Source organism: Callithrix jacchus, chromosome 3, assembly GCF_049354715.1.
Source record: "Callithrix jacchus isolate 240 chromosome 3, calJac240_pri, whole genome shotgun sequence".
NCBI classification, from domain to species: Eukaryota; Metazoa; Chordata; class Mammalia; order Primates; family Cebidae; genus Callithrix; species Callithrix jacchus.
Genome location: NC_133504.1, coordinates 142,423,885 through 142,568,063, shown reverse-complemented (window position 1 = coordinate 142,568,063; position 144,179 = coordinate 142,423,885). Strand labels below are relative to the sequence as shown.

At 43.8% G+C, this 144,179-nt stretch overlaps 1 protein-coding gene across 4 annotated transcripts; it reads left to right on the top strand.

The window, feature by feature from the left end:
- Window positions 1-43,717: 43,717 nt before the first annotated feature.
- On the top strand, window positions 43,718-107,439 carry PDGFRA (platelet derived growth factor receptor alpha). Of its 4 annotated transcripts, none has more exon segments than NM_001270588.1 (23): window positions 43,718-43,906; window positions 69,037-69,097; window positions 70,423-70,740; window positions 72,960-73,220; window positions 74,221-74,351; window positions 76,572-76,743; window positions 76,835-77,024; window positions 79,891-80,006; window positions 81,745-81,871; window positions 82,877-83,070; window positions 84,227-84,321; window positions 84,541-84,673; window positions 87,311-87,415; window positions 87,814-87,924; window positions 88,571-88,724; window positions 90,512-90,678; window positions 95,475-95,590; window positions 95,938-96,060; window positions 98,105-98,216; window positions 99,470-99,569; window positions 99,682-99,787; window positions 101,335-101,576; window positions 104,311-104,721. In NM_001270588.1, coding segments are annotated over 22 exon segments (3,270 nt in total). In that variant the 5' UTR covers window positions 43,718-43,906; window positions 69,037-69,048; the 3' UTR covers window positions 104,459-104,721.
- Window positions 107,440-144,179: the final 36,740 nt, after the last annotated feature.

Genomic DNA, 144,179 nt, shown 5'->3' with positions numbered 1-144,179 from the left:
GTGTGGTGGTGCCCACCTGTAATCCCAGCTCCTAAGGAGGCTGAGGCAGGAGAATCGCTTGAACCTGGGTAAGGAGGTGGAGGTTGAAGTGAGCCAAGATTGTGCCACTGCACTCCAGCCTGGGTGACAGAATGAGACTCCATCTCAAAACAACCAACCAACAACAACAACAAAATCCCACTCCGGTCCCAAGCACTTTGGATAAGGGAATAAGTGATACTCCATCTATTCCTGTCATGTGTTAGGCTGTGCTCCCCACTTTTATCTGGTAATATTATTGCCTTTTACAGTTGAGGAAACTGAGGCAGAAAGATGTGACAGCCACAGTCACAGTAGTACAGAACCCTCATGTGTCCAACTGTTATGTAGCACTCTGCCCCGCAGTTCTGTTGCGTGAAGTTGCACATGGAGGCTGGAATCCAGCACCCACTGCCGGTTCAGAGTCCCAGCACAGGGCAACCCTGAGCCAGCACTGAGGGCTGTGAGAAACACAGGACATTGCTGCCTGCTTTTCAGAAGGATGCAGTCTCAATTCTGGGACTCAAGTCCAACAATGATAGCACTTCCCAATCTCTTCTCCAAGTTTATTAACAGACTCGAGTTTTCGTCCTAAAAAAGAAAAAAAATCAAAAACCTATCCTTGACTTTGCTACTCTTGGAGGCAATCCCCTTATCTTTCAGCTCTTCCTTGCTCAACCTCTCTTAAAAGGGGTTTACACGAGGCCAGGCACCATGGCTCACGCCTGTAATCCCAGCACTTTGGGAGGCCAACATGGGCATATCACGAGGTCAGAAGTTCGAGACCAGCCTGGCCAACATGGTGAAACCCCATCTCTACTAAAAATACAAAAATGAGGTAGGCATGGTGGTGCACACTTGTAATTCCAGCTACTCAAGAGGCTGAGGCAGGAAAATCACTTGAACTCGGGTGGTGGAGGTTGTACTGCACACTAGCCTGGGTCACAGAGCAGAATCTGTTTCCCCCAAAAAAGGGTGCGGGGGTGGTTACACCAGCTGCCATTGCTAGGGTGGCCCCGGGTTGCACAGGACATAGGAGTTTCCTGAAAGGCGTGACTTTCAGTGCTGAAAAGGGGACAGTCCTAGATGCATTAGGACAGTTGATGGCCACGAGAAAATCCTCTCCTCACTCTGGGCTTAGGTTCAGATTTAACCTTAGGAATCTGCCTTTCTCCTCCATCCACTGAAACCAACACTAACACCTAAACTCAGTGGGCTCCGTTTTGTTTTGCTTTCTTAGTTCTACAGCATTTGATTGGTGAACTTTTCCTTCTTGAAATTCCTTGGTTTCTTTCTTCACCCTCAGTAGCTCCATAACATTATCATTTTATTTCTTCTAGGCCGGGCGTGGTGGCTCACGCTGAGGTGGGTGGATCACTTGAGGTCAGGAGTTGAGACCAGCCTGGGCAACATGGCAAAACCCTGTCTCTACTAAAAACACAAAAATTAACCATGTATGGTGGGGTGCACCTTAATCCCAGCTACTCAGAAACCTGAGACATGAGAATCACTGGAACCTGGGAGGTGCAGGTTGCAGTGAGCTGAGATTGTACCACTATACTCCAGCCTGGATGACAGAGTGAGACTCTTTCTCAAAATAAATAAATAAATACAATAAAAATAAATATATAGGCCAGGCATGGTGGCTCACGCCTGTAATCTCAGAACTTTGGGAGGCCGGGGTGGGCGGATCACAAAGTCAGGAGTTCGAGAGCAGCCTGGCCAATATGGTGAAACCCCATCTCTACTAAAAATACAAAAAAAAAAAAAATTAGCTGGGCATGGTGGCACATGCCTGTAGTCCCAGCTACTTGGGAGACTGCGGCAGGAGAATCATTTGAACCTAGAAGGCAGGGGCTGCTGTGAGCCAAGATGGTGTCACTGCACTCCAGTCTGGGTGACAGAGAGAGACTCTGTCTCAAAAAATAATAAGTAAATAAATAACTTTCTTTCTCCTAAAAACTTCTTCTATGTCTCTTTCATTGACTCCTTTGACTACCAAATCTGACATCAAATTGCATGGGGTCAGGCAGGTCCTGGTTCAAGTTCTAGTTCTTTACCTGTGAGTTCTGTGAACACGAGTTATTTAATTCCCCTGAACCTTAGCTTTCTGGTCTGCAATGTTGAGTTAACAACATTTACTTACAATGTGCCATAATGACTGGGGAAGAAATATTTAGAATATTTAAGGCAGCTGTTAGAAAAAAGTAAGCCTCATTAAAAGGAAGTTACCGTTACTACTGGGCTTCATCATATCTCCGGCTTCAACTTTCATTTCCATGTAGCTTGGTAGACTGCAGCCTCAAGTACTCATTCTACTTCTGTGACCTAATTTTTTTTTTTTTTTTTTTTTTGAGACGGAGTTTCACTGTTTTTACCCAGACTGGAGTGCAATGGCATGATCTCGGCTCACCGCAACCTCCGCCTCCTGGGTTCAAGCAATTCTTCTTACTCAGCCTCCCAAGTAGCTGGGACTACAGGCGCGCTCCACCATGCCCAGCTAATTTTTGTATTTTTAGTAGAGACGGGGTTTCACCATGTTGACCAGGATGGTCTTGATCCCTTGACTTTGTGATCCACCCGCCTTGGCCTCCCAAAGTGCTGGGATTATAGGCGTAAGCCACCACGCCCGGCCTGTGACCTAATTTCTAGTTGCTGACTTTTCCAGGTTGTCTTCCAGCTCTATCAGTGAAAAATATTAGGGGGTGAGGTGGCTCACGTTTGTAATTCCAGCACTTTGAGAGGCCAAGGCACAAAGATCACTTGAGCTCAGGCATCTGAGATGAGCCTGGACAACATAATGAGACCTCATCTCTACAAAAAAATTAAAAAATTAGCCAAGCGTGGTGGCACACACCTGTTATTCCAGCTACTTGGGTGAGCCAGGAAGTTGAGGCTGCAATGAGTTGTGATCATGCCACTGCAATCCAGTATGGGCAACAGAGTGAGATCCCTTCTCAAAAACAAATAAAAGAAATTAAAATTAAAAATATTTAAGGCTGGTTGCAGTGACTCATGCCTGTAATCCCAGCACTTTGGGAGACTGAGGTGGGTGGATCACCTGAGGTCAGGAGTTTGAGACCAGTCTGGCCAACATGGTGAAACCTCATCTCTACTAAAAATACAAAAATTAGCCAGGCGTGGTGATATGTGCCTGTAATCCCAGCTACTCGAGAGGCTGAGGCAGGACAGTTGCTTGAACCCAGGAGGAGGTTGCAGTGAGCCAGATGGTGCCACTGCACTCCAACCTGGGCAACAGAGCAAAATTCTGTCCCCCCCCCCAAAAAAAATTAAGACCAATGCCATCATATTCCCTTCAAACCAAATCTAAGAAACAGTCTCTCCTTCTGGTAACAGGATTCTCAGGAATCCAGGTTCAAACACTCCTGGCTGGCTTTGACTCATTCTCTGATTCTCCTCTCTCCCCATCCACATCTAATCACTTCCAAATCTGATTTATTTTCTCTGGCATGGTTGTTGACTTTTCTTCCTCTTGTTTTGATTCCCAGTGTCACTGCTCTCCCTCTTCCCACCACCCCAGCCCCTAGCTCCCATCTTAGTGTCTCATAAGCTGGGCTATTCCAGTAGCTTTTTTACTGACTCCTCAAAAACAAAATCTTTTGTGCCTGCTTCTGCCAAATTCATTGCCTAACACAAGACTCGAAAAGACCTTCAGAAGCAAGAAGGTAACAAACTCATTAGTCCAACTTTCAAGGTTAAACGTTCAAGACTTTCAAAAATGACTCCATAAATTGATTAGCCCACATCATTTGATTGCTTAATAAGTGCTTTCTGACTGCTCAGATCAAGCAATTTCTTGAGAAATAATGACTATTTCCTCAATTCAAATCAGGATTGGCTTGGCACAGTGGTTCACACCTGTAATCTCAATATTTTGGGAGGCGGAGACAGGAAGGACTGCTTGAGGCCAGGAGTTCAAGACCAGCCTTGGCAACACAGTGAAAACCCCATCTCCATAAACAATAAAGATTAGGTGTGATGGTGCACCTGTAGACCCCAATACTGCAGAGGCTGAGGCAGGAGGACAGCTTGAGCCCAAAAGGTTGAGGCTACGGTGAGCCGTGATGGTACCACTGCACTCCAGCCTTAGTGACAGAGTGAGACTCTGTCTCCAAAACAAAACAAAACAAAACAAAAATCAGGATTTTGTCCCCACCCTCCAACAACATTGCTGTTTTCAAGTTCACCTATAGCCTTACACTCCCAAATCCAATGCCATTCTTTTTTAATTTAATTTTTTTTATTATTATTTTTTTAATGGAGTCTTGCTCTGTTGCCCAGGCTGGAGTGCAGTGATGCCATCTCAGCTCACATCAACTTCTGCCTCCCGGGTTCAAGTGATTCTCCTGCCTCAGACTCCTGAGTAGCTGGGATTACAGGTTCAAGCCACCATGCCTGGCTAATTTTTGTATTTTTAGTGGATGGGGTTTCACCACGTTGGCCAGAGTGGTCAGGTGATCTGTGTGCCTTGGCCTCCCAACGTGCTGGGATTACAGGCGTAAGCCACTGTGAGGTGGAGGTTGCAGTAGCCAAAATCACACCACTGTACTCCAACCTGGGTGACAGAGCGAGACTCCATCTCAACAACAACAAAAAAAGATGAAATTCATATTGACATTGCTAGTATCTCATCTTCAGACCCCATTCAAGTTTTGCCACTTAGATCAAAAGGATTCAGCTTGAAATCAAGCATTATGTTTAGTTTATCATGTTCCTTTAACTCCTTTGTTACAGAAAGGTTCCTTGGTCTTCTATTGACTTTATGACCTTGATAGTTTTGAAGCTTATAGTTAGCTTATTTTGTCAAATGTCCTTCAATTTAGGTTTTTCTGATATTTCCTTGTGATTAAATTCATGCACGAGTACTTCTCATTGTATAGTATCAGACGGGGCATAATTTCAATTTGTCTCATATTGATGTCAAAAGACAAAATATTGAGTTTAATTATAGACCTAATTGGCTTTTATTTGCAAGTTATGAATTGAGATAGCCTCTATTCTATAAAATAGAAGAATAGTATCGCACTGGGCAATAGAGCAGTGGGTTACTTTAGGTTACTTTTTTTTTTGAGGCAAAGTCTTGCTCTGTAGCCCAGGCTGGAGTGCAGTGCACAATCTTGGCTCATTTCAACCTCCTCCTCCTGGGTTCCAGCGATTCTCATGCCTCAACCTCCAGAGTAGCTGGGACTACAGGTATGCACCACCACACTCAGCTAAATTTTGTATTTTTAGTAGAGATGGGGGTTTTGCCATGTTAGCCAGGCTGGTCTCAAACTCCCGGTCTCAAACAATCCACCCACCTTGGCCTCCCAAAGTGCTGAAATTACAGGCGTGAGCCACCACACCCAGATCAGGTTACCTTTTTGTAAGGGTTAAAGCAGAAGGGACTTCCTTATCAAGCTGGATAAAACTGGCCTGTCTAGAGATTTGGCTATTTTCCCTCCTTCCTGATTTCTTGGAAGATTAGATAAACAACTTAGTTTTGGCTTGGTGAAGTGGAACTTCAACATGATTTAACTGCATTTTGGTCTGTTAGGCCTAGAGCAGGAGCTCAGTCTAAACGAATGCCCTCAATTAAATTTTCTTTTTTTTTTTTGAGACGGAGTTTCGCTGTTGTTACCCAAACTGAAGTGCAGTGGCAGGATCTCAGCTCACCGCAACCTCCGCCTCCTGGGTTCAAGCAATTCTCCTGCCTCAGCCTCCCGAGTAGCTGGCACTACAGGCACGCACCACCATGCTCAGCTAATTTTTGTATTTTTAGTAGAGATGGGGATTTCACCTTGTTGACCAGGATGGTCTCGATCTCTTGACCTCGTGATCCACCCACCTTGGCCTCCCAAAGTGCTGGGATTATGGGCATGAGCCTCCGTGCCCAGCCGATTAAGATTAAATTTTCTTTAATTAACTTTGATAATGTTCATTTTGTATAATTTTTTTAACACACTCTAAGAGACCAGAATAATGTTGCTGTGATCATGTCACTAGACTCCAGCCTATATATTCTAGGATCTTGCTCTGTCACTCAGGCTGGAGTCTAGTGATATGAGCACAGTTCACTGCAGGCTCAAACTCTTGGGCTCAAGCAATGATGATATTCAATTGGATTACATGATTGCTGTGATGTCTGCCAGCTTCTTCACTATAAGCATATAAGCATACTCTCTTTTCCTTTATAATGAATAACTATGTAAATATCCCATCCTTTCTGACTGTGTTTTTTTTGTTTTGTTTTGTTTTTTTTAGACAGAGGCTTGCTCTGTAGTCCAGGCTGGAGTGCAAAGGCAGGATCTAGGCTCACTGCAACCTCCACCTCCTGGGTTCAAGCAATTCTTCCTGCCTCAGCCTTCTGAGTAGCTGGGACTATATGCACCTGCCACCACGCCCGGCTAATTTTTGGATTTTTAGTAGAGACGGGGTTTTCCCATGTTGGCCAGGCTGGTCTCAAACTCCTAACCTCAGGCAATCTGCTCACCTTGGCCTCCCAAAGTATTGGGATTACAGGCATGAGCCACTGCGCCCGGCTCCCTTCAAACTCTTAATTTACTTATGCTTTAACGTACATCTGAGTGGGCTCATGATTTCTATTTTAGCAAAGAGATTATAGTTTGTTACTATCATTATTTAATGTTCAAATCCTGACCACACTGGTCAGGGGAACCCCATTCAAGTTCACTTCTGTGTCCTCTGACAGATCCTCGTCACTGTTGGAGAACTTTCTTGATTTCTGGTACAAGATGATGCAGGCTCATTGTGTACATTCTCCGTCCTAACTCTAGAATCAGCCAGCTCTCCAAGAAGTCCTCATTCCTTTCCGTGAAGAACAATGTTTAGAAACCAGATCTGAGCACTAGCTGTGTTCACTGCTCTTGGGGGTCGCTGCTCTCAGCACATGGAGCTGGGGTATAGAAGTACATATGCCTGTATACACATTTATACCTATATTATTTGCAGATCTCACTATATGAAAAACTAAGTTTGCATCAACACATCTAATTCCAGTTCAACAATTCAGAATGTATTCTAGTTTTTTCCCTTTCCGTAGAGACCTGGCTCTCTTATCCTTGTCCTATTTATTTATTTGATCAATCTTCTGAAGTACGACAACTTCCTATTGAGTTCTCCCATGTGACAGGCCTTCCCTCCTGTTTGAGACCTGAATCCCCAAGCCAGAGGCTGCTCTGCTGCATGGACAGCCTGCTTGCCTCTCCTGGGCGCTGACACTCCACATCTCTTCACCTGACATCCCACTTATGCATCCTGCTCCGGCTCTGCTTCCTCAGGCTGGGCCACTGTGGACTCCTCTCACTCCCAACCATGGTGGTTCACCATGCTCAGTTTATCTAAAAGAAAGAGGGAAGAGAAGAGGAGAGAAGGGAGGAAGAGAAAAGTATAGGGGAAGTAATAAGTGGAAGGCAGACAAAGGAGGGAAGGGAGGGAATAGAAGTGAGTTGGGCAGGAGAAGGGAAGAGAGGAGGAAGAAGAGGGAAAAGAAAGAGAATGAAGAGGGATGGAAGGGTAAAGAGAAGGGTGAAAGAGAGGAAAGGTAAGGAAAAATATGTAATTTCTTATCTCTTTAAAAAAGGCAATAGCCAGGCTGGGTGTGGTGGCTCACACCTGTAATCTCAGCACTTTGGGAGACCAAGGGCAGGGATCATTTGAAGTCAAGAGTTTGAGACCAGCCTGGCCAACATGGTGAAACACTGTCTCTGCCAAAAATACAAAAATTAGCAGGGGCGTGGTGGAGCATGCCCACAGTCCCAGCTACTTGGGAGGTTGAGGCAGGAGAATCGCTTGAACCCAGAAGGCAGATGTTGCAGTGAACCAAGATTAGGCTACTACACTCCAGCATGGGTGACAGAGTTAGACTTCTATCTCAAAAAAAAAAAAAAAAGGTAATGTCCAGGCATGGTGGCTCATGCCTAAAATCCCAGCACATTGGGAAGCCAGGGTGGTAAGATCACCTGAGTCCATGGATTTGAAACCAGCCTGGGCAACACAGTGAGACCCTGTCTTTAAAAATTGTTTTTCGATTAGCCAAGCATGGTGGCATATTCTTCAGTCCTAGCTAATTGGGAGGCTGAGGTGTGAGGATCCCTTGAGCTCAGGAGGCTGAGGCTCCACTGAGCCATGTAGGCCACTTCACTCTAGCCTGGCTGATAAAGTGAGAGACCCTGTTTCAATCAGTCAACCAATCAATTCAAATTAAAAAGGCAAAGGCAAATATGGTAAAATGTTAAGTTTTGACAAAGCCTGGATAATGGCTAAATGAGTGTTGATTTTTTTTTTTTTTCAAGTATCCTCTGTGGTTTGCTTTTTATACTATGTGGGACAAGGTTTCTTTCTTCTTGGATTATTTCTAATCCATTGTGGACTGATATCCTTGTAAATATTACTAAATAACCAGAAAAATGAAATAGAAAACCAAAGACATGTAAAATATAGGCTCCCCAAGTTTTATTTTTAGATTCAACAGACCTAAGGTTATTCTGTGAAAGTTTCTGAATGCATTCTCTCAATTTCTTCGTTTCTCCATTGACCGACAGTAAGAGCTGTGGGGAGCATTGTGCGTTCACACCTCACAGTTTGAATAATACTGTAGTCTAGATTTTTTTCATGCTTGACATATGACTTTTAAAAATAAGATAAAAAACAAAGACTAAGAGCCTGGCTTCTACTTTGAAAAGTCACAGCTGTGTTCGTGAATTTGTGGGTGACTAGGTGAGGCCTTCTGCTGGCATTCATTCTGCTGCTGAAGCATCTTGCCAAAATAATGGTGTTTAGGGACTCAGAAGCTGCTCTGATCCTGACTCCTTGGAATCCAGGGATGAGAGGAGGGAAAGAGAGAAAGGCAGCAGACAGGGAGAATCTAAGGAACAGAAGCCAGGCAGACAGAAGCCCATTAGGAGGTTCCTTACAGAATACAGAAACTTCTGAGCAGAAAGGAGGTGGGCAGGCCCTTGTAAAGAGATTACTTTCAGCCGGGCATGGTGACTCAGACCTGTAACCCAGCACTTTGGGAAGCCGAGGTGGGTAGATCATGAGGTCAGGAGTTCGAGACCATCCTGGCCAACATGGTAAAAACCCGTCTCTACTAAAAATACAAAAATTAGCTGAGTATGGTGGTGGATGCCTGTAATCCCAGCTACTCGGGAGGCTGAGCCAGGAGAATCGCTCCAACCTGGGAGGCAGAGGGGTTGCAGTGAGCCAAGATTGTGCCACTGCACTCCAGCCTGGGCAACACAGCATGACTCCATCTCAAAAAACAAAAAACAAAAAAAAACAAAAAAAAAAAAGAGAGAGAGAGATTACTTTCAAAAACTGCATCTGTGTTTCTGGATCTTCCCCAGACAAGGCAGTCTCCTTTCCAGTCAGTCATTCTTGGTCCCTGAGCCTGAGTAACTTGGATGAGTGTTGGCAGCTACTCTGAAAACCACGCCTTTGGCTCCGCGTTTTGCAGACAGTGACTGCCCCGTGAGAGCCTTGTCTCCTGTCATCTGTGTGGAGATTCTGCAGTCCCTGTTGTTCTGGGATCCTATAAACAAAATTACAGTGGAAGAGGGGAGATAAGGAACAGATGTGACCAGCACAATCAGAAATATAAAACAAAGCACAACGGAAAATAAGGGTGCTGCACAGTTTTCTCCACAATGGGGATCAGGTTTCTACGGGGTTCAACTTCGCCTTGGCACAGGGCGCTCCGAGTGGGTAGTGAGCGTGCTTGGCACAGGCAGAGAGGGGCTCTCTGCAGTGTTCATTTTGAAGGATTTTGTTTTTAGAGCAGCCATTTTGATTTGAAAAATGTGTCAGCTTAACACCCTCTCCCCAGGGGCGAGAAAGATCATTTCTTAAGTGGGAATTTCCCAGCAAAATATTGTCTAGTTTTTTATTTGTTTTTTATTTTTTTTAAGTACAGTTAACCTGGAATTTTCCCTAATAGTTACAAATGGTTTTTTCTTTAAACGAACTCTTTAGCACAGTCGTGTGGAAAACATTTTTCTTCATATTTTCTCTGCTAGAAGACTTAAAGTTGCATTTGCCTTCCCCCGATGGGGTTTTTATCCATGCTTGACAAGCCACTTTGACAGGTGGCCCTGGGAATTCTCTAGAGGCCAGAATGAGGTCTGGATACCATTTCTGGGTGGTCTGAGAGCAGGGTATTGAGAGCTAACTTTTCACATTCTGGGTCTGGAATCATTTCTGAATCCATTCCTCAGAGCTTTGCTGCTTGTTCTGTGAAACTTTTCCTTCCAGCGCATGAACTGGAATTTTGGCTGCATATGCTCATTAAGAAAATCCATGTCACTTGTCACAAGTGTAAAAAGAGTGTTTCAAATGTTCCTGGAAAACTTTCAGCTGGTCCGCCACCATGCCTAGGTCCTTCGTGTAATTTCCCATCTTCCTCCCTGCCCTGGTTGCCCATCGGAGTTATTTCTGAGGCAGAATGAGTGCCACAGACCGGCTGCCTGTAGGTGAGGGGTAAAGTTATTGATGTGGATGACTGACATTGTAGAGTTTCTTAGGGATGGGGTTCAGGGGTGGCGGGGGGTGTTCCTAGGCTGGATTTCTGTTAGTGTGGCCAAGAAGTAAGATTTATAACAATCCTTCAAGTATTTCACATCCTTTTGTGGATATGATCCCAGAGAATCTTATTAAATACAGGGGCTCATTCTGAAGTGAAGAAACCCAATAGACATAAAAGCAGAGGGGAAAACAAATTGAGACTTTATTCCCAAACATTTACTTAGGATGGAATTTTTTTCTTTCTTTCTTTCTGTTTTGAGATAGAGTCTCACTCTGCCACCCAGGCTGGAGTGCAGTGGCGAGATTCTGGCTCACTGCAACCTCTGCCTCCTGGGTTCAAGCAATTCTCCTGCCTCAGCCTCCTGAGTAGCTGGGATTACAGGCACCTGCCACCACATCTGGCTAATTTTTTTTTTTCGAGACAAAGTCTCACTCTGTTGCCAAGCTGGACTACAGTGGTGCAGCTCATTGCAACCTCTGCCTCCTGAGTTCAGGTGATTCTGCTACCTCAGCCTCCCAAGTAGCTGGGACTATAGATGCATGCCACCATGCCCAGCTAATTTTTGTATTTTTAGTAGAGACAGAGTTTCACCATGTTGGCCAGGATGGTCTCAATCTCTTGACCTTGTGATCTAGCCACCTTGGCCTCCCAAAGTGCTGGACTTAACAGGCATGAGCCACAATGCCTGGCCTTTTAAAAATATTTTTAGTAGAGATGGAGTTTCACCATGTTGTCCAGAGTGATCTTGAGCTCTTACCTTGTGATCTGCCTGCCTTGGCCTCCCACTCAAAGTGCTGGGGTTACAGGCATGAGCCACCACACTAGGATGGAATTTTTTTAAATGAAGCCCTATTTAAGTCTACTTTGTTAAATGTTTTTTGAGCATATTTATCCTGATTATTTTATTTTATCTTCTACTTTTTGATTAACAAATAAAAATTGTATATATTTATGGCATGCAACGTAATGTTTTGAAATCTAAAGTGGCTGAATGGAGCTAATTAGCATATACATTACCTTACATTATTTATTATAATTTTTAGTTACAAAAAAAAAAGTTTGGTGTGATTCTTTTGCATTTGCCATTGGCATGGCTATGAACATCCCCAAGTAAGCACTTGAGACTGTTCTGAGGTCTTCAGGATATTTTTTTCTGTTTTTTCCTTTCTCTTTTTTTTTTTTTGAGACAGAATCTCAGTCTCACCCAGGCTGAAGTGCAGTGGCGTGATCTTGGCTCACTGCAACCTCTGCCTCCCGGGTTCAAGTGATTCTCCTGCTTCAATCTCCCAAGTAGTTGGGATTAGCCATGCCTGGCTAATTTTTGTGTTTTTAGTAGAGATGGGGTTTCACCATGTTGGCCAGGCTGGTCTTGAATTCCTGATCTCATGATCTGCCTGCCTCAGCTTCCCGAAGTGCTGGGATTACAGGCATGAGCCACTGTGCCAGGTCTTTTTTTGTTTGTTTGTTTTTTGAGATGAAGTCTCACTCTATTGACCAGGTTGGAGTGCAATGGCATGATCTCAGCTCACTGAAATCTCTGCCTCCCCGGTCCAAGGGATTCTTCTTCTTCAGCCTCCCAAGTAGCTGACACTACAGATACTTGCTGCCACACCTTGCTAATTTTTGTGTTTTTAGTAGAGACGACGTTTTGCTATTGTGGCCAGGCTGGTCTTAAACTCCTGACCTTTAGTGATCCACCTGCCTCGGCATCCCAAAGTGCTGAGATATAGGAGTAAGCCACTCTGTTTTTGCCTTTCTCATCATTTTGTGAAAGAAGGTAGTACTAAAGCTATGCCACTGGGCAACACCAGCCTCAGGGATTAAGGAGTATTAACCTTCATTCAAAACAATTATTACTCATCTTTAAAAAAATAAATAAATAAATTGAGAAAGGGTCTCACTCTTGCCCAGTTTGTAGTGCAGTGGCGTGATCACAGCTCACTGCAGCCTAGATCTCCTGGGCTCAAGAATTCTCCCACCTCAGCCTCCCGAGTAGTTGGGATAATGGGTGTGTGCCACCATGCCCAGCAAATTTTTGTTGTTTGTTTTTGTCTTTTTTTTTTTTTTTTTGGTGGAGACAGGGTTTTTCCCTATTGCCAGACTCATCTGAAACACCTGGGCTCAAGCAATCCATCACCTTGGCCTCTCAAATTGCTAGGATTACAGGCATGAGCCATTGTGACTGGCCACAGTCTGACTCTTAAGGGAATGAAAAGACAAGACTGGGAGAAATTCTTTGTAACATATATATCTGATAGAGAATTTGTATCCAAAATATACCAAGAACCCTTAAAACTCAGCAATTTAAAAATTTAATTAAAAATGGGCAAAAGACCCAGGGCGCGGTGGCTCACGCCTGTAATCCCAGCACTTTGGGAGGCCGAGGCAGGTGGATCACGAGGGCAAGAGATCGAGACCATCCTGGTCAACATGGTGAAACCCCGTCTCTACTAAAAATACAAAAAATTAGCTGGGCATGGTGACGCGTGCCTGTAATGCCAGCTACTCAGGAGGCTGAGGCAGGAGAATTGCCTGAACCCAGGAGGCGGAGGTTGAGGTGAGCCGAGATTGCACCATTGCACTCCAGCCTGGGTAACAAGAGCAAAACTCCATCTCAAAAAAAAAGAAGGGCAAAAGAGCTGAACAGACATCTCACCAAAAAAGATGCGCAGATGGAGCAAACATATGAAATGTTGCACTATATTATATGCCATTAAGGAATTGCAAATTAAAACAACCATGAGATATCACTACACTCCTATTAGAATGGTAAAAATACAAAACAATGACTGCACCAAATGCTGGGTGAGGATGTAGAGCACCAGGAACTCTCATTTATTCCTTGTTGTGGATGCAAAATGGTACAACCACTTTGGAGAATAGTCTGACAGTTTCTGACAAAGCTAAAAACATAGTCTCACTACATGATCCAGCAATCGTGCTCCTGGGTTTTTACCCAAATGAATTTAAAACTTATGCCTACTTAAAAAGCTGCACACTGATGTTTATAGCAGCTTTATTAATAATTGCTGAAAACAAAACAATCAAGATGTCCTTTGAGAGGTGAATGAGTAAATGGTGGTACATCCATAAAATGGAATGTTATTTGGTGATACAAATGAAATGAGCTATCAACTCATGAAAAGACATGGAGGAAACTCAAATGCATATTTCTAAAAGTAGCTAGTCTATAAAGGCTATACGCTTTATGATTCCAAATATACGACATTCTGGAAAAGGAAATACTTAGAGGCAGAACAAAATCAGTGGTTACCAGGGGTTGGGAGGAGGGAGGGAGGAATGGATGTGGGTGGAGCATCACTACTGTGTGTTATACTAAAATGGTGAATACATGATAGTATGCATTTTTCAAAACCCATAGAACACAAGGAGTGAATCTTAATACAAACTATGGCCTTGGCTGGGTGTGGTGGCTTGTGCCTGTAATACCAGCATTTTGGGAGGTTGAGGCAGGAGGATCACTTGAGGTCAGGAGTTTGACACCAGCCTGACCAACATGGTGAAACCCATCTCTAAAAAAAATACAAAAATCAGTTAGGCATGGTGGCACACACCTGTAATCCCAGCTACTCAGGAGGCTGAGGCAGGAGAATTGCTTGAGCCCGGAAGCGGAGGTTACAGTGAGCCGAGATAGCCCCACTGCACTCTAGCTTGGGCGACAGAAAGAGACTCCATCTCAAAAACCAAGCAAACAACAAAAACAACAGAAAATCATGGGTTTTGTTAATAACAATATATTCATATTGGTTCATTAATTGTAAGAAATGTACCACATTAATTCAAATTGTTAATAATAGGGAAAACCAGGGGAGATGGGAATATATGGAAATGCTTTGTACTGTCTGCTCAATTTTTATGTAAACCTAAAACTAAAACTCAAACCTAAAACTGCTCTAAAAGTTAAGTCAAGGCCAGGTATGGTGGCTCACACCTGTAATCCTAGCATTTTGGGAGAACAAGGCGGTCAGATCACAAGGTCAGGAGTTCGAGACCAGTTCTGACAAACATGGCGAAACCCTGTCTCTACTAAATATACAAAAATTAACCGAGTGTGGTGCCACTTGCCTGTAATCCCAGCTACTCAGGAGGCTGAGGCAGGAGAATCGCTTGAACCCGAGAGGTGGAGATTGCAGTGAGCCGAGATTGCGCCACTGACTGCACTCCAGCCTGGGTGACGGAGTGAGACTCCATCTCAAAAAAAGAAGAGTCTAATAATTTTTTAAAAGAGAGACTCACAATGGTCAGTTTTCATGATGAAGAGAAACTCTATCTTTTTATTATATCTTGTATCTTTGCTAGTTCCTCAAGGGCCCCCGGTCTAGCTTGTTCACCATTGTATCCCCAATGGCACATAGGTGCTCAATAAAGACTGCTAAATCAGTATATTCAAAATGCGTAGCAATTAAAACCTGCTCTTGGCCAGGAGCAGTGGCTCATGGTTGTAATCCTAACACTTTGGAAAGCTGAGGCGGGCAAGTCACTTGAGGTTAGGAGTTTGAGACCAGCCTGGCCAACATGGTGAAACCCCCTCTCTACAAAAAATACGAAAGTTAGCCAAGTGTGGCATGCACCTGTAGTCCCAGCTACTTGGGAGGCTGAGGTGGGAGGATGGCTTGTGCCTGAGAGATCGAGGCTGCAGCGAGCTGGGATCACACCGCTGTACTCAGCCTGGGTGACAAAGTAAGATCCTGTCTCAAACAGCAACAACAACAACACTTTTGTTCTTATCTCTTTATACTGTTTGGACAGACCTTGACCAAGCACAGATCACTGTATTAATAGTTATTACATATGGAACATTCAATGTGTATCAGCCATTTTTCTAGAACCTTGACATTTAGTACTTAATAATTCATTTACTCCTCATAAGAACCCCATGAAATGGTATTTGTTTTACAGATGAAGAAACTTGTCCATAAAGAGTTTAAATAGGCCAGGTGCAGTGGCTCACACCTGTAATCACAGTGCTTTGGGAGGCTGAGGCAGGTGGATCATCTGAGGTCAGGAGTTCGAGACCAGCCTGGCCAACATGGTGAAACCCCATTGCTACTAAAGAAAAAAAAATTAGCCAGGCGTGGTGGCACATGGCTGAATTCCCAGCTACTTGGGAAGCTGAGGCATGAGACTCACTTGAGCCTGAGAGGCAGAGGTTGCCGTAAGCCAAGATCACGGCACTGCCACTCTAGCCTGGTTGACAGAGCAAGACTCCGTCTCAAAAAAAAAAAAAAGTTTATATAACTTGTCCAAAGGTACAAAATCTGTGAGTTATAGAGCCAGGATTCAAACCCAGAGAGTCTAGCTCCAGAGGCCGCATTCTTTGACAACTCACTAAAATAAAGCTGTGAGAATAAAGACCCATACCTCCTCATTTAGGGAGATTTCAGTCTATTAGGATACTGAGGCATGAAGACGACAGAGTATTGTACAGAGGGCTAACCTCTGTCCTTTGGAGGGCTCACTCAGCACAGCTCTAATGGACACATGTCAGGCAAGTGGCTTGTTTATCTACATCCTGAACCTAGTTTTTCCATCAGACACTATCACAGTTGACATTATTTACTGATTCTTTCTTCTGTGTTCATCATTTCCCCTAGCTAGACTCAAACTCCTTGAGGTCGGAGACTTCAGGTCTTATAATGGCTCTCTACTTGCATGGTGAATGGTTGTCTTAGTCTGTTCGGGTTGCTGTAACAAAATACCTAAGACTGGGTATATCAGCAACAGAAATTTATTTTTCACAGTTCTAGAGGCTGAGAAGTTCAAGATCAAGGCACTGGCAAGATCCCCGTCTGGTGAGAGCTGCTGTCTGCTTCCAAGATGGTACCTGTTGCTGCATCCTCACATGGTGGAAGGAGGGCAAAAGACCAGGGAGCTCTCTGAAGCCTTTTCTATAAGGCTGTTAATCACATGTATTCATGAGGGCTCCATCCTCATGGCCTCCTCACCTTCTAAAGTCTCTAGCTCTTAATACTATCACACTGGCAATTAAGTTTTGACATATGGATTTTGGGAGACATACTCAGACCCTAGGAGTGGTTGATTAATACTTCTGGATTGATTCACTGTTGGGAGAACACTCAATGAGCAAACAAATTCAAGTCCAATTTTTAATAAAACTAGAACTTGGCCAAGTGCAGTGGCTCACACCTATAATCCCAGTACTTTGGGAGGTTGAGGCAGGTGGATCACATGAGGTTGAGAGTTCAAGACTAGCCTGATCAACATGGAGAAACCCTGTCTCCACTAAAAATACAAAATTAGCCGGGCCTGGTGGTACATGCCTGTAATCCCAGCTACCCTGTAGACTGAGGCAGGAGAATCGCTTGAACCTGGGAAGCAGTGAGCTGATATTGTGCCATTGCGCTCTAGCCTGGGCAACAAGAGCGAAACTCTGTTCCCACCAAAAAAATGGAGCTCAAAAGTTATTGGGTATGTGTTTGTTTTTTAGGACCTTTGGTAGCAGATTTCTACTTCATTTCTATTTGGTTAACTGTGAAGTCATAGTGTTTGATGTTAGCCATACCTTTGATGGCCCATTAGAGGGCCAATGCTAGAGTAAACCATTCATACACAAGCAGAGAAGGGTCCCCACTAGATCTCAGATTTCAGGGGTCAGGAATCACCAGGCCTGGTGGGAGGGGTCAATCTTTGGGGAGTTGGAGAACTATGTTTTAGCCTAATATTGTCACTGGTGCTATGACAGGGATAGATCATTTAACTTCTCTAAGCCTCAGTTTTCCCATCCATGACGTGAAGATAATTTTACCTGCCCTCCTACTTCACAGGCTTTTTGTGTCAGCTAAGATTTTGGTAAGTTGAGGATCAGGACGTTATGTAAATTGAGAGAGAACATGGCAGAAAAGGATAATGATGAAATATTTTGTACTTCATTTGACGTTAATTTTGCATTAGAGGCTTATTGTTTGAAACAGGGCATGGCCAGGCGAGCTGGTTCACGCCTGTAATCCCAGGACTTTGGGAGCTCAAGGCAGGTGGATCACAAGGTCAGGAAATTGAGATCATCCTGGCCAACATAGTGAAACTCCGTCTCTTTTTTTTAAGAAAGACAGAAACAGGGCATTGTATAAACTTCTTTTTCCTGCTGTTGTAGGATATGTTATGAGCTTCTGGACAAGGATTTTGGTCATCTGGGTTAGTTGTTGAAGAATGCCCAAGTGAATGTCGTCTTTTCTCTCTAAATAATTTCCCTCTGCTAGGCATGGTGGCTCATACCTATAATCCCAGCACTTTGGGAGGCGAAGACGGGAGGATTGCTTGAGGCCAGGAGTATGAGACCAGCCTGGGTAACGTAAGGAAATCCCCATCTCTAAAAAAAATTAAAAGAAAAATTAGCTGGGCATCATAGCACACATCTGTGGTCTCAGCTACTTGAGAGGCTGAGGTGGAGGACCACTTGAGCCCAGGAGATCCAGGCTGCAGTGAGCTGTGATCACACCACTGCAATCCAGCCTGATTGGTGAAGACCCTGTCACAAAATAAATAAATAAATAATAAAATAACATATAAAAATCTAGCCCAGTGACTCACATGTAGTAAGAGTTTGCTGGTTGATATTGTTTCACATGACAGCTATGTTAGGGTTATTTGCATATATGCCAGTCAGTCCTATTTGATTTTAAGTCTCCTTGGGGTAGGCTCTGAGTGTACTCTTCGTCTTTCTTCTTCTGGAACTGAGAACTCCCTGGAAGCAGGGACAATTTCTTACTCTTCCTTTTTTTTTTTTTTTTGAGACGGAGGTTCCCTCTGACACCCAGGTTGGAGTGCAGTGACGCCATCTTGGCTCACTGAAACCTCCGCCTCCGGGGTTCAAGTAATTCTCATGCCCCAGCCTCCTGAGTAGCTGGGATAACAGTCGCTCGCCACCGTGCTCATCTCATTTTTGTATTTTTAGTAGAAACGGGGTTTCACCATGTTGGCCAGACTGGTTTTGAACACCTGACCTCAAGTGATCTACCCGCCTCAGCCTCCCAAAGTGCTGAGATTACAGGCGTGAGCCACCGCACCAGCCTGTTTCTTATTCTTACAGATATATGTTCTTAGCAAAGGGCAGGCACATGGTAAGCAACATAGGAACTAGGTTGAATGAGTGTATGAATGAATGAATGAAAGAGTGAATGAGTAAAAACCACACAAAAATGAAGAGAATGGAAACCCAGGAATAGAATGTGATTCCATATGCCTGTTATTTTTTGCTTAAAATTCATTCTGAGATCTTCTCTGCTGGGATCTTGGCTGACATGCGTTTGTTGGGGTTGACTGGATTCTATAATTGCTGTTTTCTGTCTCTTCCGTGATTATGACTCAAACAGTGGATATGTTTATAGTGCTATATAAATAATAATTACTTTAATTATAGTTTGACCTGTTCAACATATTCTAGCAATGTAGCTGACTGTGCATGTGTGTATCTGCTCTCTTAAGAGTCCTGGAGAAGACTCCAATTATGAGGGTACAAAGGAATCTCCCCTCTATGCACATGGTAATTTTACAATTATAACACGGAGAAGTACAATACCACTGTAATTATCATCAGTTTTCAGAACAAAATGGCTTTGAAATAATATATAATCTAACTGCATTGTATATAGATAGTATAAAATTTAATTTGATTAACAATGCTTTATTTTTGGTGCCAGGAAAAATGGATATATAACAATGTTTCAGGCTTCCTATAAGAGTTTGGAAGTGAATTATAGATTTTAAGTGAGACTTAAGCAACGTGATTTGTGTAACAAGCTTAGCTAAGTGTCTGGCATGTAGTAAGTGCTCAATAAGTATTATCTGAACTTAACTGACAAGGATAAAAAATGGATGTCATTTGGCCATAGTATATCTAAGCATTTGATATAAATGATGGTGTCACTGCATTTTAAAAATAATCCCAGCCTGGCATGGTGGCTCTCACCTGTAATCCAAGCACTTTGGAGGCCAAGGCGGGTGGATCACCTGAGGTCAGGAGTTCAAGACCAGCCTGACCAACATGGTGAAACCCTGTCTTAAAAAAAAAAATAATCCCAAGGAACGCAGATTTGGTCCACATGCCACCTGTAGACCTTCATCAATTCAGTGAACTTTTTTTTTTTATCCCACTTGTAGTGCACAGGGGACCATGTTGACACTGGAGGGGTTGAAGAATGGTTTAGGCCCATGGAATCCATGGGTAGGTCACAAAGATGAATATGGTAGTAACTGCTGTCGTGAAACTGACAATGGAGTGAAAGAGACAAGAAAGTCATGGAATAATAGAACTCTCATTGAGCACTTTCTACGTACCAGGCAGTGTTCTATGTTTTTTACTCGTGAAAAATCATCTAATCTTTATACAGATGAGGAAACAGAGGCTAAGAGAGTTAAATAGGGTGTTACAGCGAAGCAAGAGGTAAGATTCCAATTCAGTCTGTCTGATCAGAATCTACACTCCTGACTGCTACGTTATGTTTTCCCCTTTGCACCTTAAACCTTTAGTGTGCAAATAGCAGTGATATAAATATAATTTGCAGAGAGGGGTAAGAGAACTACTGTGGAAACATTACACCCAAGAGATTGGGACTGCTTCTGCAAGGAGTGGCGTGGAGTAAGAAAGAACCGCTGCCTAGAGGTTCTGACTGACACTCCCCATTTCCACCAAGTCTGGGGTGAACCACTCCTACGGGATCCCACATCAACTATAATTACCCCTATTGGAGCTCTAAGTACATTTTACTGTAATTGCCAGCTTATCTGTCTCTTTGGCCATTAAATATATAAGCTCTTTGACCTGCTTGAACATATTTGTATCCTGAGCATCCAGGAGTTCCTCGAGAGTTCACTGAGGGCTGAGCAGAGTGGCTTGCACCTGTAATCCCAGCACTTTGGGAGTCCCAGGCAGGAGGACCTCAAGCCCAGAAGCTTGAGGCTGCAGTGAGATAGGATCATGCCACTGCACTCCAGACTAAATGACAGCATGAGACCCTGTCTCTAAAAAAAAGTTTACTGGGCCAGGCGTGGTGGCTCACGCCTGTAATCTCAGCACTTTGGGAGGCCGAGGCGGGTGGATCACGAGGTCAAGGGATCGAGACCATCCTGGTCAACATGGTGAAACCCTGTCTCTACTAAAAATACAAAAATTAGCTGGGCATGGTGGTGCGTGCCTGTAGTCCCAGGTACTTGGGAGGCTGAGGCAGGAGAATTGCTTGAACCCAGGAGGCGGAGGTTGTGGTGAGCCGAGATCGTGCCATTGCACTTCAGTCTGGGTAACAACAGCGAAACTCCGTCTCAAAAAAAAAAAAAAAAGTTTACTGATATAACCTGTCACCATTTTCCCCTGAAATTAGATATTTTACACAATAAAATGAATACATTTAACTTAAAAGACCAGATGCCTTGCAGAAATGCTCATTTAAATAGTGCTAAGATTTGTTGAGCATGCAGCTTAAGATTTGAAACAGTTTCGTGGCTAAAAATCAGTAGGATTATTGGAGCCAAAGTAAACCTTTTAAATGCATACATCATGGAGGATGAATGTTTCTTAATCATCTGGAAAGTTAATACGGCATTTTAAATGAAAATAATAATAAATCTGCTCCTGCTGTCATTTGAATGCTCTGTACTTTTCTATTCTATTAGCACATAGAGGATGTTCAGCCTTTCCAGTCCAGCAGCAAATACATAGCCGTAGTTGTCAGATGGATGCTATTTAATGGAGTAGACAATAGAGGGAAACCAGGTTCACACGAGAGAGGACGAACATATTTCAGAAATGCACAAAATTAACAATTTATGATAATTTATGTATTCTCAAATTCCTTCCTAGGAACACTGCTTTTTTCACGTTATCCAATTCTGTCTCCATTGTTATTGAAATGTTGGACTATTAGAAGCATATTCTTTCTCACACCGAAGTTACTGGCTTCAGGATCTGAGCCAGCTGATTTCTAAGGACACTATTTCCTGGAAGACATTAGGGTGCTTTTTGGAGACATGGAGGGTTATTTGATTATTTTCAAAAATTCATTTCCTCAGCCAGGTGTGGTGGCTCACACCTGGAACACTTTGGGATGGGGAGTCGAGTGGATCACCTGAGGTCAGGAGTTTGAGACTAGCCTGGCTAACATTGTAAAACCCTGTGTCTACTAAAAAATAAAAAAATTAGCTGAGTATCGTGGTGCATGTCTGCAATCTCAGCTACTTGGGAGGCTGAGGTGGGAGAATCCCTTGAACCTGGGAGGTGGAGGTTGCAGTGAGCCGAGATCCCATCACTGCACTCCGGCTCCTTCGACAGCATGAGACTCTAAAAAAATTATTTCCCAGAAGACCCAAACCCTCCCCCAGGACTTAAGCCATGCTCTCCTTCTTCAGAAACCCTCTTTGGGTGACCTCCAGTGCTTTTCTTCTGGAGGCTCCTGGCTCACAGACAAGCTCTGAGCTGCTTGTCTATGCATTGCTTGGCCTGCCACTCAGGCTCTCTCCATGTCCACTTTTGGCCATGTTTTTCATGCATCTTCAGTGAGTGTCAAAACTCCATACTCAAAGGTGATATTTGACATTAATTTGGTTGGACATGGTGGCTCACACCTGTAATCCCAGCACTTTAGGAAGCTAAGGAGGGAGGATCGCTGGAGGTCAGGAGTTTGACATCAGCCTTGACAACATAGTGAGATTCCCATCTCTACACACAAAAAAGTACAAATTGTTTGGGCCTGATGGTTTGTGCCTGTAGTCCCAACTACTAGGGTAGTTAAGGCAGGAGGTTCGCTGGAGCCCAGGAGGTCAAGGCTGCAGCAAGCCATGATCACATCCCTGCACTCCAGCTTGGGCGACAGAGCAAGAGCCTGTCTCAAAAATATATATATATTTTACACATTGTCTGAAGTAGACTGGATTCATTCATTCATTCTATTAAAAAGCATTTGATGAATGCCCAGTAGATGGCAAGCACTCTCCGGCAGGCACAGGTACTAGAGTGGCTTATGAAGTGGTGAGGCTCCCTGTTTTCATGAACTTTATATTCTAAAGGAAGAAACAAACAAAAAAAGCAAGCAGATCAATATGTACCTATAAACTGTGGTCAGTGCCCATGTACAGTCCTATGATGGGAATAAGAACAGGAAGGAGGGATCAGAGACTTCCTTCCTAAGGATAGAAATTAAATCTGAGATAGGAAGGGTAGGAGAGAAGGCTAGTGAAGATGTGGGAGGGAAAGTAAATGGAGGAAGTTTTTTCAGGCAGAGGAAAGCAGTGTGCAGATCCAGAGGTGGGAAAGAGATCGATGGATTTGACTTGATTTTATTATTATTATTATTATTTGAGACAGAGTCTCACTCTGTGGCCCATGCTGGAGTGCAGTGGCACGATCTCAGCTCACTGCAACCTCTGCCTCCCAAGTTCAAGCAATTCTCTTGCCTCAGCCTCTCAAGTAGCTGGGATTACAGGCACCCACCACCATGCCCGGCTAATTTTTTTGTAATTTTAGTAGAGATGGGGTTTCATGGTGTTAGCCAGGCTGGTCTTGAACTCCTGGTGATCTGCCTGCCTTGGCCTCCCAAAGTGCTGGGATTTTAGGCATGAGCCATCATGTCCAGCCCTTTGATAGATTTTAAGAAGGAAAAGACCACTGTAGAAAGGAAAAAGAGTGGTATGAGACACATTGTAAAACCCTTGCTTCTTCACTTGAAGAAGGTAGGCAGAGCCACATTCAAGTATCTGGGTTTTGTGTTAAATCCAATGAGAAGCCATTGAAGGCCACTATGTAGAAAGTGACATTAATTAGATTTACGAAACAGCATACTGCCCATGAGAATAGCTAAGATTAAAAAGAAACCAAGTCCTGGCAAATATACAGAGCAAATGGAACATTCATATCTTGCCAGTAAGAGTATAAATTGGTATAACTGGCAATATCTACTTAAGTATGTATGCCCAGTGCCCAACAATTTCATTCCTAGGCATATTTCAATAGAAATGCATACATGCACTCACCAGAAGACAAGCATAAGAATGTTCACAGCAATATTATTCATAATAGTCAAAAGCTGAAAACTACTCAACTATCCATGAACAGTAGAATGGGTAAATAAATCATAGAAAATTCATACAATAAGATACTTCCAAGGAATAAGAATAAACAATCTACAACAACATGAATGAATTTCATCAACAAAATGCTGAAGAAAAGATGCCAGGTAGAGAGGAGGATGCATGGGATGATTCCACTTACATAAAGTTCTAAAGCAGGAAAGACCGATCTTATGCTGTTGGAAGTTAAGATAGTGGTTCCCTTGGAAGAAGGTAGGATGGAAGGGGCGTAAGTGGATGCCTGGGATGCTGGTCATGTCTTATGTATTGATCTGGGGCTGGTCACATGAGTGTGCTCTTTTATGTAAAACCACTGTGTAAAACAATGTGCTTTGTGTTTCTTTGTACATAGATTTCAATACCATACATATAACTTGCATAAAAAATAAGACACTTTTTTTTTTTTTTCTGAGATGGAGTTTGCTCTTCTTACCCAGGCTGGAGTGCAATGGTGAGATCTCAGCTCACCCCAACCTCCGCCTCCTGAGTAGCTGGAATTACAGGCATGTGCCATCATGCCCAGTTAATTTTTTGTATTTTTAGTAGAGACAGGGTTTCACCATGTTGACCAGGATGGTCTCGATCTCTTGACCTCGTTATCTACCCGCCTCAGCCTCCCAAAGTGTTGGGATTACAGGCGTGAGCCACTGCGCCCGGCAAGACTTTTTTTGAGATGGAGTTTCACTCTTGTTGCCCAGGCTGGAGTGTAATGGCATGATCTCAGTTCACTGCAACCTCCCCCTCCCGGATTCAAGTGATTCTCCTGCTTCAGCCTCCCGAGTAGCTGGGACTATAGGCTCACACCACCACGCCTCGCTAATTTTTGTATTTTTAGTAGAGACGGGGTTTCACCATGTTGGTCAGGCTGGTCTTGAACTTCTGAACTAAAGTGATCCATTTGCCCCGACCTCCTAAAGTCTGGGATTACAGGCTTGCCACACCCGGCCAAAAATAAGACTTTATGTTGTAATAAGGGTACCCTGATTCCTGTGACAAAGGCAGGAATCGATGTAGGTAAGCAGTTAGAAGGTGATTCCCGGTAAGAAGAATCTTGAGATCAGGTGGATGCTGTGGAGCAGTGGATAGATATGAGATACCCTTGGAAGGTAAAATCAATAAAACTTGCTATCAGCTGGGCGTGGTGGCTCACATCTGTAGTCCCAGCACTTTTGGAGGCTGTGGTGGGTGGATTGCTTGATGTCAGGAGTTTGAGACCAGCCTGACCAACACGGTGAAATCCTGCCTCTACTAAAAATATAAAAATTAGCCAGGCATGGTGGTGCATGCCTGTAATCCCAGCTACTTGGGAGGCTGAGGCAGGAGAATCACTTTAAGCAGGGAGGTGAAGGTTACAGTGAGCTGAGATCATGCCATTGGACTCCAGCCTGGGCGACACAGTGAGACTCCATCTCACACACAGAAAAAGTAAATAAAAAAATATTAAAATTTGTTATTGGCTTGAATGGGAGTTAAGAGAAAAGGAAGAACAAAGTAAACTACTAGATCTGGGGCCTGGGCAACTGAGTGGACGGTGCTGTCATTACTTGAGGTGGAAAGGTCTAGGGGAGAATCCAGCTTACGTGAAAATCTACAGTTCAGGACTCAATGCTTCCCTCCACGTGTACATGCTGATTTCAGAGGAAATGGAGAAAATCAAAATGACTCAGAACACTTATAGCTTTGCCAGCTTTGACAGGGACTCTCTGGACAAAAAGAGGGAACATTCATATACAAAAGAATTTTCTTCCCAGAATTTCAGTCTCTCCTCCAACTCCTCTCCACTCCCTTAGTCCGGATCTGTCAAGCAGACTCCTGCCACCAGAAAAGGGGTGAGGATATTCTTGCATTCCTGTCTCTTGCCAGAAAGTGGAAAATTCCCAAGTCTTCTTTTTAGGTCAGGGAGTGTTGCAATTGAAGAAAAGGGTTTCCTAGCATAAGAAGGAAAGGAAACAAACACACCAACCAGAAAACACAAAGTGGAAGGAAAACGAAGAGTGTTTTCTGAGCCCCCTAGGTTCGGACTCAAACAACGCGATGTTGAAAGAGCTGCGGTGTTGGCCGGGCATGGTGGCTCACGCCTGTAATCCAAGCACTTTGGAGGCCAAGGCGGGCGGATCACCTGAGGTCGGGAGTTCAAGACCAGGCTGACCAACATGGTGAAACCCCGTCTTTAAAAAAAAAAAAAGAAAGAAAGAAAGCGCTGCAGTGTGCAGGCAGGGGTGTCTAGGGCGAGTTTGGAGTGGGCGTCAGGAATCCTATATTATAGGGTGGCATGGTAGGCTCTGCAGAGGATTCCGGCACTCCAGCTCATAGTCATTGAACAGCTTTGAATAGCACAATGGGGTTTGCATTTCAGAAGGCTCCTTACAGTAGCATTGTGAGTGGGGTGGGGGGTGAGGAGAAGAGGTGAAGATTGCAGTGGAGAGAAGCAGGAGGCTGTGACCATAGTCTGCTCAAGAGGAGACAAGGACTTGAACTAAGGCCCTGGAGGCAAGAAGGAATGAAAGGAAGACCTGGTGCCAAGAATGACTTGGGAGGTCAATCTGGAGATTTCCCAGTTTGGGGAACTGGGCAAATTCTGATGGGGAGGGGAATGGGCTACTAAAGGACAATGTCCACGCAGAAGGGACCCTTGGAACTGTGACATCAACGACTGAGATAATACAGGACAGGAAGGAGGTTTACAGGAAGAGCTTGAATAGGATTTGTTGACTCCTATGATCTGGTGAGAGCCTAAATCCTTCTTTCTGGAAAAGTCTTCATTGTTCTGGTCAATGGATGCCCCACCCAGGCACCGAGTTACTGGTACCACGCATTTGTTCATATGCTAATTTGTTCATAAACTTTGGGGAAATTGTTTTCGATATCTTATCTCTTCGCTGCTTCTTCCTGGTCACCAAGTACTCAGCCTTGCACATAGAAGATACTGTATCCAAATTGCCTTTTGAGTTTAGTGGCATTTATACAGTGTAAACCAGAATGCTAGAAGAAAGGTACAGGGGGCCAGGTGTGGTGGCTCACACCTATAACCCCAGCACTGTGGGAAGTGGAGGTGGGCAGATTGTTTAAGCTCTGGAGCTGGAGACCAGCCTGGGCAACATGACCAGACCCCATGTCTGCAAAATATACAAAAATTAGCCAGGCATAGTGGTGCATGCCTCTGGTCCCAGCTACCCAAGAGGCTGAGGTTAGAGGATTGCTTGAGCCTGGGGGTTGAGGCTGCAGTAAACTGTGATTGTGCCACTGCACTCCAGCCTGGGTAACAGCGAGACCCTGTCTCAAAAAGAAAAAAAGAAAGATGAACACTAAAGCCCATCCTATTTAGATGAGAGGAGAAAAAGATTGTTTTATTTTGAGTTCTTTGGTTAGCAACTCTGTCACCATTATGTGCACATGAATTATTTCAGATGCGGAAAAGCGTAGTGATGTTTGAGTTATCATTGCTGGGAGCCAGGAGGGTCCCTGCTTTTTCCTTATCTTAGTATGACAGTAGCTTGAGTAAATCAGTGACCTCACCTACTCAATTTTCTTTTTCTTTCTTTCTCTCTCTCTCTCTCTCTCTTTCTTTCTTTTTCTTTCCTGTCTCTTTTTTTTGGAGACAGACTTGCTTCATCACCAGGCTGGAGCACAGTGGCGGCACCATCTGGGCTCACTGCAACCTCCCAGGTTCAAGCAGTTCTCATGCCTCAGCCTCTCAAGTAGCTGGGATTACAGGTAAGCTCCACCACACCTGGTTAATTCTTGTTTTTCTGAGATGGAATTTCGCTCTTGTTTACCCAGGCTGGAGTGCAATGGCGTGATCTCGGCTCACCGCAACCTCCGCCTCAGTCTCCCGAGTAGCTGAGACTATAGGTGCCCACCACCAAGCCTGGCTAATTTTTGTATTTTCATTAGAAACAGGGTTTTACCATCATGGCCAGGCTGGTCTTGAACTCCTGATCTTGTGATCCACCCACCTTGGCCTCCCAAAGTGCTGGGATTACAGGTGTAAGCCACCTCATCTGGCCTATTTTTTTTTTGGGGGGGCGTTTAATAGAGACAGGGTTTCACCATGTTGGCCAGGCTGATCTTTAAACTCCTGACTTCAAGTGATCTGCCCATCTCAGCCCCGCATAGTGCTGGGGTCACAGGCATGAGCCAGCATGCCTGGCTTTCTACTCAGTTTCTGTGTGCAAATGGTGATAAATCGCTACCCTTTTTTTTTCCGTGGCTGTGAGGAGCATCAAGCTCAAATATTCAGATATGCTTTGGAAGGAGTAAAATGGCATTAGAAATACCAGGCACATAAAATGGAATAGCAAAACGAAACTGAAAGGAAGTGACCTGTAAACTTCTATTGGTCTGTCTGGATTTTGGAAGCATCAGGATAATTGAAATAGTTATTTGTCATTCAACCTTCAGGTAAAATGTAGACCCAGCTAGTATTTATCCTCTGGGTGGTGTGTGTGATGGCACGTGTGACACAAGCATGAGCTATTTGTCATGCAGCTTTAGAATGAAAGTTGAAAAGGTCACAGAGAGGGCTGTGAATTTTAACCTCTGCTCCAAGACAGAGTTCTAAGCAGCGCCTATCAGAAAAGGCCTTCCCTTGTCCTTGAGGTGAGACGGAGAGGGAACTCTTGAGTCTCCAATCCCACTTTCTCAGGTTCTATTGGCGGCTTTAGTGAAAGCAAACAGGACTCAGGCAGGCAGATAAGATAACCACTATATGAAGTGTGAGCCTACAGTTTTAAATTGCCTTTTATTTGGAAATACATTCGATCTCATTTGGATGCTGAGGGCAAAACGTAAATCTATCACACACAGCTATAGACAACTTGTTTATTAAATGTGCAGAATAAAGATTTGATGTGAACTTCTATGGCAATGAACTAGGCTAATGGACTCGGCATTAGGTTAAACCAAATGAATCACTGACATTCAAGGGATTTTTGGCCTGCAACAGTTACATATGCCAGAACTGTCTAATCTAATCCAGATTCTGTCACTGGCCAATTCGAATCACCCACAGGAATCTCTGACAAAAATATGCCATTGCACATGTCTAACATAACACAACATGTGTCAGGGTTAGAGAACTAAACACAAAGCTTGGATGTCATCGTGATCATGCCTGAGTTAGACCGGAATAGAAATAGTCATTAAACCTGAATTATCAATATCGTGTGTGTGTGTGTGTGTGTGTGTGTGTGTGTGTGTGTTACTGATGTCTGTAGCAATATAACCACAAAGATGTGAATCTTTTAGTTGAATAAATTACTTTGGTTCAACCAACCTTTATTTTCCCAAGTAAACAAAATACCGCTTCCCACAATAAGAAGAATATCGGATTTTTCACAGGGCTGCCATAGGACATTATTGGATAACAAATATTTCCTATCATGCATGCTTGTTTTAGAATGTTGTTTTTCTGGAAGAGCCTCAGAAAGTCAAATCTTTTAATTCCACAATGAGGGCTAGTCTGTCAAAATAGTTTCTGTGGTAATAAATGCAAAACCACCTATGGTCTCTCTCTCTCTCTCTCTCTCTCTCTCTCTCTCTCTCTCTCTCTCTCCCTCCCTCCCTCCCTCCCTCTCTCTCTCTCTCTCTCTCTCTCCTGGAGACTTCCTCTGTCTCCAGGCTGGAGTGCAATGGCGCCACCTCTACTCACTGCAACCTCCGACTTTCTGGTTCAAGTGATTCTCTTGCCTCAGCCTCCAGAGTAGCTGGGACTACAGGCGCCCACCACCACACCCAGCTATTTTTTGTATTTTTAGTAGAGACTAGATTTCACCATGTTGGCCAGGATAGTCTCGATCTTCTAACCTTGTGATCCACCTGCCTTGACCTTCCAAAGTGCTGGGATTACAGGCATTAGCCCCTGCGCCTGGCCGGGTTCTTCTTACTCTTAAAGACAGCTAAGGCAGCAGCCCAAAAAGCCTCCCACCCCCGAACTCCTTAGTTTGGTTAAAGCGTCCCGATTCCGTGTGGTCATGGATTATCTTTGTCCCTATTCCGGCTGAAATAGCGCGTGCGCCTATCCATGGCCTGGCCCTCGGTGGAACGCACAGGGCTGTGGCTGGAATCGCATCACTCCCTCCTCCCCTCCTCCAGCACTGACGCAGGAGCCCCAGTGTCCTGAGGATGACTCCAAACAGCGTCGGACCTTCAAGTGGAACCTCAGGCTTGTTGAGGAGTGGCCTGGAACTGCACCAGATTTTAGGGGTGCCTTGGGAGGCTTATAGATGGGAGACGCCCTGACTTGGTTCCTTTCCAGAACATTTGGGAACACTTGGGTGACTTTCAGGCACCAAATGCGGACGCGCCCAGGGTGGACTTAGTTCTGAGGTGGCCTCTTGCTCCCTCTAGTGGTGTAAAAAATCACAGCCCTGCAGAAGGGTCAAAGACGGGTCCGATTTTTCTCCAAGGAGGAACCCAGTATTTAGACATTTACTGCGCAGTGAAGTCACTTTATGAATACATTTCTGAGTAATCCAATAATTAACCAAATGCACACACAATAAGGACTTCGAACCATCTGGTGGGATCTTTGCAGGACCTTGGGCTCTTCATTTTATCTTTTTTTTTTTTCCTCCCTCTCTCCCACTTCTGGCTCTTCGTTTTATAAAGGAAAACTAACAGGCTGTAAATACCAAAGGGATCCTTGAAAATCTGCCTTAATCAGCCAGGCACGGTGGCTCACGCCTGTAATCCCAAGTCAATAGTTCAAGACCAGCTTGGCCAACATGGTGAAACCCCCTCTCTACTAAAAAAACAAAAATTAGCTGGGTATGGTGGCGCATGCCTGCAATCCCAGCTACTCAGGAGGCTGAGGCAGGAGAATTGCTTGAACTGGGACCCAGGAGGCAGAGGTTGCAGTGAGCCAAGATCATGCCACTGCACTCCAGCCTGGGCTACAGAGTGAGACTATGTCTCAAAAAGAAGAAGACAAAGGAGGAGGAGGAGGAGGAGGAGGAGGAGAAAGGGGAGGAGGAGGAGAAAGGGGAGGAGGAGGAGAAAGGGGAGGAGGAGGAGGAGAAGAAAATATGCCTTAATCAAAGGCAAGCACCCTGTCATTGTCAGCCTGTGAAACATTAGCTCATGAAGCAGGATGACAGCACACAGTTCTCTTATCGTCCCAAGATAACTCCACTAGGATGACAGAAAAGCATCAGATTTGGAGATGTCACGAGTCTGGAGTCTCAGTTACATTCAAAGTTCATGATAGCCTATCCTAGGGTAACTGAACTGTTTCTTTTGAACAAAGACAGTTCCTTAGTTGACTGAGTTCAGTCATTTTGTGGTTCAATATCAGATCATTACAGTTCCTTTGGGACACAAGAACTATCCTTTCCAGAGACAGAGAGGAGTGTGCTCTGCTGTTTGTTCCTGCCCTAAACATACACTTCTTATGCGATCTACATTTTCTGAATGACTTCAAAATAACAGCTGAATATGGCGTCTTTCCTCAGAATTGGACGAAGCTTCAAATATCACCTACTGTTGTGTGCAGTGGCACATGCCTGCAATTCCAGCACTGGAGAGACTTGTATTAGGCTTGATTCTCAGAGTTTGAAACCAGCCTGGGCAACATAGCTAGATACCATCTCAATAATAAATAAGTAAATATCACCTTCTCAGGGAAGATCTCCTGAGGCACCAGACCAGCTTGGGCTTCCCACAACGCCAATGGCCTCCCACAGCACTGGGTGACCGCAGAGCTCTAGTTGCGCCTGCTATTTAATCTGGGCCTGGTTTGTCTTCCGTCTGTCTCCTCTGCCCAAAGCTGAGCCCCATGGATGTTTGTTTGTCCATGACAGCATCCTGGAGTCTAGCACTGTGCCTGGTATAGGAGGTTCTGAATAAATATTTGTCAACTGATACAATCCAGTGGGGTAAATGCTGAGGAGACAGTCTTCAGAGGAGAGCTGGTGGTGATTCTTTTTTTTTTTTTTTTTGAGATAGGGTCTCACTCTGTCACCCAGGCTGGTGTGTAGTGGCGCCATCTCAGCTCACAGCAACATTCACTTCTCAGGTTCAAGTGATTCTCTTGCCTCAGCCTCCCAAGTAGCTGGGGTTACATGTGCCTACCACCATACCTGGCTAATTCTTGTATTTTTAGTAGAGATGGGGTTTCACCATGTTGTCCAGGCTGGTCTCGAACTCCTGACTTTAGGTGATCCACCTGCCTCAGCCTCCCAAAGTGCTAGGATTACAGGCATGATTCACTGTGCCTGGCCTAATTCTTATCTTAAGGCTGTGAGGGAACCCTTCATTCAAATTATGAGCAGAAAAAATATCCGATTAAAGACTCAGGGCTAGTGAGGTGAAGGGCTGAGACTAGCGCCCAGATGGTGGATACACATCTGTAATCACAGTGCAGCAAGGGTAGAGAAATCCAGAATTCTCTCATTCAATTCCCAAATCAAGCAGGAATCATCATCTCCTGACTCATGGAGCTGCATTTCTTTGCCAAAGGCCTGATGGAAGCTGGCCTAAGCTCTGGGGGATGGTTTACCAGCAGAACCGTTTTATTACCTCAAAATGTGTGAAATGTTTACTTTTCCAAAGGCTTTTTTTTTTTTTTTTTAACAGCATCTCAGGCTGGAGTGCAGTGACACAATCTCAGGTCACTACAACCTCAGCATCCTGGACTCACGAGATCCTCCTGCCTCAGCCTCCTGAGCAGCAGGGACCTTGGGTGCATGTTACCATACCTGGCTAATTTTTGTACTTGTAGGTGAAACGAGATTTCACCATGTTGGTTAGGCTGGTCTCAAATTCCTGACCTCAAGCGATTCACCCTCCTTGGCCTCCCAAAGTGCTGGGATTACAGGTGTGAGCCACAACACCTAGCCTCTAAAGGCGTATTTTTAAATCACTAAAAATTAAACAATAATACAAATACCTGGAGGCTCCGGAGGCAGTAAAGAGAGAAGGCCAAATGTGTGCAGATGATAAGAATAGAATAGTGGCCGGGTGCAGTGACTCAGGTCTGTAATCCCAGCACTTTAGGAGGCTGAGGTGGGTGGCTCACGAGGTCAGGAGTTCGAGACCAGCCTGGCCAAGATGGTGAAACCCCATCTCTACTAAAAATACAAAACTAGCCGGGTGTGGCGGTAGGCACCTTTCATCCCAGCTACTCAGGAGGCTGAGTCAGAAGAATCGCTTGAACCCAGGAGGCAGAGGTTGCAGTGAGCTGAGATTGAGCCACTGCATTTCAGCCTGGAGGACAGAGCAAGACTTCGTCAAAAGAAAAAAAAAAAAGAATAAAGAGTAAGGGTAAGATTACAAAGAGGAATGAAAATATGCGGGTAGGAGGAAAGATAGGGAAAAGAGAACTGATGTGTACCTTCGTGTGCGTACTTTAGCTTTCCTTCAGAATCACTGACTATCCGAAGAGAAATTAATTAAACAGGCAGCATGTATGAATTGAATGCTGTGAAAGACACACATACGTTTAAAATCCCACAGGAACATTATAAATGTGAGCAGGTCAGCAGGGAGGCACCCAGCCTTGGTAGGCGTCCTGGGATATCATGAAGCTGGGTGTGTGTTTTCAGCCCTGCTATACCAAGTTTCTTTTTTTTTTGAGACAAAGTCGCACTCTGTCACCAGGCTAGAGTGCAATGGCGCGATCTCGGCTCACTGTAACCTCCGCCTCCCGGGTTCAAGCGACTCTCCTGCCTCAGCCTCCTGAGTAGCTGGGACTACAGGCACGTGCCACCATGCCCAGCTAATATTTGCATTTTTAGTAGAGACGGGGTTTCACCATGTTGGCCAGGATGGTCTTGATCTCTGGACCTCGTGATCCACCTTGGTCTGCCAAAGTGCTGGGATTACAGGCATAAGCCACTGCGCCTGACCCCAACTTTCATTTTTGAGTGAGGGTGATTTTATTTGGAGTTAGAATAAGTAAACCCTTTTTGACTTTTTTAGTTAGGATTATTAAGGTTGGCTGTAAGCAATAGAAAAAGAAATTAAAATAAGTGGCTTAATAAAGTGGAATTTTAGGCCAGGCACTGGCCTAAATTTGTGGCTCACGCCTGTATTCCAAGCACTTTGGAAAGCCCATGAAGGAGGATCACTTGGGCCCAGGAGGTCGAGGCTAGAGTGAGCCATGATTTCACCAAGGCGCTCCAGCCTGAGCAACAGAGTGAAACCCAGTCTAAAAAAAAAGACAGTTTTCTCTCTGCGTGTGCAGCCGACTTGCAAGATGGTGCCACAGAAAGACAAGAAGCCCAAGAGGTCAACCTGGAAGTTTAATTTGGACCTTGCTCATCCAGGAGAAGATGAAATTTTTGATTCTGGACATTTAAAAAAATTTGTGTGGGAGAAGGTTCAAGTCAATGGCAAAGCTGGAAACCTTGGGAACATTGTTCACATTGAATGGGTCAAGAATAAAATCACAGTTGTTTCTGAGAAACAGTTCTCTATTTTTTTTTTTTCCTAAAGATGGGGTTTCACCATATTGGTCAGGCTGGTCTCGAACTCCTGCCCTCAGGTGATCAGCCTGCCTCAGCCTCCCAAAGTGCTGGGATTACAGGCATGAGCCACCACGCCTGGTGAAACAGTTCTCTAAAAGGTATTCGAAATACTTTACCAAGAAATACCTTAAGAAGAACAATCTGGCAGGGCATAGTGGCTCACGCCTGTAATCCAAGCACTTTGGAGGCCAAGGCGGGCGGATCACTTGAGGTCGGGAGTTGAAGTCTAGCCTGACCAACATGGTGAAACCCCGTCTTTAAACAAATAATAATAAAAATAAATAAATAAAAGAAGAACAATCTTTGTAATTGGCTTTGAGTGGCTGCAACTGACAAGGAGACTTTGTTATTTCCAGATGAGTCAGTATGAAGATGAATCAATTGGAGGACTAGGCAAAGGCTTCCCTTATAAGGCTTTGCTTATTAATAAAATAAATTATATATACATGAGAAATACCAAGAAATTGGCTTTTAGTTTATCAGTGAATAAAAGAACATGGTACTCTTTTTTTTTTTTTTTTTTTTTAATGACGGGGTTTCACCATGTTGGTCAGGCTGGTCTTGAACTCCTGACCTCAGGTGATCCACCCGCCTTGTCCTCCAAAGTGCTTGGATTACAGGCATGAGCCACTGCGCCCTGCCAAAACATTGTACTCTTAAAAAAAAAGAGACAATTTTTAATTTTTTTTTTTGGATGGAGTCTAGCTCTGTCACCCAGGCTGGAGTGCAGTGGCACAATCTTGGCTCATTACAACCTCTGCTTCACAGGTTCAAGCAATTCTGCCTCAGCCTCCCAGGTAGCTGGGATTACAGGCGCGCACTACCATACCCTGCTAATTTTTTTATTTTTAGTAGAGACGGGGTTTCACTGTGTTGGCCAAGCTGATCTCAAACTCCTGACCTTGTGATCCTCCTGCCTCGGCCTCCCGAAGTGCTAGGATTACAAGCGTGAGCCACTGTGCCCGGCTGAGACAATTTTATTTCTGGTACATTTTCAAGAAGACAGTTAGGAGATAGCTTATCAGGGTTCACGTGGGGCTCAAGAGTGAGGTATCTTCTACTTCTACCTTTTCAAGGTGGCCTCATAGTCTAAGATGGCTGCTGATGCCCCAGTCACACACCTGCTTTCTACTCAGCAAAAAGACCAGACTGAGAAGGATACATCCTTTATTTTTTATTTATTTATTTATTTAAGACACAGGGTCTCACTATGTTGCTCAGGCTGGAGTGCAGTGGCTATTCACAGGCACAATCCCACTACTGATCAGCACGGGAGTTTTGACCTGCTCCGTTTCCAGCCTGGGCCGGTTCACCCCTCCTTAGGCAACCTGGTGGTCCCCTGCTCCCGGGAGGTCACCATATTGATGCTGAACTTAGTGCAGACACCCGATCGGCATAGCGCACTACAGCCCAGAACTCCTGGGCTCAAGCAATCCTCCCACCTCAGCCTTCCACCGTGCCCGGTGCATCCTTTCTTTTAAAAGGCACTTTTTAGCAGTTGCACCCACAACTCCTGCTTATATCCTGTTGGACATAACTTTTCTTCATGACCACATTGATCTGCGAAAACAGTTGGTAAAAGGAAGATTTTTGTCCTGGTGGGGGGAAATCCCTAAAATTAAAAATCAAGGACTCTGTTACTGAGAAGAAAAGGAAAATGATGACTGGAGGACAATATGCAATATGGAATCTTTGTCGCTGGAATTGAACGTATGTTTTTTTGTTACTGAAAGTGAGTCTTGCCTCAGTCTCTCCAAGGCATGGTGAGGGGTGGGCATGGTAGCTGGTAGAAAGCTAGTATCCTGGGCCGGGCGTGGTAGCTCACGCCTATAATCCCAGCACTTTGGGAGGCCGAGGTGGGCGGATCACAAGGTCAGGAGATCAAGATTATCCTGGCCAACATGGTGAAATCCCCTCTCTACTAAAAATACAAAAATTAGCTGGGTGTGATGGCGCACACTTGTAATCCCAGCTACTTGGGAGGCTGAAGCAGGAGAATCACTTGAACCCAGGAGGCAGAGGTTACGGTGAGCCGAGATCGCGCCACTGCCCTCCAGCCTGGTGACAGAATGAGACTCCAATGCAATAACAAACAAGCCCATTCAAAAGTGGGCAAAGCATATGAACAGATACTTTACAAAAGAAGACATACAAGAGGCCAACAAACATGAAAAAATGCTCATCATCACTGGTCATTAGAGAAATGCAAATCACATCTACATTGAGATACCATCTCACACCAGTTAGAATGGCGATCATTAAAAAATCTGGAGACAACAGATGCTGGAGAGGATGTGGAGAAATAGGAACACTTTTACACTGTTGGTGGGAGTGTAAATTAGTTCCACCATTGTGGAAGACAGTGTGGTGATTCCTCAAGGACCTAGAAATAGAAATTCCATTTGACCCAGCAATCCCATTACTGGGTATATATCCAAAGGATTATAAATCATTCTACTATAAGGACACATGCACACGAATGTTTATTGCAGCACTGTTTACAATAGCAAAGACCTGGAACCAAACCAAATGCTCATCGATGATAGACTGGACAGGGAAAATGTGGCACATATACACCATGAAATATTATGCAGCCATCAAAAACGATGAGTTCGTGTCCTTTATAGGGACATGGATGAACCTGGAAACCATCATCCTCAGCAAACTGACACAAGAGCAGAAAATCAAACACTGCATGTTCTCACTCATAGGTGGGTATTGAACAATGAGAACAGATGGACACAGGGAGGGGAGCACTACACACTGGGGTCTGTTGGGGGGAATAGGGGAGGGACAGCAGGGGGTGGGGAGTTGGGGAGAGATAGCATGGGGAGAAATGCCAGATATGGGTGAAGGGGAGGAAGGCAGCAAATCACACTGCCACGTGTGTACCTATGCAACAATCTTCATGTTCTTCACATGTACCCCAAAACCTAAAAGGCAATAAAAAAAAGAAAGAAAGAAGGAAAGAAAGAAAGAAAGAAAGAAAGAAAGAAAGAAAGAAAGAAAGAAAGAAAAAAGCAAGAAAGCAAGCTAGCTAGTTTCCTTAGGACAAGGATTGGCTTTAATCCCACTTTGGGTCATTGGGTGATCTGAAATCCAAATGCGGATACAAATGTCTATTTTTTTGTTTGTGTTTGAGATAGGGTCTTACTCTGTCACCCAGGCTGGAGTGCAGTGGCACTATCTTGGCTCACTGCAGCTTCAACCTCCTGGGCTCAGGAGAGTCTCCCACCTCAGCCTCCCTGAGTAGCTGGGATTACAGGTGCCCACCACCATGCCAGCTAATTTTTTTGTATTTTTAGTAGAGATGGAGTTTCACTATTTCATTCAGGCTGGTCTCAAACTCCTGGACTCAAACAAACCATCTGCCTCAGCCTCCCAGAGTGCTGGGATTACAGGTATGAGCCACTGCACCTGCCACTAAAGCTCTTACGTTTTTGTAAAACATCACCAGACATGTTGTATAATGTCCTTCCTTCCTTCCTTCCTTCCTTCCTTCCTTCCTTCCTTCCTTCCTTCCTTCCTTCCTTCCTTTCTTCTCTCTCTCTCTCTCTCTCTCTCTCTCTCTCTCTCTCTCCCCCACCCTCCCTCCCTCCCTCCCTCCCTTTCTTTCTTTTTAAAGATAGGGTTTCACCATGAAAATGGCCAGGCTGGTCTTGAACTCCTGACCTCAGGTGATCCACCCACCTTGGTCTCCCAAAGTGCTAGGATTACAGGCGTGAGCCACCGCGCCCAGCCTGCATTTAATCTTTCTTGAGCTTTTTCAAATGTGTCATATTTAAAACTGGACTCATCTATTTTTTCTAACCCTGTTCCTGGTTGTCCCCCAACTGAGTAGGCCGCAACAGCCATGGCCCCAGCCATGCACCCGACTCTCCCTCACAGCTCACATTTAGTGAGTGCTGGGCTTTCTACTTCCTTCTCTCTAATTCACTTTTTGCTTTCAGCAAACTCCCACGTCCCCCAAGAACAGTGAAGCATCCTCTCTTGCTAGATTATAGCAGAAGCCTCCCTACCTCCTTGGATCATCCAGGCTGAGCCTGCTAAAAATTCAACTCTATTCCTGTCTTGCCCTCTTTAAACCAAATACTTCCATACAAGTAGGCCAGGTTCTTTTGTCAGGTTTCTTTTCCTTTTAATTAATTAATTAATTAATTAATTTGTTGAGACGGAGTCTCAGGCTGGAATGTAGTGGCATGATCTTGGCTTGCCACTGCCTTGGGCTCCCAAAGTGTTGGGATTACAGTCGTGAGCCCCTGTGCCCGGTCTTATTAAGTTTTTAGAGATGGTGTCTTGCTCTGTCACCCAGGCTGAAGCGCAGTGGTGCAATCGTAGCCTGCCTCAACCTCGAACTCCTGGGCTCATGCAATCCTCCCGCCTCAGCCTCCTGAGTAGCTGGGAATACAGGCATGCACCACCACACCTGGCCAATTTTTTAATTTTTTGTAGAGATGGGGTCTCACTAAGTTGTCCAGGTTGGTTTTGAACCCCTGGCTTCCATCAGTCCTCTCATCTCTGCCAGCCCAGACCCTTAACATGGCCTAGAAGGCCTCCATGAGTTCCGTCTCACCTCCTTCTTGCTTCCTCCCTCCAGACCTTTACCAGTTGCAGCCATTTCAAACTCTTTTCACGTCTGACGATCTCATGTTCTCTCTGACCCCCCCAGCCAATGCAGTGAGGTTCCTCCCTAACTAGATTCTTATTCCCTGTAGATTCCCAGACAGGCCTTCCCAGAAAGAAGCCCTCTCCTACCTCCCAGATTGGGTTAGGCTCCTCCCCTGTGCTGATTTCATTCTCCCTCCAACATTGCTTAGAGTGCTAAGTTGCAACTTTATGTCGAATTGATTGCTCAACTGGTTCATAAAACCTAAGAGAAAAGGGCTGTATCCTTAGCCCTTAGCCCTTGACACAGGACCTTGTTCATCTTAAGTCTGCATATGAACCGCTTTATTTACCTGGGACATTATCTTCTTTAACAAGACAACCCTGTGATTATTCATTGTTGTCATTGCTGTTATTTTAAATAGAGATGGGGGCTCACTATGATGCCTAGGCCGGTCTTAAACTTCTGGGCTCAGGTGATCCCCCACCTTGGCCTCCTAAAGTGTTAGGATTACAGGCGTGAGCCACCAAGACTGGCTGATTATCCCACTTTTAATGGATGAGCAAAGAATCGAGGTTCCACTGGTTTTCCACTGCAGTGTCTCAGCTGAAGGCAAAAAAAAAAAAAAAAAAAAAAAAAAAAAAAAAAAAAAAAAAAAAGAAAGAAAGAAAGAAAGAAAGAAAGAAAAAAGAAAACAAAACAAAAATAAATCCCCACAGGGCTGTGCTGGCCTCCTGGGACTTCCAGAGGACAAGGCCCTCTCTTTAGTGAGGCAGACCTACAGAGCCAGGGCTCCTTCCCTCCCGGCCACAGCTGTGTGCTGGAAAGCTGGAGGCCTAGGCCCCTAATAAAGAGCAGACCTCCCAATCTCCTGGCTCCCTCCTCCTCCCCTCACATGGTTTTTCAAATTAAAAGCAAGTAAAACCTAAGAGCAGGAGAGGGAGGAGGCACAACAGCATCCCTAGACTTGAGGAAGGGGCTCTCTCTGGAGGGAAGAGGTGTCCAAAAGCCAGATCCAGGGGGTTCCAGTCCTACCAGCCTGTCCCAAGCTCTAAGGAGAGTATGGCCCACCAGGTGGGGATGGACCACGAAACAAGCTCTGGTCGTCACTTAGGTCCCTAAACAGGCTGTGATGTGAGGAACCCTCTGCTTCTACTTCTCCCCGAAGAAAGGGCCCCCAACCCAGAAGAGAGGCTGCACCTTGAGATCCAGCCAACAACTACAGAGAAGAGGACGTGGGTGCGGAGTCCTGGGGGTTGGGTAACTTTCACCTCCAGCTACACAGACCCAACTCGATTTTATTGGAGAATTCCTTTTCCCAGACTTGTGCCATTCTGAATTCCGAGCATGCCAATAGACTCCTTAGAGCTCCTTCCGAGCCTCAGCTCGGGCAGACCTGGGCCAGGGAGGGCGTCCCTCTCTCCACGGGGACCCCCCACATCTGTGCGTCACCTCCACCACCTCCCGGCAAAAGACCTCTCCTCGCGGGACCCAGCCGGCAAAAGACCTCTCCTCGCGGGACCCAGGGAGGCGACTCTTCCAGAGGCAGCCAAGAGTTAAAGGGAAGTTAGCACCGTTGTTGTTTTTTTTGTTTTTTTTTTTTTTTTTTTTTTTTGCAAACCACCAAATGGGCCCTTCATTTTCAAAATGTGAAGCCTGAAACATCCCCGTTCTCTTGCCCCGCCCATCCCCATTTGAAAAAAATAATTCACAAGTTTAAATGTGATTTTCACAACTAACGGCTTTGATATCTGTTACATTCGCAAGGCTTCTAGAGCAAACGGACCTGAATTCTTCGAGGAAGGTCGAATTGGGGGTGGAGCTGGGGAGCCGAGGAGGAGAAGACACAAAAAGCCAACTCAGCGGGAAGCGTCCTCAAAGCCAAAGGTGTGGCGCTCGGAGCTGCGGCAACCCTCCTCTCCTCGCCCGGGAGTCGGGGACGGGAGAACCCGCCGGCCCGGGGCACGGCGAGATTTTGTTTTGTTTTCGTTTCCAGTGACCATTTCGATTTGGTTGTAAAAAGTTTAAAAGGTCGTCTTTTTGAAGGTCAGCTCATCGACTGCATCTTTTTATACCCTTCCCCCAATTTCGTGTCGCCTGCAGGCCTAGATGCGCAAGGCCAGGGACAGAACTGTCACAGTCCCTACCGTCTTCTCCCAACTTCCCGCCCGGCTCAGTTCGGGAGTTGGGCTTCCCTCCTCTCCACTCGCTGCCTCCTGGACTCCCAGGGTGGACAGAAAACCCACATTCTTAACCCCTTGATAATCTCTCAAAGAAGAAAAACAAAACAAAAACCCCCGAGAGGTTGAAAATTAGAATCCGGGCGCGGGTTGAGATCTGCGCAGACCTGCCCAGGCCGGTGCGGGTCGCTCCTCTCCCCCGGGTACACGTGGTGGCCTGGTCTCCACTCCCCACCGCGCGCACAGTGCCCAGCCAGAAACACAGGAAGCGGAGAAAAGACCAGCAGCTGGCCTCAGGAGGGCAAGGTTTCTCGCCGGCTGCGACTCCGGGACCACCCAAGACCCGGGGCGTCGAGGGACCAATCTAGAAGGATCTTAGAACAACACTGGGACAGCGCGGCACGAACTCGCCCCACCTACCCCCGACGCTCAGGTCTGACTGACGGGCGCAGACCCGACTTCTCCCGATCCAGCCTCGGACCAGCCAGAGGAGGCGGAAAACAGGATTCAAACCCACCTATGAGCAGTGGTAGGGGCGGGCGCTGTGGGGGCAGGACTCGGTTTAAGGAACCAACCGCCTCGGTTCGAGGGCCTCCTGTCCAGAGGGAGGTTGCTCCTGATCACTGGGGTTTTGTTGTTGTTGTTGTTATTTTGTTTTGACCACTGGGTTTATCTTGCTTTTGCAGAGGACGCAGATGTTGACCTCTCTTCTTTGCACGGTCTCTCCGCGAAATCTTCCCCCAACCATTTGCTTTCTTGCGCCACCCCCCACCGGGGCTCTGTCCCCGAAGTCAGCTCCTCGGGTCTTTAAACCTTCGAGAATGTCACACATGGAAACCTTTAGCAAATGTTTGTTAATGATCATAACAAAGGCATCATTCAAATTAGGCAGGTAATTACTACCAGAAGGACAGACAACTGGGTGCTCGCCGGCTCATCCAGTGCTTTCCGCTTTAAACTCCCGGCCTAGACACCACCGCCCGGCCTGCTTTTCGGGCTCCATTAAACGGCTCTGAAATGAACTGTGAAGTTACCATTTGTGGGCGGAGAGCGCTGGGGCCCTGCGGACGAGAAACACTGGCTTGACCCGGCTAGCAGTGTCGCCGGAGCAAAGCAGACCCTCTGGGTAGGCTCTGCGTCTAGCCTCCTACCCTCTGGGACAACTGGCGTAGAAACCCAGCTCTCAACTTAACAGCAGGAAGCCCAGCACCCGCTTTTCCCTTTTATTCCGCACTCTAATTTTGAGGCGGTGGGGGGGGGGGGATCGTTTATTCTCGTTCATTATCTACAAACATTACGGTATCCTGTTAGCATTCCGAACAAGGGGCTGTTCATATATTTGCCTTCAATAATTTCCTGAAGGAACATGTGGAAGTAATCGCGAGCGGTGCAGTCACCCGAGCTGAAGATGCACGAGAGCGGGGCGCGTAGAAGAGCTGGGGCAATGGGGACCCCAGCGCAGCCCCAGGCGACCTCTTTTCGAGCCTGACACCCAAAGATCCTGTCCTACCTAGTTAAGCACAGCATTGCGCGTCTTGGAGTATTTCTCCACCTCCTGGTGAAGGAGGAGACGGCTGTTCGACGTGCCAGGCCCAACCTGGCCACCTTGGCCATTTTCAGAGTGCGTGTATGGGGGTGGGGGTTGAGGGAGAAGGATGAAGGATGACCCCCACCCCCAACAAGAGAATTCAAAAATCGGAGACCGCAAGGAAGGTGAACGCGCTCCCCTCCCCCACTGTCGCTGGGAAGTCCCACTCTGCTCAGGTCTGGTTCCTGGAGTATCAGCGCCCCCTTTCCCTCGCCGGCAGGATCGTTTCCTCCGGACACACACTAGCCTCGCGCCTTGGGCGCAGGGTTTGGGACTCAGCTGTCAACTTCAAGGCATTCGTAGGGTTCGACCCACGCAGCAGGAGGGAACAGAGAGAGAGTCAAAAGCTACCCTCCCCCAAGACGCGGAGGCGGCGGGACAATTCCCCAAACACCCAGGCTTGAGCTTTTTTGTGTGCGAGATAGAAGCCAGGGCAACCTCGCCCAGATAACCCGAAAACAAAGGCACGACCAGATAAGTGGCTTCAGGGGAATAAAGGTCGTTCTATCGGAGAACGTTCCAAATCTATCCAGACCCTCTTTTCTTAGTACCCTATTTCAGACTCCACCCAGCCTTTCTCTCTCTCTCTCTCTCTCTCTCTCTCTCACACACACACACACACACACCAAAAATCCATCATTGTCATATTGGACTCAACAATTTGCCTAATCCCATTAAAGAACTAGCAGTTATATAGCCCTTTCCCGAAAAGACCCCTAGCTCAAAACCGCGCAACCGCTTGTAAGACTTTCCCCGAGGGCCCTATTTCCAGTTGGGCCGAGTTTGTAGAAGGGACATTTCTTGATTCTAGATTTATATTCTCTCTGGGTATTAAATGCAATTTTACATGTTCCTTTTCTTCTTTTCAAAGAGAATACAAAACTATAGCAGTGTAAGAAAATAACCCCAAAATGGGGAGGCAAACTCGTTCTGGAAATGATGGGCTGTTTGTAGTTTCATAAAACCGCTTTCCCGGCAGAGCACCAACACCTCCCCCTTCCACCTCCCCATCCCATCTGGTCCGCTTCTCCCCGCCCCCCAGTTGTTGTCGAAGTCTGGGGGTTGGGACTGGACCCCCGATTGCGTAAGAGCGAAAAGCGAAGGCGCAATCTGGAGACTGGGACATTCGGCGCGCAGGGAGTTCCAGCACAACTTTTATTTTGAAGAGACCAAGGTGTTGGGGAGGGGGGGCTTATTTCCTGACAGCTATTTACTTAGAGCAAATGATTAGTTTTAGAAGGATGGACTATAACGTTGAATCAATTACAAAACGCGGTTTTTGAGCCCATTACTGTTGGAGCTACAAGGAGAGAAACAGAGGAGGAGACTACAAGCGAGCATTGGAGGCCGTGGACACACTCTTTACTCCATGTGTGGGACATTCATTGCGGAATAACATAGGAGGAGAAGGTAAGGGAGAAGAAAAAATGATTTTTGATTTTTGTTTATAAGGGAAGTCCCTGATCAGGCTCTGGGGCTGGAGAAAGTGAAGTAACTTCAAAACTTTAGGGGACAAGAAAAAAAAAAAATGCCTGAATTCCAGTTGTGTGTCCAGAGAGTAACTTTTTGTTTTTTTCGGAATAAACTTCACTTCTGGATGGGCGGGAGATAACCATAGAGTTAGAAAGTCTAGGGATTCTTTTTTTTTTTTTTTTAACGCACATTTTCCAGACCTATTTTTTAAAAACAATGTTTTTCTAACAACTCTATGGCCTCCCAAAGAAACTGTTTAGGTTTACATTTTTGAGGTTTCTTTTGGGAGTGGGGTGGTATTCGTGAATACTGGGCCGAACACCAAGGAACTGGGGGTGGAGGCAGAGGTGTTGGCTCTCTTCTTGGCAGTGGGTTCTGGAAGGCGACAGGTTTTAAATGAGTGTTTTCATTCCTCGCCTGCGGGTTGGCGGGACAGCACTGCAGCCCGTGGTGTGGAGTGCAGCTGGGGGACCAGGGGAGGTGGGGAGAGGAGAGCTCCGTGTGGGGCGCGGGAAGGGGTTGCGGGGCGCTGGAGGAGGACAGGGCTCGGCTGGAGACCGAACGTCGGTGCTGGCCTGCAGAACGTGGAGCGGGCGGAATGCGCGTAATTACTGGACGGCGCTGCTCTGGGTGGGAGCCGGGGCAGGTTTGGCGCGAGGGTGAGGCGGCTGCGGGACAAGCAGAGGGGCGCGGGCGCGAGCAAGGGTGTGGGGCGCTCTGGAGCGGTTTGTCGGGTCAGTGAGGTGCTAGGGAGAGCGGGTGCCTGCCCGGCAGCGCGCTCGGGTTGCACGCCTTAGAGCGGGGGCGACAGCGGCGGCGCAGGCGGGCGGTCTGGAATAATGACAAACACATTTGGCCCGAAGTGAAGACGTCGTCGTCGCCTCGCATTCCAGCAACTGGGATTTGAGGAATTTCGAACCGCACACTCGGGGGCCCTCATTGTGCACCGTGGCCCCCGCCCCCGCCGGTCTCCCCGCGCCCCCTCCTCGGTGGAATCGTCTCTGCATCGCCCGGGGCTCTGCTGCTGCTCTGTACTGGCCGCAGGCAGGAAGAGAGGGAAGTTCTCTAGGGCAGTGCCGAACTTCTCGTGAGGAATTTAGGGACGACTTGGAACTGGGGAAACTTGTTCGCAGGTAAGACAGAAAGGTGGGAGGTAAACCACACTCTCCTTCCGGGCTCCCGAGCCCTGGGAACCCCCTACGCAGCGCCCCTCTCCGCGCGGGGGTGTGTGGCACTCGCCGTCTGCGCTCGCCCTGCGCTCCTCAGTTGCCCTTTTCTCCATTCCTCTCCCTGCCCGCCTGGGAGCTGTCTGTGCGAACTTCTCCTTCCTCTGCTGTCTAACCCCATGGAAATGGGTTTTTACACACGAAATTAACTCCGCCCGGTTGCGCCCGGGGAGCAGGCGGTGTCCATTTGGCTCTTAATATAATATGTGGGATCAGCGGTTCTATTCCGAGAGGGTGTCGGCCAGATCGGGAAGGAGCATGGCCCGACCCGAGTACGGCTGCCGGAGGGAGCCAGGACCCCGGGACTGGCCAGGCGTGCAGGAGCTGCCGGTGTGGCCAGGCCTCGCGTCTCGGTCCGGAAGGACTTGCTGGCCCAGCCTGCTGTCCGGTGTGCATCCCTCCCGCAGCCAGATTGCTGGTCCCGCTGTTCGCTCCCCCAGTTCTGCTAAGACCTCAGGGTGTGCGGATAGCGTGCCTGGAAGAACTTGCCACTCACTGCATCTCCCTGGGTGGGAGGCAAGCAGGGATGGCCCCTATCAGGTCCCGACCGCCCCGCGTTCGAAAAGCCCCGGGCTGGGCGTTGTGGGAAATGGCTTTTTGGCTCCGAGGCCGAATTGCTCAATGTTTTGGACCGACTCGCCTCGCCGCAGTCGCTCCTGACCAGATTTTTGGAGAAGGGAGAGGCATCCAGGGCAAACCAGGCACGACGGTCCTCCGCCGTGCATCCCACGGAACAAACATCCCCGGAGCCACAGGAGGGGAGGAAGGGGCTCCCCCGGCGGGCGCAACCTCACCAAACGCTGCAGGGTCCCACCCCGACCCCTAATCTGGTTAACCTGGACCTCGGCCCTACTGAATTGCATCTCCTCCCCCTCTCTCCTCGGCCTCCTCCTTTCCACAACCCTCACGAGGGGGAGGTCCTGCCTCGACTCCCCAACAGGCGCGGGGCCGAGCAGCCTAGCTTTGACGCCTCGGGCAGGCCCTGCTTCGGAGCTTGCATAGTTTTGAGTTGACCGAAGTGCAGCTGGACCTCGCTTACAAGAGCTAGGAGGAACGAGAGTAAGGGGACGCCAAGAATGAACCCGTCGTTGGTCCCCGGCGCCCTTGCTCTTGCTTAAATTCTTAGATCGAGAGGGACTCGGAGAGCCCTGGCTCTCCGCTCTTCGCCCCTGGGCCAGTTTCCTCTCGGGACGCGGACTGTGAAGGGATGCAGGGGGAGGGGCATTGGGCTGGGCTTTCCAGCTGCAAACACGTCTGGCGCCGAGGCGGGCCCATTTTGTGCCCCCTGGGGACGGACTGTGGGCGGCGCGCCGCGGCGGGACGCGTTTTGGGGACGTGGTGGCCAGCGCCTTCCTGCAGACCCCGCGGACAGCTGCGACCAAGTTATACGTTGCTGGTGGAAAAGTGGCAATTTTAGGAAAAGAGCTAAAAGCGGGATCGGTGACAGAAAGGTGCGGTTCTCAGGGTCCCCGGGTCTAACTCGCCGAGTCCACCCTCAGCATCAGCCTTGGGGCAGCAGAGAATCTTTCGGTCTCGCCCGGGGCGCAAGATGCAGGGTCGGGTCAAATTGCTTTTCCCGACTGCGCCCTAGTTAGGGTCTTGCGGAGCTTGTCGTTTGCTGAAGTGGCTTGGCCGCATTTTCTTTTGTTTTAAACCGATTAATGAGCGAACCCGGGATGGGCTGAAGAGGTAGATTTCAGGAGGAAATAGTGGGAACCCCGACTTGGGGCGCCTTCTTCCCTACCTCCTACAGCAGTTCCCTGGCCCCTTCGAAAGGGGAGAGAGAGGCGCAGGCGGGCGCGGACGTGAGGGGGCAGAGGCGGCTAAGGCGCGTGTCGGGGAAGGTGGGCACCAGAAGGCACGATTCTTTTTTTTTTTTTTTGGGAGACAGTCTCACTCTGTTGTCCAGGCTGGAGTGCAGTGGCGCGATCTCGGCTCACTGTAACCTCCGCCTCCCGGATTCAAGCGATTATCCTGCCTCAGCCTCCCGAGTAACTGGGATACAGGTGCCCACCACCACGCCAGGGTAATTGTATTTTTAGTAGAGACGGGATGTCACCATGTTGGCCAGGCTGGTCTCGAACTTCTGACCTCAGGTGATCCCTCCCCCCCCCCCCGCCCACCTCGGCTTCCCAAAGTGCTGGGATTACAGGCGTGAGCCATCGCGCCCAGCCAGGCAGGGTTCTTAAAAGCCAAGAGGGCGCAGGCTAGCTTTCCTCAGCATTCCCGGTGAACTGCTACCCACGGCCGTGCGGCTCTCCTGCCTATAGGAGGCGCCGGCGAGCGCCTGTAACCCTAAACCCCTCGGCCCCTTTCCTCCCACCCGCCCGGCCCCTCTCCCGCCCTCCCCCACCCCGTCAGTCCCAGTCTCGGGTCTCAGTTGAAAACAATGCAAACGCCGAGCACCGTGCCTGGGGCGCGGCGGCCTCTGCGGCTCTGAGGTTCAGAGCGCGGCGCGCAGGGGCGCAGGTCCCCGGAGTGGCTGGGCATCGCCACCAAGCCCTGGACAACCGACGCCGAGGGCGTGGAGGAGGCGGGAGGGAGAGCGGACGGCGCAGGATTTCTGTGGGTGTGGCGGGGTTGTAAACCGGCCGGTGGAGGGGGCTGGACCGAGCGGGTGCAGAGCCTCCCGGGCCAAGTCAGCGCGCTGCACTCCCGCTGAGCTGTCGGGGACCCGGAGCCGCGGCTTCGGGCGAGCGAGCGGTCGAGCGGGGTAAGATTCGCGGGGCTGTCGCGCCCTCTAGCGGGCTCCGTCGGCGCGTCCCGCTTCCCCAGCCCCGGGCGGTCGGCGCCGCAGTCTGGGTGGAGCGCGGCGCTGGAACCTCGGGGCCCCAGAGCGGAGGCTAACCTGGGTCACTCCTCCTCCGGGCCGCCAGTGGACGCGTCGCAGGCGCTGTGTGGGCCCGGGAGGCGCCAGGTGGAAGAGAGGGAACCGATGTCACCGGGATTGAGAGTGGGGCGTCCTTGTAATTCAATGTGGGAGAAGCAGGGTAGGGTGGAGGAGGACGGGTCCCGTGCGTTCTTGGGGGGAGGCGCCGCCTTCTGCGTTCCAGCCCCTCGCCAGCTCCCTTGCCCCGCGGGAGGCCTGTTGCTGTTTGTTTGTTTTACGACGCTGCGTTATTGTGCAACGGGAACAGTCGTTTCCAGTCCGCCCGCGGTCCCCGGGCTGCGCGGCCGTCGCGGCCCTCGCAGGGTTCATGAAGGGCGGCGGTGACGCGCGGACGGATAGGACGGCGCGGCCCGAGAACAGCGTTGCGGCCCAGGCGGTCCCCCTGCCCGGAGGGGGAGGAAATGCTGAGGTGGCGAAAGCGCTGAGGTGGCGAAAGCGTGGGCTGCACAGAACCCGAGTGGCGAGTCCGGCTGAGCTTCTGCGGCCTGGCTTGGCAGCGTCCTCTTCCCGGTTCCCGAGGCTCCGCTGCCCCGGCGCACCCGCTCCCGGTGACGGGAATGATGATGGGAATGATGGGGAGATGTCTGCCTTCCACGAATTCTCCTGGAGTCCCGAGGAGATTTAGCCATTTTCAACAGCAGTTTTCCTATTTCTGCTTAAACTCCGCCGGCTTTCAACGGAGGTCACCGCGAAAGCTAAAGTACAACCTAAGAAAGGAAGAGACTGAAGTTAAGATTTGGGACAGTGGAGCTCAGAATTCCTCGAAGCGGTGTCTGTGGGGCAACCCGCGGACGCACGTCCTTGGACCAACACTGCCATCTGCTGGCCACTCGCGAGAACTACCGCGACCCGCTCTGAGAATGGGCTTCGCGGAGATTTCCGAGCCGGCACTGGCGTTAGGAAGGTGCATTTTTTTTTTTTTTTGGCCCGATAAGACCGTAATAGGTGACTGATTTTCTCTTCCTGTGAGGCTGCAAGAATTGCTGGAAGATAGCATTTTCATTTTGTGGAAATTTGTGTTGTGTTTCGCCTTGGTTGTTAATGCTTTGCATTTACATAGTGAACATCTGATCATCAGAGCAAGCCTGTGAGGAAGGTGGGGGGGGGTATTAGTGTTCCCGTTTCTGAGTAAGGAGACCTGTGTCGGGGCTGGGTGACATCAAGCCGAATGCTCAAGTTTACCACAAACTGCTGTTCCTAAGGTTGTGCCATTAGGAGTCACACCCATTTGGTGACATTCAAAAGGATATGTCATTTTATTCTCCCGTGGTTAAATATCTGGTGAAAGGAAAGTATGTTTATGAGGCCAGATTGTCCCATAAAACGCTCCTGTGTAAAAACACTCCAGCCCCCTCCCATCACTGGAATGTCTGATGGAGCTCCCGGAGATCAAAACAACAAAACAGGCTCCGGTAGGGTGCAGAGGTCCTGGTAAACACACCCTCTGCTGGGAAACAGGGAGAAGTTTCCACCAGTGTAGACCTGTACTTAGGTGGCCTGGGCTGAAGTTAGGAGACTGAGTCGAAAAAGGAAGATTTGCAGTTTTCACAGTTAGAATTAACTTAGGAGAGCTGAAATTAACTGAGCCTCGGAAATCTGAATCTTGAAGTCACCAGTGGCTTTTGGGGCTGTGAGAGCGTCTCCCGTGGTCTTTAATCATGTGAGGGTGGGGTGAAATTCAATATTCAGTGGTTCTGCAACTGGATACACTGTGCAACTGGTGATCGAGAAGCAAGCTCTCTGGCTTTAGGAGAAGAATGCCTTGCTGTTAGTCCTTCTGGAAATAGGGCCCTTGCATTGCTTGCTGTTTACGCTAGCTTTGCACATTGCCTTTGGTTATAGAGTCGTGCTCAAAGGCTCTTTACTTCCTTTTGCAGGGTAGGAGTGGCACCCTGTTGAAGAGAAAGGATAGTAGCTGCAAAAGCATTTGTTTCTGTGTTTCTGTGACTGTATATATTGGCTCATCTTTGAATGGTCTTTATAGCCACACCAGGCTGGAGGTAACAGGGGCATGGGAGTGGACTGCTGGCATGGGCTGAATCAGAGTTTAGATCCCTGTCTCCACAAGGCAGGAGGTTCAGGGCAAGTCATGTGGCTTCTGGGGCATCCCTCACTTTCTTAGTTAAGGAGAAGTTGAAGGAGCTGATCTAAAATATCTTGGGATTCTGCAGAAAGAGTCATGAAAATTGGCTGGGCGCGGTGGCTCACGCCTGTAGTCCCAGCGCTTTGGGAGGCCAGAGTGGGTGGATCACCTGAGATCAGGAGTTCAAGACCAGCCTGGCCAGCATGGTGAAACCCTGTCTCTACCAAAAATACGAAATTAGCAGGGTGTGGTGGCAGGCGCCTGTAATCCCAGCTACTGGGGAGGCTGAGGCAGGAGAATCGCTTGAACTCGGGCGGTGGAGGTTGCAGTGAGCCAAGATCGCACCATTGCACTCCAGCCGGTGGGACAAGAGCGAGACTTCTTCTCAAATAAATAAAAAGTCATAAAAATCAAAGCACTTTCAATTAAACTCTATAATTTAGTCCTTACAGTAATGCCACAGGGCAAGCAACAAGTCAGGTCTTACTAGTTGTGCTTTTTAGAAGAGCCCGAGGTTCAGAGAACTGGACCAAGTGTCAGATTTGGGATCAGTGGCTAGTCCAATGTAATTTCCATATTTTCTTCTGAGAGGAAGCATAAGAGGGTCAAGAGGATGGGGGAAAAGCACAAATCAGCTGCCTGAGAGTGAAGAGGGCAGGGTCTCTTTCTCAGTTTGTTTCTCTAAGCTATGGCAAATGCTCTTTGAGCTGTGATTATTGAGGACAGGGGCTGAAGTTCAACATGTAATTGGCATGAGAGAAGTAATTATGATTGGATAAAAGATTTGGGTGAAATCCATTGTTCTTTTATGCAAAGGGGGTTGTTCTCACAGATTCTTATAGTGCCGTGTATCTCAGAATTTGTAGCTTCAATTACTTATATTTGCTGACTTTTAGATGAGCTCCAGGATAGCAGTTACTAATTAAGGATGAGCATTTAGAGTAGAAAAATTGGCAGGAACAGCAAGACTCACTCCCAGAGAGTCTCACTACAGGTCCAATAGGTGAGGAAAGTCCCCATCTTTCCGATTTTTCTTCATTACCTCCCGTTGGGGCAAGCACTGCCATTATTTATGAGTAAACTGTCTGAATTTCAGATGAGTAATGACATGAAACTTCACAAACAGGCCAGGCACGGTGGCTCATGCCTGTAATCCCAGCACTTTGGGAGGCCGAGGCGGGCAAATCACAAGGTCAGGAGTTCAAAACCAGCCTGGCTAACATGGTGAAACCCCATCTCTACTAAAAATACAAAAATTTAGCTGGGCGTAGTGGCGGGCGCCTATAATCCCAGCTACTAGCAAGGCTGAGGCAGGAGAATTGCTTGAATGGGGGGTGGGGAGGAGGGGGAGGTTGCAGTGAGCGGAGATCACACCATTGCACTCCAGCCCGGGCGATAGTGTGAGACTCCATCTCAGAAAGCAAGCAAACAAACAAACAAACAGATAGGCCTAGATTTCTACCCAGGGAACCACTGTTACCAGAGAAGGGAGTTTGGAATCTTAAGCTACAAACACATGTTGATTCTCAGTATTTGGCTCCTGATGGCTGCTCAGAGGGTCTTCCCTGTCATAGGGTCCACTGTGTCTGGATGCACAGAAGGAAATCTGGGTGTGTCAGGGCAAAACATTCTTTTTTTTTTTTTGAGACAGGGTCTCACTCTGTCACCCAGGCTGGAGTGCAGTGGCACAATCTCGGCTCACTACAATCTCCGCCTCCTGAGCTCAAGAGATTCTCCTGCCTCTGCCTCCTGAGTAGCTGGGATTATAGGCACTCACCACCATGCCCAGCTAATTTTTGTATTTTTAGTAGAGACAGGGTTTCACTATGTTGGGCCAGGCTGGTCTTGAACTTCTGATCTCAGGTGATCCACCCGCCTTGGCCTCCCAAAGTACTAGGATTACAGGCATGAACCTGGCTGTGCCTGGCCCACAAAACACTCTTTAGAGCTTGCACAGGACAAGCAGTGAGCCCTTCTTTTAAGCTCAAAAATGCTTTAAAGATGCATCATTGGCAAGCCTTGCCAGAGAAATATGGGATCTAAATGTGATAAAACCAAAGGCATCAAGCTGGCTCTGGAGCCCTTCTTTGAAGTTTGCTGAGTGGATTGTCAGTGGGAGGCTGATATTTATATGTACAAACACACAAGCGTTACTGCTAATTGTGGTAAATCAGCCTGGCCAGTCTGGCTCTGGGGCCTGCTGTGCCTCCCACTGCAGCAGTGTGGAAGCCCTGCATCCCAGGCACATGCCAGCATCCTCAGAGACCATCAGCCAGCCAGCACTGTGTGAATTACATTTGGGTTCCCAGCACTGTAATTTTGCTTCTCCTGCTGTGGTGAGCAAAAGAAGGAAAATGGAAGGAGGCAATGTAATTTGCCCTAGGAAATAGTGGGGCAGGCGGCACACAGTGTTGCCTAAAACACTGACATTCCCTTGACAGAGACCGTATAGTGAAGTGGAGAGGGCATAGCTTTTGCATCACATGGACCTTGTGTTAGAATCCTGGCTCTGTCACTAGCTGTGTGACTTTGGGTCATTTGCAAAACCTCTCTGAGCCTCAACTGCCATTTCTGAAAATCAAAGGGTTATTTGTCACAAACACACACAGCATGCAAATGCAAACTTTGGCTTAATAAATAATGGTTTCTCGTTCTCTTATTTTGTTTTCTACGACCCTGCTTCCCTTCCTGTTAGGAGCCTTCCACCTTTTACTCCATGTTTTCTTCCTCTCCCATTTTCCTGGTGGCATTCATTAAAGCAGAAATCTGATTTCTGCAAAGTAGGCCACCTTACAGTAGAAATACATGATTAGGCACCACCAAAAACTGTGTTTAGGTTATTAACTACTGGATGCCCTCCAACCAAACCAAACCCAACCAGGGCTACATACAGGACTACATGAACACATGGAATTTCTCTCTCTTTTCCTCTTTTTAAACCGGTTTACTCAGAAATCACATACACACATATTTTAGCTTCTAAAGTCAATAATGAAACAAAATGAGTGCCATTAGGCTCCCTGCATTGTATGAGTTAGTGTCAGTGGAGTTCATACCAGAGTGATTTCATATTGAATAGGAAAACAAGAACAAAGTAGCGGAGAGATGTGAGGAAAGCAGGTAAGAAGAGGATGAGGCCTGCTGGGCTGCATTTCCAGAAGGTTAGGCATTGGAGAGATAAGAGTTGGGATACGAGTTGATAGATACACTCATAAAGAGCCCAGTGATAAAACAGGATGCAGGCCAGGTGTGGTGGCTCATTCCTGTAATCCCAGCACTTCGGGAGGCCAAGGCAGGAGGATGGCTCGAGCACAGGATTTCAAGACCAGCCTGGGCAACATAGTGAGACCTTGTGTCTACAAACAATAGTTTTAAAAAAATGAGTTGGGCATGATGGCGCAGGCTTATAGTCCCAGCTACTGGTCTGGGGGTGGTTCGGGGACAGGCTGAGGTGAGAGGATCGAGGCCACAGTGAGCTGAGTACACCCGGGCCACTGTACTCCAGCCTGGGTGATGGAATGAGACCCTGTCTTGAAAATAAATAAATAAATAAGCCAGCAGAATCAGGATGCAGTAAAGAAGCTGGCCAAAACCTGCGCAAAGGAAGATGGTAAAGAAAGTGACCTCTGGTCATCCTACTGCCCATTGTATGCTAATTGAATGCATTAGCGTGCTAAAAGACACTCCCACCAGTGCCAGGACAGTTTACAAATGCCCTGTGACCAGAGGTACACTGTATGGTCTAAAAAGGGGAGGAACCCTCAGTCCTGGGAATTACCTGCCCCTTTCCGGGAAAACTCATTAATAATCTACCCTTTGTAGAGCATATAATCAAAAAATAACTGTAAGTCTATGCAGTCAAGCAGCCATGCTGCTGCTGTGCTCGTGGAGTAGCCACTTTTTATTCCTTTACTTTCTTAATATATTTGCTGTCATTTTACTCTGTGGCTTGCTCTTGAATTACTTCCTGCATAAAGCCAAGAACTTATGTGACCTCCCATGCTGAACCCCAATTTTGAGGTCCACCCTGTGACATCTTTTCTGTCGACCAATGAAAGGACAATGGTGACCTCCCCCAGCTTTACATTAAGACTGATGGCAATATTTGGGCTTTGCTTCTGGGTGAGTCTCTTCTTGTCCAGATTCAACTTGCTAACATTTTTTTCCCCTTCAATTTTGGCCCCTTTGTCCTTTCTAGTGCTCTTTAGTTTGGACTGATGGGAAAGTGTCTGTGTGGACTCTGACTTTACAGCCTGATAGCAGCCACCTATTGTCTGGGTGTCCCAGATGGAAGCACGCCTGGCTGACCACATCCTTTGTAACTCACCCTGTCATTCCTTCTCTGGGACCTTTTTTCTTTAAAAAAAAAATTTTTTTTAAGTTTATTATTATTTAGTTTTAGAGACAGCATCTTGCTCTGTTGCCTACACTGGAGTTCAGTGGCATGATCATGGCTCACAGCAGCCTAGACCTCACAGGCTCAAGTGATCCTTCTTCCTCAGCCTCCTGAGTAGCTGGGACTACAGGTATGCACCACCATGCCTGGCTAAGTTTTGTATTTTTTTTTTCTTTTTTTCTTTTTTTGTAGACAAGGTTTTGCCATGTTGCCCAGACTGGTCTTGAACTCCTGGGCTCAGATAATCCGCCTGCCTCAGCCTCCCAAAGAACTGGGATTATAGACATGAGCCACCACAACTGACCTCTCTTTAGTTTCTGGTGACGGGCTGTTTGACTTCTCTGCTCTCAGGGCTGAAACACATGCTCATGCTTTCATGTTTAGGTTTGTAGTCTTTGCCTTGGCTATTTGGCAATTGTTTAAGGCAGGACACTTGGCTGTGAGGGGTCTCACATTGTGTTGACCCTGGGACACCAGAGTCATTGTTCTGTAGCTCCAATTATGTTAGGTCTCATGCTTTCAGGGTTCACTGTTGGCCACCCCCTAGATGCTCTGGGGTTTTTTGCTTTTGGTGTGGAGATCCTTGTTAGCTGATTTTCCTGGTTTTTTGGCATTTGGATGCTACAGAGTGTTTGGCACTGGCATTCCCTCTAGCATTGTGGCTTAGAGTCCCACCCAAGGAAATCTTGGCCTTGCCTTTTCTGGTTTTCTACCCTAAAGATACCATTTTCTGTAAAAGCATTTTCTTTTCTTATTGTCACTTTGTTTAATGCTTTGCTCCAGGAGGTGGGAATTTGCAGAGGAAAATAATTTGGCCCTCTCTATACTTAGAAAAACTTCTATGTCTAGTAGAGATCCTTGTTGGACAAAGGGACAGCGGTGAGTTCCAAAGGACTGGTCACTAGGGTGCCTTTTGGGCAATTAGAGTGAATTCAAATTAGCAAAGTTTAGCCATTTGAATATGTCCCAGTTTTGTCAGAGAAATAACTTGGGTCCAGCTATCTTCTATAAAATAGTTTACATTACTACATTATGGCTAAAGCTCAAAGATAAAAGCTATTGGATCTTTGTTTATGTATGTGTATACATGCCTAGATGTGTTTATGTGTATGTACATTTATTATGTTATATGTTGTATCTACATGGTCCCAAACTGGCTTATAAATAAAAGAGTGCTCATAAAAAAAGTAAGTCCAAGCATTTCTCAAGCTCATGTGACTTAAGTTCACTAAAATTTAGAGTTACTAAAATTTCATATATACGTCTATATAAATGTGCCAAAGAAGATATACTCTTAGTGAAAATAAATTCTTTTTGGCCCGTTCAGATGCCATTTATGTGTAGGGTTTAAAATACGAATTTGGAAAGAAAAAAAGGCAAGTAGAAAGAAAGAAAAACCAATAAGTAGTGGAGAGAGATGTGAGGAAGGTTATTAATATGAAGATGTATTTTTGGTTAGAAAGGTTATAAAGAATTTTATGAGAAAGGATCTTGTATGATAAATTCTTGTCCTAAAGTAGAATGACTGATTGTTTAGAAAAGAAGGAAATATAGGACAAGTCAGAAAGTCCAAGCATGATTTATATAAATCATGACAAGATTTATAAGAGTGTTTATTAAAATTTATATATAATTAGCCATAACTGAAAGAAAATTTATTTATTTATTTTTTTGAGAAGGAGTTTTGCCCTTGTTGCCCAGGCTGGAGTGCAATGATATGATCTTGGCTCATTGCAACCTCCTCCTCCCAGGTTCAAGAGATTCTCCTTGGAGGAGAATGACAGGCATGCACCATCACAGCTGGTTAATTTTGTATTTTTAGTAGAAATGGGGTTTCCCCATGTTGGTCAGTTTGGTCTTGAACTCCTCACCTCAGGTGATCCTCCCACCTTGGCCTCCCAAAGTGCTGGAATTACAGGTGTGAGCCACCGTGCCAGGCCCAAAATGTTAACTTTTAATTCTGGAAGCTGTATCCTTTGAAAGCCTCTCAGATTTCTGTCTGTTTCTTTTCCCTTGACAAGGTATATCCTTTGCAAGCTCAAAGCTGACTGCTCTAGACTCCCTTTGGGAAAAGCAATGCAGTGCTTGTTTCAGGCTGTGGCTCAATAGCTAAGCCTTTGTTCCTTCATGGTGGTGGCCTGGGTTCAGTTCCTGGCTTAGGGAATGAAAGGTTTCCAGTTTGCTACTTCTGGGACTTTTGCCATTTATTTATTCTTTTTCTTTCCAGTGACAGCTTCTGATTTTCTGACTTGAATTTTTTTTCTGTGAGCTACCTTATGGGTAGTGCTAGATCTTGTAAAAATTGTTTGCCATCTCTTTGGAGACACCTCTTGTGCCCATGATTAAGTCATAACCTTGGTTAAAGCCTGTTGGTTTCACTTGAGAAAATACCTTAAAAAAAAAAAAAGGCTTAAAAGCCAGAGATGTTGGCTGTTTGTCCTGGCTACAGTCTAGTATTAAGGAATTTAAAAGGATTTTTTAAAAGAACCTCTATAGTTAAAAGTCAACTTAATTAAAAATGGATATTCGAGATACACACACACACACACACACACACATATACACATACACACATACATACATACATATTTAAAAGACCTTTATGCTTTTTTTCTTCTTGGATCTTATTGTTTTGAGAGAACATTTTTTGTGTGTTTGTTATTTGTTTTTCTTCTCAGTGGACTGAATTATTTCTCCATTCTGTCTTTTTGCCACTTTTAATGGCCACATAAGAGGACCTAAGATAATTTCTTCACAGCCTGGGACTCCTTGGGAGGGAACAGAAGGTGCCACAGACCTTGTTTTGGGAGAAACTTCTGTTTTCCTCTTGGAACCCCAAGAACTGTAAGCAGACAGGTCCCTCTCAGAATCCAAGGTGCTGAAGGCATGAGCAAGTTGTGGAAGGTTTGTGAAAAATGAACATTGTAAAAAAATTCTGTGTGCAAACACTGGCTAATGTTAAAGAGATATTACTATTATTACTTTTTATAAATTAAACATTAGCATTAAAAAGCACAACAGAGTTTTCTAGAACACTGATCTGCTCTTTAACAGAAAAATGTAAAGGGTTATAAAAGGTTTATGAGAATCTTACCTTATGGTCAAACTGATTAAGATTGGGAAGATTTGTCTATAAAGTTTTATTAAGAATTGAGTTTGATTTGGCTGGGTGCGGTGGCTCTCACCTGTATTCCCACCACTTTGGGAGGCTGAGGCGGGTGGATCACCTGAGGTCAGGAGTTTGAGACCATCCTGGTCAACTTGGTGAAACTCTGTCTCTATTAAAAATACAGAAATTAGCCAGGCGTGGTGGCACATGCCTGTAATCCGTTACTTGGGAGGCTGAGGCAGGATAATCACTTGAACCTGGGAGGCGGAGGTTGCAGTAAGCCGAGATTGTGCCATTGCACTCCAGCCTGGGCAACAAGAGTGAAACTACATCTCAAAAAAAAAAAAAAGAATTGAGTTTGACATTAATAGTACACTAATACAAAGGTGAAATGTGACTTTCTCTTTTGAATAAGATTTCATGTAATATTACAAGATAATGAAATATTTTTGTTTGCTTTTTAAATAAACTATAGAAAAAATAAGGGAAATAAAAGTGATAGTTATTTTGAAAGCTAAGTCTCCCCTATGTCAATGAGTGAAAGTTCTTGCCTTTTTGAAATCTTGGAGTTATCATTTTGGCTAAATAAATGCCTTGTGGTAAGGTGACCTGGGATTCTATTTTATAATGTCAACTGTGTAAACCTTTTATATTTGACAAATGTTCCAAAATGAAATTCCAAATTAAATATTTTCTGAACTGATTAGTCCTTCTAGATAGTAGGTCCCCTAAAGTACAAAAGTGACATATTTGGCTTATTTGGTATATTAAAATCATATAGGAAGCATCGTCAAATATAAAATACTATTTGGCTTTCTTTGGGCTATACTTTATATATAGTATACTATAATTCTGATATCACTTAGTGTACATTACCAGTAATAATTATAGTTCTTATGTTACATTATTGTATGCCAGAGAAGTAACCAAATTTCAGTTGCATCTTTACTTGGTTGTTCAAAGGCTTTTGCCACCCACAGACAGTTGTTGCTTGTTTTAATCCTTTTCAAAAGGTGGTTTATAATCAGCTCTAGGACTCTGATGGGTACTCTAAAATGCAAGTCTTTGACAACTTTGAAAATTGCGCCATTGGCTGCTCATGGTGGCTCACAGCTATAATCCCAGCACTTGGGAGGCCAAGGTGGGCAGATTACCAGAGGCCAGGAGTTTGAGACCAGCCTGTCCAGCATGGTGAAATGCTGTTTCTACTAAATATACAAAAATTAGCTGGGCATGGGGACATGCACCTGCAATCCCAGTTACTCAGGAGGCTGAGGCAGGAGAATCACTTGAATCCGGGAGGCAGTGGTTGCAATGAGCTGGGATTGCACCATTGCACTCCAGCCTGGGGAACAAGAGCAAAACTCTGTCTCAAAAGAGAAAAAAAAAAAAAAGAAAAAACTGTACCATTGTAATAGAAAACACAAATAAATTTCCAAGATTCTCATAGAAACTTAATATATTCATGAAGAATGTGGCTCGATATCAGGCAAAACAAGAATTAATAGCACGGACTAAAATAATAAAAGACCAAAACAATCTTTTTATGACTTTTTGCTTAAAGCACTGCTGATCCTTTCTGTTTTGCTTTTCAGAGTCAAGCAAACTTTTCCTTTGAAAAGTATTTATTGCTTTTAACAATTGAGTAAAGTATGCTACTGTAGATAAAATTTGGAGCATATGTCTTTCTTTTTACCTGATTTTTCCAGAATTTGAAAACTATTTGTGAGTATTCTCAACTAATGGCAATATAGTTATTTGCATAAGTGCAGTAAGAATCTTTTCTTTTGTAACAGGGCACTTAAAGCAACTGCTTATTTTATTAAGCCTTTCACCAGAATGGTGGGCTTTCAGATACAAACAGACTGCTTTAAGGGATCAAAGTTGACTTATAAAGCCAATAAAAGCCACTTGGGAAAACTGACTGTATTCCTTGTCTCTGCAAGGATCTCTTTACAGGGTTCCTGACCTGTGGTAAGGGAAGGATGTCACTTTCTGACAGGCCCAGGAGCCCCAAGTTATCTTGGGACCTCAAGAGGAGAGGAATGCACCCAACTTAATAGTTATTTGCAGGCACAGATAAATCTGTGGCTGCCTCAAGGCTTTAAGAAGTCTAATTTGAGATTCTTTATGAATTAAAGTTCCATCAAAGCCAATTTAAGAAACAGACTATGTGGCAAATAATTATTCTTGCTTCACTTTATGCAAGTAATCACCACAAATATAATATAATTAAGACTTTATGGCAAACAAATTGGTCCCACTATGATTTGTCTTTGGTAAAAATGGGAAGCTAGAGAAAGAAGTTGTTTAAAAAACTGTGATACAACAGTTATTAGATTCTAGTCTTGTCTGTTATTTTGGAGTTTTTTTTTCCGAAATTTAGACAGACCATGCTTTTTCCTGAGAATCAACCAGTGATGTACGGTGTTGCTCAGAAGAAATAAGAGTGGTGGCTAAAATAAAGCTCTAGATCAGTATTCTAATTCTGGGCATGTATTGGAATTGGCTAGAGATCCCGTATCGGCTTAGTTTTTTTTTTTTTTTTTTTGGCGGGGGGGAGGAAGGCAGGAAGGAAGGGAATAAGGACGGTAGGGAGGAAGGAAGGGATGAAGGAAGGAAGGAAGGGAGGAAGTGGGGAGGGAGGGAGGGAAGGAAGGGATGAAGGAAGGAAGGAAGGGAGGAAGTGGGGAGGGAGGGAGGGAGGGAAGGGAAGAAAGGAAATCAAGCAATGAAAGAGACATTGCTGACCTGGATCTAGAGGTTTACAAGTTGATTTCTTTTTTTTGAGAGAAGGAAAGAAGAAAAAAAAAAATAAGTAAAGGAGAGGAAGAAAGAGGAAGAGAAAGAGGGAGAGTAAATGGAAATATTGCTTTATTTTGAAAAAAATTGGGTATTAATAATGGCCAATCAATGTTTCATTTAAACTTATGAGTAGGTGTGATGTGGTATTGACAAGAATGTATATTTTGTGTATTTGAAGTGGAGAGCTCTATAAATATTTATTAAGTTTGCTTGTTCTGGATCTGAGTTCGAGTCCTTGATATCCTTATTAATTATCTGTCTCATTGAATCTAAGTCTCCTATCTGGGTGTTAGGATCGTTAGCTCTTGTTGTTGCATTGATCCTTTTACCACTATATCTTTGTTGCTTTAAAATCTATTTTATCCGATACAAGAATTGCAACTCCTGCTTTTTATTTATTTATTATTTATTTTTGCTCTCCATTTGGTTGGTAAATCTTTCTCCATCCCTTTGTTTTGAGTCTTTGTGTATCCTTGCATGTGAAACAGGTCTGGATGTAACATGCCGTTGGGTTTTGGCTGCGTCTTTTGATTGGGAATTTAGTCAATTTAAATTTAGGGTTACTGCCATTTGATGTTGACTGGCTGTTTTATCCATTTGTTGGTGTAAATTCTTCTTTATGTTGGTGCTCTTTACTTTTTGGTGTATTTTTAGAAAGGCTAATACTGGTTGTTTCTTTCTGTGTGTAATGCTTCTTTCAGAAGCTCTTGTAAAGCAGGCCTGGTGGTAATAAAATCTCTGAGTTCTTGCTTGTTCATAAAAGCTTTTATTTTTCCTTCAGTTGTGAAGCTTAGTTTGGCTGGATATGAAATTCTGGGCTGAAGGTTCTGTTCTTTGAGGATGTTGAATATTGGCCCCTACTCTCTTCTGGCCTGTAGAGTTTCTGCCGAGAGATCTGCTGTAAGTCTGATAGGCTTGCCTTTGTGGGTAATCTGACCTTTCTCTCTGGCTGCCCTTAGTATCTTCTCCTTCATTTCAACCCTGGTGAATCTAACGATTATGTGCCTTGGGGTTGGTCTTCTTGAGGAATATCTTTGTGGTGTTCTCTGTATTACCTGGGGTTGAATTTTGACCTGCTTTGCTAGTTTCGGAAAATTTTCCTGAATAATATCCTGAAGGGTATTTTCCAGCTTGGATTCATTCTCTCCGTCGCATTCAGGTACACCTATCAAACGTAAATTTGGTCTTTTCACATAGTCCCACATTTCTTGGAGACTTTGCTCATTCCTTTTTATCCTTTTTTCTCTAATCTTTTCTTCACGTTTTATTTCATTAAGTTGGACTTTGACCTCTGATATCCCTTCTTCTGCTTGAACAATTCGAGTGTTTAAACCTGTGCATACTTCTCGGAGTTCCTGTATTGTATTCTTCAGTTCCATTAATTCACTCATACTCCTCTCTAAGTTGTCTATTCTCAATAGGATTTCATCAAACCTTTTTTCAAAGTTCCTAGTTTCTTTACGTTGGGCTACAACATGTTCTTTTAACTCACCGGTTTGTTATTATCCATTCCTTGAAGAGTGATTCTGTCATCAGGAGGCGCTCATTCTCCATCAAGCCTTGTTCCATTGTCGATGTGGAACTGTGATCATCTTTAGAGGGAGAGGCGTTCTGACTTTGAGTATTCTCAGCTTTTTTACGCTGGTTTCTTCCCGTCATTGTAAATTTATCCTCCTGTCGTCTTTGAAATTACCAACTTTCAGATTAGGTCTCTTGAGTGGACGTCCAGGTTGTTAGTTCCCAGGGCCAGAGCAGCGGCGTTAAAACTGATGGTGCTTTTCTGCCCAGGATTCTCCTGTCGGGCTTCCTTCTTGTTTCTGTAGTAGGCGACTCTGCCTTCCCAGGGCTCCAAACCTCGGTCAGAAGGGGAACCTGTCCCATTTACTCTGCGCCGAGCGCTGCCGCTTCAAGGTGCCGGTGGAACCGCTGCGCTGACCACGAGAGTCGCGCTGGCGACCCGTGTGTTTCCACCACTGGGGGATCTTCTGCTCCATGAGCGACCAGACTTTGTCTGAAAGTGTGGCGTCCTCTAGTTCTCTGCGCCTTCCCTGAGAGCTGCAATCCCGGGATGTTAGCGATCGGCCATCTTGGATCGTTTTTTCTAGGCTTAGTTTTAACAATTACCCAGTTCATGGAAAGCCTTCTTATTTTAGTTTACTTGGTATAATTTTGCCGATTTTGCTTTGCTATTGTGGAATATGTTGCTCTCGTCCTCTCTGTGTGGGAATGCAGGATAAGCTTAACATTTTCTTAAATTGAACACTTATTAATTTTCCAGATTTCACATTTTGTCAGGACTCAGAGTTATGACTGACCCTCACTGTACTGACAACAGGCTCTGGTAGGGTGCAGAGGTCCTGGTAAACACACCCTCTGCTGGAAAACAGGGAGAAGTTTCCATCAGTGTAGACCTGTACTTATGTTGCCTGGGCTCAAGTTACGAGACTGAGTAGAACATTTGCTGCAGAGAAAAAAGAAGATGTGCATTTTTGACAGTTAGAATTAACTTAGGAGAGATGAAATTAACTGAGCCTTGCAAATCTGAACCTTGAAGTCACCAGTGGCTTTTGGGGCTGTGAGAGCATCTCCTGTGGTCTTTAATCATGTGAGGGTGGGGTGAAATTCAATATTCAGTGGTTCTGCAATGGGATGCACTGTTGATTGGTGATGGAGAAGCAAGCTCTCTGGCTTTAGGAGAATGCCTTGCTGTTAGTACTTCTGTAAATAGAGCCTTGCATTGCTTGCTGTCTGTTCTGTTTACGCTAGCTTTGCACATTGCCTTTGGTTATAGAGTGGTGCCCAAAGGCTCTTTACTCCGGTTTGCAGGGCAGGAAATGGCACCCTGTTAAAGAGAAAGGATAGTAGCTGCAAAAGCATTTGTTTCTGTGCTTCTGTGACTGTATATATTGGCTCATCTTTGAATGGTCTTTATAGCCACACGAGGCTGGAGGTAACAGGGGCGTGGGAGTGGACTGCTGCATGGACTGAATCAGAGTTCAGATTCATGTCTCAGGGAGGTAGGAGGTACAGGGCAAGTCATGTGTCTCTTGGGACATCACTCACTTTCTTAAGAAGAAGTTGACGTAGTCATTCTGAAATATCATGGGAGTCTGCAGAAAAAGTCATGAAAACCAAAGCACTTTCAATTAAATTCCATAATTTAGTCCTTACAGTAATGCCACAGGGCAAGCAACCAGTCAGGTCTTACTATTCATTCTTCCTAGAGGAAGAGACTGAGGTTCAGAGAGTTGGACAGAGTGTCATATTTTGAATCAGTGGCTAGTCCAATATGATTTCCATCCTTTCTTCTGAAAGGAAGCATAAGAAGGTCAAGAGGATGGGGGAAAAGCACAAGGCACCTTCCTGAGAGTGAAGAGGGCAGGATCTCTTTCTCAGTTTGTTTCTCTATAAACTATGGCAAATGCTTTTTGAGTTGTGATTATTGAGGATGGGGGCTGAAGTTCAACATGTAGTTGGCATGAGAGAATAATTATGATTGCAGAAAAGATTTGGATGAAATCCATTTTTTTATGCAAAGGGGGTTGTTATTCCTGATTTATTTATTTATTTTTTTTAAGATAGAGTCTTGCTCTGTCGCCCAGGCTGGAGTACAGTGGTGTGATCTTGGCTTACTGCAACCTCTGCCTCCTGGGTTCTAGTGATTCTCATGCCTCAGCCTTTCCAGTAGGTGGGACTATAGGAGTGTGCCACACCCGGCTAATTTTTGTATTTTTAGTAGAGATGGGTGTTTCACCATGGTGGTCAGGCTGGTCTTGAACTCCTGACCTCAAGTGATTTACCCACTTTGGCCTCCCAAAGTACTGGGACCCATCACTCCCAGCCTGTTGTCACTGATTCTTATAGTGCCATGTTTCTCAGAATTTGTAGCTTTAGTCACATATATTTGCACATCTGACTTTTAGATGAGCTCCAAGATAGCAGTGACTAACTAAGAATAAGTATTTGGAGTAGAAAAAGGCAGGAACAGCAAGACTCACCCCCAGAGTCTCACTATAGGTTTCATAGGTGAGGAAAGTCCCCATCTTTCCCATTTTTCTTCGTAACCTTCCTGTGGGGCACGTACTGCCATTATTCATTAGTAAATTGTCTGAGTTATAGATAAGTAATGACATAAAACTTCACAAACAGGCCTAGATTTCTACCAGGGAACCACTGTTATCAGAGAAGGGAGTTTGGAATCTTAAGCAACAAACACATGTTGATTCTCAGTATTTGCCTCCTGATGGCTGCTCAGAGGGCCTATTTTCATTGCCCACTTGATATGTCAGTAAATAATCTTCCCTGGAAGTGGGTCCACCATGTCTGGATGCACACAAGGAAATCTGGTGGGGTCTGGCCAGGGCAAAACACTCCTCAGAGCTTGTGCAGGAAAAGCAGTGAGCCCTTCTTTCAAGCTCGAGAATGCTTTAAAGATGCATCATTGGCAAGCCTTGCCAAAGAAATACAGGATCTAAATGTGAAAAAACCCAATACATCAAGCTGGCTCTAGAGCTCTCCTTTGAAGTTTGCTGAGTGGATTGTCAGTGGGAGGCTGATATTTATATGTACAAACACACAAGCGTTACTGCTAATTATGGTAAATCAGCCTGGTCAGTCTGGCTCTGGGGCCTGCTGTGCCTCCCACTGCAGCAGTGTGGAAGCCCTGCACCCCAGGCACATGCCAGCATCCTCAGAGGCCATCAGCCAGCCAGCATTGTGTGAATTGCGTTTGGGTTCACAGGACTGTGATTGTGCTTCTCCTGCTATGAGGAGCGAGAAGGAAAACGGCAGGGAGGGGTGTGTAATTTGCCCTAGGAAATTGTGGGGAAGGAAAGTGCATGGGGGTGGGACATAGCTATAACAGACCTTCCCTTGAGAGAGACCATATGGTGACGTGGAGAGGGCATCACTTTTGCATCACACAGGCCTTGTATTAGAGTCCTGGCTCTGACAACAGCTGTGTGACTTTGGTCATTTGCAAAACCTCTCTGAGCCTCCATTGCCACTTCTTAAAATCAACTCTAAGTAATCACCAGGTTATTCTTCACAAACACAGCATGCATATGCCAACTTCGGCTTAGTAAATAATGGTTTCTTATTTTTCTATCTACCCCACCCCCATTCCCATTAGAAGCTTGCTACCTTTCTCTCTGTCTTTTCTTCTTCTCCCATTTTCCTGGTGGCATTCAATAAAGGGGAAATCTGATTCCTGAAAAGCAGGTCACCTTAGAGCAAAATACATGATCAGGCACCCCCAAATGAGGTTATTATCTAGTGGATCCTGTCTAACCAAACCAAACCCAAGCAAACCCAAGTCGGGCTAAATACAGGAATATGTGAATACACTGAATTTCTCCCCTGTCCTTTTTTTTTGTTTTAAGGAAATAGGTTATTCTGTAATTATGTATACATATTTTAGCTTCCAAAGTTAGTGATGGAACAAATTTAGATTCTAGTCCCATTAGGCTTACTCCATTGCATGAGTTAGCATCAGAGGTGGTCAAACCAGAGTGACTTCGTCTTGAATGTGGGGTAGGTAAGAAGCGGATGAGGCCTGCTGAGCTGCATTCCCAGAAGGTTAGGCATTCATAGTCACAGGATAAGATAGGAGTTGGGTAGGGATGGCTTCACAAGATACAGGTCATAAAGACCCCAGGATCTGGTCCAAGTGTGTTGGCTCATGCCTGTAATCCCAGTACTTTGGGAGGCCAAGGCAGCAGGATTGGTTGAGCCTAGGAGTTCAAGACCAGCCAGGGCAACATAGTGAGACCTCATCTCTACAAATAATTATCATTTTATTTTATTTTTTAAGATGGAGTCTTGCTTTGTTGCCCAGGCTCGAGTGCAGTGGCACAATCTTGGCTCACTGCAACCTCCACCTCCTGGGTTCAACCGATTCTCCCGTCTCAGCCTCCCAAGTTGCTGGAATTACAGACATGCACGCCCAGCTAATTTTTGTGTATTTTTAGTGGAGACGGGTTTTGCTTTGTTGGCCAGGCTGGTCTAGAACTCCTGACCTCAGGTGATCCACCTGCCTTGGCCTCCCAGAGTGCTGGGATTACAGGCGTGAGCCACTGTGCCCAGCCTCTATAAATAATTTGTTTGTTTGTTTTTTAATGAACTGGGTGTACTGATATCACAAGATACAGATCATAAAGACCCCAGGATGTAGGCTGGGTGTAGTGGCTTATGCCTGTAATCTCAGTACTCTGGGAGGCCAAGGCAGGAGGATTGCTTAAGCCTAGGAGTTCAAGACCAGTCTGGACAACATAGTGAGACCTCATCTCTACAAATAATTTTCTTTTAAATGAGCTGGCTGTGGTTGGTGCAGGCCTGTAGTCCCAGCTCTTAGGCTGGGCATACGGGCCAGCTCAGGTGGGAGGATTGCTTGAGCCCAGGAGTTGGGAGGACACAGTGAGCTTTCATTGTGCCACTGCACTCCAACCTGGGCAATAGAGCAAGACCCTGTCTCATAAATAAATTTTAAACAACCCCAAACCCAGGATGCAATGAAGAAGGAAGCCCAAACCCACCAAAACCAAGATGGTGATGAAAGTGACCTCTGGTCCTCCTCACTGCCCATTATATGCTAATTATAATACATTAGCATGCTAAAAGATACTCCTACCAGCACCACGATAGTTTGCAAATGTCATTATCAATGACTGGAAGTTACCCTATATGGTGGAAAAAGGAAGGATCCTTCAGTTCTGGGAATTTCCTCCCTGTTTCTGGGAAAACTCATGAATAATCTACCCTTTGTTTAGCATATAATCAAGAAATAACAGTAAGTATACCCAGTTTAGCAGCTCGCATGGCTGCTCTGCCTATGGAGTAGCCACCCTGTTTTGTTCCTTTACTTTCTTTTTTTTTTTGAGATGGAGTTTCACTGTTGTTACCCAGACTGGAGTGCAATGGTGTGATCTCAGCTCACTGCAACCTCTGCCTTCTGGGTTCAAGCAATTCTCCTGCCACAGCCTCCCTAGTAGCTGGGACTACAGGTGTGCACCACCATGCCCAGCTAATTTTTGTATTTTTAGTAGAGACGGGGTTTCACCTTGTTGACCAGGATGGTCTCGATCTCTTGACCTCGTGATCCACCTGCCTCGGCCTCCCAAAGTGCTGGGATTATAGGCGTGAACCACCGCGCCCGGCCTATTCCTTTACTTTCTTAATAAATTTGCTTGAGTTCCTTCCTGGGTGAAGCCAAGAACCCATGTGGCCTCCCACAGTGATCTCCAATTTTGGGATTCACCCTGTGAGATTAGGAGCAACTTAGGGATCCAGTGCATCCCAGGCCAAGACTAACGTGATTTTTTCAGGGGTTATCTTAAAAGTGGGGGCTCTTCCCAGGCCCCTGAGCATGGCTTCTTCAGTCAAGATCTGGGTACTTACTGGCCCCAGCACCTCCAAGTTCACTGACAGTTCCTTCTCACTGACTTCACCAGTGATCACTCTCAGTGACTTCAAGGGAGAAATGAGTGGAGAAATAAAATAAAGTGAATGGGGAAGAGATAAAGAAGAGGGGTCTTTTTACAGTTTGCCAGAATAGACCCTTCAGTGGTTTTACCTCAGGACAACAGGGTCCTCTTTCCATTTATTTGTCTCCTTTAATTTCTTTTCTCTTACCGCCTTTCTTTTTGCCCACTTCTTGCCTTATTTGTGTCTTACGGATGCTCATCTTCCATCTCTTTCTCTACTTCTTCATTCCCAGATTTTGCTATAGGAAATCAGAAAGTTCTTGAACTTGATTTCTACTGATGCTTTTACCTTAACATGAAAATGAATGATCAGCCTCGTTCTGATTTTATCCGAGTCTGCTGCATCCCCCTCTACTCACCGCACAGAAATGTAGTCACACTTATTGCTCCTCCTTTCATGCCTGTGCGTGGTTTTCCATGTCTTGTTTAGCCTGGCTTGGGAACCAGGAGTTCTCCGAGGGTTCCTGTGAGTACCCAGGCTGTACCTCAGTCTGAGCCTGGTGTCTGCCTCAGTATCACAAAGCCCTCCTGTAAATGACATCCACTGTTGGAAGTTTCAGAAATTCTAGGTAGTTTCAGAAATATTAATGGTACTTAATAGTTAACTAAGTAGGAAGTTTCAGAAGTTAATTAGGAAGCTTCAGAAATATTAATGGCACTTAAATATTAAGGTATTCACTCCGATCCAAGCAGCTTTTCTAGAAGTTGTAGAGAGTGTGACCTCTTTACAAATCAAAACATGAAAATCAGCTCTAGTTTGGAAGTTGGGAAAATATACGTAAGTATTTATTTCTCTGTTGTTTGAATTCTTCACAAAAATGGTTTAAAGGACCATTGAAAACTGCATGCAATCACAGAAGGTTTCAGCTTCAGGCAGCTCCTGCCATGATCTTGGAACCCCATTGATTCTTTCATCTTTCAGGTGTCTTACTGTTTGAACCTTGAATTTTAATCTGGGACACGTTTGACTAAAATGATGCTGTTAATATTTTTTATTGCGCAAAACACAAAGAGAAGTAGGCTCCAGGGTTGTTTCTATTTGCTAATGCTGTTTCTGTTGACTTTTGACTTTTCTAGTTTTCCAGAGCTATGGGGACTTCCCATCCGGTGTTCCTGGTCCTAGGCTGTCTTCTTACAGGTACAGAGTCCAGTCCCCTCTGAGTTCCTTGTTTGGGTGTCTCGTTTTCTAAGTTTTGTGCTCCGTGGGTTTATTATCTGTACTTTCCTTACACAGTCCAAAAGAGTGAAAAGAACTAGAAAACTGTAGGACGTTATCCAGAATGGCCACGAACCTTCAGTTCCTTTGCTGTATTGCACTTATTCTATTTCAAAAGAATAGGCGCTGTTTCAGTCTAAATAAGCGAGACTGAAATTTGAGGTTCAGAGATGAACTTAGAGTTTTCACTCTTGGGTTTGACTTACGAATTGTGAATTAAAATCCACATTATCTGGTGCCACTGCACTCCAGCCTGGGTGACAGAGCAAGACTCCATCTCAAAAAAAGAAGAAAAAGAAAATCCATATCATCCCCCTTTGGCCCTAGAAGTCATGTGGGAGAGATGGCATGCCCAAGGGCTGTAAGAAACAGAAGATGTAGAATTCTTGAGCACAGATGTGCTTTGTGTTTTGTTCAGTGCATATCCTTGCTTCTGTTCTCATTCCATGTTTCTTTTTTTTTTTTTTTTTTTTGACTGGGTCTTTTGATCTGTTGCCCAGGCTGGAGTGCAGAAGCTCACTGCAACCTCAGTATCCTGGGCTCCAGTGATCTTCCCACGTCAGCCTCCAGCTAATTTTTTTATTTTTTATGTTTTGTGGAGACCAGGTTTCACTACATTGCCTAGGCTGGTCTCGAACTCCTGAGCTCAAGTGATCCTCCCACTTCTACCTCCCAAAGTGCTGGGATTACAGACATAAGCCGCTGCACCCAGTCTCATTTTTTTTTTTTTTTGTATTTTTGGTAGAGATGGGGTTTCACCATATTGGCCAGGCTGGTCTCGAACTCCTGACCTTGTGATCCACCCACCTCGGCCTCCCAAAGTTCTGGGATTACAGGCGTGAGCCACTGCACCCAGCTCCTCATCTCATTTTTAACTAAGGGAAACCTCTGCAGTGACTGTGAACCATAAAGAACCCATATGTGCTTAAGCCTGTGCCATCTTGGGATATTTTATGATTACACATAAGAGTCTGAAATATGGAATTGGAATCAGATGTCCTCTGATCATTTGAGTGTTTGGAGGGGTGAGTCTAGCAGGGCTTGGTGGAGCTATTTGGAACATTTGCTGTTCTCAGCAGATGCAGTGGCCGTTATAATGGGGGGCCTTTCATGAGTGTCCAGGCTAACGGATTTTTGTGTAGAAATGGTCGTTGTTCATCTAAGCTGCTACTGTTGCTTCTCTCAGTTCTCGGGATGAGACCGTCCTTTCTGGCTGCATCCTATTCAGAGTGTGTTTCCTTTTGCAGGGCTGAGCCTAATCCTCTGCCAGCTTTCATTACCCTCTGTCCTTCCAAATGAAAATGAAAAGGTTGTGCAGCTGAATTCATCCTTTTCTCTGAGATGCTTTGGGGAGAGTGAAGTGAGCTGGCAGTACCCCATGTCTGAAGAAGAGAACCCCAATGTGGAAATCAGAAATGAGGAAAACAACAGTGGCCTTTTTGTGACGGTCTTGGAAGTGAGCAGCGCCTCGGCAGCCCACACAGGGCTGTACACTTGCTATTACAACCACACTCAGACAGAAGAGAATGAGCTTGAAGGCAGGCACATTTACATCTATGTGCCAGGTGAGTTGGATGGGTCCCTAGGACCAACCTTCTTCTTGTCCTGTCTCTCCTGTTAAATGTACTAAGGTTTTGAACATACATTTAAATAATTAATATTTACTGCAGGAAGTTTGAAAGATGTAAGCTAACACACACAATTAAATAAAGATCATTTGTAATATTATCAAGAAATATTTATTGTTTGCATTTCAGAGCTGTATTAAGTTTTGAAAGGCATCTTTGTTATGACATGTCCTGTATTGATACTGAATAAACAATCTGAAATACACTCATCTTTATTCAGTTCCATCAAGTTGCACACATACTCACAGTGCGTCTGGCACTGGGCTAAGTGCTGAGGACATAAAGATTAATAGGTAGGCCCTGTCTTGGAGCTGCTGATAGTTCATTATAATATCTTCCAAATAAACACTTGGTTTTTCGGATTCACTATCAACATACATTTATTCTCAGAGAGTTGGAAGGAATTTTCTTTTTCATTTTTAAAAAGTTTATTTTTATTTATTTATTTTTTTTGAGACAGAGACTCACTCTCTTGCCCAGGCTGGAATGCAGTGGTATGATCACGGCTTACTGCAGCCTCAACTTCCCTAGTTCAAACGATCCTTCCACTTCAGCCTTCTGAGCAGCTGGGATTACAGGCATGCACCACCACAGCTGGCTAGTTTTTATATATATTAAAAAAAAATTTTTTTTTTTTGTATTTTTAGTCGAGACAGGGGTTTCAGCATATTGGCCAGGCTGGTCTTGAACTCCTGACCTCAAGTGATCTGTCTGCCTCCGTCTCCCAAAGTGCTGGGATTACAGGCATGAACCATCACACCCGAGTTTTTATATTTTTGTAGAGATAGGGTTTTACCATGTTGTCCAAGCTGATCTTAAACTCCTGGGCTCAAGCAATCCACGCACACCTCAGCCTTCCAAAGTTTTGAGGTTACAGGCATGAGCCACCAGGCCTGGCCTACTCCTATGTTTTAATTAAAAGGACAATACGGCCCAGCATAAGTGACGGCAATTTCAGTATGCAGTTGGGTAAATTAAAAAGGACTATGGCTAGAATACTTGGTTTTAGAACAAAACATAAACTGTTTACAGTTCTTGCCATCCTTGCTGTTTTGGCGTAGGTCCAGGAAGGGGGTTCTCACAGAGGTATGTCTTCCTACCTTTCTGTCTTTTCTTTTTCAGGTTTTAAAGGGCTCCTCTTCCTACCCTCTATAACTGCCAGTGTCCCCCGGGGATCTAGACCCTCTTTACTTCTTTCATGATACTCTTATTCATATGAACCTTCCTTCTTAACCATTAAAAAAAACCTTTGTTTTGAAAAGGGAAGGTATTCAGAATGTCACCCCAACTTCATTCACACTTAGATTCCTTCAGGTAAATCCTCTGAGTGTGGAGGGATTTTCCCCTGCTGTGAAGAGAACAGCAGGAACGAGAATGTGTTAAAGGTACACCAGTCTCTAAAGTTTTAATCTGTAAGATTGTCCCAAAATTCTTCTTGTTCCCTACCTTCCTCCAGCACAGACACCATCCAGTATCCCCTGCGTCGCTGTCTGACCGAGATCTTTTTATTGCCAGTGATGGAGATTTGGGGGCCCTTTCTACAGCTGATGTTTGAGACTCTTACAACTTCTTACCACAGTAGCTTAAGTAGCTGGTTTTCTTTTGGAAAGGAAATTCTTGGGCAATGGAATTCTACATTTTATGTATTTCTCAGAGGATTACTTTTTAATAAACAGATTTCTGTGCTACTTTTCAGTCTTACTGACTATAGTAGATAAGCATTTTTAAAAGCATTTTGTAGTAAAACTAGAATTTTTTTCCCCATTTTGAACAGAGGTGGACTCTTATTTTATTGTTCATTTTTGTTATAGTTGTTTACATTTTGTTTGAGATTCTTAGTTAGTATATTTATTTATTTATAGAGACAGGGTCTCACTATGTTGCCCAGGCTGGTCTCAAACTCCTGAGCACAAGCAACTCTCCCACCTTGGCCTCCCAAAGTGCTGGGATTACAGGCATAAGCCACAGTTTCTGTCTAGTATTTCTATTTATCATCAGTATTATCCATTAGGATACGGGCAACTTGGTATTATTCATACTTTAAAATCACTTTGTAGCTATCATGATAACTAATGCCAGTGGGATAATTTTTCTGGATTTATATGTAAAGATGAAATTAATGTCTAATAGAGCCTTCATTCTTTTTTAAATTGCAGACCCAGATGTTGCCTTTGTACCTCTAGGAATGACGGATTATTTAGTCATTGTGGAGGACGATGATTCTGCCATCATACCTTGTCGCACCACTGATCCCGAGACTCCTGTAACCTTACACAACAGTGAGGGGGTGGTACCTGCCTCCTATGACAGCAGACAGGGCTTTAATGGGACCTTCACTGTCGGGCCCTATATCTGTGAGGCCACTGTCGAAGGGAAAAAGTTCCAGACCATCCCTTTTAACGTTTATGCTTTAAAAGGTACTTGTATTATCTCTTTCTTTCTTTAAATGACAGGCAAAATCATCAGATGCATGTATGATTTTTTTTCTTTTAATCATCATCACTGGTGATTCTAAATTCCAATTGGGGGATTTAGGACCCCAGCTAATGCAATGTGAGGCTGACCTCTGTGTCATTAATAATAAGCTTAAAATTACTAAAGGCTAAGGCTTGATTACCCATGCAAGATTTCATGTTTCATCAGTTGACTTCAAAATAATGTAAAGAATTCTTTTCTTATATAAGCCTCTTACTTTTATTCACATTCCTGACTACATCGGCCCTAAAAACAAACATACCCCCAGGGGGTTAGATGCCTAGATTAATTTTAGTAACTCAAGAAAAGTGATTTCAATTTTGAAGAAAGATTGTAGTTGTAGACATCTACACCCTTTGATGTCCGCAGTTAGTATGCTTGGGGAAGTGTAATACCCGCTGAGGTCAACAGATATTTCCTCAATACTTATTCTACATGGAAGAATGGGTAGCAGCAAGAGTACTTTGTTTAAAATCAGAGCACAGCTAATTTTGGGCCGGGCATGGTGCCAGGTTCTAGGAAAGTACTGAGGAGCAGAGTGGAAGAGAAGAAGAGAAGAAACAGTTGGATAGAAACAAAGTATCTAGAGCAGTTTGGATCAGCAAAGGTTGGTGGATTAAATGAATAAATATATCAGTCAAGGTGATTGCAGCAGAGTATAACCATAACCCACTGCTGAGGGATGTGGTGTTCTATTTGATTGGAACTCATTTTATTGTTATTGTTTTGTAATTCTGTATTATAACTATGTGCCTAATTGTTGTACACCATCTCAAAATCAAGCTGTGTGAGATTTTCCAAATTTTATCTAGATCAAACTGTTTGGCAAATTATTTTTCAAGGTTTTTGTAAAAACAAAAAACAAAAAAAAAACCCTCAAACTTTATAAGATCCTGACTATCCTATGGATTTTTAGCCCGTTACTTTTGTTCTTTTTTATAGCAACATCAAAGCTGGATCTAGAAATGGAAGCTCTTAAAACCGTGTATAAGTCAGGGGAAACGATTGTAGTCACCTGTGCTGTATTTAATAATGAGGTGGTTGACCTTCAGTGGACTTACCCTGGAGAAGTGGTAGGTACCCTCAGGACATGCAGTGGCTTGGAGCAGAGCAGCAGGGCTCAGAAGACCTGCATTTGAACTTGGTCTGTCACTAATGGGGACATCAACGAGTTTCTCTAGACCTTGTCTTCACACCTCTATGGTGAACACATTTGATTAGATGGCCTTCAGGGCTCCTTGATCAATGGGAGAGTTTGAAATGATAATTGCTGGACCCGGGCCTTCAGAATACATAAAGAGTGTACACTAAGCCTTCTTTTTCAGAAGTCAGACAGAAATAGGAAGGTTCTCTGGCTGCAAGACATCAACCAAAAAATTAGAAAAGCAAAAAAAAAAAACCACTGGTTTTTTACCATTGCAGAGGCAGTCATTGATTCTCACTGACTTGGCTCCTGTGCCCCTGAGGGTTGATTCATCTAATAGCGTTGATTGCCCACACCCCTTCTTCTTCTGCTTTGCTGGCACCCAGAACACTGTGTCTTCCCATTCTGCCTCCTATATGCCTGACCTTTTTCATGGGTCACCTTCAGTGAACAGGCGTCATGTAATCAATCAGCAAAGGTTAAATGATGTTTGCTCAATCCCAAGCACTGTACCAGAAGCTGGTCCAGTATTGTGGGAAGAAGGGAGGAGGGGAGATGGAAGTGGGGAAGGGGAGCCACCATGCTGCCTCTTGGTCACTAGAGATTTACACACAGGCTCAGTCATTCTAATGCGTTGTGGTTAAGTGTATAAGAGAGCCATGCGTAAGAGGCTATGAATGCCCAGGAATGACTAACGTTCTTACGGAGAATAAAAGCCATATATATATATTTCTTCCCTCCACTCCTGACTTGTAAATTTCTGCTCCCTGTTCTTTTAGGCACTTGACATCTTTCTGTCCTTCTATTTATTGATCTCCCTTCTTTTATTTGTTTCTCTCCCCCATGCATTTGCCGCCACTCTTCATTCCTCCCTGAAAATGCCCTGATTGGAAGTTGGGCATTTTCACTATTGCCTTACAAATTTCACACCGTGAAGGGACATTTATAGTCCAACAAATGTGCATCTTACCTGAATCAGGAAGTGATTTGGGTCTTCTGTTCATATTTGACTGCCTTTAATTTTTAACACATAAACACTGCTTTTTATTTATGGGAGACAGAAACTTTTTTTCCAAATCAAAGTACATGCTATTGGGCTCACAAATATATAATCAAAGTATTGTCTTATACAATATGTCTTTTCTGATTATAAAAGTAATGCAGGTTTATTGCAGAAACTTTGTAAAATATGGAGAGACAAAGGAAAGGCCACCTCCCAGAGCACCACTGTTTATATTTTAGGGAGATAAAGCTTTTGTTTTTTATTTCTATTTATTTCTTTTTCTCTGTAGAAATGGAGATCTCACTACATTGCCCAGGCTGGTCTCAAACTCCTGGGCTTAAGTGATCTTCCCACCTTGGCCTTCCAAAGTACTGAGATTACACACATGTGAGCCTACGAACTTGACTGAGATAAAGTTTTTAAATATTTCTTATTCATAGATAAATATTGAATAATTAATAGGTGTTATTCTTTAAACAATAGTTTATTATGTTCTTTATCCTTCAGTATAGCACAAACACCTTATATGTGTCATTAACTATCCTTTTAAAACATGGTACGGGTGTGCTAGCTCATGCCTGTAATCCTAATACTTTGGGAGGCTGAGGCAGGAGAGTCACTTGAGGCCAGGAGTTTGAGATCAACCTGGGCGATGTATTGAGACTCCATCTCTACAAAAAATTTTTTTAAATTAGCCAGTTGTGGTGGCATGAGCCTGTAATCAAAGCTACTTGGGAGACTGAGGTGGGAGGATCACTTGAGCCCAGGAGGTTGAGGCTGCAGTGAGCCATGATTGTGCCACTGCATTCCAGCCTGGGCAGCAGAGCAAGATTTTGTCTCTAAAAAAATTGAAAACAAAAACAAAATAAAAAACCTCATGATTTTCTAAGCAGCAAGCTTTTTTTCTTTAGGTTTTACCTTTTAGATTAGTTTTAGGTTTACAGCAAAACTATGGAGATTTCCCATGTGTCCCCTGCCCCCAAACAGGCATAGCCTATTCCCTTGTCAATATCCCCACCTTCTATTGATTGTAACTGATGAACCTCCATTGACACATCCTTATCACCCGGAGTCCATAGTTTACCTTAGAGTTCACTCCTGGGAGCGAGCTTTTTAAAAGTCGGTTTTCTTCCCCTTTTGCTGTAGAAAGGCAAAGGCATCACAATGCTTGAAGAAATCAAAGTCCCATCCATCAAATTGGTGTACACTTTGACGGTCCCCGAGGCCACGGTGAAAGACAGTGGAGATTACGAATGTGCTGCCCGCCAGGCTACCAGGGAGGTCAAAGAAATGAAGAAAGTCACTATTTCTGTCCATGGTACATTCCGCTTTCTAAAATGTCAGTCGTCCATGCTGCTCGGGATCCATCTATGGTAATCATTATTTAATGGAAACTCTTCCCTGTACAGAGAAAGGCTTCATTGAGATCAAACCCAACTTCAGCCAGTTGGAAGCTGTCAACCTGCATGAAGTCAAAAATTTTGTCGTAGAGGTGCAGGCCTACCCAACTCCCAGGATATCCTGGCTGAAAAACAACCTGACTCTGATTGAAAATCTCACCGAGATCACCACTGATGTAGAAAAGATTCAGGAAACAAGGTAAAGAAACACTCTGCCCAAGTATCCCTTTTTTTTTTTTAGTGTGCATCAGAGGTGGACTGAGTTTTGTGTATGTCTTACAAAGCAGACCCAAAGTCACTCTAGAAGATGTAGCAATCTGGTTAAGAGATGCTCAAAATCACATCCCTTTAATGATAACATTGCAATATGGTATCAGTATGCTGGTAAGTATTTAAAGAGAAGATGAGAAAAAAGAACTAAAAGCTCTGGCCCCCAGGGAAAGACAGGTCACTGGATTCAGCTAGGGTAGAAGAAAGGAAGGAAAACTGGACTCACCAAGATTGAATAGATTGAATATATTCCCTGATGTTCATGATCCATATTGCAGGTAGACATGTATGGTGATTACACCCATGAGGCAGTTATCACACCACCTTACATGAAAGTAAATGTCATAGGCTTAATATGGAATGATTTGCCCTAATTGAGGACTCTACAGGAAAGAAGAGTAGGGCCTGGCTAAATTTAGTCAGGAGAGAGATGTGCAGTGAGTGAGTCACTTAGATCCCTGCCTTTTAATCAGAATGGTAGATTGCTCTTAGCTCTTAACTGGTGGTGGAGTTTTGAGTGAGTCACCCCGCATCCTCAGTTTCCTCATCTGCAATGTAGGATAAACAATACCTTATGTCCTTCAAGGCAAAGAATTGGATTAGATAATATCTTGAGGTCTCTTGAGGTTTTAAGCTGTCAGAAGGTACATTGTGCAGCACCCAGCTAATCAGCCCTATACTTTTGTCAGAAATTATCTCAGAAAGACAAAGTCAGTCCTATATTTCAAGCCTTCAGCTGGAGGAAGAACAGAGCCTTTCTCATCAGTTCAGTTCACCTCAGGATTTGCTTTCTTCTTTCTGGACTAAATTCCACGTGTAATTGAGAAGCAGTGTCTGAGAAAATGGAATTTTACAACCTCTATAGAACAGTAAAGGAAAAATGAAGTGGGATGCTGAATCTGGACTGGTTTCTGATGACACAAAATGAAGGTGCCCAACGAGGAGGGCAGCTTTCCACAAGGAACTTCCACGAGGCTGTGGAGCCAGAGAGGAATAGGGTAACCCTGGTACAGCTAACACCTCCAACACGTGTGTGAGTGTTGGGATCACCCCAGTTGATCACCACCACCTGGGTGAATTTCCACATGTGAGCACTGTCAGCAAGCCATAATCGATAGCAGTGGCAGGATAGACTCACCAACTACGTGGTTCTGGAAAGATACCTTTCCTTTTTAATGATTTAAGGATTCTTCAACCCGTATTTTTTAGTTCCTATTACAAGCCAGTGAATACAAAGATGAATATGGCAGATGGGGGATCTGGCTTCCTGGAGATTAAAACTAGTGAACCCACTGGTTTTCTTGGCCAAAGAAGTGTAGACAACAAACAGCAGAGAATAATCTGGAAATCAGCATCCCGGGGTGTCCTAGGGGACTCTCTAAGGAAATCCAGTCCTGAAGCACACCCAGTAAGGTCCAGCCTGCTCTCTTCACAGGTCTGAGTGCCCTAGCATTTGCAAAGTGTTTTGGAGTTGAAATGCTTTCACACATATAATCTCCTTTCATTAACTCTCACAATGACTCTGCGCTATGTGTACAGTTATGTTTTACACACAGGGAAACTGAGGCATGGAGAATTGTGAGAATACCTGATACCTTCTTACTCCATGACCAGTGCTTTTCTTCTCTGTTTCAGCTGCTTTTCCGCAGCTGTGATGAAAAACAATCAAATGGACACATGCTATTTTTAGACACACACACACACATACACACACACACACACAACCTGATGTCATTTATAATCCAAGTAAAATATTTTTGGGCAAGTTTCTCTTTAATAAAGTATGAAGAGGCATATTTTTTCTAAGTTTTTAATTTTTTTTTTTTTGAGACGGAGTTTTGCTCTTGCCCAGGCTGGAGTGCAGTGGTGAGATCTTGGCCTGATGCAATCTCCGCCTCCTGAGTTCAAGCCATTCTTCAGCCTCAGCCTCCTGAGTAGCTGGGATTACAGGCATGCATCACCATGCCTGGCTAATTTTGTTTTTTTGTATTTTTAGTAGAGATGGGAGTTTCACCATGTTGGTCAGGCTGATATTGAACTCCTGACCTCAAGTAATCCGCCTGTGTCAACCTCCCAAAGTGCTGGGATTACAGGCATGAGTCACTGAACCCAGCCTATAATTTTTTTTTAATAGGTGATAGAATCCCATGCTTGAAAAACAATCAAGCATAAAGAGAGTGCATTGTAAGAAGCCTCACTGTACCCCTGTTCCCAACTGCCCAGTTCTTCCTTCCTCCCCACAGGGATACACCTTTATTAGTTTTAATATGTTCTTATGAAGCCTTCCAGAGTTTCTTTAAGCAAAATACAAGCAAGTAGGAATGTTATATCCTGTGACCTCTCCACACCGATAGGTAGAAAATATCCTCATTCTATCCTCCAGTGGTATTCCATTGTTTGGGGGAACCACTTAAATGATGGATATTTAGGGGAAGCAAGTATTTTTTTTTTTTTAAGGTAAAAATAAAAGGTTTTTTGTTTTTAAAGAAAAGCTGGTGAGCTGTGCTTATTCATTCAGAAGTCAGGCCCTGGCTGAACTGATAGCTCTTGGAGAAGGCCATTGCTCATCTCTGAAGGTCTGGTTTTCTCTTGTAAGAATTGTGTGTATGTTCCAGACCTTCAGTTTATGCACTGTGTATTGAGAAATCCAGAAAAGAGATGATATGGACAAGAAAAAAAAAAAGATGACTTTACTTTTTAAAGTAAAAATAAAACTTAATTGAAGAGTACAATTGCTTAAATGATTGGAACTTACTTAGCTACTGCTTGTTGAAACAAAATCCTCTTTTTAAAAGGTATCGAAGCCAATTAAAGCTAATCCGTGCTAAGGAAGAAGACAGTGGCCATTACACTATTGTAGTTCAAAATGAAGATGATGTGAAGAGCTATACTTTTGAACTGTTAACTCAAGGTATGTAAAGGGAGTGTAAAGATAATGCTAGCTGTATAGATGAGTGTCTTCCAAGGAAAGTCTGGCACTTTTCTCCCAAGTCATAGAAGAAAAGCAACACTTAAGGGAGGAGCAGTGTCTGTAGATGTCACGTATCAGGGATACCTTTGCTGGACTCATGAATTCAGGTATTTCTGGGAGGTTCTGGATTACTCCAGAATAGGTGGGGAATCCCTAGGCTCCACTAGCTTTCTTTATTTATGTAGAGATATAGGGTCTTGCCATGTTGCCCAGACTGGTCTCCTGGGTTCAAGCTATCCTCCCACTTTGGCCTCTCAAAGTGCTGGGATTACTGGTGCGAGCCACTGCATCCGGCCTCCACCAACTTGCTTGGCACCCGCTTCTCAATATGGCACCTCCAGATCTGAGAAGAGAGAAGTGATACTTTTTGGTTCAGATGACCTTAGATTGTTCTGGAGAGTTTTGCTACAAATTTTCCTTGAAGACATTGTACAGTGGTCCCTACCAGAATGGAAGGCCCAAGTCTGTTTACATTCAGGCTCAGCAACTATCCTGAGTCCCAGCCATGTGCCAGGTGCTGTTTGAGGTGTGCTTATGTGATCCTTGCAGTAAAACCTGTGATACAAGTATCATCGTATCTCTAATTTATTTCACCACAGATATAGAGAAGAATCTTTAAAACCTAATAACAGGCTGGGTGTGGTGGCTCACACTTGTAATCCCAGCACTTTGGGAGGCTGAGATGGGTGGATCACGAGGTCAGGAGATTGAGACCAACATGGTGAAACCCCGTCTCTACTAAAAATACAAAAATTAGTTGGGCTTGATGAAAGGTGCCTGTAGTTTCAGCTACTCAGAAGGCTGAGGCAGGAGAGTCGCTTGAACCTGGGAGGTGGAGGTTGCAGTGAGCAGAGATCGCACCACTACACTCCAGCCTGGGTGACAGAGTGAGACTTTTTCTCAAAAAACAAACAAAACCCCAAAGTATAATATACCACAGATGCATTTTGGTAAATGCTGCTTTAGATTATACTTTAGCTGAATCCATTAATTGAATCCTAAGCTATAATATAATGTTAAGAACCTCCTTGCCTTTCAAGCCAAGTAACCAGGGACTTTCCCTCCCTCCCTGATTCTCTCCCTCCCTGCCTACCTCCCTACTTCCTTCCTTCCTTCCCTCATTCTTTTCTTTTCCTTCCCTCCTTCCCTCCCTCCATCCCTACCTTCCTCTCTTCCTTCCTGCCTGCCCGCCTTTTGTTCTCTTTCTCTCTGCTTTCTTTCTTTTCTTTCTCTTTCTTTCTTCTGTTCCTTTCCTTTTCTTTCTTCCTTTCTTTTCCCTCTGCTCTCTTTTTTCTTCTCTTTTCATTCCCTTCTTTCTTTCTTCTCACCATGTTGCCCATGGTTGCCTCAAACTCCTAGGTTCAAATGAGTCTCTTCCACCTCAGCATCCCAAGTAGCTGGGGCTACAGCTGTGAGCCATCATGACCATGGGCTTCCCACTTTCTTCACTCCAGGTTTAAAACATCACAGACATAAATCTCAAAACCCCAAAACTGTGAAAATGCTGCTAACCAAGTGTGTCTGTCTACACTGGAGTGTTACTTGTACAACTGCTTTCAGCCCCACTGGAGTAGTTTGAATGGCATGTGGATGAGTCGTGAACTCATATTCCACCTTGTCGTCCCACATGTACTGGGACAGGAACTCTTCCATTCTGACTTCTTTCTGCCTCTTGCAGTTCCTTCATCCATTCTGGACTTGGTTGATGATCACCATGGCTCAACTGGGGGACAAACTGTGAGGTGCATGGCTGAAGGCACGCCGCTTCCTGATATTGAGTGGATGATTTGCAAGGATATTAAGAAGTATGGAAAATAGACGTGTCTTCTTTTGTGGCCAGAATCTTTCTCCCTTGACGCAAATGATGTCAAATACATTTTACTTATTGACTGTAAGATAGGGTTTTGGGTGTGATAGCTTCAGGGTGTGTATCTTTTGTCACGAATAGCTATAAAGAGAAGGTCTATGGCTTTCATTAGACGTTCAAAGTGTCTCCAATTTGAAAAAAAGATGAATTTTAAGAACCGCTGTCCTAAGGAGATTTCTACTACCCTGGCTCAGATTTCTTATTTGGTGAACTTTGTTTGGTGGCTGAACTGCATGTAAACATAAATGTGACTGCTTAGTCCCTCATCTGCCCACCTGCTGTTTGGCAGGTTAATTCGCCAGTCCTTCCTCCCTCCCCCAGTCCTCAGACTTCTGAAATGGGCACATAAGCACTGTGTTTACACTTTATCCATGGTAACTGGTTGTGTTGAGAAGCCTCAGTTGCTTCTTCCTCTAGACGGAGACCCCTTATCTTAACCTAGGGCTAAGGATGGATTGGATGTCGTTTCTAGAAGATTCCAGTGTGGAGCAGGAATCTAGGTCTTATAACTCAATCCGAGGATTGCCACAACCGTAGTGACACCTTAGGGGCTCTTCCCAGTGTGGGTGGTGAGAAGGGAGGGCTGCAGGCCATTTTGAAGGGGTGAGAGATTGAGATTATTAAATATGGTTGAAATTGTATTGTTCAGTTTGCTCATAGGTTCAAGACTGGGGACTGGTCATCATATTTTATTAAACTTGTTTATCCCTACCTGCTCAGTAAACAGTTAGCTTTCAGTTGTTCATGTGTGAGTTATTCCCTCTGGAGCATATGCAAACAAGTTTTAATGTTCATTCACATGTGAAATAAGTCAGCGTATAGTGCCCCGAAATGTAGACCAGGTCCCACCCAACCTCTTACCATCTTAGAGAGTTCCCATGGCTCCACTCATCGCCATGACTCTCGGGAATTGGCCCTATACTTAGGCCCTTTTTCTCTTTAGATGTAATAACGAAACTTCCTGGACAATTTTGGCCAACAATGTCTCAAACATCATCACGGAGGTCCATCCCCGAGGCAGGAGTACTGTGGAGGGCCGTGTGACTTTCGCCAAGGTGGAGGAGACCATTGCGGTGCGATGCCTGGCTAAGAATCTCCTTGGTGCTGAGAACCGAGAGCTGAAGCTCGTAGCTCCCAGTGAGTTGCTCAACAGTCAGGACGACTCATCAACTGAGCCCTGTCTCCCCACCATCCCATGGAACCTTGAATCTCAGATAGGGTCATATAGGAATGAAGGTCCTATATGAAATTCAGTTATGAATGCCGTTAAAGGCATCTGGGACTTTGCTTTATTTTTTGAGAGTCTTGCTCTGTCGCCCAGTCTGGAGTGCAGTGGCGTGATCTTGGCTTACTGCAACCTCTACTTGGGACTTTGTTTTAGATTCAGATCCAAAACCACATCTTGCAAAGGCCCCTCAACATTTTACTTGTCTAATAATTTTGTTTATCTAATAAATTTGTCTAATAATTTGGCTTGTCTAATAATTTACAGTCTCTACTTTGAATGTCTGTGTATGTGGATGGAGTGTGGGAAAGAAGGATCTTCTGTCTCATTGCTCCTTAAAGGGAAGATGAAGACAAAAGCAATATAAGCAAAATTCAACTTAAAAAATAAGCTTTATATTAAAGTATATGAAGTAGAAGTTTCTGCCCATATAGTAACTGTCAGTTGCATTTATCCATCTTTTTTTTATATGGAGTTTCACTCTGTCACCCAGGCTGGAGTGCAATGGCATAGGCTTGGCTCACTGCAACCTCCGCCTCCCAGGTTCAAGTGATTTTCCTGCCTCAGCTTTCTGAGTAGCTGGGACTATAGGTGCATAACACCACACCCAGCTAATTTTTTTTTTTTTTTTTTCATTTTTAGTCGAGACAGGATTTCACTATGCTGGCCAGGCTGGTCTTGAACTCCTGACCTGTGATCCACCCACCTCAGTCTCCCAAAGTGCTGAGATTACAGGTGTGAGCCACCGTGCCCAGCCTGCATTTATCCATCTTTATGATTCCTATTCTAATTCTGTCCACAAGGTTACTATTGGAACAACTTTGGAGAAAAAATACTGAGTTTTCCTGATTGAATTTTGTCCTCTTCTTGTATAAGGAAAGAGTTGATGTAGTTTCCTGGGTGTAGATGTTTGAGAGATGGTACTGCCTATCCCTAAAATGAACCAGGCAGCCCTCACACTTCCCCACCAGCATGAGAGATTCCTGGCTCAGACAGCCACACCACCTTGTTGCCGCCCGTGTGTCCTTGAGGAAACTCTCCATTGTGCCTCTCTCTCTTGTCACCTAGCCCTGCGTTCTGAACTCACGGTGGCTGCCGCGGTCCTGGTGCTGTTGGTGATTGTGATCATCTCACTCATTGTTCTGGTCGTCATTTGGAAACAGGTAGGTATTTTCTCATAAAACTAAAGATCTTTGAAGCCAATGGTAACGAGAAGAATAGCAACCAAGTTCAGTGCTTGGCACAGAGAAGGGGCTCAGTATTTATATGTGGAGTGTTCGTTGTCGGACTCTACTTTGTCCAGTCTCTGTGCTGTTTCAGTGAAGCTCTAGTGCACTGGAACTTGTGGTAACTCACCAGTTACCTGTCCTGGTCATTTATAGAAACCGAGGTATGAAATTCGCTGGAGGGTCATTGAATCAATCAGCCCTGATGGACATGAATATATTTACGTGGACCCGATGCAGCTGCCTTATGACTCAAGATGGGAGTTTCCAAGAGATGGACTAGTGCTTGGTAAGTTCCATGGGGGTGACCGCCCAAGACTCCCTTTTCCCTTGCACACAGCTTTACAATTTAGAGGCCTTGGCAGAATAGAGATCTGAGCTCGTGCTTAGTAAGAACTAAGCAATAGAAATTTGCTTTCGGAAATATATTTCCGTCTTGACAATGAGTTAATTGGATCATTGCAATGATTTTTTTTAAATCTCATTTCATAACAAATTATGGTTAAAGAAAATTTTACAAAGGGAGAAGAGAATATGAAGAGGGCTGGCAAAGATACCCACCAAAATTGCTTTGCTTTAGAAATGACACAAACAGAAAATGAGATGAATTTCTGTGACTAAAAACGAGCAGTTGAAAAATGAATGAGGACAACTGCAAAAATGTATTTTGATTCTGTACATTCTGAAGATGCATTAGATATTCTTTTTTATATATTTGGAATATGGAATATAAAAATATAGGTACATTTTAAGGCAAAATGTGTAAAAATAAGGAAGCCAACTTATCACAAGCATTTCAAATATTTCAATCCTGGGCTGAGACCAAGTATGTGAAGCTTTAGTCCAAGGGAATATTTCTTTTTTAAATCACATTCCGAATGAATGAAAACAAGACACAGACAAATGAAAGTAGAGGTAGAGGTTGTGTTAGATGAATGATCTAACAGTATATATGTTAACGAATGCCAAATGCAGGTTTTAATTATCCACCTGTCTCATTCCAAAATACAGAAGAGTTTAAGTCTTCTTAGAGAGTTACTTCAACTGAGAAATCAAGCAAGTCACCAGAGTGAAATCACCTTTGCAAAAATTGTAACTGAGGAAATTATGACAGTGAATGAGATACGATCCAATCAACTCCATCTTGCTTTAGCTTCCAAGCTGTCCTCGTTCCTTCCTGGGCATAGGCCGAACCGACTTTGAGAGGAACTTGGTTTATAGTTTGACTTTGATAGGAAGACAAGAACAGCCCTTTGCCCAAACAAACCCTCTTCTTGCCTGGGAACTAGACCACCTTTGCAAGACTAACAAATTAACTACAAGATTAGAAAAGATGGTTTAAGAATCACTGCTGTAAAACCTGAGGTCAGTGCTTGAGATATTTTAGAGACCCTGTATTTCAGTGCACCAGCTGACACCACCCAGGTCTCATCTGATCTTGTGGCCTGTAACTAGGAACTGACTCAGCTCAAGAGGCCAGGGTCAGCTACCTATGATTTCATCTTTGACCCAACCAATCAGCACTCCCATTTCACTCTCTACCCACAAAATCATCCTTAAAAACCCCATTCCCTCAGTTTTCAGAGACACTGATTTGAGTAATAATAAGATTCCAGTCTCCTGTACAGCTGGCTTTGTGTGAATTGAACTCTTTTTCTATTGCAGTTCTCCTCTCTTGATAAATCCGCTCTGTCTAGTCAGTGGGCAAGGAGAATCCATGTGTGGTTATAAGAACTGATCCCAATTTCAAATACTTATATCTAAGCATTCTTTATTTTCTTGCCTATTTCCCAAAAAGGGATGAGGAGCTTAGGGAGTTAAAAAGTGGTAAAATAGGCCAGGCATGGTGGCTCCTGCCTGTAACCCCAGCACTTTGGGAAGCCAAGGTGGGCGGATCATCTGAGGTCGGGAGTTTGAGACCAGCCTGACCAACATGGAGAAACCCTGTCTCTACTAAAACATACAAAATTAGACTGGCATGGTAGCGCATGCCTCTAACCCCAGCTACTCGGGAGGCTGAGGCAGGAGAATCGCTTGAACCTGGGAGGCGGAGGTTGCAGTGAGCTGAAATCGTACCATTGCACTCCAGCCTAGGCAACAAAAGCGAAACTCTGTCTCAAAAAAAAAAAAAAAAAAAAAATAGTAAAATGTGGGGAGAAAGGCACTATTCCCATTATACCAAGATACATTGCTGGCGAAGCAATACCTTTCGAGGTACAATTTCCAGTAACACAAGCATGCAGTAAGAGGCAGTATTGGCTGTTAGTGTCTTTGATGAGCCGAGTCTTTCCCTGGCTTGCCTATCCATGATGAGACTGACACCTTGGGAAACAGTTCTCGAAGACTGTGAACCCTTCCAGGGTGGGGACAGCAGCTTCAGTGTGCTCTCCGGCCCGGTTAGTTCCTGGTGGAGTAGCCTTCCTAACAAACAGGGAGCCTTGAGCCCAGCCTGAAGTTTTTACTTAGTCACTCCTTGGAATCAGTTATATTTTGAATACTGAAATATTTCCAGTGACTAAGAATTTACTAAGACAAAAGATGCCCCTGTTTGCATGTGGAAAACAGAAGGAGAGAGAACCAGGGGATCTGGGTGAGAGCCCCTGAAGGCGGAGGATCCCAGGGGCTGGCCCTGCACGCAGGGGAGCCGGTAGACAGCGGGTTCACACCGGGGAGGGATGCACCCTCCTTTCTCCGTCTGTGTTTTCTTTCCTTTGCAAATGTTATTTGACAAAAGCAATTATGCTAATTTCCTTCCCTGTGGGCTCAATTCTGTTTTTGACACCGTGACTTAGAGGAGTCATTATGCTTACTCCAAACGGGAAAGACGCCCTCCCGCCCAGCTGTCCACCCGCCGAGCTGGCTTCCGTGCAGAACGCTGAAGAGGCTTCTGGAGTTCTTGGGCGTTAATGATTCTGCCTGCCCACAGGTCGGGTGTTGGGGTCTGGAGCGTTTGGGAAGGTGGTTGAAGGAACAGCCTATGGATTAAGCCGATCCCAGCCGGTCATGAAGGTTGCCGTGAAGATGTTAAAGCGTAAGTGCTCCTTCCTCGGGATGTTATGAACACGGTGATATTAAGGGAATTGCTCAAAATCATACAGCTAGTAAATAAGACATTTAGGACTAGGTCCCGGTTCTTTTGACTCTAGGTTTTATGTGTATTTAGACAATGTTGTCAATTAGATTTATTTAGATTGCTCTTGTTGCCTGTATGTTGGAAAATTAAGAATTGTTGTTTCCAGTGGCTTCTTTTTACCAGAAAGACTAGGAATTAGATATTAGCATTGAGGCCAAGTAGCTATCCGCTTCTTTTAGACTTTTGATTAATAGAATGATATCTAATCACAGGATTAGTCATGTTCTTTTTTTTCAGTCTGAGAATGGGAAGTTGGTAGCCCAGCTGGACTGATGTGTGATTCATTCCTTCAACAGCCACGGCCAGATCCAGTGAAAAACAAGCTCTCATGTCTGAACTGAAGATAATGACTCACCTGGGGCCACACTTGAACATTGTAAACTTGCTGGGAGCCTGTACCAAGTCAGGTGGGCTCTCTGACCTGGAGTGAGGGCTTTCACTGGACACGTGTAGTTGTGAAAACTGTTCAATTCGGGCTTAAATCCTCCACTCTCCATCCCCGAACATGCCAGGAAATAGAAGTCCCTTGAATGGAGCTGACCAGTTCCCTTGAACTGATAGAAGCTCATTGTTTTTGAGCAACATCTGTTGCCAGTCCAGTCATAGCCATTCATGGCTTTTTTTTTTTTTTTTTTTGAGCTGGAATCTCACTCTGTCACCCAGGCTGGAGTGTAGTGCCACGATCTCGGCTCACTGCAACCTCCACCTCCCAGTTCCAGTGATTCTCCTGCCTCAGCCTCCTAAATAGCTGGGACTACGGGCGTGTGCCACTACAAGCGCCTGGGTAATTTTTTGTATTTTTAGTAGAGACTAGAGAAGGGGCTTCACCGTGTTAGCAAGGATGCTCTCAATCTCCTGACCCTGTGATCTGCCCGCCTTGGCCTCCCAAAGTGCTGGGATTACAGGTGTGAACTACCGTGCCTGGCCCATGGCTTTAAAAAAAAAAACTTTTAATGTCTTGTTTTTTTCTGTCCCATATGATCTGCAGGACTATTCCTGGCTTTTCTGTTCTTCATTTTCATACCTGTCTCCTAACGGTTTTTGTCCCCACAGGCCCCATCTACATCATCACAGAGTACTGCTTCTATGGAGATTTGGTAAACTATTTGCATAAGAATAGGGATAGCTTCCTGAGCCACCACCCGGAGAAGGCAAAGAAAGAACTGGATATCTTTGGATTGAACCCTGCTGATGAAAGCACACGGAGGTGGGTGCAAAGAGAGATGCTGTTGTCTATCATTACCTTACAGGCATCAAAAATGGAAAGACCCATATCCTGATAGATTCCATGTCTGCATTCAGTGCCCAAGGTAGCAAGATTTAGAGTCAGACCACCCTACCCAGTCATTCCATGATCATGCAGAGAGATACATGATGTCGACAGGTATTTTGGACTGGGATATCACATGGGAAGGCCTTGTGGATAGATTTGAATGGGAGTGAGAGTTGGATGGAATCACTCTGGGAGTTCTTCTGCTCTTTACATGTGATCTACTTAGGACCTATAAAATGAGCTCTGGCCAGGGATGCTTGAGTTCTGGAACCTTGTGAGAACTCTCTGTGGATCTCCAAGCTCGAGGTCCTTGCTGAACCTGAACCTATAAATTACACCAATGATAGTGATCCCCAATGTAGAAACTTAAAAGTGGCTGTAAACAGCTCTGTAGATAGGAAGTTCTATAAGATCAGAAAGTACAATGAATTCACTTCATAACAAATAACTTGGTGGACACCAAATGGATGCTAAATCGATTGGGTAGAAGGAATTGTATGCCCAAGCCACATGGCCACATGGTTCCAAGCCTTGTGAGTTGAAAAACTGAGAAAGAATGACAGACTCAATGTAGTGAATTCTTCAAACTTCAAGTGTAATGGACCTATAGGGCCATGGGAGTGCAGACCCACTGTCTTAGGTGTAGCTCTTCAAGATGTGCATGCTCCTGCTGAAGATGTGCAGGGAATTGGCTCTGAAAACAAGTGAGTGATAGTTATCATGGCAGCTGACATTTGTGGAGTCCTTTGTATATGCCAGGTGCCATGACAAATATTCCCCTCGTCTTTCCCATCTTTGTCAATGGGATTCATTCTACATCTTCTGAAAAGTGCTTCCTTGATCCCCAGATTGAGTCATTTTCCTTACACGCTATTGAAACATTTCTTCCTTCACAGCACATCTGAGTTTGAGTTGATCTGTATATTTGTTTTGTTTTGTTTTTTAACATTTCTTTTCTTTCCCTATTTAAAAAAATTTTTATTTCCATAGGTTTTTGGGGAACAGGTGGTATTTGATCACATGAGTAAATTCTTTAGTGGTGATTTGTGAGATTTTGGTGCACCTGTCACTTGAGTAGTCTACATTTCACCCTGTATGTAGTCTTTTCTCCCTACCCCCTCGACCTTTTCCCCCTGAGTCCACAAGTCCATTGCGTCATTCTATGCCTTTGCATCCTCATAGCTTAGCTCCCGCGTAGGAGTGAGAATATACGATGTTTGGTTTTCCATTCCTGAGTTACTTCACTTAGAATAATAGTCTCCAATCCCATCCTGGTTGCTGTGAATGCTATTAATTCATAACTTTTTTTTGACTGAGTAGTATTCCATCATATATATATATATACCCCATTGTTTCTTTGTCCACTCCTTGACTGATGGGCTTTGGGGTTGGTTCCACATTTTCGCAATTGTGAATTGTGCTGCTATAAACACAGGTGTGCAAGTATCTTTCATATAATGACTTCCTTTCCTCTGGGTAGATACCCAGTAGTGGGATTGCTATGATCCATGTATTTGTGTGATTATTTGATTAATGGTCATCTCCTTGACTAGATCACCTCATGTGAAGCATGTGAATTGGTTTTGCTTTCACCCAGTTAGCTCCTCTGCCTACCTCAGTACCTGGCACATTGTAGGTCCCCCCAAATCATTATCTACTGCAAGTGGAATGACCACTTCAGAAGGGCACCCTGGGTAAGATTTCTCTTTCTGTGTTTACAGCTATGTTATTTTGTCTTTTGAAAACAATGGTGACTACATGGACATGAAGCAAGCTGATACTACACAGTATGTCCCCATGCTGGAAAGGAAAGAAGTTTCTAAATATTCCGACATCCAGAGATCACTCTATGATCGTCCAGCCTCATATAAGAAGAAATCTATGTTAGGTAAAAGTGTCTATACTCCCTTTGGGTGTTGGTACTGTCCAGTGGTTTAATTTGATGCTTAAAGTATTCAGGGGGAAGTGTAGAGGAATGATAAGTGAACCTGGCAGCCCACGTGGTCTCTAAATGCAGGTCTGCACAACCAGTTCTGTGACATGTTTCCAGGTTTGTGGCCTGTAAATTGAAAAGAATAAAAGCAGACAATGTAACAAATTTTGTAAACTTTAAATGTAATACTTCTAAAGAATTTTCCTGGTATGTTCCTGCGGTAAACATTTTTTAAAAAAGAATTATTTATTCTGATATAATGAATTTCCTTTTTTGTTGCTAACATTTTTTTTTGTTTTTTTACAAAAATATGGTGCTTGATTTGTTTTTTCAATGCCCTTACTTGGCAGAATTACAAGTTGGCAGTTTTATGTTGGTTCCTCACGCTGTTTTTTTCCCTTAAAAGTTTTAGAAGTAACCTTTGCTTTTTCTTTTCCTAACATTCAATTTGTGATGGAAGTGAAGAGTAAATAATTTGCAGTTGTATTTTCTGGACAAGTGTTTCTGTTGAATGTTCTCTGAAGGTAGGTCTAACTGTTTTTCAAGCACACAAATATGTGGCAGGGTGAAATTGATTTATAAACTCCAGGGAGTCTAGCTAATGCCTAGACCAGATGGACCACTTCACATCTGCTCAGGGTGGCCCCTCCAGACCCCTGGACTTCTCGCAGACTTGGAGTTGGAAGTCTGACATTGGCTTGTCCTGTGAGCTTGTCTTTTTGGGTGTGAGCCCTCCGATTAGTCAATGCAAAAAAGTGTTGAGCTGCCGTGGACATTGTTTTGGAAATTATTGTTGTGCTCTGAATGTTTTCAGGGTTCTTAAGTGAAAGGTACAATCCATTTAAAACAGAATGTGCTTGTTTTGCAAAGCTCAGTACACAATAATATTTTCCATTTCTGCAGTTCCAAGTTCCATTCACCTGTCATTGCCAAATGGGTGAACTTCCAAACGCTTTTAAAAGATTAGCCAGTGACAGTTATCCGAACCAGTGCTTCCTCTCCCCTCCCATATTGTTAAAAATAGTTTACATTGCTTCCCAGTCTGGGCTGGTGGACTTGGCATGAGATGTCAGAGGAACCCTGAGTCATCCTTAGGCCCAAGCCCTGTTGGCAGGCAGACCACTGCTTTCTGGCCTTCTGTGGCTAGCTGAAAAAAATGTGAATGGCTGGAGCTACTCTTCACTTGCCTGAACATTTTTTCAAAAAGAATTGAGAACTTCTGGATTAAATTGCCTTCTTCCTCGAAAACGCTGGGACCCTTCCAGATGGGATTAACTGGGGAAAGTGGACAAGTTACAGACAAAGAAACTCAAAGCAAAGTAATTGGCACTGATCTCTAAGATGCTATCACATGTGATTGGTGGTTGATTTTATTAACAAACTATAAGCAAAGTACTAAGAAGGTGGCTTTTAAAGGAAAATAAAGCAATTCCCAGAGCTGTTTTTTCATGTAGCTTGTATGTGTGCTCCATATATGTTCTCATGGAAGATTTTAATGTGTGTATGTATGTGTATGTGTATTTTAAAGGTGGCTGAGAAGATTTGCTAACTGTGGTTGAAAAAAAAATTTAGGAGGCAAACAAAAAAATTTTGTGTGAGATTGGTCTTTGTGGCTATCTGTGTGTGTGTTTTGTGTGTGTGTGTATGTTTGTGTGTAGTTTAGGCTGTACTTGCATTGATATAAAGAAACATTTGAGAGTGAGTAATTTATAAGGGAAAGAGATTTAATTAGCTCATGGTTCTGCAGGCTTTACAGGAATCATGGTGCTGGTAGATCTGCTCAGCTTCCCGGGAGGCTTCATGAAGCTTCCAATCATGGCAGAAGGCAAAGGGGTACAAGCACATCACATGACCAGAGTAAGAGCAAGCGAGAGAGAGAGAAAGAGAGGTGTCACACACTTTTAAACAGCCAGATATTACAAGAAGTCACTTACTATTGCAATGACAGCACTGAAAGGATGGTGCTAAATCATTCATAAGAAATCTATCCCCACAATCCAGTCACCTCCCCCCAGTCCCCACCTCCGATACTGGAGATTATAATTCAACATGAGATTTGGGCAGAGACACATATTCAAACTATATTACATTGACCCTGGACCCTCCCACATCTCATGCCCTTCTCACATTTCAAAATGCAATCATCCCTCCTCAATAATCCCCTCAAATCTTAACTCATTCTGGCATGAACTCAAAGTCCAAAGTTTTATCTGACACTAGGCAAGTCCCTTCCACCCGTGAGCCTGTAAAATAAAAAAACAAGTTATTTACTTCCAAGATACAATGAGGTTATAGACATTGGGTCAACACTCCTATTCCCAAAGAGATAAATTGGCCAAAAGAAAGGGGCTACAAGCCCCACACTTGTTCAGAACCCAGAACCCAGCAGGGCTTAAAGCTCTAAATAATCTCCATTGACTCCATATCCCATATCCAGTGCAAGGGATGGAACTCTTGGGAGGGGTGGAATTCCCTGTGGCTTTGCAGGGTTTAGCCCCTGCAGCTGCTCTCAGGGGCTGGTGTTGAGTGCCTGTTGTTTTTCTGGGTGCAGAGTGCAAGCTGATGGTGAATCTGTCATTCTTGGAGGATGGTGGCCCTTCCCTCATAGCTCCACTAGGCAGTGCCCCAGTGGAGACTTTGTGTGGGGCCTCCAACCCCACATTTCCCCTCTGCACTGCCTTACTAGTGGTTCTCTGTGAGGGCTCCACTCCTGCAGTATGCTTCTGCCTGGACACCCTGGCAGAACATCATCTGAAATCTAGGCAGAGGCTCTCAAGCCTCAACTCTTGCATTCTGTGCACCCACAGGCTCAACACCATGTGGAAGCTGCCCAGGCTGTCACTGGCTGACAGCCCAAGCTGCACCTGGGCTCCTTTGAACCATGACTGGAGCTGGAGTCACAGGGATGCAGGGAGCAGTTTCTTGAGTCTGCACAGGGCAGTGGGCCCTTGGCCTGGCCCATGAAACCATTCTTCCCTCCGAGGTCTCTGGACCTGTGATGGGAGGGGCTGCCATGAAGGTCTCCGAAATGGCTTCAAGGCCTTTTCCCCATTGTCTTTGCAATTAGCCTTTGCTTCCCTTTTAGTTATACAGATTTCTCTAGCAAGTGGTTGCTCAGCAGTCCTCTTTAATTCTCTCCCCCAAAAGCTTTTTCTTTCTCTGTCACATGGCCAAGCTGTAAATTTTCCAACTTTTATCCTCTGCTTCCTTTTACTATTTTTTTTTAAGAGATGGGGTCTCACAGTGTTGTCCAGGCTAGTTCAAACTCCTGACTCAAGCAGTCCTTCCACCTCAGCCTCCCAAAGTGCTGCGATTACATGTGTGAGCCACTGCACCCAGCCTCTGCTTCTCTTTTAAATATAAATTTCAACTTCAAGTCATTTCTTTGCTTCTGCATCTGAGTGTAGGCTATTGGAATAAACCAGGCCATATCTTGAACCCTTAGCTGCTTAGAAATTTCTTCCACCAGATACCCTATGTCATCACTCTCAAGTTAAAATTTCCACATATTCCTAGGACATGGACACAGTGCAGCCAAGTTCTTTGCCGAGGCTTAACAAGGGTGACCTTTACTCCAGTTCCCAGTAAGTTCTTCATTTTCATCTGAGACCTTGGCAGCCTGGATTTCATTGTCCATATAACTATCAGCATTTTGGTCACAACCATTTATCCAGTCTCTAAGAAGTTCCAAACTTTCCTTCATCTTTCTACCTTCTTCTGAGCCCTCCATACTCTTCTGAGCTCTGCCTGTTACCCAATTATCTTTATAGCAATGCCCCATTTCTTGATACCAATTTTCTCTATTAGGCTGTTTTTGCTTTGCTGTAAATACCTGAGACTGGGTAATTTTTAAAGAAAAGAGTGTTCATTGGTGCACAGTTCTGCAGGTTATCAGGTTCTGCAGACATCTGCTTCTGGGGAGGCCTCAGGAAGCTTCCACTCATGGCGGAAGGTAAAGGGGGAGCAGGCACATCATATGGCCAGAGCAGAAGTGAGTGAGAGAGAGAGAGAGAGAGAGAGAGAGAGGTGCCACACAGTTTTAAACAGACAGATTTTGCAAGGATAGAACCAAGTGGATGGTGCTAAATCATTCATGAGAAATTCAACCCCATGATCCAGTCACCTCCCACCAGGCCCCACCACCAATACTGGGGATTGCAATTCAACATGATATGTGGATGGGGACATATATCCAAACTATATTATTGTGTGTGTGTGTTTGTGCACATAATTTTTTTTTAACCAGATATATGGTTGTGTGTATATATCTCTTTTCTTTTCTTTTTTCTTTGTTTTTGAGATGGAGTCTTGCTCTGTCACCCAGGTTGGAGTGCCATGGTGCGATCTCGGCTTACTGCAACCTCTACCTCCCTGGTTCAAGTAATTCCCCTGCCTCAGCCTCCCAGGTAGCTGGGATTACAGGTGCAAGCCACCACGCTCATCTAATTTTTTGTATTTTTAGTAGAGACAAGGTTTCACCATGTTGGCCAGACTGGTCTCGAACTCCTGACCTCAGTCAACCTGCCTGCCTCGGCCTCCCAAAGTGCTGGAATTACAGGGATGAGCCACCATGACTGGCCTATATATCTCTTTTCTAAGATAGAACTTTTACATAGTGATACCTGTGAGGTCTAAACATTCTATGAGAAAATTAAGAAAATATTTTTGGATATGTTCTTAGGGCAAGCCTCTGCAACCTGGTGATTTCTTGCTGCCTGCCAGTACCAATACATTTAATTTCTTTTTTGTAGACTCAGAAGTCAAAAACCTCCTTTCAGATGATAACTCTGAAGGCCTCACTTTGTTGGATTTGTTGAGCTTCACCTATCAAGTTGCCCGAGGAATGGAGTTTTTGGCTTCAAAAAATGTAAGTTCAAGGAACACAGACATTTTTAGACTCAGCCACAGAGTTCAGAGTGAGCGGAGTATGGAAGGAGATGCTAGGAGATAGATATCGGAAAGGCCATTAAATACAGGGGCCTCTCACTTACCTGTGTCTCTCCTTCATCCCCTATGCAGGGCAGGGAGTCCAACATCATCAGGCGTCCACTCTTCTCTATAGCTTTCTCTCTGTTGGCAGTGGGTGGAGTGAGAACCTGGGGGAAGGCCAGTCCTTTATGTCCAGGCAGGCAGCTCCAAGTGCCACCATGCAGGGGTGATGCTGTCTAGTCACAGATGGCTTGACCCTGAGTCATTTCCTCCTTTTCCATGCAGTGTGTCCACCGGGATCTGGCTGCTCGCAACGTCCTCCTGGCACAAGGAAAAATTGTGAAGATCTGTGACTTCGGCCTGGCCAGAGACATCATGCATGACTCGAACTACGTGTCAAAAGGCAGTGTACGTCCTCTCTTCCCTCACTGGGCATGCGCACCCTCCTTCACTTTAATATCTGAAGTCAGGTGTTGCTTCTAGACATTCAGTGCCTGTTTTTTAAAACATCAGTAGACTACAAGGGGTCAGTACACAGCCGTGGCAGCAGATTGCCCAGGTGTGAGTGCTAGCTCCACCCCGTACTTGATTTGGATTCGGGGCTAGATACTCGACTGTTCTGCCCCTACTATAGTAGGAAGTGATAATAGTAGCTATTTGTTGCGTTGATGTGGGGATTACATCAGTGAATTCATGTGAAGTGCTTAGGACAGTGCCTGGCATATAGAAACAGCACTCAATAACTGTCAGCTATCTTATTTATTTATTTATTTTCTGTTGTTTTGGAGATAGTCTCACTCCTACCCAGACTGGAGTGCAGTGGTGCAATCTTGGCTCACTGCAAACTTCCACCTCCCAGGTTGAAGTGATTCTCCTGCCTTAGCCTCCCGAGTAGCTGGGATTACAGGCAGGCACCACCATACTCAGCTAATTTTTGTATTTTTATTAGAGACAGGCTTTTGCCATGTTGCTCAGGCTGGTCTCGAACTCCTGGCCTCAAGTGACCCACTCACCTCAGCCTCCCAAAATACTGGGATAATAGGTGTGAGCCACTGCGCCTGGCAACTGTTAGCTATTAATATGTCAATTGCTGGCCAGGCGCAGTGGCTCACTATAATCCCAGCACTTTGGGAGGTTGAGGCAGGTGGATCACAAGGTCAAGAGATCAAGACCATCCTGGTCAACATGGTGAAAAACCCTGTCTCTACTAAAAATACAAAAATTAGCTGGAAACGGTGGCATGCGCCTGTAGTCCCAGCTACTAGGGAGGCTGAGGCAGGAGAATTGCTTGAACCCAGGAGGGGGAGGTTGCGGTGAGCTGAGATCACACCATTGCACTCCAGCCTGGGTAACAAGAGCAAAACTCCGTCTCAAAAAAAAAAAAAAATGTCAATTTCCTTTATTCATGGATGAGCATGCATTCCCAAGGTCTCTAGATTTTAAGCTTTTATCACATTTTCAAAAGGCATCTGTGATCCCTTAAATGTTAAAACCCTTTGGGTTTATATATCTTGGAGGCAGAGTTTCCTTAAAGATAGTCATTTTGTTGTTTACTTGAGCTGTTCTGCCTGTGCCTTCCGCTTCTCAGCAGATGACACAGCTTGGGATACATCTGCTGCCTGTAGGTACAATTCCAAATCACCTCACTGCACTGGATGTGAGATAGCTCACTGCAACTGCTGCTTCCACCCAGGGAAAGACCTGGGCCTGTGTCCATGCTGGCTGTGATTCATGTACTCATGTGGCTGTGACTTGAAGCTAGGGCCTCTTCCTACACAACTTTAAACACTTGGAACAAATCACTAGACTTTGGTGGAGCTAATTTCCCACTTGTATGAATTTCTTATTTCTCCAGAAATCATAGAGGATTGAAGGATGGTATGTGGCTACTTTATGTATCTGTTTCAGTTTATAAAGTAGCCATTTGTAGGCTCTTTTGTGAAGCTGGTCCAACCTTCAGTATAAGTACTTATACTGAAGGTTGGACCAGCTTCACAAAAGAGCCTACAAATGTCAACTGAACGTCCGGCTCTCTGTAGTGGTGGAAAATTACTATCTATTTATTAGACCTCCAAGGCTGTAACCAGCTCATACATCACTGGATCTGTTCTTAATTTTGTTCGCAGGAATACCTAAAAATAGGAAACAGTTCCATTCAGGGCTTACACCTTTTGAGTGAAAATTCAGGATTAATGTTTTTGGATATTATTCCTTTGGAAGGCGTAAAAGGCAATATTGACCATTCATAATTTATCCAGTATTCATTGAGCACCTACTACGTGCCAGGCACTGAGAGTTCAGCAATGAACGAAACACATCTAAGAGACACTCCCATGGGACAGGATAATTAGCACAAGTTACTAAGAGTCCAGGGGGAACTCTTTTCCATTTCCACTGCTGTAGATCATTAGTGAGTAGATGTGGATTTAACTCCCTTCCTCCCTCTTTGCAGACCTTTCTGCCTGTGAAGTGGATGGCTCCTGAGAGCATCTTTGACAACCTCTACACCACACTGAGTGACGTCTGGTCTTATGGCATTCTGCTCTGGGAGATCTTTTCCCTTGGTATGGGCCTGACATCTCTGTTTGTTTGGACTGTTCTGAAACACCCTGGAAGGGAAATGTGTTCTTTCAAGCTTCAGGATATATGTTAAGATAACCAGATGTGAACCTAGGACGCAGCAGCCATCTCACACCACACGTTGTGCCTTATCGTGTCTGAGATGGGCCCTTGCAGATGGAGATGGGGTCTTTGATGGGGGTTGTGTCTGACTCCTGGCCTCTGCCTCCTCTCCCCTGGGCTGTGCCAGAGTGACTTCCTCCCACTGGAAGTGGCCCCAGTGACATTCACGTCCCAGCTGCTTTTTCATTTTGGGCTTTGGGTCACCTGTGGAGAGTGGGCCCTCCCTCACCTGGTGGTGATTGATGCTCAGGTGAAAAGGGGTACGTGGAGGGCAGGGCTCCCATTCTTGGTTGTCATTGGCCAGTCATTGGTCAGTCCCCAGGTACTAAGCAATCCAGGTGCCCTGGGCTGCCCAGGTGAGGTCCCTAAGAGAAGGATGAGCCACAACCCTGACCTCTGGATGGTTCATCTGGGGAAATGAGACATAGGCACTTAGTGATAAAGAGTGTGGTGCTGATTTAAAATTGTAATTCAAGTCTTGAGTAAAGAGAAAGGAGTCCCAGAATAGTGTGGGAAGGCTCAGAGAAAGAACCGAATGTGACCTGGCCTTGGCTTTGAAAGTGTGAAATGTTTCATAAATTTATCTGTGATCAGGATGTGACAGTAAAGTGTGTTTTCCTGCCCCCTCTCCTTTTTCATCCTAGTTCTCCCTCTGTGCATGATCACAATGCACCACCCCCCAGTGGCTTAATGGAGTCTCGAGTTCCCCTAAAAGCAGAGAATTATATAGATGTTTCAGGCCCACGATTTGACTTTTGCTTTAGCTATCTGAGCATACCTGATGAAAAAGTCTCTCTGGGTTTTAATGATTCAGAATTTCTCCTTGCTTTTCTAGTTTGTCTGTGTTGATCCAATAGTCAAACACATTGAAAAACCCTTAAATGCTTGTTTCTAAAGATGTGGAATTTTTGTGATGGTGCCTGGACTTGACTAACCTGGAGTCCTAGTTAAATTTAAGATTTGAGCTGGTCTGTGAAGTCAAGGAAATGATGACACTGAATTTTCTTGAAAAAATCAGTGCTTCAAAGCTTTAGGATGTGAACGGTTTTCTAACAGTGCTCTATCACGCCAAGTGATAAATAAATAAATGCACTGAGCATTTATTAGTCCTGGTGTTTTATTGTCTGGCTTTTAGGTGGCACCCCTTACCCCGGCATGATGGTGGATTCTACTTTCTATAATAAGATCAAGAGTGGGTACCGGATGGCCAAGCCTGACCACGCTACCAGTGAAGTGTGAGCTCTCTTCCCATCCCGGGGGCCTGTGTTTACAATCTGTGGGGCTAGTGGGAGGAAGGTGCCCTGAGACTTCCCCCTGTGCCCACTCTTGAGTTCTGTGCCACTCCAGCTACGAGATCATGGTGAAATGCTGGAACAGCGAGCCGGAGAAGAGACCCTCCTTTTACCACCTGAGTGAGATTGTGGAGAATCTGCTGCCTGGACAATATAAAAAGGTGTGTCTGGATCTATTACAGTGGGTTGAAAGGTCTGGATAAAGCTGAAAGTTATGCCAGTGGGCAGTGCTGTTTGGCAGTTCTAGAGGAATATTTTCAAAAGAGGCAAAAGATTGTGTGATCCAGTGGCTGGGCTTCGTGGCGGTGCTCCACAGGACCCTAGTAGCAATGATGAATGAACACCCTCCCCTTGCCTGGGGCTCTCCTTTCATCTTAAATGTGCAGCACCTGTAAGCACTGTATTCTCCAGATGTTTGAGTATCAGAAGCTAATGTGCAGTTAGGAGTCTCGGGGCATCCATGGACATTAAATCGCTAATTTGAATACGCTTAAATCCATGTGAAATTAGCTTTTACCAGCTGACTGGAAGCAACAACCTCAACTGTTATCTGTGGCTACAGCTGGTTTTTTGTGGAATAGGAAGCATTGTTCAAAGGAACAAATGTAATTTCATGGAACAAAGCAGGATATGTAAATGAATGGAACAACTTTCTGCTGAGGCATTGAGAAGAAAACTCAGACATAACCTCAGTTTCTGAGACTCAGATTAGTCCCTGCGTGGATGTATTATACTTATCATGTCTCCTCCTTCTTCTCAAGGAGGAACAGCGTTAGGAGATTGTGTGCTGAATTGGAAGTTAAATACTTCTGTCTATTAATTATCTCACTGCCCACTCACTGCAACTTTCACAGGTGAGGCGGCAGTGAGGAAATTAACCCTCGGTTGGTCAAAGATGCTCTGATTGGTGGAAATGTGTTGGTGGGAAGAGATTGAAACTATTGTTGAAAGTAGGGTCTTTTGACATCCAATGTTAGACCTCTCCAATGTTCAGGGATCATGAAGGCTTTGGGTATTATCCACCCAATGGAAGTCCTCACTGCCTCTCTGGGACCCATCCAAGCCCTGGAGAGGTGATGTGATGGGGACCAGAAGGGTTCTTGCTGGTCCTGGGTGGGGATGGGGAGGGGTCATGGTTTGTCGCTACTGACTTGGAGAAGGGGCTGTTGGTATCTTTTTTTTTTCTTTTTTGAGACAGTCTCACTCTGTCACCCAGGCTGGAGTGCAGTGATGGGATCTTGTCTCACTGCAACCTCAACCTGCCAGGTTCAAGCAATTCTTTTGCCTCAGCCTCCTGAGTAGCTGGGCTTACCGGGCACACACCACCATGCCTGGCTAATTTTTTTGTTTTGTTTTTTTTTTTAGTAGAGGCGGGTTTCATCATGTTGGTCAGGCTGGTGTCAAACTCCTGACCTCACGATCCACCTGCCTTGGTCTCCCAAAGTGCTGGGATTATAGGTGTGAGCCACCGCACCCAGCCAATGGGGCTGTTGGTGTCTTAGGACCTGCTGGCAGAAGCTCTTTACAATTGGTTGCCCCTTCTTCATGTCCTATTTCTCTGACATGACTCTCCTTCAACTAAGTCCCACATCTTCCAGGTAGTTTGGAAACATGCAGCATTAAATAATAGTAAGTTCTGAGTGTCTCTATCCATTTTTGAGGTTTGGTCATTAACACTTGATTCAGTATGTTCAATGACTGTTTATAGAGTTATGAAAAAATTCACCTGGACTTCCTGAAGAGTGACCATCCTGCCGTGGCACGCATGCGTGTGGACTCAGACAATGCGTACATTGGTGTCACCTACAAAAACGAGGAAGATAAGCTGAAGGACTGGGAGGGTGGCCTGGATGAGCAGAGGCTGAGCGCTGACAGTGGCTACATCATTCCTCTGCCTGACATCGACCCTGTCCCTGAGGAGGAGGACCTGGGCAAGAGGAACAGACACAGGTAGCAGTGGGGGCAGCCTCAGTGTCTCACCTTTCCCCTCCCCCACAGGCCCTAAAGGAGAGGACCCATTGCACCCGATAATGATGCACTTCTGGGTGGTGAGTCTGTACTCGGGAGCAAGTTGCAGAATCCCCAGGACATCTGTGTGGTTTTGAAAATGCTTCCCAGATAATTCTGATATGTTCCCCCTGGGGCTGGGGGAGGGGCGTGTGAGTTGTGGGGAGGGAGACATGCTTCCCTGGTGGAAAATCTTTGAGCTAAGTTCTTAGGTAATTGACCAAATTGATACAGAGCTGTGATTATTGCGATCCTATGAGCCTCTCCTGTCTTAAATAGTCATTGAACTAGAGAAAAAGTGGACGGCTGGGCGTGGAGGCTCATGCCTATAATCCCAGCACTTTGGGAGGCCAAGGCGGGTGGATCATGAGGTCAAGAGATCGAGACCATCCTGGTCAACATGGTGAAACCCCGTCTCTACTAAAAATACAAAAATTAGCTGGGCATGGTGGTGCAGCCTGTAATCCCAGCTACTCGGGAGGCTGAGGCAGGAGAATTGCTTGAACCCAGGAGGTGGAGGTTGCGGTGAGCCGAGATTGTGCCACTGCACTCCAGTCTGGGTAACAACAGTGAAACTCCGTCTCAAAAAAAAAAAAAGAGAAAAAGTGGAGAGAGGCAGGACCGGGTCCTTTGATGCTATACCTTACCTGTGAACTGGAATCACCTGCAGAGATTTAAAAACTGCTGATATACAAGTGTCACCCAAAACAACAAATTGGAATCTCTGGGGGTGGTGGCCAACTGCTCCCTGGCTGATTTGTTTCTGCTTTCTTTTAAATGTTGTATTATGGAAAGTTTCTAACATGTGTACAATTCACATAGAATAGTGAGCTGTTTGGTATCCGTCACCCAGGTTCAGTAAGTATGCAGTCTGCCAGCCTGGATGCAGGCATGGCCAGTCTGTCTCTCCTCAGCCTCCTCTGGATTGTTTGGAAGCAAATCCTAGGCACCGTATCATTTTGCCCATAAGTATTCCAGTGTGTGTCTCTTAAAGATAAGAGCTCCATTTTAAAGATTAATAACATTATTTAAAAAGTTGTTAAAAATAACTACCATGCCATCATCTCACCCAAAACAGGGACAATAGATTGTTAAGGCATCAGATAGCCAGTTAAAATTCAAATTATCTCACAAATATTATCATACTCCATTAAAAAGTGAGCAGAGGACATGAGCAGACACTTTTCAAAAGAAGACATCTGTGCAGCCAACAAACATGAAAAAACGGTCAACATCATTGATCATTAGATCAAATCAGAACCATGATGAGATACCATCTCACAGCAGTCAGAATGGTTATTATTAAAAAGTCAAAAAATAACAGGTGCTGATGAGGTTGTGGAGAACAGGGAACGCTTAGGCACTGCTCATTGGAGTGCAAATTAGTTCAGCTACTGTGGAAAGCAGTGTGGTGATTTCTCAAAGAACTTAAAGCAGAATTACCATTCCACCCAGCAATCCCATTATTGAGTATATAACCAGAGAAATAGAAATCGTTCTACCACAAAAACATGCATACATATGCTCAGTGCAGCACTATTCACAATCACAGAGACATGGCATCAACCCAAACGCCCATTGACAGTAGACTGCATAAAGAAAATGTGGTACTTATACACCACGGACTGCTATGCGTCAATAAAGAAGGACGAGATCTGAGATACCATATCCCACCCGTCAGAGTGGCTGTTATTTAAAAGTCAAAAAACAGCAGATGCTGGTGAGGTTGTGGAGAAAAACGCTTTACAACGTTGGTTGGAGTGTAAATCAGTTCAACCGTTGTGGAAGACAGTGTGGCGATTCGTCGAAGACCTAGAGGCAGAAATGCTGTTTGACCCTTTAATCCCATTACCGGGTATATATCCAAAGGAATATAAATAATTCTATTATAAAGATACATGCATGTGTATGTTCACTGCAGCACTATTTCGGTTGTAAAAGGGCTCTGCTTCTAAGTAAAGTTAGAAAGTCACATTGAAATAAATAACATGAGACAGGTGCCTAGAAGTTTTCTAGGGCGACAGCAGGCTGAGCTGAAGAATTTGATACACCAGGAATTGAACTTTCTCAGTTGAAGTTAAGTAAGTGACATCACGCAGCTAGTAAGTGATGGGACCATTCCAGACCGAAGACTTTTTGACGCCAGAAGTCCCCTTTCAACCACTGCTGTGGTACATAAGGAGGCCTTCAAGATGTGGGGGGCACTGGCTGTCAAGAGAGAGGGAAAGAGGCCATTCCAGGTGAGTGGCAGGAGATCCTAAGAACACAGTTTGGATCTCAGGAGGCTTCCGGGAGAGAACCTGACAGGCCTGGCTGCAACTTGCAGCTGACTTCACCCCCCTGCTCTGCCTTCCTGGGCCTTTGGATCAGGCATTGCTTATTTTCTCTTCCACTAGGACTGAGTAGGGAAGGTAGACATTGTTGCAGCTGCTCAGCAACTTCGATGAAAGACCCGGCAGAAAAGCAGGAAAGCTGAAGTGTAAAAATGACAGGTGGACCTTGGTTTTCCATGTGGCCTAGCACAGCATGTCAGGCCAGGGCAGAATCTTGCCATACTCTGCAGCCCAATTTTGAATGCGGAAGGCTTTCCTTTGTCTCTGGGGATGGGGGACACACTCTAGTTCTAGTTCTGTGCAGGAGAAGCTTTGTAACCTTTTCTCTTCTCTCCCTCCTCCAGCTCACAGACCTCTGAAGAGAGTGCCATTGAGACAGGTTCCAGCAGTTCGACCTTCATCAAGAGAGAGGATGAGACCATCGAAGACATCGACATGATGGACGACATCGGCATAGACTCTTCAGACCTGGTGGAAGACAGCTTCCTGTAACTGACAACTCGAGGGGTTCCTTTCACTTCTGGGGCCACCTCTGGATCCCATTCAGAAAACCACTTTATTGCAATGCAGAGGTTGAGAGGAGGACTTGGTTGATGTTTAAAGAGAAGTTCCCAGCCAAGGGCCTCGGGGAGCCTTCTACATATGAACGAATGGGATATTTTGAAATGAACGTTTTCCAGCATTGCCTCTTGTAATGCCTCAGTAGCATCTCAGTGGTGTGTGAAATTTGGAGATAGATGAACAAGGGAATAATAGGCCACAGAAGGTGAACTTTGTATTTCAAGGGCATTGGTGAGAGTCCAGTGGACACAATTTATACAGCGACAAAACTTCAGCATTGTAATTATGTAAATAACTCTAACCAAGGCTGTGTTAGTAGATTGTATTAACTGTCTTCTTTGGACTTCTGACGAGACCACTCAATCCATCCATGTACTTCCCTCTTGAAACCTGATATCAGCTGCTGTTGAACTTTTTTGTGAAGTGCATGAAAAACCACTTTTGAACCCTAAAAGGTACTGGTACTATATATTTTACTATTTTTTTTTTTCTAGCGTTAAAAGAGATCAAGAATAATAATTAACCAACCTTGTTTCATAGATTTGGGTCATTTAGAAGGCTGACAACTCATTTTCGTATTGTAATCTACATTTATAATAATACTACTGTTATCAGTAATGCTAAATGTGTAATATGTAACATGATTTCCCTCCAGAGAAAGCACAATTTTAAAAAATCCTTACTAAGTAGGTGACAAGTTTGACAGTTTTTGACATTTATATTAAATAACATGTTTCTCTGTAAAGTACGGTAATAGCTTTAGTGAATTAAATTTAGCTGAGCATAGAGAACAAAGTAAAAGTAGTGTTGTCCAGGAAGTCAGAGTTTTTAACTGTACTGAATAGGTTCCCCCGTCCATGGTACTAAAAACAATTAACTGCCCTCTGAAATAATGGGATTAGAAACAAACAAAACTCTTAAGTCCTAAAAGTTCTCCATGTAGAGCCATAAACCTGTGCTGAACATGATTTCTCATGTATATTACCCAATGGAAAATATAATGATCAGCAAAAAGACTGGATTTGCAGAGGCCTTTTTCTTCTTCTTCTTCTTCATGCCTGGTGAAAGCTTCAGCGAATCCCAGTCTATATATTTTTTGAATCTGTGAACCTGAAAAGGGTCAGAATGATGCCTAGACATCAGCCTCCTTCTTCCACCCTTGACCCAAAAAAGAAAGAGTTTGAAACTCGAGACCATAAAGGTATTGTTTAGTAGAGGCTGCATATGCATTAGCCTGGATCCTCAGTTCTTGAATGTGAGCGGCAGCCAGAATCGCTAGATGCTGGGTTTTCATCCCTGAGATTCTGAAGTATGAAGTCTGGGCGAAGCCAGAATCTCTGTTTCTAAACTCCCTGGCTGTTTTGATCGGCCAGTTTTCAGAAACACCGACTTAAGTTTCAGGAAGTTGCCATGGGAAACAAATAATTTGAACTTTAGAACAGGGTTGGAATTCAACCACACAGGAAGCCTACTATTTAAATCCTTGGCTCCAGGTCAGTGACATTTAATGCCATCTAGCTAGCAATTGTGACCCTTAATTTAACTTTCCAGTCTTAGCTGAGGCTAAGAAAGCTAAAGTTTGGTTTTGGCAGGTTTTCCAAAAGTAGATGCTACTTCCCACTGTATGGGGGAGCTGAACTTGCCCCGTCTCCCATCTCCCACCTCCTTCTCCGTTCCCCACCAAGGAAAGGCATGTACAAAAATGATGCAATTCAGTGTTCCAAGTCTCTATGTAACCAGCTCAGTGTTTGGTGAAAAAAAGAAAATAAGTTTTACCGATAATTTGGGTTTAGATGGGAGGAGGAATTGTCACGTCTTATCCACACTGTCAAACAGGTTGGTGTGGGTTCATTGGCATTCTTTGCAACTGCTTAATTGCTGATACCATATGAATGAAACATGGGCTGTGATTACTGCAATCACTGTATGTGCTATCGGCAGGTGATGCTTTGGAAGATGCAGAAGCAATAACAAAGCACTTGACTACTGGTGTAATCTCAATGCAAGCCCCAACTTTCCTAACCACCTTTTTCATAGTAAGTGCAAAGACTGAGCCAGATTGGCCAATTAAAAAGGAAAACCTGACTAGGTTCTGTAGAGCCAGTTAGACTTGAAATACATTTGTGTTTCTAGAATCACAGCTCAAGCATTCTGTTTATCGCTCACTCATCCTTGCATAGCCTTATTTTGTTGGTGCTTTGCATTTTGATATGGCCATGAGCTTGCATGACATGAGGCGGGATGAAACTTCTCAGACCAGCAGTTTCCAGTCCTAACAAATGCTCCCACCTGAATTTGTATATGACTGCATTTTGTGTGTGTGTGTGTGTGTGTGTGTTTTCAGCAAATTACAGATTTGTTTCCTTTTTGGCCTCCTGCAAAGTCTCCAGAAGAAAATTTGCCAAACTTTCCTACTTTCTAATTTTATGATGACAATCAAAGCTGGCCTGAGAAACACAATTTGTGACTTTTTAAAGGATCAATGATGTCCTTAAAATGTGGTCTGCCAATCTGTACAAAATGGTCCTATTTTTGTGAAGAGGGACGTACGATAAAATGATGTTATACATCAATATGTATATATGTATTTCTATATAGACTTGGAGAATACTGCCAAAACATTTATGACAAGCTGTATCACTGCCTTTGTTTATATTTTTTTAACTGTGATAATCCCCACAGGCACATTAACTGTTGCACTTTTGAATGTCCAAAATTTATATTTTAGAAATAATAAAGAGAAAAATGCTTAACATGTTCCCAAAACAGCAATGTGGTGAATGTGTGAAGAACTAACTTGATAGGGTCTACCGATACAAAATGTATTACAAATGCCCCTGTTCATGTTTTTGTTTTAAAACGTGTAAATGAAGATCTTTATATTTCAATAAATGATATATAATTTAAAGTTATACTAAGGTGCCAGCATTTTTGTTTTTAGTTTAATCATAAGAATTAAAGCAATTCTGTTCAATTTACTTTCTTAGCGACATTTGTAGGACTCTATATTAGGCTTTTAAAATGTTTTTTTGAGACAGAATTTTGCTCTTGTCATCCAGGCTGGGGTGCAATGGTGTAATCTCAGCTGACTGCAACTTCCACCTCCCAGGTTCAAGCAATTCTCCTGCTTCAGCCTCCCGAGTAGCTGGGATTACAGGCACCTGCCATCATACCTGGCTAATTTTTTAAATTTTAAGTAGAGATGGGGTTTCATCATCTTGGCCAGGCTGGTCTCAATCTCCTGACCTTAGTTGGTCTGCCTGCCTCAGCCTCCCAAAGTGCTGGGATTACAGGCATGAGCCACCACATCTGGCCTATATTAGGCTTTTGAGGAACCAATAGAATAAGAATAGACTATCTAAGATATTATTTGGGCTAGATGGTTCTACGACACAGTATTTGACTTAAGGATGATTGGCATGTGGCTCATCTTTGGTCTCATCATTTTTTTGTTTGTTCATCTTTATTCTGTGGTGTTTTCTTCCCCTGCATAAGGAATACAGGACTGCATTTACTCTGTACAACATTCAACTGTCATAAAAGTGTAAGAAGTAAAATGTTAAAGCCTTTTTTTCACCCTGTCTTCTTCTCTGTTCCTGTCCTGTTTCCAAGAGGCACAGCTGCATCACTTGGTGTGTATTCTTTCAACCTTCCAGTTCCCTTTCTATGCATCTGCGTATATATATATTCCCATACACACACCTCTACTTTTGTTTCATAGCTTACCTAAATGGGATCTAAAATAATCCTTTGTAATGTGCCTTTTTTCTTTTTAAAATAGACTATTTATTAAAGCAGGTTTACAGCAAAATTGAATAGAAGTACAGAGATTTCCCATGTGTCCCCTGCCCCTACACCCACATAGCCTCCCCATCACTCACATTCTCCACATTTGCTACACCTGATGAACCTACACTGCCACATCATCACCCATAGTACAGTCCACAGACTGCATCATCACCCATAGCACAGAACACAATTCTTTTAATGCTGTTTTAGAGATCTCTGTGAAAAATGTATAGAGACAGAGTGCCCTTTTTTTTAATTATTTTTATTTTTTTTTTAGCTCTGTCGCTCAGGCTAAAGTGCCGTGGCACAATCCCGGCTCACCGCAACCCCCATTCTGGGTTCAAGTGATTCTCCTGCCTCAGCTTCCTGAGTGAGTAGCTGGGATCATAGGTGCCTGCCACCACACCTGGCTAATTTTTTGTATTTTTAGTAGAGACAGGGTTTTGCCATGTTGGGAAGGCTGCTCTCAAACTTTTGCCCTTGCGATCTGCCTGCCTCGGCCTCCCAAAGTGCTGGGATTACAAACGTAAGCCACTGTGCCCAGCCTGCCCTCATTTTTTATTAGCTTCACAGGATCCCATTATGTAAATGTACCATAATTTATGCATTCATGTTCCTGTGCAATGGATTAATAGTTTCCAGTTCTTTGCTATTAAAATGACTTCGTGAACATCTTTGCAACATACATATTTGCACACATAAGTAGCATTTTGTAGAATGGATTTCTACAAATGAAATTGCTAGGCCAAAGGGTGTGCAAAAATAAATTGATGTTGAGCTTAAGTCTTCAGATAGGATTGCTATGTAAGTTCTTGAGCATCTGAATGTGAATCACTGGCTTTGCAGATTACATGAAGTTTTCTAGTTTCCTTTACCTCACATTACCCGGGAATCATGGTCTTCAAAATAGGATTGAATAAATACGGTGTAGTAAGTGTGACAGCATGTGGGGTTTGTGTTCTGAAGCATGCTGAAGGAAGTAACTTTAGAAATTTTAAAAAATTGTCCAACTCACCTTATTTTGAACTCACAGATAATGAAAATTGATTATGTTGTTAATAATCAGAATATAGCACACTATTCCAACATAACTCCTTAATCCAAATTCAAATAGCCTGCAGCTGGAAGAATACTTCTTCGCAGTTAAACCTCCAAGGAGGGATTCAGAGGATCATGGCATATGAGAGGCAGGACTAGATTGCAGCGCCAGACAGAGCAGCATGCAGAGGTTTGCACTGTCAATTTTAGATCCAGATTGACTGCAAGAACAAACCAGCAACCCTGAGAGGACCCACAGACCCTCTGAAGGAAGTGGACTGCTCCAGCAGGACAGGGAAGACACCCCAAATACTGTGAGTGCCCCAACTGTGGAAGTGGGAAAGGGAGACCTTCCTATCCTGAATGCACAGCCCCACTGGAGAAGCTGAAGGTGTGTTTGCAGAAGTTTCCGATTTTACCTGGAGCTGAGTCAAGTTAGAGAGCCGAGCAAAATACAGGGGTTGAGGAAGCAGCAGTAAGGCCCTGGGAGCTCACTGGATTCCCAAGCAGCCCATTCCTGCCTGGCACCACAGGGATCCATTGAGAGGGTGGCCAGAGGAGCAGGGGGTAAAACTCCACAGGAGGAAGGAATTCTCTAGCTGAACTTTATAACAATTTGAATGGAGTGAGAAGCCTCCTGGCCAGAACTCAGCGGGGGCACAAATTGGGCAGGCAGACTTCATAGTGTTATATATAAATTTTCAGTACTGCAAAAGAAGTAGCACGTGAATACAAATTTCCTCAGCAAAACAATTTACTTCTATAGAAGGGTGCAGCTCACAGATGGAACAATGGCGAGTGCACACCTGGACAAGGGAGGGGAAGGGCTATTTATGCCTGATGGCCACTACTGCTGTGTTGTTTCCCTATTGGCTAGGGTTAGACCGCACAATCTAGTCTAATTCCAATTGGTTGTTTTAAAGGGAGCAGGGGTATGAGCTGGAGTGGCCTTGGCGGGGTGGGTAGTTTTGTGGGAAGGACCGTTATGAGCAGGTCAGAGCAGGTAACCAGGGATCAAAGCAGGTGACCAGAGGAGGTGACCAGGATGAGTCAGGATGGGGCAGAGGACTGGGGGAACAGATGTGAACTACTGATTACAACTGGTGGAAAAGGTTGTTTACTAAAACAACAAGGAAGTTAAACTTTAAAATGGAGAATTAAAGAATAAAAGAGCTGAACATATTGACATGCTAATTCTTTGAAGAGAGATTTGGGGTTCATTATATCTAACAACAGACGGGAAGAACTAAAGCCCTTTTCTCTTGCCGCTGGGAGGATGATAGCCTCGGGCAAGTTTTCAAGCCCATCTTGCCCTCTGTCTGGAAACAGACTCAGGGCTTTTGTGGGAGGGACTCGGTGGGAGTGAGACAGGCCCTTCAGTTTGCATGGGAGCTGGGTAAGGCTTGTAACTGCTGGCTTTCTCCCACTTCTCTGACAACCTGCATGACTCAGCAGACAGCCATAATCCTTTTAAGTATACAACTCCAGTGACCTGGGAAGCTCGCCCCCATCCCCCACAGCAGCCTCAGCAAGATCTGCCCAAGGAGAGTCTGAGCTCAGGTATGCCTAACTCCATCCCCACCTGATGGGCCTTCCCTATCCACCTTCGTAGCATAAGACAAAGGACATATAATCTTGGGAGTTTTAGGGCCCTACCCACCACTGTTTCCTCCCTACACTACTACTGCTGATGCTTTCTGGAAGGTGCCACCTCCTGGCAGGAGGCCAACTAGCACAAAAATAAAGCATTAAATCACCAAAACTAAGGACCTTCATGGAGTCCATTGCACTGTCCACCACCTCCACTGGAACAGGCACTAGTATCCATGGCTGAGAGACCTGTAGGCAGTTCACATCACAGAACTTGGTGCAGACAACCCCCAGTGCCAACTTGGAGCTGGGTAGACTAGCTGAGTGGTTAGACCCAGGAGAGAGAAAACAATCACTATAGTTCAGCTCATAGAAAGCCACATCTATAGGAAAAGGGGAGAGTACTACATCAAAGAAACACCCTGTGGGACAAAAGAGTCTGAACAATTGCCTTCAGCCCTAGACCTTCCCTCTGACAGAGTCTACCCAAATGAGAAAGGACCAGAAAACCAACCCTGGTAATATGATAAAACAAGGCTCTTCAACAGCCCCCCAAAAATCACACTAGTTCACCAGTAACGGATCCAAACCAAGAAGAAATCCCTGATTTACTTGGAAAATAATTCAGCAAGTTAGTTATTAAGCTTATCAGGAAGGGAATAGAAGAAGTCGAAACTCATGCAAGAAAATTAAAAAATGACATAAGAAGTGAAGAGAGCATGGAAATAGACAGCTTAAAGAAAAAACAATAAAAATTTCAGGAAACTTTGGACACACTTTTAGAAATGCTCTGAAAAATCTGTGAAATGCTCTGGAAAATCTCAGCAATAGAATCGAACAAATAGAAGAAAGAACTTCAGAGCTGGAAGACAAGATCTTCAGATTTACCCAATCTAACAAAGACAAAGAAAAATGAATAAGAAAATATGAACAAAACCTCCAAGAAGCCTGGGATTATGTTAAACAATCAAACCTAAGGAAGATTCCTGAGGAATAAGACAATTCTAAAAGCTTGGAAAACATATTTGGGGGAATAATTGAGGAAAACACCCCGAGCCTTGTGAGATACTAGACAGCCAAATACAAGAAGCACAAAGAACATCTGGGAAATTCACCACAAAAAGATCTTCCCCTAGGCACACTGTCATCAGTTTATCCAAAGTTAAGACCAAGGAAAGAATCTTAAGAGCTGTGAGACAGAAGGACCAGGTAACCTGTAAAGGAAAACCTATCAGATTAATGGTAGATTTCTCAGCAGAAACCCTACAAGCTAGAAGGGATTGGGGGCCTATCTTCAGGCTCTTCAAACAAAACATTTTATCAACTAAGAATTTTGTAACCAGCCAAGCTAAGCATCATATAGAATGGAAAGATACAGTTGTTTTCAGACAAACAAATGCTGAGAGAATTTGCCGTTACCAAACTATCACTGTAAGAGCTGCTAAAAGGAGCCCTAAATCTTGAAACAAATCCTGGAAAGACATCGAAATAGAAGCTCTTTAAAGCATAAATCACATAGGACCTATATAAAACAGAAATACAATTTAAAAAGCAAAAACAAAAAAACCAAAGCACACAGGCAACAAAGAGAACAATGAAAGTAAATGTACCGCACATTTCAGTACTAACACTAAATGTAAATGACCTAAATGTGCCACTTAAAAGATACAGAACCACAGAAAGGATAATAACTCACCAACCAACTACCAGCTGCCATCAGGAGACTCACCTAACACATAAGGACTCACATAAACTTAAAGTAAAGGTGTGGAAAAAGGCATTTCACACAAAAGGACACCAAAAGTGAGCAAGGTAACTATTCTTATATCATGAAAGACAAACTTTAAAGCAAAGGTAGTTAAAAGAGACAAAGAGGGATATTATATAATGGTAAAACGCCTTGTGCAACAGGAAAATATCACAATCCTAAACATATATAGACCTAACACTGGAGATCCCAAATTTATAAAACAATTACTAATAGACCTAAGAAACGAGATAGACAGCAACAATAATAGTGGGGGACTTCAGTATTCCACTGACAGCACTAGACAGGTCAAGATGGAAAGCCAACAAAGAAACAATAGATTTAAACTGTACCTTGGAATAAATGGACCTAACAGATATATAAAGAACATTTCAGCCAACAACTGCAGAACACACATGCTATTCAATAGTGCATGAAACTTTCTCCAAGATAGACCATATGATAGGCCATAAAATGAGCTTAATAAAATTGAAATTATATCAAGTACTCTCTCAGACCACAGTGGAATAAAACTGGAAATCAACTCCAGAAGGAACCTTCAAAACCATGCAAATACATAGAAATTAAATAACCTGCTTCTGAATGAGCATTGGGAAAAAAATCAAGATGGAAATTAAAAAATTATTCAAACTGAATGACAATAATGACACAATCTATCAAAATCTCTGGGATATAGCAAAGGCAGTTCTAAGAGGAAAATTCATAGCCCTAAACACCTGCACCAAAAAGTGTGAAAGAGCACAAACAGAATATCTAAAGTCACACCACAAGGAACTAGAGAAACAAGAACAAACCAAACCTAAACCCAGAGCAAGAAACGAGAATAACCAAGATCAGAGCAGAATTAAATGAAATTACAACAAAAAAAGGCAAAAGATAAAGGAAACAAAAAGCTGATTTTTTGAAAAGATAAATAAAATAAACCAGTAGCAAGATTAACAAAGAAAAGAAGAAAGAAAATCCAAATACCCTCACTAAGAAACGAAGCAGGAGATACCACAACTGACACTACTGAAATACAAAAGATCAGTCAGTGCTACTATGAGCACCTTTACACACATAAACTAGAAAACCTAGAAAAGATGGATAAATTCCTGAAAAAATACAAGCCTCCTAGCTTAAATCAGGAAGACTTAGATACCCTGAACAGACAAATAACAAGTAGAGATACTAATTAAGAAATTACCGACCAAAAAAGTTCAGGATCAGACGGATTCACCTAATTCTATCAGACATTCAAAGAAGAATTGTTACCAATCCTTTTGACACTATTCCACAAGATAGAGAAAGAAGGAATCCTCCCTAATACATTCTCTGAAGCCAAGATCATCCTAATACCAAAGGATGCAACCAAAAAAAGAAAACTACAGACTGATATCCTTGATGAACATAGATGCTAAAATCCTTAACAAAGTACTAGTTAACTGAATCCAACAACTTTATCAAAAAGATAATCCACCATGATCAAGTGGGTTTCATACCAGGGATACAGGGATGGCTTAACATACGCAAGTCAATAAATGTGATACACCACATAAGCAGAATTAAAAACAAAAATCATGTGATCATCTCAAAAGATGCAGAAAAAGCATTCGACAAAGTCCAGCATCGCTTTATGATTAAAACTCTCAGCAAAACCGGCATACAAGGGACATTCCTTAATGTAATAAAAGTGATCTATGACAAACCCACAGCCAACATAATACTGAATGGGTAAGAGTTTAAAGGACTCCCGCCGAGTCCTGGAAAAAGACAAGGATGCTCACTCTCACCACTCCTCTTCAACACAGTACTGGAAGTGTTATCCAGAGCAATCAGACAAGAGAGGGAAAAAAAGGGCATCCAAATCAGTAAAGAGGAAGTCAAACAGTCACTGTTTGCTGATGATATGATCATTTACCTTGAAAACCCTAAGGACTCCTTCAAAAAACTCCTAAAACTGATAAAAGAATGCAGCAAAGTTTCCAGATACGAGGTTAACGTACACAAATCAGTAGCTTTTCTTTTTCTCTTTTTTATTTTATTTTATTTATTTTATTTTTTTCTCCTTTGCCCCACCATCAGTAGCTCTTCTATACACAAATCGCTACCAAGAGAAGAATCACATCAGGAATTCAAGCTCTTTTATAATAGATGCAAAAAAACAAAACAAAACAAAACAAAACCTTAGGAATATACCTAACAAAGAAATTGAAAGGCCTCTACAAGGAAAACTACAAAAGACAGCTGAAAGAAATCATAGACAACGCAAACAAATGGAAACACATCCCATGCTCATGGATGGGCAGAATCAATATTGTGAAATAACCATATCACCAAAACTAATCTACAAGTTCAACACAATCTTTATCAAAATACCACCATCATTCTTGATAGAATTAGAAAAAACAATTCTAAAATTCATATGGAACCAAAAAAGAGCCCACATAGCCAAAGCAAGACTAAGCAAAAAGAACAAACCTGGAGGCATCACATTACCTGATTTCAAACTATCCTATAAGGTCATAGACACCAAAACAGTGTGGTACTGGTATAAAAATAGGCACATAAACCAATGGAACAGAATAGAGAACTCACAGATAAACCCAAATACTTGCAGTCAACTGATCTTCGACAAAGCAAACAAAAGCATAAAGTGGAGAAAGGACACCCTTTTCAACAAATGGTGCTGGGATAATGGGCTAGCCACATATAGGAGAATAAAACTGGATCCTCATCTCTCACCTTACACAAAAATCAACTCAACATGGACTAAGGACTTAAACCTAAGACCTGAAACTATAACAATTCTAGAAGACAACATTGGAAAATCCCTTCTAGACATTGGCTTAGGCAAGGATTTCATGACCAAGAACCCAACAGCAAATGCAATGAAGACAAAGATAAATAGCTGGGACTTAATTAAACTAAAGAGCTTTTGCATAGAAAAAGGAACAGTCAACAGAGTAAATAGACAACCCACAGACTGGGAGAAAATCTTCACAATCTATACATCTGACAAAGGACTAATATCCAGAATCTACAACAAACTCAAACACATCAGTAAGAAAAAACAAACAATCCCATCAAAAAGTAGGCTAAGGACATGTATAGACAATTCTCAAAAGAAGACATACAAATGGCCAATAAATATATGAAAAAAAGCTCAACGTCACTAATGGTCAAGGAAATGCAAATCAAAACAACAATGTGATGCCACCTTACTCCTCCAAGAATGGCCATAATAAAAAAATAAGAAATAGTAGATATTGACATGAATGTGGTGAACAGGGAATACTTCAGCACTGCTGGCGGTAACACAAACTAGTACAGCCACCATGGAAAACAGCGTGGAGATTCTTTTTTTGTTTGTCTTTTTGAGATGGAGTCTTGGTCTGTCACCCAGGCTGGAGTGCAGTGGTATGATCACGACTTACTGCAACCTCTGCCTCCCCGGTTCAAGCGATTCTCCTGCCTCAGCCTCCCGAGTAGCTGGGATCACAGCTAATTTTTGCCACCATGCTTGGCTAATTTTTTCATTTTTAGTAGAGATGGGTTTCACCATGTTGACCAGGCTGGTCTCAAACTTTTGACCTTAGGTGATCCACGTGCCTCTGCTTCCCAAAGTGCTGGGATTACAGGCGTGAGCCATTGTGCTCAGCTAAGATTCTTTAAAAAACTAAAAGTAGAACTACCATTTGGTCCTGCAATCCCACTACTGGGTATCTACCCAGGGGAAAAGTAGTCATTGTTTGAAAAAGTTACTTGCTTACAAGTACAATTCACAATTGCAAAATTGTGGAACCAACCCAAATGCCCATCAATCAATGAGTGGTTAAAGAAACTGGGCTCTCTCTCTCTCTCTCTCTCTATATATATATCTCTTACACATACACACACACACACACACACACACACACACACACACACACACACGATGGAATACTATGCATACTACGCAGCCATAAATAGGAATGAATTAACAGCATTTGCAGTGACTTGGATGAGACTGGAAACTATTATTCTAAGTGATGTAACTCAAGAATGGAAAACCAAACATTGTATGTTCTCACTGAAATGTGGGAGCTAAGCTATAAGGACTCCAAAACATAAGAATGACACTATGGACTTTGGGGACTTAAGGGGAAGTATGGAAATGGGGTGAGGAATAAGACTACCAATATGGTCCAGCGTGTACTGCTGGGGTGATAGGTTCACTCAAATCTCACAAATAACTGCTAGAGAATTTACTCAGGTAACTAAATACTACTTTACCCCAATAACTTATGGAAAAATAAAATTAAATTAAAATAAAGTGAAATAAAAGCCTCCAAAGAGCTGGCTGTAGGTGGGATATCGGCTGTACTTCAGTTCCATCCCCAGGAAGGACACAGAGCAAGAACCCTGCTGATTAAACAGCAGCTGCCTAATACAGGAGAAACAAAGGGTACTCCAAGCTTGCTTGGATCATTTTGTCCTTTCGAAATGTACAATTCTAGCTCTCAAGACAATGCAGACTCCAGCTACCTTATACTTTCTCTAGTCATAATAAAAAAATATGACTTCTACTCTTAGAATATTTTAAAACTTGTTCAAAGATTCTTTCACATTTACTTCTCTTATTTTTACAATAGCCTTTTTTTGATTTTTACAAAAGAGGGGGAAGACATTTTATAGACGAAGAAACCCAGATAGCACGAGACAAATGACTTTTTAAAAATGGTGTAACTGAATAATGACAGCACTAGGATTAGAAACTGCAAATATACCGACGGCAGTGTCATTTACACCACCACAAACTGTGGGAAAAGTAAGAGGAACTGAAAAATATCTGTGCTCAGAAGTAGGCTGCTTGCTTCTTGAGATATTGCAAAAGACAAGTGATGAGCTCGTCAGCCCGTGGAACTATTCTACATGTTTATAAGCAGAACAATTTCTTTTCAGGGTATCATACACCAGTTCTAGTAATGGGTATTACAACTTTAATAGCTGCGTGCTTCATAAAATGCAGTTCAGGAAAATGGCTGAGAATATCTGAATCCATCATAAACTAGGCAGTTTTCCCTAGGATAACACCGATAGAAATGCTTCACTGTCTCTCATTCTAAATACATGTAAGGATTAAATCCAACTACATTGTTATAGCAAAATTAATATACTGTGTTTATAACAGGTGCAATTTTTCACCCCCTCCCATTAAGATGTATGTGAAAATACATATGTGGCCTTAATTAGCAGATTATAACATTTGGTTCCACACAGTTAGATACATAGCACCTGTGTCCTAAAGAATAATGAATGTATTCTCCACAATATATTCATCTGTGGGTAATGTTTCCATCACCCACACTTTCGTTTACATATAAAGTGATGGAGACATCAAGGACACATGGTCTCACATGGCAGAGGGAGCATATTTGCTCCCTGTTTCTGGTTTATAGGCTAATTGGAATTTTAAAAAGATTTGCCACATTATGCTGGCAGATGGTATTTTGCTTTATCATTATTCATGGGTATTAATGACTTCCCTCTGAAGCATGTGTATCCTGTCTATTTTGAATTTCATTACATTTCATGCTGACTGCTCCGAACAGAATCCGATCCAGTATTTTCTGTGCGGTGTTTGAGCTGCAGATTGTGTGGTTGGTCAAAGTTTTAGACCTGATTAAGAATTAAGTTACTCTTTGAAATAGAGAAAACCTTTCTTTGTCTCTGTTCTGAGTCTTCCATCAGACTTCTCATTTCGTTCAGCGTGCTATCCCACGGGATGGCATGTAATATCAGGTATATGTGAAGGCAATTCCAGAGTAGATGCATCTTTCATTAGCCTGAGATTATTAGGCATCCTTTCTTTCTTCCTAGAAAGACTAGGGTTTGGTTTCTTAAAAGGAGAAAATGCATGAGAACATGCTGTAATAATCCAGCCATAGAAACTCACTTTTTATTAATTCCTTCAACAGATATTTATTAGAGAACAGCCTCTTTGTTTAGTTGATCTCCGAAATGCCTAAATGAGGCAGCTGGCACAGTTGCTTTCAACCAGCTAATTACCTCAAGGAAGCATTACATCATAGAGAAGAAAATTGTGGTAGGTGGAGGCCACAGTCCTTCCTTGGAGTGAAAAAAAGAAAGCCGATGGAGTAGCATAAAGAATAAAGCTTTCTGGAGCCTTCTGATAAAACTGAAGCTTTCCTGCAACCAGAGAACACAAAGTGTGATTGCAGCATTTGAGAACAGGGAACGAAGTAAGGCTGGGGTAAGCAGACCTGGTAGCCCTACTTCCACAGTCCCTGTCTTTGCTTTAATCCCAGGCATTTTCGTGGCCACCTTTACATGCTTCCTCCCCAGGTATTCTTCAGTGTTATTGAGCTTGGCACTGTTTTAGGTCCTGAGGTTTGGTAATTAATATAACAGACAAGATTCCTCTCTATCATGGAAGAAAGAGAGAGTCCCTCTATGGGGCAGACGGCAGATTTGCTTGATATAAGTCCTGAGGTTTGGTAATTAATCCAACAGACAAAATTTCTCTATCATGGAAGAAAGGGAGAGCCCCTCTCTGGAGCAGAGGGCAGATTTGCTTGATGTGCCATATAATAAAGGCAATGTCTCCCTCTAGGACAAAGGTTTGTCAGGTTTGCTTGTAGCTTATTATAAAAGATTGGGGTTTCCTGAATTTTGTAGTTTTTAGTGCACTTATATATATATAATTAACTTATTTATCAGTAAGTTTTTAGCTGATGTTATTGTAAATGGTATTTTTAAAATTTCTATTTCTTGTTAGTTTATAGAAAGGCAATTGACCTTATCTTCTGAAACCTTGTATATTCCTTAGAATTTTAGATGTAGACAATGATGTTACCTGCAAGTAAAGACAGTTTTGCTTCTTCCTTCCCAATGTGGATACCTTTTATTTCTTCTTCTTACCGTATTGCATGGAGGCAAGGAACTCCAGAACAAAGGGGAATGGAAATGGCAAAAGCCACATCCTTGCTTGATTCCTGATATTAGGGGAAAAGTATTCAGTCTTTCACCATTAAATATGATAAGCTATCAGCTTTTTATGAACATTGTTCATCAGTTTAAAGACGTTTCTTTCTCTTCCTAGTTTGGTGAGAGCTTTTTATCTGGAACAAATGTTGGGATCCTTTCTTTTTTTCATTTGTTAATACAGTCAGCCTTTAAATCTGCAGGTTTCACATCTCTGGATTCAACAAACTGTGTACGAAAAATATTTTTGAGAAACCAATAAAAAATAATAACACAGCAATACAAATAATATAAATAAAAAACAACTAGTATAACAATTATTTGCATGGCATTTACATTGTATTAGGTAGTATAAATAATGTAGAGATTTTTAAGGTATATAGGCGGATGTACATAGGTTTTATGCAACACCACACCATTTTATATAAGGGACTTGAACATCCTCAGATTTTGATATCTGCAGAGAGGTCCTAGAACCAATCCTTCACAGATACTGAAGGATGACCATGTGGTAAATTGTATTGACTGGTTTCCAAACGCTAAAGCAATTTTACATTCTCCAGTTCACACCCTCTTAGTTATGATATATTATGTTTACACATTGCTAGATTCAACTTGCTAATGTTTTGTTACAGAGTTTTAACTCTATGTTCATGATTAATATTGCCTGTAGTTTTTTATTCTTGCCACATTTTTGCCTGCATTGTTATCGGAGTAATAACGCCATCACAGAATGAGTTGGGACGTTTCCTCCTTTTCTATTTTCTGGAACAGTTATTGTAGAATTGGTATTTCTTCCTTAAATGTTTGATATAATTTACCATTGGATCCACCTGGACCTGGTAAATTTTTTGCTGAAAGTTTATAAATTACTAATCAATTTTCTTAATAGACAAAGGCTATTCAGGATAATTAATTAATTAATTAATTTTTAGAGATGGGATCTCCCTCTCTCACCCAGGCTGGAGTGCAGTGGCATGATCATAGCTCCCTGCTGCCTCCACCTCCTGGGTTCAAGCGATCCTCCTGCCTTAGCCTTCTTTCTCAGTAGCTGGGACTACAGGCATGTGTCACCATGGTCAGCAAGTTTTAAAATTTTTGGAGAGATAGGGTCTCGCTATGCTGCCAGGGCTGGTCTCAAGCTCCTGGCCTCAAGCAATCCTCCTACCTTGGCCTCCCAAAGTGCTCAGATGACAGGCATGAGCCATCATGCCCGGCCAGGATATTTACTTATTCATGAGTAAGGATTAGATAGTTTGTGATTTTCAAGGAATTTGTTGATTCATGGTATTGAATTTATTAGCATGAAGTTGTTGATAACATTATTTTATTACTCTTTAATACTGTGGGGTCTGCAGTGTCCCTTCATTCCTTCATGAATTTGTGTGGTCTCTCTTTTTCTCTTGGTGGTTTTGCCTAGAGGTTTATTAATTTTAGCAGTAATTTTAAGAAATCAGCTTTTGAACACTCCACTGTCAATACTAGACAGATCAACCAGACAGAAAATCAACAAGGATATCCAGGGCTTGAACTCAGACCTGGAGCAAGCAAACCTGATAGACATTTACAGAACTCTCCACCCCAAATCCACAGAATACACATTCTTCTCAGCACCACATCACACCTACTCTAAAATTGACCACATAATTGGAAGTAAAGCACTGCTCAACAAATGCAAAACAACTGAAATTTTAACAAACAGCCTCTCAGACCATAGTGCAATCAAGTTAGAACTCAGAATTCAGAAACCGACCCAGAACCGCACAGCTTCATGGAAACTGAACAACTGGCTCTTGAATGTTGACTGGGTAAACAACAAAATCAAGGCAGAAATAAAGAAGTTCTTCGAAACCAATGAGAACGAAGACACAACGTGCCAGAACCTCTGGGACACATTTAAAGCAGTCTCTAGAGGAAAGTATATAGCAATAAGTGCCCATATGAGGAGAATGGAGAGATCCAAAATTGACACCCTATCGTCAAAATTGAAAGAGCTAGAGGAGCAAGATCAAAAAAACTCAAAACCCAGCAGAAGACAAGAAATAACTAAGATCAGAGCTGAGCTGAAGGAGATTGAGACACGAAAAACCCTTCAAAAAATCAATAAATCCAAGAGCTGGTTTTTTGAAAAGATCAACAAAATAGACAGACCACTAGCCAGATTGATTAAAAAGAAAAGAGAGAACAACCAAATAGATGCAATAAAAAATGATAAAGGGGAAATCACCACAGACTCCACAGAAATTCAAACCATCATCAGAGAATATTACAAACAACTCTATGCGCATAAACTAGTAAACCTGGAAGAAATGGATAAATTCCTGGACTCCTGTGTCCTCCCAAGCCTAAACCAGGAGGAAGCTGAAACTATGAATAGACCAATAACAAGGTCTGAAGTTGAGGCAGCAATTAAGAGCCTACCACACAAAAAAAGCCCAGGTCCAGACGGGTTCACAGCCGAATTCTACCAGACACACAAGGAGGAGCTGGTACCATTCCTTCTAAAACTATTTCAAACAATCCAAAAAGAGGGAATCCTTCCCAAATCATTTTATGAGACCAACATCATCCTGATACCAAAACCTGGCAGAGACCCAACGAGAAAAGAAAACTTCAGGCCAATATCCATGATGAACATAGATGCAAAAATCTTCAATAAAATATTGGCAAGCCGATTGCAACAGCAAATCAAAAAACTTATTCATCATGATCAAGTAGGATTCATCCCAGGGATGCAAGGCTGGTTCAACATACGCAAGTCTATCAACGTAATTCACCATATAAACAGAACCAAAAACAAAAACCACGTGATTATCTCAATAGACGCAGAGAAGGCATTTGACAAAATTCAACAGCCCTTTATGCTAAAAACCCTCAATAAACTCGGTATCGATGGAACGTATCTCGAAGTAATAAAAGCTATTTATGACAAACCAACAGCCAATATCATACTGAATGGGCAAATACTGGAAGCATTCCCTTTAAAATCTGGCACTAGACAAGGATGCCCTCTCTCACCACTCCTATTCAATATAGTACTGGAAGTTCTAGCCAGAGCAATCAGGCAAGAAAAAGAAATAAAGGGTATTCAAATAGGAAAGGTGGAAGCCAAATTGTCTCTATTTGCAGACGACATGATAGTATACCTAGAAGACCCCATTGCCTCAGCCCAAAAACTCCTGAAACTGATAAGCAACTTCAGCAAAGTCTCAGGATATAAAATCAATGTGCAAAAATCACAAGCATTCCTCTACACCAACAACAGACTTAAAGAAAGCCAAATCAAGAGCGAACTGCCATTCGCAATTGCTACAAAAAGAATAAAATACCTTGGAATACAACTCACAAGGAACATAAGAGACCTCTACAAGGAGAACTACAAACCACTGCTCAACGAAATCAGAGAGGACACAAACAGATGGAGAAACATTCCATGTTCATGGTTAGGAAGAATTAATATCGTGAAAATGGCTATACTGCCCAAAGTAATTTACAGAATCAACGCTATCCCCATCAAGCTACCGCTGACTTTCTTCACAGAACTGGAAAAAACCACCATGAACTTCATATGGAACCAAAAGAGAGCCCGCATAGCCAAGTCAATTCTAAGCAAACAGAACACAGCGGGGGGCATCACACTACCGGATTTCAAACTATACTACAAGGCTACAGTAATCAAAACAGCATGGTACTGGTACCAAAACAGAGATATAGACCAATGGAACAAAACAGAGGCACCGGAGGCAACACAACATACATACAACTATACAATCTTTGATAAACCTGACAAAAACAAGCAATGGGGCAAGGATTCCATGTTTAACAAATGGTGTTGGGAAAACTGGCTAGCCATGTGCAGAAAGCAGAAACTGGACCCCTTCCTGACACCTTACACTAAAATTAACTCCAGATGGATTAAAGACTTAAACATAAGACCTGGCACCATAAAAACCCTAGAAGGAAATCTAGGCAAAACTATCCAGGACATAGGAGTAGGCAAGGACTTTATGAACAAAACACCAAAAGCATTGGCAACAAAAGCCAAAATAGACAAATGGGACCTAATGAAACTCCACAGCTTCTGCACGGCAAAAGAAACAGTCACTAGAGTGGATCGGCAACCAACAGAATGGGAAAAAATTTTCGCAGTCTACCCATCTGACAAAGGGCTGATATCCAGAATTTACAAAGAACTCAAACAGATTTACAGGAAAAAAACAAACAAGCCCATTCAAAAGTGGGCAAAGGATATGAACAGACACTTTACAAAAGAAGACATATATGAGGCCAACAATCATATGAAAAAATGCTCATCGTCACTGGTCATCAGAGAGATGCAAATCAAAACCACATTGAGATACCATCTCACGCCAGTTAGAATGGCAATCATTAAAAAATCTGGAGACAACAGATGCTGGAGAGGATGTGGAGAAAAAGGAACACTTCTACACTGTTGGTGGGAGTGTAAATTAGTTCAACCATTGTGGAAGACAGTGTGGCGATTCCTCAAGGCCTTAGAAATAGAAATTCCATTTGACCCAGCAATCCCATTACTGGGTATATATCCAAAAGACTATAAATCGTTCTACTATAAGGACACATGTACACGAATGTTCATTGCAGCACTGTTTACAATAGCAAAGACCTGGAATCAACCCAAATGCCCATTGATAATAGACTGGATTGGAAAAATGTGGCACATATACACCATGGAATATTATGCAGCAATCAGAAATGACGAGTTTGTGTCGTTTGTAGGGACATGGATGAATCTGGAGAACATCATCCTCAGCAAACTGACACAAGAACAGAAAATGAAACACCGCATATTCTCACTCATAGGTGGGTGATGAAAAATGAGAACACATGGACACAGAAAGGGGAGTACTAAACAGTGGGGTCTATTGGGGGGAAAAGGGGAGGGCCAGTGGGAGGGGGTGGTGGGGAGGGATAGCCTGGGGAGAAATGCCAAATGTGGGTGAAGGGGAGAAGAAAAGCAAAGCACACTGCCATGTGTGTACCTACACAACTGTCTTGCATGCTATGCTCATGTACCCCAAAACCTAAAATCCAATAAAAAATTAAAAAAAAAAAAAGAAATCAGCTTTTGGTTTCATTGTTTGCCTATTCCCTATTATTTGTCCCATTTTATTTCATTCATCTCTACTAGTTATTACTTCTTTCCTTCTGCTTACTTAGATTTGTTATTTTTTCCCTTACTTTCCTATGGTAGAAACTTATGTAATTTATTTGAAACCATAATTTTTCCTTTTTTTTTTTTTGACACACTGTCACCCAGGTTGGAGTGCAGTGAGTGATCTCGGCTCACTGCAACTTCCAGCCAAGTTCAAGTGATCCTCCTGGCTCAGTCTCGCAAGTAGCTGGGATTACAGATGTGTGCTACCACACCTGGCTAAATTTTGTATTTCTAGTAGAGACCCAGTTTCACCATGTTAGCCAAGCTGGTCTCAAACTCTTGACCTCAGGTGATCTGCCCGCCGCCTCAGTCTTCCAAAGTGCTGGGATTACAAGATGGAGGCACCACGCCCGGCCAATTCTTTCTAATATAAGGATTTAATGCTGTTTCCTTCTAAGAATTATTTTAGTTGCCTCCTACGCATTTTGATTAAATGCAATATGATAGATAATTCAAAGTATTATCAGAGTACCAAGAAAAGAACTTTTAGTCAGACTAGCAGAAGTTGAAGAGAAGCATTTGAGTTGAGTTTTGAAGGATTTTTTTTACCAGTCAGAGAAGAAGGTAAGAGTATTTTAAGCCAAAAGAACAATCAGCCATAATTCATTAATTGATATTTCTCTTATAAAGTGGGCTCATGAATACTTAATAACTATAATCTGCAGATAGAACATCTCTTTGAAAGGCAGACATAGAGTCCATCATTCCCATAAACCAAAAGTGAATGGAGCTGAAAGGTTGTTTGGCCCTTGAAGTCATCCTCTTGAGCCGATCTCATTTTAAATGAGAATTGTATTGGTCCAATATAGTGTTAAAACAAAAATTGTCACATCTGAAATTCTTGGATATTGATCAGGATAAAAACAAAATGAGGTTCAAATGGAAGCAGGATAGTGGTTTAGTTAACTCTCAGGTACAGGTACAACATCATTTAGATACATTTTTTTTTTTATCAGAGAGATATTACTTTGGACATTCCAGCTTTCTATTTATTTCTACAGCCATAAGATCCTTGTTGTATCATTTCTTACCCTCTGCTGCAGATCCTGTATATGTGATTGGGTAGATTGGATTATTGAACATCTTTTCTAAGAATTGTTTTTATTACTTTTCTCTAATGCAAGTGTTGGAAAGCAACCTACTCAAATTCCCTTGCAGATGGAGTTTTATTCTGGCCACTAAGATGTAGGTGCAATTTCTTGGGAGGACTTCCTTAATGCACTGAAAAAGTAAAGGCTTGAGGAAAAGTTTCTGTCTTTCTTGTTTTGCTCTTCCCATTTCTTTCTTCCTGGAACTTAGAATCACTGCCTGGAGTTGCAGCAATCATCTTTTGACCATGAAGTTAAAAATTACAGTCTAAAAGTGAAGTCCAGGAGACATAAGACAGGCTTCTTGATGACATTCTTGCATTGGTGCATTAGCGCTGACCTATCTACCTCCAGATTATTTTCTGCATAAGAAAAGTACATCTTTAGGTGACTATTTTCAGTTTTTCATTCTTTGTAACAAATACATTCATAAGCATAAGTGATACAACCTTTTTTCAACAAACTAAAAAGTTGTTTGGGGATGTCTGTCATTTGAATCTTTAATGTATGATTTCTTCACTGGGCTTCCAAGACATCAAACTCTCTTGGTATTATGGGTTGCTTTTTTCTCAGTTGCTTGGCTGATCCCTTTTCTCCTGGCCTCTATTCAGGTTAGAGTGCCCAGGTCTCTAGGTTAGGTGCCCCAGACTCTCTGACAGTCTTTGAGACTGTTTGTTTGTTTGGTCCCATCTAACTTCAGGGCTTCAAAGACTATCTATATGCTGGCAGATCCTAAACGTATATTTGTAACCCAGACCTCTCTCTCTCTCCCTCCAAGAGGCAGACTGTGAATGCCCTATTTAACTTTGCCATTGGCATCATCACACCATGTCTACCTCTATGCTGCCCCTGTCCACAGCACATCCCATCCCCGCTTCCCTGATAACTTTCTCTTTCTTCCCCTATGACTTACAATCTTCTAAATTACTGTATAGTTTATTGACGTGCTTTTCTGTCGCCTCTGCTAGAATGTAAGCTATAAGATGATTGACTATGTCCCTGATGACTGTAACAGTGCTGGTTCAGAGTAACAACGAGAGAGAGAGAGAGAGAGAGAGAGAGAGAGAGAGAGAGAGAGAGAGAGAGAGAGAGAGAGAGAGAGAGAGAGGGAGAGACAGTTGTGCGTTCAACTGCCTCCTCAACATCTTCATTTGGATGTCAAATAGTTGATCTATCTATCTATCTTAGAGATGGGCTCTCATTACCTTGCTTAGGCTGGACTCAAAAAGATCCTGTGCTCAAGAGATTGTCCTACCTCAGCTTTCCCAGTAGCTAAAACTGAAGGCATGCTGGAATATAAAATAGTTGACTTCTTATCTTCAAAACAATTTCCATCACTTGAACCCAGGAGTTTGAAACCAGCCTAGGCAATGTGGCAGAACCCCAGTCTCTACTAAAAATGCAAAAAATTAGCCAGGCATAGTAGCCCATGCCTGTAGTCCCAGCTACTCGGGGAGCTGACGTGGGAGAATAACCTGAGCCCAGGAAGTGGAGGCTGCAATGAGCTGTGATTGCATCACTGCACTCCAGTCTGGGCAACTAGAGTGAGACTCTGTCTCAAGACAAATCAAAACAAACAAAAAGCTTAACTTCCAGGCTGGGCATGGTGGCTCAAGCCTGTAATCCCAGCACTTTGGGAGACTGAGGCAGGCTGATCACGAGGTCAGAAGTTTGAGACCAGCCTGACCAACATGGGGAAACCCTGTCTCTACTAAAAATACAGAAATTACCCTGGTGTGGTGGCACGCACCTGTAATCCCAGCTACTCAGGAGGCTGAGGCAGGAGAATCACTTGAACGTGGGAGGCAGAGGTTGCAGTGAGCTGAGATTGGGCCATTGCACTCCAGCCTGTCCAGCCTGGGTGATAGCCATCTCAAAAACATCAACAACAAAATTAACTTCTTCCTTCCCTCAAGCTTGATCCGCCATCAGTGTCCATCATCTCAGTTGACGGCAACTCTAATTTTCCAGTTGCTCGTGCCCCAAATCTTGGAGTCATCCTTGGCAATTCTCTTTCTCACGTTCTGTATCTAATCTGTCAAGATTCTGGTTCTACCTTAAAAGCATACCTGAAATGTATTCAGAATCTGACTGCTTCTCACTCTCTTTATTGCTGCCACCCAGGGCCATGCCACCATCACCTTTCACCTGCGTGACTGCAGTAGCCTCCTCGAAACTATCCTCACTTTGCTCTTTTCCCTCCCACAATGGACTATTTTCAAAGTAGCAGCTAGAGGAATCCTTTTAAAATGAAGTCACTCTTCTGCTTAAAACCCTGCAAAGACTTTCCATTTTACCCAGTGTAAGATTTAAGTCTTTAAATTAGTTGTTAAGGCCTGTCACGATCTGGCCTTCGTCACCTCTTCAATTCTATTCTGTTTTCTTTGTTCACTTCCTTCCAACCTCACTGGCCTCATTGGAGTTTCTAGAGCACAAGAATATGCCCCTGTTACAGCCTTTGAACTGGCTGTTCCCTTTGTGTGGAATGCTCTCTCCCTAGCTGTCTTGGATAATTCTCTCACTTCCTTAAAATGTCTCCTTAATTTAATCTTTTCCGAGAGGCCGACTTTGACTGCCTTATTTAACCTTGTCATTGGCACCATCTCACCACATCCACCTCTCTGCTGCCCTGTCCCCAGCACATCCCATCCCCCAACCCTGATCAACTTTCTTTCTTACCCCACAACTGATAATCTTCTAACTTACTGCATAGTTTATTGACATGCTGTTGGCTATTTTCTGTCTCCTCTGCTAGAATGTAAGCTATGTGATGACACAATGTGCACGTTTTGGTCACTGATAGGTCCCTGGTGCCTGGAACAGTGCTGGTTCAGAGTAAGTGCTCAGTAAATATTTGTTGCAAGATTGAGTAGATTACCCATTCACAGACTAATTTATGGGGGAGCTTCAGGGCAGCAGATGAACTGAGAAACCAACACTCAAATCTGTCAACTCCTGAAGCCAAATGGAATGTTGACCTCTAAGTTCCTTCCCATGCGCATCAACTCAAAGTGCTGGCGACATAATGATTGTGGTCACCTCTAGTGAAGAAAGAACAGTCATGAGAGTGACTGTATGGGAGGTTTGTAGTAGGAACACAGCTGAAAGCACCCCTTGCAGTTAAATAGAGCTTCTCTTGAATCTAGAAAAATCAAACGCTCCATAGAGTGCACTCATTTGTCATTAGACAAATAATTATATTCCAGATTTTAAACAAAACTCAGAGTTTTACTGGCAACCTGTCCAAGCCTGGAGTGAGTGAGGCTAAAGGAAGAAGAACCAGGTTTAGGGAAGTTTTTGATCCCAAGCACTACTGGAATTAAGTACCTGGGTGGTGGCTACTTTCATAAGATATGTATTTGTAGAACTTGTGAATTTCTCAGAAACACTGACTTGTACCTTCCTGAGATTGAGAATTTGTTCCACTTCTGGTCTGAATAAGCAAATGTTGTTTAGTTTCAGTTCCTCTTCAAATTCAGGACTCTTGTTAGATTTCAATGAAAGCTACTTGGCAAAGGACACAGTCCATCCATAGAGGCCTGCTTCAGCGTGGAGTACCGTGCACAATAGTCTGCATTTAGATTATGCTACAGCTGAGGGCTAGCCACTTGATAGAGCTCCTCTATGTTAATGGCATTAGAATGGAAATTCTTTATCCTTGTAGCTGTACCATAGGACACTCAACAGAATTGGGAGTCCATGTGCCGTCTTAAATTTTGCACCCCAGGCATCTCATATGCCTCACCCTGGTTGTGATCCTGCTGTGATCTGTTCTCACTCGGAACCACATGGAGTTAGCATTAAATGCTACCGGAAATCTAGAAATTTCCTCATGCTGAGTTCCTTTAAAGAGTCACCATCTTGGTTCTGATACTCTCTGACTGGTCTTGGACAAGCCTTTCTTTGTTAGTATCTTGAAACTGTGGGAGGCTCTCTGTGGAATTACTGTTACATTTTGGAATAACAATAACAGCATTTTGCTGCTAGAAAAGGCCATTTTCCTTCTGTTTGCTTTTTTCCCCATGTACTGCCTTTCTTTTCTTTCTAGAACCATGTTTTGCTTCATTTTTTGTTTTCAAATCATTGTGTTTAGAACAATAATAATTGAGAGTCTAGTGGGAAGTTTTGGTAAACTAACAATTGGGTTTAAACAAAGGCTCAAGAGTCAAGTTCTGAATAGTTGGACTCCTGAAAAGTTCTAACTAGAATGATCATAAATACAACCTTTTAAAAAATACACTAGGGGAGTCCTTTTGACGAATTTTTCTTCTTTAAGTACAGAGTTTTGTATGCATTCGGCAAGACCGACCAATCCAGTTGCTCATGTGTCTACATCTGTTGCTCTGGTCAGATCACAGTGAATTTACCAGGGTTATAGGATACCCTGCACCTGGACAGGGTTGGGGTTTCGTGGACATGGATTCATTGACTATATTGTGCCTGTAAGAAGCTGAGTTTGCTGTGAAAAAGGCACTTGCAGATCACATCCCTGAGAGCTAGTGATAATAATGAACCTGCTTATAATGTGCAAATGTTGTTATTACTTCTTTTCAAGACATGGGGTTCTCTCTATGTTGACCAGACTGGTCTCAAACTCCTGATCTTAAGTGATCCTTTCATTTCAGCCTCCCAAAGGGCTGAGATTACAGGCATGAGCCACCACACTCGTCCTGTTATCATATATTTTAAATAAGCCTCATGACAATCGCATAAAGTAATTCTTTTTATTACTCCTATATTTTAGGTGAGCAAAAGAAAATTAGAATTACAAAGGAAAAGGTGTGATTTGTGCTCAGGTCTTAATTTTTAAAGTGAATTGAGGCCAGGCATGATTGCTCAAGCGTGTAATCCTAATGCTTTAGGATGCTGAGGTAGGAGGATCACTTGAGGTCAGGAGTTCCAGACCAGCCTGAGCTGGTGAAACCCCAACTCAAAAAAAAAAAAAAAAAAAAAATTAGCTGGGCTGGTGTTGGTGGTGCATGCCTGTAGTCACAGCTACTTAGGAGGTTGAGGCAAGAGGAGCACTTGAGCCCAGGAGGTTGAGGCTGCAGTGAACTTTGATAGCATCACTGCATTTCAGCATGGGTGACAGACTTAACCCAATTGGTGAGACCTTGCCTACAAAAACAAGATAAATTTTTAAAATTGAGTGACGTCACACAGAAGTTAATGCCACTGAAAGATTTTTATTACATTTCCCAAGAGGAGAAGGCATGTCATGTCATACAGGGTCACATGGGGAAGCATTAGAGGTCAAGAGGCAGAAGGGGAGAGCATAGGCCACAGCCTGGACCAGGATTTCTGCAGGAAAGGCAAGTCAGAGCAGGGTAAATGGCATAGGACTGGCTGTCTGAGTCTTTCTAGCAGGCTCTGCGGCATTGGGACCATCCCTAGTCATCTGGTGCGTGGAACTTGGTGTGTGAGTTTGATACAGAAGGTGATTGGGGGTATGGACTGAGGACTGGTTGGAAGGTTCGTATATGATTTTCATGCACCTGTGGAAGCCAGACTTCTGGGGAGATGTTAGCAACTTTGGCCATTAGTTTGGCCTTCTTATTAGTGGATGCCAAATAGACATAACAGAACAAGGTAGCATCAGGGCAGGAGCCTGATTCCAGAGGCCAAGCTCTTTCCATGAAACCATCTAAACTCTTCCAGTGTTCCTCTTCCCATCTCCCTACACCTTACCTTACTCCACACCTCCTGTTTTCAGTATCAGTTTTTGACACTCCGAGCCACTGACTTGCTTTATTTGGAAATCTGACCATTTACTAAGCCCTTCAGTTCTACCCACACATGTCTCTTCAAGCTCTTCTTTTCTTTCTTTATGCCTCCACCTTTAACTTGGGCCAGAGTGTCTTGATGTCACAGTGTTGTAATCCATCATTCTTCCCTGGCCCAACCAAGCTGCACCGTTTCCAGGATGATCTTTTGTAAATGATAGGTTTGATCGTGTCACTTCCTTATTTACATCCAAATGCTTCCCTATTGCCTTAAAATTTCTCAGCAGAACACAAAGCATCCTTGCCTACCTCCTGGCGATCATGAGTCAACCCTTGCCTACCTCCTGGCGGTCTATCCTACAAAACTGTGATATTGTGTCCATTGATTTACCTGAGAATGAATTTTATTAAATGTTTGGAGAATGGGGAAGACAGAGAGAGAGAGAGAGAGAGAGATTCTTAACCTAATTGGTTCTCTTAAAGAATGAGCTTCACTGGTGTGCAGAAAATGGATGCAGTGATGGTTTCCTTTTGGCTACTGTGAATGTTTTCTTGAAAGGTCTATGAGATTCTTGTTTCTACAAGAGGGATTGTAATGCATTTGAGGTATCAGTTTCTTAGAGTTCAAACCTCTTGCAGCTAAGAGCGGGGTCTGGAAGAGGCACTGGGCTGCAGATTGTTTCAAGTACCACAAGGGGCTGCTAGAGAGCAAGAGAAGCTTCAAAGAAATTTTCTTTAAAATTTCCCCTTTTGGCCACATCCTCATTTCTTTAGTCTTGGTAGGAAGCAAAATGTTTTCCTCCTTTTGGAGTTACATTAGTGGCTACAGCTCTGTCACAGGTTACCCATACTTGTCTGCCTGTAATAAATTTCTGTATACCAATCCATCAAAGTGTTCATTTGCCTTCTCTGCTATGTGGAGGGACTCCTGATATGCCTTTCTCATGCCTCAGCTTCTTGAAAGCCATTTAAAGGAGCATCATGAGTCCATGAATCTACCAGGGGACTGGCTAGTGCACTAGCATCTCAGTGTCAACCGCTGAAGGATGCCTCTTGAGACAAGTTGTAAAAAGTGCTGCTGCCTCCAGGCCAAACTGGCCCGAACTCTGCGTAGTCTTAGGGCAGAAAGACCAGGTTGGATTTTGGTCTTCACTAACTTTCTTCATGAGGCAACCTGCAGACCAACTTCTAGAAGAATCAGTGGACTAACAGGAACTGAGAATAACATTATATATATATATATATATATATATATTATTTTCTGGAAATTTTGCAAGCAAACTTTGTACAGAATGAGTATGCATCCCAAGCAGTTGAGAAATATTTTCTTTTCTTTCTTTCTTTTTTTTTGAGACAGAGTTTCACTCCTGTTGCCCAGGCTGGAGTGCAATGGCGTGATCTTGGCTCACCGCAACCTCCGCCTCCCGGGTTCAAGTGATTCTCCTGCCTCAGCCTCCCAAGAAGCTGGGATTGCAGACATGCACCACCATGCCCAGCTAATTTTGTATATTTAGTAGAAGTGGGGTTTCTAAATGTTGGTAAGGCTGGTCTTGAACTCCCGATCTCAGGTGATCTGTCCACCTTGGCCTCCCAAAGTGCTGGGATTACAGGTGTGAGCCACCATGTCCAGCCAAGATACCCACACTTTCTAAATTGTCTGAAATAAACTTTGCAATAATTCAATTATAGTTGTTAGGTCTTAATCACATTGAGCACAATTTTCGTATTTGCTTTCAGTATATGGAATTGACATGCTTGTGATTTCAAAGATGCTCAGTTGCTAAGAGACTCCCAAGGGAGGTATTTGGGATGTTCTGCTTTGCTTGTTGCACTACCAGTTTAAGACACTGAAAGAAATGTGGAAAATTTCCTTGATGATATAAGACAGAACATTTTCTTTCTTCTTGCACCAACCTAGCCTGCTTTATCCCTTCTTGTGCATTCCTATATAGTCTCTTGAATTAACTGTCATGTTTGATTATCACTAAGAATGTTCTATCAGTTAGATTAAGTTTGACTGCATAAATCACAAAATCCAAATATCAGTGGCTTATACAATGCAGAAGTTTATTTTTAATTTCATATCAAAGAAACTTGGAAGTCATCCAGACTGGTACGGTATCTTCACAGTCATCAGAGACCCATTCCCCATCTTTCTGCCCACTCCCCATCCTTAGTATGTAGCTTCTATCTTCAAGTTTACCTTGTGATCCCAAGAGGGCCACTGGAGCCCCAGCTATCAGGCCCAAGTTTCAGGGAGGAAATGAAGAAAAATAGAAGACAAAAAGGTTATATGCCTCCTTGCTGAGTCAGCCCCCTTCGGACGTTTTTAAAAGTCTTGTTCAACAATTTCCATTTATACCCCATTAGCCATTCCTATCTGCAAAGGATGCTGGGAGGCATGGTTTTCTAGCTGGGCACACAAGCCTTTGACAATAGTGGGGCCTGTTAAGGCAGAGAGGAGAGAATAGGTATGGGGTAAACAATCACAGCCTCTACCACATATGAGAATTAAATTATCTGATGCCCGTGAAAACACAGACCATTCACATTTACTGTTCACAAGCGCTCTATTTCCAGCACTGCCGTCTCTCGGGCTCCAGACTCGCATAGCAATTACTGGCCATATGGCTCTTCATAGGACCCTCAAATCCAAGATGCTCCCAAATGAGCCCAGGGACTGGCCCCTTTTCTGAGTGTCCCCATATCAGCTGCCCAAACCGCAAACCTGTTGTTATCCCTGACTCCTTCTGACTCCAAGTCCACTCTGCAAGTTCTTCCTAAATTACTCCCGGATCCTCCTCGTCCTCCTCATTTCCAGGACGGCCACCAGGATCAAGCCCGTATAACCTCTCACCTGGACTGCCGCCGCAGCCTCTTGATGGGTCTCGCCTTTTTTATTCTTCCCTCTTGCCAATCCATTCTCCACAGAGCAGCCAGAAAAATTTATATATATATATATATATATATATATATATATATATATATAATGTGTATATATATATATATATATATATATATATATATATATATACACTTCACTCTGACCCAGCCACAGTGATCTTCTTTCCCTCTTGCTAATGAGCTAAGCTCTCCCCTGCCTCGGGTCCTAGCATGCACAGTTCTGTCTGCCTGGCATGCATTTTCCTCAGATCCCTGCCTCTTTGTTTCGTGCATTAAACAAAGCATTTTTTGAGGCATTAAATCCGTGTACTCCCAAACCATGCCAGGTTGCTGGAGACTCACAGCTCACTGCCCTTGTGCTTTGAAGCGTTCCTCAGCCTTCTGATTACTTGCTCCACTGTAAGATTCTTGAGGCCAGGCCTCCTCTATTTTTCTCTGGATCCCCTGTGCCTGACAGAGCACTGAACATATATTCATTCAGTGACACAGCCCTTCATTCATTCACTCATTCATTCAAAGACATTTGTTGTCATCTCTGTCCCCATTTCAGATTCAGTAGTGAAGAAAGACTTAGTAAAATAATTACCCAAATAGCTTCTTTGTTAGAGTTAAAATCAGGGCTGCAAGTAGAAAGAGAAGGCGTTATGAACAATGTAAACAGGACCTAGGAGGCACGAGAACTGAAGGTGGCTTTTCTATCAAAAACATGAATAGGAAGATTTTTTGCCATCTCAGCTCTAATCCTCATCTCCATTGTCACCTAAACATTACACTAGACCAAGTCACATAAACTCAGTGTGAGACAAGTTCCGTTGAAATATATTTTTTAACCAATTAATTGCCATTAGTGCTACCTTCTTGGAGCTTCTGACTTCAGAAAAATAATCCAGGAACTTTCTGCCACTAATTCCTCTACCCTGCCTGCCACCATTTTTCTGATGATTTTTCCACTCTCAGGCACCCTCTGCCATCATAGGCTGGCTCTGCTTGTCTTGGAGCCAGTGTAGAACAAGAGTCCATGTGCCAAGCTAAATCTGCCCCGCTTCATCCTCGCTTAGGCTCCCAAATTGGGTCAATGTAGTTTCAGAAGGTAAAAATATATTTCTATTCAGTATATCTGCATATATGCGTATATATATCTAAATACTCCAGTGTGTATATACTGAAATACTCATTTATATATTCCAGTATATAGATATGCTGAAATATATCTATGAAATTTATAAATTGTATTTATACATACATAAGGAAAGAATAGGAACACCAAGGAAGGCTTGAGGGCAGCTTTGGTGAAGATTATGGGATGGATAAACACCACCCCTCTCTTCCCCAGTCATCTTGAACAATTGGCCATTGTTCTCAGTCTATTATCACCCCTCAAGATGAGCTGAACATCGTTGACAGTCAAGCACTGATGTTTTTTAGAGCATCAGCCTGTGAACAATGATAAATGTCTTCACTGGAATTTGGATGTCAGAGACTATTTTGGGGGCTCTAATCTTTGAACACCCCGATTTCTTGTGGGCCAATCTGTCCTCCATCTGCCTTGCCCACAAAGGAGTGGAGAGTGGATGAAGAAGTCGATTCTTCATGCAAAATCTCTGAGCCTGGGGCATGGGAGAACCAACCCAGGCCTAGGCATCTTCCGTGCCTAGGTGGTAATCCCTGAACAGGGAAGACTTTCGGAGAATTCTTTACTTCCTGTCCAGAGCGACAAGTTGGCCACAAGGGGGAAGCATCACACAGAGATAACGCTCCAGCCGACCTGGTCTTTGCTCTGGCTTTCCTGTTATCTGGGCGGGGAAGGCAGGTGAGGAGTACCCACTGCAGAGGGCTGTGGTTCAGCTGAGACCATGCCCACCTGGGGTCTTGAAGGTGGCCATGCGGCCAGTGAACACTTGATGAATAGTAATCGACATGTTATGAATATTCAGGATGTATTAATGAAATTAAGCAGTGCACTGGAAAAGATAAGTGTAGGTGGCAACATTCTTAGATCTGAAGATTCATCATATGCTGAAAACTGGGAATCGGACAATGGTTCCATCATGGGCCCTGCGATGCAGTCACTGGTGGGATTTTCAGGCCATCTTTGACCTTATCCGGCACATAGTAGTGCTCCCCCTTCTGTCTTTATCACAGTGCAGCTGTGAGGACGAAGCAAGAGAATGTGAAACTGGTGATGTGGGATTGCAAATGTACAAGCACTACAACCCAGGCGAGCAAAGAAAATGCAGCTGATCATTCCTGCAGGTGGTCACGACCTTCCTGAGGTGGGGTGCATGTGTGTGTGTTTGATTCAGCCTGGCATAACTTAGTTTAAATCTTAGCTCAACTAAATCATTGAAACAGCCTTTCAGGCTAGGGTGCCAACCTTCCTGTTTGCTAGGACTTTTCTAGCTTTCAAACCCAGAGTCCTGGGCCCTGGAATCTCCCTCAGTCCCAGAAAAATCAAGACTCAATTCAAGTCTCCGCTCTCCTCCCCATCTTCATTTCTTCTCCAAAAAGGTATGGGTGTAATGGTGGAAGGACATGGCTCCCTGGATTCTCAGCAGGGAATGTGGGTCCCTGTACAATACTCTGAACCCTTCCTGCCGCTCTTGAGGGTGGCAGGACTGGTCAGCTTTGCAGACTTCATGGGCTTCCACACGGGGGAGTCTGTGGCTTTTGCTCAGGGTCTTTGATATCAGAGTCTCTGCCGACCCCATCCCCTTAACTCTGCCCTCTGACCAGGCCAGCAGCCCTTATGCCCACCAGGGCCACTGCCTCCGCCTGTGCACTTCTGAGTCATCTGCTCACCATGGGAAGGCCTTGGGCAGCTGGAAGTGCTGCCTTTGACTCATCTGATTATCCACTACACAGCAACACCCATCACTGCTCTTGTCCTGTTACAAGCTGCTGCAACAGACAAGGCTTTGCCCGCAGGCTTGTGACCTCCCAGAATGCGCTGGGTCACGAGCACTATCAGGATGTCTCCAGCCTTCCTCACACATCACTGGGTACCAGTGACGGCTTGTGCTGGGCAGAACTTAAATATGACCCCCAGGATTCCAGGCCCTTGGTGCACACAACTTCTCCTGGTATTCAAATGCTCAGCTAGGTGTTGTGTGTGGTGAAGGGCTTTTGCAGATGTGATTAAAATCCCAACTCAGTTGATCCTAAAAGAGGGAGATTACCGAGATACCACAGACCCAGTCACATGCGCCCTTTAAATACACATTTAGAGGTCAGGAACAGATAAGTCAGAGAGATTGGAAGTGTGAAACAGCCAGAGGGAGAGGCCACAAGACAAGGAGCTGAGGGCAGCCTCTAGCGGTCGAGAAACATCTGTGTGCAAAAGCTAGCAAGACATCGGTCCCACAATTGCCAGGAAAGGAATTTCAGAATTCTGCTAACAGTTGGAATGTACTTGCAAGTGAACCTTTCCCTCATTGGTCTGCCAGATAGAAATATAGCCAGTTGACACCTTCTTCTGTCCTCTTCCCTCGGCTGAGGACTCAACTAAAATATGCAGTCTCCTGACCCATGGAAACTGTGAGAGATAAACATGTGTTGTGTTAAGCCACTAAGTTGATGATAATTTGTTACATGATACAGAAAACAAATACATTGCTCCTCCTTTGGGTAGATGGGAAGGTGAAGCACCTTTACATTTTCCTTTCTCCCCAACTCCTTTCTCCCTTCTCTTTCCTACAATCCTTCCAATTGGACAGGCAGACTTTTCCTTGCCTAGTACAGCCAAACTTACTGCCATGTGGGAAGAAGTCGTTTCTCAAGAATTCCAAGGTTGTACATGCATGATTTGAGACCTCCAGGCATGAAATGACTGTGCTCTGAATACCCTAACGTGATTTGGAATTGAAGACAACTGAAAATTAGTATGATGTTTTCCCATACCGCAAATACTATCCCCCTTACACATTATGAAGATGCAACTCTTATGTATGATTACAGCAAATGCTGCAAAGCTGGTGATTTGAACAAGGAGAAAAAAAAATGTACTCCTTGACATTTTCTGAGTAGGTGTTCAAACCTACTATTCTAAATCAATTTATTTCACAGATATTGTCTCAACTTACTGTTACTTTTTGTCAACATAGACTTAGTATTGGCAAATCATCTACTCATATTTGTGAAATGTGTGTCCATTACTAGGGGCTACTAGGCTTTGTGTTAGGGCCAGTTAGAAGTCACAGAATCAAAGTAACACTTTATACTGGAGAGTCAGTTTTATTTGAAGATTGTTAGAAAAAGCTAAGTACTTTTGAATTGTAATTTATTTTATTTTTATTTTTTGAGACAGATCTTGCTCTGTTCCCCAGGCTACAGTACAGTGGCATAATCACAGCTCACTGCAGCCTTGACCTCCCAGGCTCAAGCAATCATCTCACATCAGCCTCTTGAATAGCTGGGATCACAGGTGCACCACCACACCCGGCTATTTTTTTTTAGAATTTTTTTGTAGAAACAGGGTCTCCCATGTTGCTCAGGCTGGTCTTGCATTCCTGGGTTCAAACAATTCTCCACCTCTGCCTCCCAAAGTGCTGGTATTACAGGTGTGAGCCACCACTCCTGGCCCGATTTGTAATTTAAAGCTTATTTGTAATATTTAAAAGGAACAGTGATCAGCTGTGGAGGTGAATGGACTCACACATAAATTTTTGAGACAAAAGCAAGTGTTTTCAGAGAATGTATAGGCTTGATTTAGCCTGTACCACAGGACTCAGGGGCTATGTGACCATGCTCTTCTATCATTGGCAATCCATTGGGAGCGTAGAAGACCAGTACTCAACCACTTGGAGAAAATGGATAGTGAAGGGAGAAAGGAGGAAGAGGTATCATGGTTTCTGAGAAGAATGGAAAATATTGGTGGTGGTGGGGGCCTACTCCCTTGGTAGGCACACTGAAGACCCAATGCTGGTTGGATTAAAGTTGTAGAATCAGAGCACATTTGAAGTAGAAAGTTTTAGTTGGTCAGTTTTTAGATGTGTAAATGGTACTATGTTTTTATTTGTACATTACTTCCAGATATTCAACCAGAGGTGTAGTACCTCAAGGAGGATTGGGATTTTTATAGTTGGGATACAATGAGAATTAAGGAGTCAATGTTAAGATTTTGACAACCAGAATTCATTCTCAATGCCCATTTCAGGAATAGTAGTTGAGAAAGCCACACATTGAATTGCAAGAGCCAGACACTTGAGAGAAAAATAACGTATTTTACAAATTCCCAAAGCTTTTCTTTAAATATTTAGTAACAGAGCTTGGAGGACCAAGCATAATTTTTTACTATAAACCAAAAAGCTAAAAGAATGTAGGATATGATAAATTCAATTTCCTGCCACACAGGAAGGCAATTTTAAACTTTCTGAAGTGAGAAGAGGAGTTTGTGGGGAAAGGAGAGGAGACAGCAAGAAAAGGCAAATGACCCTGGGAGAAGGTGGGCAGTAGACATTCCCTAGGCAGGTTTGGGGGTGAGAAGACAGAGGAAATTTCTGCACCATATCCTGATTGAAACTCAGTGGGGAGTTTCATCAAACACCCTGTGCCTATGCAGTAAGATAATTAAATTAACATTTAAAATTTTGTGTGATTTTTCAGCCCTGAAATTCTGTGATGATAAATGGTCCTATGCAGATTGGATGCATATCTTAGAAATCTGGATTACTGGTTTTACTGAAAATTTTTTGAGTTTCTTCTGATTGTGAAGTGTTTGCCACACTGGAGTTACAAGCGCTGCAGAGAGGTGTGAGGAAGGGATCAGCATTCCTCTGCTCCCCTTTTTCTATTATTGGATGAGGATGGGTCATCAGCTCCTGCAGATAACCTCTGTGAACTACTGTGAGAACTCTGACAGCATGAGTGCCTTTGGGTTTCCTTCTTTGTGAAAGGAAAGACAATCTCAAAGGGGAGACTCATATGAACTGCTGATTATTGCCTCATCTTACATTTCATTTTTTAAAAGGGTTTTATTGCAGCATAATTCACATACTATTCAATTCACCCAAAAAGTACAATTCAGTGGTTTTTAGTATATTCATAGATGTGCAGCCATCACAATAGTCAACTTCAGAACATTTTCATAACATCCAGAGGGAGCCCCATGATGCTATAGCTATAATTTTTCTCTTCTCCCTGACCCACCTCCCCCAACCCTAGGCAACTACTAATCTACTTTATTTACTTAAATTAAATTAAATTTATTTAATTAACTTTTAAAATTTAGAAGTTTTAAAACGTGATACCTCTTCCTCCTTTCTCCCTTCACTGTCCATTTTATCCAAGTGGTTGAGTACTGGTCTTCTACTCTCCCAATGGATTGCCAATGATAGAAGAGAATGGTCACATAGCCCCTGAGTCCTGTGGTACAGGCTAAATCAAGCCTATACATTCTCTGAAAACACTTGCTTTTGTCTCAAAAATTCATGTGTGATTCCATTCACCTTCACAGCTGATCACTGTTCCTTTTAAATATTACAAATAAGCTTTAAATTACAAATCGGGCCAGGAGTGGTGGCTCACACCTGTAATACCAGCACTTTGGGAGGCAGAGGTGGAGAATTGTTTGAGCCCTGGAGTGCAGTGGTGCAATCATAGCTCACTGTAGTTTCAAATTCCTGGACTCAAGTGATCCTCCTGCCTCAGCTTCTTGAGCAGCTAGAGCTCCAGGCTTGCCACCATGCCCATCTTATTTTAAAAAATATTGTAGAGATGGGGTTTTCCTATATTGCCCAGGTTAGCCTCAGGCTCCTTGGCTCAAGCAATCCTTTCACCTTGGCATCCCAAAGCACTGGGATTAGAGGCATGAGCCATTCTGCCTAGCCTACTCTCTGTCTCTATAGACATTTTATATTTAGGAATCTTACAACATGTGGCCTTTTGTGATTGGCCTCTTTCACTTAGCATAGTATTTCAATATCCATCCACGTTGTAGCATCCATCAGAACTTTATTTCTTTTTATGAATAAGTAATATTACATTGTATGAATATGCCAAATTTTGTTTATCCATTTATCAAATATAAACATTTGGATTATTTCCTCCTGTACTACATGTTTTGTGTTCCCTAGTGTCCAGGATTTTACTACTAAGTGCCTAACAATAAGACCTATTCCCTTCTCTGAAAACATAGGTGGACCAAGAAACCCTGTTCCCTTTAGAATTCAGACAAATCAAATTATATATGTGTTGAGTGATACCTGAGATGATGCCAAACAGAGAAGCTTGGGGAGTACCTTGTAGTGGTTTGTAACAATGATGATCCAGGCAGAACCTGAGAGGTTCAGAGTCTAACATTCCCTCAGAGCTGATGAGGCTCAGGAGGTCTGACTCACATCAAACTCACCTGAAACCCCAACCTAAAGCCAAACCACCTTGTAAACCAGGAAGCTAATTTATGATTTTACAATGTTTCCAGATAGACCTGGAGGCCAGAGTTGGCTGATTTACATATGACCTTCCTGTAGGAAAGAGTACAGGAGAAGTCAGTTACCATCCGATGATTGCCTTGCGGTAAGGCATAGGGGACTAGATAACTTTAAAGAATTGACATTTAAGCCATAACAGTTGGACATGCTTCCGTATGTGCCTGATAAGCTTTCATCTGGTCATGCCACTGCTTCTCAATAGTACTGAATAAACACTAAGCAGCTCTTGCCATTTTCACCATCTCCTTCTCATTCCAACTTGAGCACTAGCCTTTTATATGCTGAAAATTTATGACACAATTATTTAGAACAGTAATATCCAAAAACATTTTAGGGAATGTAAATCCCATATATATTTATTTATAAATTATATATATGCACTAAAATTAATTTGTATATTAATTTATATATTAGATGAAAGTTTATTTCTATAAATATTTTTTTCAAAAGTCAACTCAAGATGAACTATATAAATAAATAAGTAAATAAATAAATGAATTGTCTTGTCCTCCCCATTTAAGGATCCCTCTTTTGGATTTTGTTGTTGTCCTTGCATTAAGCTCATCTCAGGTCTACAGTTATATTTTAACCATATGCTCTTTTGGTTGGATTTACTTTCATTCGTACCAGCTTTAGAAGCCCATCTTTTAAGGTAGGCTATTTAGAAGAGAGCAGAAGGGTTACCTCATCTGTTTTATATTGATTCCGTTAGTTTCAATTTTAGCTGCGGTGACATTTCTTGTTTATCTCCCAGGATTCCAGAGAGAAGCCCACGGCAGCCTTCTAAGCACTGACTGAAGCCTTGCAGGAGAATTATGTTTCAGACTCAGGTTTCTCTGAGAAGAGAAATGGTAGGAGATGAGTGTCTGGAGTGGGCAGGGAGAGTCACTCCTAGCAGAAATGTGGGTTAATGGCACAAAGATGGTGAAATTGAAGGTAGTAAAAGAACCCGGGGATTGGCAAGAATGATTGAGAGCCAATGCTCATTAGCGGCTAGCCTGTTGGAAGTAGGCGCTGTGTTCTGCCTTTAAACTACATGCAGTAATGTATCCACTGGACTGTGGATATGCTCAGAGAGACTGAAGTGAAGTTAGACCCCCTGGAGCCCAGAACATGATGATTCCAGAAAATTATCTGGTCATAAATGAGAGACACCGTAATTGAGAGACACCAGTAAATTAGATTTTGGGTACTCTAGAGAGAAGAGTTTTGGCTTAAATAAAGGAAGAATTGCGTTTCGGATGAAAAGGAACCTGCTTCCTGGGAGAGCAATGTTGCTAAATGAGAGAATTCTACCCTTGGACTGTCAGTGGTTTTTAATGTCACCAACTGGAATCATCTGGGAAGCCATAAAAATGCTGATGCCTGAGTCTCACTCCTCGCTCACTTCTGATTTCATTCATTTGAGATCAGGTCTGGCCATTGGGATTAAAACAACCATAAACAGAAAATGATGTATTTTTTCTGTGATGATTCTAATGTGCAGCCAAGGTTGGGAGCCATTGCACAAGAGGGTGGAAGAATGGAGTGGCCTAAGGAAATTAGAGAAGGAAGCTTGGGGAGGAAGTGGAGGGACCTGGAACAGCCTAAGTAATCCTAGACAGCTGAACCACAGAGCCATCGTGACTTCATCTGCCCGACTCCCAGAGACACTGTGGAGAAGGGATTCACAAGGAAAAGGAAACAGGAAAAGCCTGGGATTTCTATTGCATTTCAGGAAGGCGAACATGAAACTGAGCCGTGGAGCCTACTGTCTAGGAACTGACCTCCGTCTTGGTTCCAGCAGCAGCTGTTACTCAAAACTCCCTCTTGAGCCCAGGACTGGAAGCAGCAGAAGTGCTCCATAACTGTTGTCTCTCACTGGATCCTTTGCCTTCTCTCTCCTCCCTGCACCAAGCCCCACCCCCACCCCCGCCTCTCTGTACAGGGAACCCTCCAGCCCACCCATGGGTTTCCCTTCAATTCTACCATTTTCCAGGCATGAGAGGAAGAGGAGGGAATGGCTTCCTTTGGCCTAGAAATATCTGGGAGAATCTGCTATATGGTCCTTGAGCAGACACAAAAGAGAATATTCTGGAGCTGCATTTTCTAAAGTGTGTTTCTTCGATGCTGGATCCTCAAGGTGTTCCTCCCTCTGTCCACTCAAGCTTGGGAAATGCAGC

Excerpts from the sequence above, each read along its gene's own strand:
- PDGFRA (XM_008993286.5), top strand. The coding sequence starts at position 69,049 with ATGGGGACTTCCCATCCGGTGTTCCTGGTCCTAGGCTGTCTTCTTACA. Across the intron at positions 77,025-79,890 it reads GAAAAGATTCAGGAAACAAG|GTATCGAAGCCAATTAAAGC; the intron begins GTAAAGAAACAC and ends TCTTTTTAAAAG. Across the intron at positions 88,725-90,511 it reads GCTGATGAAAGCACACGGAG|CTATGTTATTTTGTCTTTTG; the intron begins GTGGGTGCAAAG and ends CTGTGTTTACAG.